This window comes from Lontra canadensis, unplaced genomic scaffold (genome assembly GCF_010015895.1).
Source record: "Lontra canadensis isolate GAN:19392208 unplaced genomic scaffold, GSC_riverotter_1.0 scaffold87, whole genome shotgun sequence".
Taxonomy (NCBI): Eukaryota; Metazoa; Chordata; class Mammalia; order Carnivora; family Mustelidae; genus Lontra; species Lontra canadensis.
In genome coordinates this window covers 6339731-6474383 of record NW_022631081.1, presented here as the reverse complement: position 1 = coordinate 6474383, position 134653 = coordinate 6339731, and the positions used below count along the sequence as shown (strand labels likewise).

At 43.2% G+C, this 134653-nt stretch overlaps 1 pseudogene; it reads left to right on the top strand.

Annotated features, from left to right (window-relative positions):
* The first annotated feature begins 56756 nt into the window (after positions 1-56756).
* On the top strand, positions 56757-127164 carry LOC116882701 (annotated as a pseudogene).
* The last annotated feature ends 7489 nt before the right edge of the window (positions 127165-134653 follow it).

Genomic DNA, 134653 nt, shown 5'->3' with positions numbered 1-134653 from the left:
TTTTTTTTTTTTTTTTTTTTTTTTTTTTTTTTTTTTTTTGCTGTGCAGAAGCTTTTGATCTTGATGAAGTCCCAAAAATTCATTTTTACTTTTGTTTCCTTTGCCTTTGGAGACATATCTTGAAAGAAGTTGCTGTGGCCGATGTCGAAGAAGTTACTGCCTATGTTCTCCTCTAGGATTCCAATGGATTCCTGCCTCATGCTGAGGTTTTTTATCCATTTTGAGTTTATCTTTGTGTACGATGTAAGAGAATGGTTGAGTTTCATTCTTCTACACATAGCTGTCCAATTTTCCCAGCACATTTACTGAAGAGACTGTCTTTTGTCCACTGGATATTTTTTCCTGCTTTGTCAAAGATTATATGACCATAGAGTTGAGAGTCCATATCTGGGCTCTCTCCTTTGTTTCACTGGTCTATGTGTCTGTTTTTTATGCCAATACCATGCTGTACTGGTGATCACAGCTTTGTAGTATGGTGAAAAATAGGGGACCTAATTTACTGGGTCACTTCAATTTAGCTAGATGAGTACCAAATCATTATGAATAGCAGTGATTTACACCTGAATTAAAAAAAATTGCTGGACTTGTATAAGTAGAAAAGCAACCACTTTCTGTAAGGTAGAAGGTGCAGAGAAGTGAATCTGAGGGTATGTATCCCAAGATAAACAGCAGGGGGAGGGAGCCAAAGTATGCTGGCTACCAGAAAATGATATAGCCTGGCAGCAAAAGTTGGATCTATACAAATTTCTTGCTGTGAGATATGTCCCAGCCATAAAGGTGTGCAGATCGTGAAGTGGGGCTGAATCCTAGGTGCAACAGTGTGGTCTCAGGATCCAAGGGTCACAGAAATAACAGTGGTGCCTGAGCCAGCTGAGTTCCAAAGCATTGGAGTGTGGAAACCTGTTAGGGTCAGTGGAACAAGGAGGGGACTCTCAGCTCAGTTAAACAGAAATCATGAACCTAGGCATGATCAGACAACCGCTCTCCATGTGACGATCTGCAAAGGGCAGAGACACGATGCCCCTCTGCAATCCTGGGAAGATCAGTGTGGCAAGCGTCACAGGAATCTACAGCTTGACACACATAAAAATGAAGACCAGTTATCCCTGAGATTTTACTGAAGAGAAGAAACCACAATCTTTCAGCTACAGGGCCAGATGTCAAGGAGATGGTCATTTTTATTTTCACCTTCTGAGGAGGCATGTAAAGTCTTGAGGGCACAAAAGCCACATAGGTCAAGCAGAAGCAGCCCACACTGACCTGCATACCCTGGTACAGGGTGCTGCAAATCTGCCCAGCAAAAGACACTTGGGAATCAGGTCAGAAGTCCCCTCCCTCAGAAGACAAGCTGGAAGAAGAGGTAAACACCAAGTTTACAGGGCACAAAGGACTGAAAAACCCTAGCACAAAAATAAAATATTATATAAAATCCAAAGTTTTTTTCTTATGATCCGTTAATATTTCAGTTTAAAATTTTCTTTTATTTTTTTTCTTTTATTCCTTTTTAACTAGTCTCTTATTTTATCTAGTCTTTGTTTTCTTAAATCGTTTTCAACTTTATTTTTTATATTTATATTTTATGGACATATTCTTCATTTTTGGGTTCCCTTCAGAGTTCTCAATTTTATTTTTGCATATATAAAGTTTGCTGTCTTCAAAATTTGGGGATTTATTGTCTTCTAATAAACAGAGCAGATTACACCCACAACCAGGTGGATCACGTGTATTGTCCATCTGGGACATTATATTTTCTCCCCGTCCTTTTTTTTTTTTTTTTCTGATCTCTTTGGATATGTGTAATGTGATTTCATTTAGGTTGTGGTTGTTATTTTTAATTTTCTTCTCTTTCTCGTGTATTATATTCTGGGCAAAGTGACAAGAAGGGGAATTCACAATAAAATAAATAACAGGAGGTAATACTCTCTGCCACAGATCTAATCAATATGGATAAAAAATGTCAGAGCTGGAATTCAGGAGGACAATTATGAAATTATGGGCTTGGCTTGAAAAAACCATAAAAGACATTAGAAAATCTCTTGGCACAGAAATAAAATCTAATCAGATTTCACTAAAAAATGCTGTAATTGAGATGCAGTTGACATTGGATGCTCTAAAAAGCTAGGGTACATGATGCAGTAGAGAATGTCAGTTACATAGAAGGCAAGTTGATAGAAAGAAAGGAATATGAGGAAAAGAGAGAAAACTAATGGACCATGAGTGGAGGCTTCAAGATATCAGGGTTGACATAAAATTAATTTATACTGGAATTATTGGATTCCCTGAGAAATAAAAAAGAGATAGAGAGAGGGACAAAAAGTATATTTGAGTAAATCATGTCTGAGAACTTCCCTAATCTGGGGAAGGAAACAGGCATTTAATTCCAGGAGGTAGAGAAGACACATCTCTAAGTCAATAAAAATATATCAACACCCCAACATATAATGGTGAAGCTTGTAAATTTCAGCAATGAAGAGAAAATCCCAAGAGCAGCTCAAGGAAGAGTTTCTTAACCTACAAGAGTAGAAATATTAGGCCTGCAGAAGACCTATGCACAGAGACCTGGCAGTCCAGAAAGGACAAGCATGATATACTCAAGGTGCTATATGAGAGATCATAAAGCCAATAATACTTTTCTAGCAAGGTTGACATTCAGAATAGAAGGACAAATAAAGAACTTCCAGGATAAACAGAAACTGAAGGAATATGTGATCACTAAAACAAACTTGCATGAAATAGTAAAGAGGATCCTGTAAATGAATAGATTGTCCAAAAGTAAATAGACCAGGAAAAATCAGAGACAGTTTACAGAAACAGGGATAATGCAGATAATACAATGGCACTAAATTAATATATTTTAATAGTCACTCTGAATGTAAATCGGACAAATGTCCTAGATAAAAGACACTGGGTATCAGATTAAACATAAAAGGAAAAGCCCAAGGGTGCCTGGGTGGCTCAGTCGGTTAAGCATTTGCCTTCAGCTCAGTTCATGTTCTCAGGGTCCAGGGATCGAGCCCCACATCAGTCTCTCTGCTCAGTGGGGAGCCTGCTTCTCCCTCTCCCCCTGCTGCTCTGCTTGCTTGTGCTTACGCTCTCTCTGTCAAATAAATAAATAAAATCTTTTTAAAAAGTAAAACCCATCCATATGCTCTCTACAAGATGCTCCTTCCCTCCCTCCTTTTTTTTTTTTTCTTTTCATGGTTTCTTTTTGTCTTTTGGACTCTTTATTTTTTTTAACATATAATATACTATTTCTTTGGGGATACAGGTCTGTGATTCATCAGTCTTACACATTTCACAGTGCTCACCATACCATATACCCTCCCCAATGCCCAGGACCCAGCCTCCATCTCCTCCCCACTCCCCTCCACTCCAGCAGGCCTCAGTATGTTTCCTGAGATTAACAGTCTCTTATGGTTTGTCTCCCTCTCTGGATTCATCTTGCTACATTTTTCCCTCCCTTCCCCTATGATCTTCTGTCTTGTTTCTCAAATTCCTCTATCAGTGAGATCATATGATTATTGCCTTTCTCTAGTTGACTTATTTTGCTTAGCATAATAGCCTCTAGTTCCAGCCACATTGTTGCAAATGGCAAGATTTCTTTCTTTCTTTCTTTCTTTCTTTCTTTCTTTCTTTCTTTCTTTCTTTTATGGCTGTATAATATCCCATTGTATATATACACCACATCTTTATCCATTCATCTACTGATGGACATTTGGGCCCCTTCCATACTTTGGCTATTGTGAATATTGCTGCTATAAATATTGAGGTGCATTTGCTCCTTCTGATCACTACATTTGTATCTTTAGAGTAAATATCCAGTAGTGAAATTTTTAGATCATAGAGTAGCTCCATTTTCAACTTTTTGAGGAACCTCTGTATTGTTTTCCAGAGTAACTGCACCAGCTTGCATTTCCACCAACAGTGTAGGAGGGTTCCTCTTTCTCCACATCCTTGCCAACATCTGTCATTCCTAACTTTTTAATTTTAGCCATTCTGGTTGAGGTGTTTTCTCAGTGTGTTTTTGATTTGTATTTCCCTCATGCTGAGTGATGTGGAGCACTTTTTCATGTATCTGTTGCCCATTTGGATGTCTTCTTTGCAGAAATATCTGTTCATGTCTTCTGCCCATTTCTTGGTTGGATTATTTGTACTTTGGGTATTAAGTTTGATAAGTTTTTTATGGATGTTGGATACTAGTCCTTTATCTGATATGTCATTTGCAAATATCTTCTCCCATTCTGTATGTTGTCTTTTGATTTTCTTGGCTCTTTCCCTTGCTGTGCAAACCTTTTTTTTTTTTATCTTCTTTTAACAGATTTATTTATTTATTTATCTGACAGAGAGAGATCACAAGTAAGCAGAGAGTCAGGCAGAGAGAGAGGGAAGCAGGTTCCCAGCTGAGCAGAGATCCCAATGTGGGACTCGATCTCAGGACCCCAAGATTAGGACCCGAGCTGAAGGCAGAGGCACAGGCCATTGAGCCGCCCAGGTGCCCCCACAATGTTTTTATCTTGATGAGATCCCAATGGCTCATTTTGTCCTTGATTCTCTTGCCTTTGGTAATGTTTCTAGGAAGAATTTGTTTTGACTGAGGTCAAAGAGGTTGCTGCCTGTGTTCTACTCAAGGATTTTGATGGATCCCTGTCTCACATTGAGGTCTCTCATCCATTTTGAGGTTGTTTTTGTATGTGGTGTAAGAAAATGGTCCAGTTTCATTCTTCTGCATGTGGCTGTCTAGTTTTCCCAACACCATTTATTGAAGAGACTGTCTTTTTTCCATTGGGCATTCTTTCCTGCTTTATTGAAAATGAGTTGACTGTAGAGCTGAGGGTCCATTTGTGAGTTCTCTCTTCTGTTTTATTGCTCTATGGGCCTGTTTTTCTGCCAGTACCATAGTGTCTTGATGATTACAGCTTTTAATAGAGGTTGAAGTCTCTAATTGTGATGTCATCAACTTTTTTTTTTCAAAATTCCTCTGGCTATTTGGGGTCTTTTGTGGTTCATACAAATTTTAGGATTATTTGTTCCATTTCTTTGAAAAAAAGGGTGATGGTATTTTGATAAGGATTGCATTGAATGCTCTAGGTAGCATAGATATTTTCGCAATGTTTGGTCTTCCAATCCATGAACATGGAGTGTTTTTCCACTTCTTTGTGTCTTCCTCAATTTCTTTCATGAGTATTCTATAGTTTTCGGAGTACATATTCTTTGCCACTTTGGGTAGATTTATTTCTAGGTATCTTACAGTTTTGGGTGCAATTGTAAATGTGACCAATTCATTAATTCCTCTTTCATCTGTCTTCTTGTTGGTGCATAGAAATTCCACTTATTTGTGTGTATTAATTTAATATCTTGACAGTTTACTGAATTCATGTATAAGTTCTAGGTATTTTGGGGTGGAGTCTTTTGGAAGAACTAACACCATCTCCAGATAGAAAATTAGGGTGTGAAAAACGTCTTAATGTTATTGGACATAAAAATAAAGGTGGGGTGGCAGTCCTTATATAAAACACATTAGATTTTAAACCAAAGTCTGTGGGGTGCCTGGGTGGCCCAAATGATTAAGTGTCTGCCTACAGCTCAAGTCATGATCTCAAGGTCATGGGATTGAGCCCCATGTCAGACTCCCTGCTCAATAAGGTGCCTACTTCTCCCTCTCTCTCTGCCTCTCCCTCTGTTTGTGCTCTCTCTGCATCTGTCTCTCTCTCCCTCTATCTCTCAAATGCATAAATAAAATCTTAAAAAAATAAACAAACCAAAGTCTGTAATAAGAGATGAAGAAATACACTATATCATAATTAAAGGGTCTATACATCAAGATGATAAAACAATTGTAAGTATTTATGTCCTAACATGAAATAAGCCAATTATATAAGTCAATTAAAACCAAAATTATAGAAATGCATTGACAATAATACAATAATAGGCAACTTTAACATCCCTTCCCTACAATGGACATATCGTCTAAGCAGTAGATCAATAAGGAAATGAGGGACTGGACCACACTGGACCAAATGGACTTCACAAATGTATTCAGAATATTTCATCCTAAAGCAAAAAATACACTTTCTTCTCATATGTGCATGGAACATTCTCCAAAATAGATCACATCCTGGGTCACACATCAGGTCTCAAATAATATAAGCCTTTCTCAAGAAACAAGTCTCAAATACAGAAGCTAAACTTACACCGAAAGGAGCTAGAGAAAGAACAACAAATAAATCCTAAATCCAGCAGAAGAAAAGAAATAATTAAGGTTAGAGCAGAAGAATATTAGAACAGATCAATGAAACTAGAAGTCCATTCTTTGAAAGAATTAATAAGATGAATAAACCCCTAACCAGAGTTACGAAAGAGAATAAAAAAAAACCCCAAAAATAAAATCAATAATGAAGAGGAGAGATGACAACCAACATGAAATAATTGTGTGAACATATTATGAGCAAATAATTGTATGACCATATTATGAGCAACTATATGTCAAAAATTAGGCAGAGGAACTAATACCTATACTTCTGAAGATTTAAAAAAAAATAGAAACAGAACAAAAACTTCCAAAATCATTTAGAGGCCAACACTACCTAGATCCTAAAACCAGACAAAGACACTAATAAAGAAGAGAATTATAGACTAATATCCCTAATGTACACTGATACCAAAATTCTCACCAAGATGCTAGTCAATAGGATCCAACAGTACATTAAAAGAATTATTCACCATGACCAAATGGAATTTATTCCAGGGCTATGCGGGTTGTTAAATATCTGTAAATCAATCTATGTAACACATCACATTAATAAAAGAAAGGGGAAGAACCATATCATCTTCACAATTGATGCAGAAAAACATTTGACAAAATACAGCATCCTTCCTTGACTAAAACTCTTTGAAGTGTAGGGGTAGAGAGAAGAATAACTCAATATCACAAAAAGCCATCTATAAAAATCCCACAGAGAATATCACTCTCATTGGGGGAGAAACTTGGAGCTTATCTTCAAGGTAAGACACAAGTGGGAATGTCCACTATCACAAATATTATTCAAAATAGTACTAGAAGTCCTAGCCTCACCAATCAGAGAACAAAAAGAACTAAATGACATTTATGCTGGCAAAGAAGTAGTCAAAATCTCACTCCTCACTTAAGACATGATATTTAATGTGGAAAACCCAAAAGACTCCACCCAATAAATGATAGAGCTCATACAGCAATTCAGCAATATTGTAGTATATAAAGTCAATGCACAAAAATCAGTTGCATTTCTATAGACAAATAATGAAACATAATAAAGAGAAATTAAGGAGTTGATCCCATTTACAATTATACCCCAAACCATATGATATCTATGAATAAAACTAACAAAAGAGGCAAAGGATCTGTATCAGAAAACTATTGGATACTCATGAGAGAAATTGAGGAAGACACCTAGAAATGGAAAAACATTCAATACTCATGTATTAGAAGAATAAAAATTGTTAAAATGCCCATGCTACCCAGAGCCATCTACACATTCAGTGCAATCCTTTCTTAAATACCATCCACATTTTCACAGAGCTGAAGGAAATAATCCTAAAATGTGTATGGAACCAGAAAAGACCCCAGATTGCCAGAGGAATGTTAAAAATGAAAACCAAAACATTTGGCATCACAATATGAAGCTTATATCTCTATTGCAGAACTATAATCATCATGACAGTTTGATAATGGCACAAAAACAAACACATAATCAGTGGAACTGAACAGAAACCCTAGAAATGGATCCTCAGCTCTATGGTCAACTAATCTTTGGCAAGGCAGGAAATAATACCCAATGCAAAAAAGACAGTCTCTTCATTAAATGCTGCTGGGAATATTGGAGAGTTATGTTCAGAAGAATGAAACTGGACCATTATCTTACACCATACACACACATAAATTCAAAATGGATGAAAGACCAAACAGATAGGAGTCCATCAAAATCCTAAAGGAGAACATAGGCAGCAACCCCTTCCATCTCAGCCACAGAAGTTTTTGCTAGAAACTTATCAAAATGCAAGGGAAACAAAAAAGAACTATTGGGACTTCATAAAGATAAAAAGCTTCTGGATGACAACAGAAACAGTCAACAAAACTTAAAGCTGTGGAACTGAAGAAAATATTTGCAAATGACACACACATAAAGGGCTTGTATCCAAGATCTATAAAGAATTTATCAAACCCAACACCCAAAAACAAATAATCCAGTCAAGAAATGGGTAGGAGACCTGAGCAGACATTTATCTGAAGAAGACTTACCATTGGCCAATAGACACCAGAAAAAATGCTCCACATCACTTGACATTAGGGGAATACAAATCAAGACCCCAAAGAGATACCAGCACACATCAGTCAGAATGGCTAAAATTAACAAGGCAGGGAGCAATAAATGTTGGTAATGTGTATTTGAAAATTATGATAAATTTAAATCCTTATAGAAAGAAATAGAACAGCCTTACATACACTTGATACATAAAATACAGAAAAATACAATTGCATAATATTCTGATATATTGAAACATATGTTCTAAATAAAATGTCAATAGTGAGATTCTACTATCAGATTAATATATACATACACAGTGGTCATAGTGTGTTATTGCAGATATAGAGAGTATATATTGAGAAATGATCTAAGATATATTAATAAATTTAAAAAATGTAAATACCATGAACTCACTAGACCTTGAACGTTCCTTTGACTATGTTGAAATCAAAGCCCTAATAAAAACCACATAAAATATACATAACAAATAGCATGGAGGACAAGGGGAGTTAGAGAGGAGAAGGGAGTTGAGGGAAATTGGAAGGGGAGGTGAACCATGAGAGACTATGGATTCTGAAAAACAATTTGAGGGGTTTGAAGGGGCTGGGGGTGGGAGGTTGGGGGAACCAGGTGGTGGGTATTAGAGAGGGCACGGATTGCATGGAGCACTGGGTATGGTGCAAAAACAATGAATACTGTTATGCTGAAAATAAATTTAAAAATTTTTTTAAAAACCACATAAAAGAAAAACAGACAGAGACACTCACACTGTGATAACACACACTCTTCCACACAGATAGAAATCATTCCTACAACCAGGCACTTAGCTAATGTGGTGACTGAAGGGAGCACATTTCTACAAGTTCAGGAATGGGAAATGTGACCAAAATGTTATTATTCAACATCTTGGAAGTGAACAAGAAACATTACTGGTTAGATCTCAATAGTGATGGGAATAGACACGGAGTTATTTCAAAAGGCTACAATATGATTCAGCCATAGATACCACAAGGCTGGTGCAATAGTGACAGAAAAATTTATCCCAGTGAGCAAAAAGAACAGGCATTTCTATTGAAGACTATTAAAAGGACTATATATGTATGAAAACTTATAGATAAGTAATTGATGAAGAATGGAGATCCTGGATTCCTCAGTTGATGAGTGATATTACACTGGACCTGCTACACCCAGTCCATTAACTTTAGTACAAGGAGACTCTGTGCTCCCAATCTGTTGGGGGAGATGAACTTTCTGTGTCCTGTGAGATCCTTTGTCTAGGAAGGGGCTACAGTGAGTGTCTTTGAGGACAGTGGGAAGGAGAACCCCTCACTCCTAGGTGGTCCCAATGCCTGGAACTTGGACCCATGTTTTCAAAAGCAGGATTAGCAGAAGCAGAAGACATAGCCTGGCCTGAGTGGGTGCATGAGCCTGCCCCTACAAGAAGATGAGAAAGGTGTTCTGGATTCCATTTTCATGGGCCCTGGACTTTGATTAACCCTGACATGCTGTCACAAGGGGGAGGGGACAGTGAAGAATGGCATCTTTAGAACTCAGCCCTGTGATGATCCGCAAGCCACAGTTGCTATTCATGGAGTCAGACAAAGGACCAGCGCTCCCAGAAGGTCTAACCATCAGATGAGGATTTGGTCCCCCATTCATGGGAGCTGTTGGTACCAGGACACATTTTGGACACTCCCAATGTGTCCTGATTCAGATATAGCTGGAGGTTGTGACCCTGTTTCTACCCTGAGCTGTCATGGACTGTCTCCTCTGGAGACCCTGCACCTGCAACCCAGGAATTTGTGCTCAGTTTGAGGAAATCACAGAATATCTTGTTCCCAAGGACAGGGATCAAGGGAAATTTTAAGAGACTGTGGAAAGACTTTGTGGACAAATTCCTTAAGATGGGTCTGATACCCAAATTTATATCAAAATAGCAGCAGCCCATTTAGCCAACAAGTTGGAGCTGCATAGGGAGTCCCATTGCTGTGGGGGCAGCAGGTTTTTGTCTCACTTCCCTACATGCCTGGAACACTGTGTGAACTCTGAGATTAGGATCATAGCACTGGCAGTAATAATCAACTTTAAGCCTAGAGCCCAGTGATGATCAGAGAGCCTGAGTCACCAGCGTTGGAACTGGAAAACTGGTCAGGGACACCTGAGGGTCAGTTGCTACCAGAAGGTATGAGGGTTTAAGAGCCTTTCCTGGGAGCTGTTGTTACGATTCTGCAACAAAACTATGGATGTATGTGCTTGCACTGCAGGAGATGGTGACATTCTGACCCAGGTCCCCAGAAACTGAGGGTAGCTGAGTCAGCACAGCCCAGGACGCTGGAAGTGGGAGAAACACAGAGATGGTATTGCTCACTTCTAGAGACAAGAGGAAGAAGTAGGGCTCCCATATCCTCCCAGGGCCCTTTCCCTTGTTCCCTTATCCTGTAACCTGTGCAGTAAACAATGAGGGTAAGGAGGAGAGGGGACAAGACCATGGTGGAGGCCTTCACTGATCCTGCCTTCTGAGACCTCACAGTGGAGCCGAACCTCCCTTAATCCCTTACTTCCCCTCTTAAGCATCTGAGAGAGGGAGGGCCCAAATACGCAAAGGAGACCCCAGCTTTCTGACCCCTCACTGACTTTCTGTTATGTTACTCTGTCTGACAATATCAGAGGTGAGGGCAGGGAGAAGCTGTGGGGGGACTGGGGGTGGTCACAGCTGTGAGCACTGAGCAGAGGACACAGGTTGTGCCAGTTGGCAGATCCCTGCTCTGATTAACCCTTGACCCTCAGAATCAGATGACTGGGTCCCCCTGGGATCCAGGCCCACACCCAGCATTATGTGACATGGTGATGCAATGGGCCCATTAGAAAGAAAGAACTGCCTCCTCACTGTCCACTGTCACCTTCCTTAGTGCCAGGCCATGTGCCTCCTGATAGGGCCTCCCATCACCTCAGGAGATATTTTTTTCTCTACTCTCTCTCTCCATATAGTGAGCATGTACATGGCTCACTTAGTTGTTCTAGGGTGAGGTGGTGACTCTTGTAGAACCACATAGATGAGGAACAGGTCCAAAGCAGTGAAGGGTCCACACTGACACAGGGCCAGTTCTGTGCAGGGGGCTGATTTCTTTTCCTCTTGCCTGATTCCTCTCTGATTTCCGAATTCTCCTTTCCCAGAAGTTCCCTCAGCATTGAGGAGACAGGGACATAAGGAAAATTATTTTGTATTCTGAAATCTGCAGGTGATCCTACATCCATAGATTCTTTCAATCCTCCCCATAGGTAGGGATTAATTAATTGTGAAGGAGGAGCAAAAATCAACATATTTTGTGTAACAATACTGAAAGGTAGGATAAACACATCAGTTTTTTAAAAAATGTATTAATCTTACTTTCATATTAAAGGGACTGACTTGGCAAGTCAGAAGCAGAAAGGCAGAGCCTGGGGTTGACAACAGGAAGGAGAATATGAGGGGTTGAAAGCAGCTCTATTTTCTGGTCATTCTCCTCCCTAGAGATGGAAACTGGAGAAAGGAAACTAGAGCAAGATCATTTTCAATGTTCTCTGAAACCCTGTGTGGATAATCAATTCAGACCTCAAGATTCAGAAACAGAGGGGCGCCTGGGTGGCTCAGTGGGTTAAAGCCTCTGCCTTCAGCTCAGGTCATGATCCCAGGGTTCTAGGATTGAGCCCCGCATTGGGCTCTCTGCTCAGCGGGGAACATGCTTCTCTTCCTCTCTGCCTGCCTCTCTGCCTACTTGTGATCTCTCTCTCTCTCTCTCTCTCTCTCTCTCTCTCTCTGTCAAATAAATAAATAAAATCTTAAAAAAATTCAGAAACAGAACACGAAGGCCTGAGGCACAGGGGATCAGAGAGGGGAAGAGGATGGTGAGTGTGGGGGTGTTGTCTGTAAGATCTGGTCCAAATTAATGAGTAGCTCTTTCAGAGAGAGCAGACTATGTCTGTGACGAGGATTATTGCCAATATATCAACTGTGGATATATCACTAGTGACACAAGGTCACATTTTATGGAATAAGGTGGTGAAACTGATTGTGGATAATGTTCACTGGGCAGCATGTATTCATTCTCCAGACATTGTGGGGATTTAGATTTTGATTCTTTTGCCTGATCCATCAGTATGATCGTTGGATGCCCAATTTTCTCTTATTTTACATTCAAAATAAGTGTTTTTTTTTTTTCCCTTATTTAAGGACAGATCTTTCGGCAGATGAGTGCCCCCCTGCATGTTACTCCAGATAAGTTTCTCACTGGAAAAAAAAAAAGTTCACAGCTATTATCTGTGTGGATAGGGATTATGTCTCACTTCCTTGTTATCTGAGACACTATGAGTAATGGTAGGTGCTCCCAGTGCCATGAGCTGTAGCACAGTAATCATCAGCCTCATCCTCAGGCTGCAGCCCAAAGATGAGCAGAAGCCCTGCATTGGCTGAGGCATCTTTGGATTCAGAGAAGTGACCAGGGACCCTGGAGCCTTGGTACTTATATGAGTCTGTTTAGAAGTAAGGGAGATAACGTGGAGGGCTCCCTATCTTCTGCTAGAACCAGTTAAAAGCATAGTTGCCAACACTGAAACTATTCCTCAGGGTTCAAGTGAGTCTGGCTGATGATCCCAGGGATGCAACTGAGTCAGCACATCCTGGGAGAGGAAAACTCCAAACACAGGCACTCATGGATTATGTAGAAGAGAGACCAAGATAAATTTCCTCATGCTTTTAGGATAGTGTGGCTGATAAAGGTTAGAGGATTGTCCTCCTCCCCAAGTCCTGTTTATACCTGTGCAGTGAGAGGTGATAATGAGATCAGGAATTCAGGCCATGGTGACCCAGGATCATAGGGTATTACAAGTAGAATCATGTGTGACTTATGATCAAAAATGAAAAGGACACTGTGTGCCTGATTGGCTCAGTCCATATAGCATGAGATATTTGATCACAGGGTCATGACCTCAAGTCCCATACTGGGCATAAAGTTTGCCTAAAAAAAAAAACTAAATGAAATTTTAAAAAAAAGAAAGAAAAAGGTGTTGTGCAAATAAGTGGATGTGACTATCAAGTTGCTTTTTCCATTCCCTTTCCCTTCCGGCTGAGGAGCAGAAGTACTTAGCACACTGGAGAAGTGCCTAGTAGTTAGGAGGACTAACAGGAGGGTGATGGGGATGGATGAGGTTCAGGGCTGGTGCTTATCCCCAGATGAGTTATAAATCATTGGCATTCATTTTGGAATAACTAGTAAATTATTGGTTTGATAAATCTTGCCGGATACCTTTCCTGGTTTTTTTTCTTTTTCTTTTTTTTTTATAATTTTATTTTTTATAAACATATATATATATATTTTTCCCCCAGGGGTACAGGTCTGTGAATCTCCACGTTTACAAGCTTCACAGCACTCACCATAGCACATACCTTACCCAATGTCCATAACACCCCCCCTCCCAACCCCCCTCTGCCCAGCAACCCTCAGTTTGTTTTGTGAGATTAAGAGTCACTTATGGCTTGTCTCCCTCCCAATCCCAACCTGTTTCATTTACTCTTCTCCTACCACATTAACCCCCCATGTTGCATCTCCTCTCCCTCATATCAGGGAGATCATATGATAGTTGTCTTTCTCTGATTGACTTATTTCGCTAAGCATGATACCCTCTAGTTCCATCCACATTGTCGCAAATGGCAAGATTTCATTTCTTTTGATGGCTGCATAGTATTCCATTGTATATATATACCACATCTTCTTTATCCATTCGTCTGTTGATGGACATCTAGGTTCTTTCCATAGTTTGGCTATTGTAGACATTGCTGCTATAAACATTCGGGTGCACGTGCCCCTTCGGATCACTACGTTTGTATCTTTAGGGTAAATACCCAGCAGTGCAATTGCTGGGTCATAGGGTAGTTCTATTTTCAACATTTTGAGGAACCTCCATGCTGTTTTCCAGAGTGGTTGCACCAGCTTGCATTCCCACCAACAGTGTAGGAGGGTTCCCCTTTCTCCGCATCCTCGCCAGCATCTGTCATTTCCTGACTTGTTAATTTTAGCCATTCTGACTGGTGTGAGGTGGTATCTCATTGTGGTTTTGATTTGTATTTCCCTGATGCTGAGTGATATGGAGCACTTTTTCATGTGTCTGTTGGCCATCTGGATGTCTTCTTTGCAGAAATGTCTGTTCATGTCTTCTGCCCGTTTCTTGATTGGATTATTTGTTCTTTGGGTGTTGAGTTTGCTAAGTTCTTTATAGATTTTGGACTCTAGCCCTTTATCTGATATGTCGTTTGCAAATATCTTCTCCCATTCTGTCAGTTGTCTTTTGGTTTTGTGAACTGTTTCCTTTGCTGTGCAAAAGCTTTTGATCTTGATAAAATCCCAATAGTTCATTTTTGCCCTTGCTTCCCTTGCCTTTGGCGATGTTCCTAGGAAAATGTTGCTGCGGCTGAGGTCAAAGAGGTTGCTGCCTGTGTTCTCCTCAAGGATGTTGATGGATTCCTTTCTCACATTGAGGTCCTTCATCCATTTTGAGTCTATTTTCGTGTGTGGTGTAAGGAAATGATCCAATTTCATTTTTCTGCATGTGGCTGTCCAATTTTCCCAACACCATTTATTGAAGAGGCTGTCTTTTTTCCATTGGACATTCTTTCCTGCTTTGTCGAAGATCAGTTGACCATAGAGTTGAGGGTCTATTTCTGGGCTCTCTATTCTGTTCCATTGATCTATGTGTCTGTTTTTGTGCCAGTACCATGCTGTCTTGATGGTGACAGCTTTGTACTAGAGCTTGAAGTCCGGAATTGTGATGCCACCAACTTTGGCTTTCTTTTTCAATATTCCTTTGGCTATTCGAGGTCTTTTCTGGTTCCATATAAATTTTAGGATTATTTGTTCCATTTCTTTGAAAAAAATGGGTGGTACTTTGATAGGAATTGCATTAAATGTGTAGGTTGCTTTAGGTAGCATAGACATTTTCACAATATTTATTCTTCCAATCCAGGAGCATGGAACATTTTTCCATTTCTTTGTGTCTTCCTCAATTTCTTTCATAAGTACTTTATAGTTTTCTGTGTATAGATTCTTAGTCTCTTTGGTTAGGTTTATTCCTAGGTATCTTATAGTTTTGGGTGCAATTGTAAATGGGATGGACTCCTTAATTTCTCTTTCTTCTGTCTTGTTGTTGGTGTAGAGAAATGCGACTGATTTCTGTGCATTGATTTTATATCCTGACACATTACTGAATTCCTGTACAAGTTCTAGCAGTTTTGGAGTGGAGTCTTTTGGGTTTTCCACATATAGTATCATATCATCTGCGAAGAGTGATAGTTTGACTTCTTCTTTGCCGATTTGGATGCCTTTAATTTCTTTTTGTTGTCTGATTGCTGAGGCTAGGACTTCTAGTACTATGTTGAATAGCAGTGGTGATAACGGACATCGCTGCCGTGTTCCTGACCTTAGCGGAAAAGATTTCAGTTTTTCTCCATTGAGAATGATATTTGCGATGGGTTTTTCATAGATGGCTTTGATAATATTGAGGTATGTGCCCTCTATCCCTACACTTTGAAGAGTTTTGATCAGGAAGGGATGTTGTACTTTGTCAAATGCTTTTTCAGCATCTATGGAGAGTATCATATGGTTCCTGTTTTTTCTTTTATTAATGTGTTGTATCACATTGATTGATTTGCGGATGTTGAACCAACCTTGCAGCCCTGGAATAAATCCCACTTGGTCGTGGTGAATAATCCTTTTAATGTACTGTTGAATCCTATTGGCTAGTATTTTGGTGAGAATTTTCGCATCTGTGTTCATCAAGGATATTGGTCTGTAGTTCTCTTTTTTGATGGGATCCTTGTCTGGTTTGGGGATCAAGGTGATGCTGGCCTCATAAAATGAGTTTGGAAGTTTTCCTTCCATTTCTATTTTTTGGAACAGTCTCAGGAGAATAGGAATTAGTTCTTCTTTAAATGTTTGGTAGAATTCCCCCGGGAAGCCATCTGGCCCTGGGCTTTTGTTTGTTTGGAGATTTTTGATGACTGTTTCAATCTCCTTACTGGTTATGGGTCTGTTCAGGCTTTCTATTTCTTCCTGGTTCAGTTGTGGTAGTTTATATGTCTCTAGGAATGCATCCATTTCTTCCAGATTGTCAAATTTGTTGGCATAGAGTTGCTCATAATATGTTCTTATAATTGTCTGTATTTCTTTGGTGTTAGTTGTGATCTCTCCTCTTTCATTCATGATTTTATTGATTTGGGTCCTTTCTCTTTTCTTTTTGATAAGTCTGGCCAGGGGTTTATCAATCTTATTAATTCTTTCAAAGAACCAGCTCCTAGTTTCGTTGATTTGTTCTATTGTTTTTTTTGGTTTCTATTTCATTGATTTATGCTCCGATCTTTATGATTTCTCTTCTCCTGCTGGGTTTAGGGTTTCTTTCTTGTTCTTTCTCCAGCTCCTTTAGGTGTAGGGTTAGGTTGTGTACCTGAGACCTTTCTTGTTTCTTGAGAAAGGCTTGTACCGCTATATATTTTCCTCTCAGGACTGCCTTTGTTGTGTCCCACAGATTTTGAACTGTTGTATTTTCATTATCATTGGTTTCCATGAATTTTTTCAATTCTTCTTTAATTTCCTGGTTGACCCATTCATTCTTTAGAAGGATGCTGTTTAGTCGCCATATATTTGGGTTCTTTCCAAATTTCCTCTTGCGATTGAGTTCTAGCTTCAGAGCATTGTGGTCTGAAAATATGCAGGGAATGATCCCAATTTTTTGATAACAGTTAAGACCTGATTTAGAACCAAGGATGTGATCTATTCTGGAGAATGTTCCATGTGCACTAGAGAAGAATGTGTATTCTGTTGCTTTGGGATGAAATGTTCTGAATATATCTGTGATGTCCATCTGGTCCAGTGTGTCATTTAAGGCCTTTATTTCCTTGTTGATCTTTTGCTTGGATGATCTGTCCATTTCAGTGAGGGGAGTGTTAAAGTCCCCTACTATTATTGTATGATTGTCGATGTGTTTCTTTGATTTTGTTATTAATTGGTTTATAGAGTTGGCTGCTCCCACGTTAGGGGCATAGATATTTAAAATTGTTAGATCTTCTTGTTGGACAGATCCTTTGAGTATGATATAGTGTCCATCTTCATCTCTTATTATATTCTTTGGTTTAAAATCTAAGTGATCTGATATAAGGATTGCCACTCCTGCTTTCTTCTGATGTCCATTAGCATGGTAAATTCTTTTCCACCCCCTCACTTTAAATCTGAAGGTGTCTTCGGGTTTCAAATGAGTTTCTTGTAGGCAACATATAGATGGGTTTTGTTTTTTTATCCATTCTGATACCCTGTGTCTTTTGATTGGGGCATTTAGCCCATTAACATTCAGGGTAACTATTGAGAGATATGAATTTAGTGCCATTGTATTGCCTGTAAGGTGACTGTTATTGTATATTGTTTCTGTTCCTTTCTGATCTACTACTTTTAGGCTCTCTCTTTGCTTAGAGGACCCCTTTCAATATTTCCTGTAGAGCTGGCTTGGTGTTTGCAAATTCTTTCAGTTTTTGTTTGTCCTGGAAGCTTTTAATCTCTCCTTCTATTTTCAATGATAGCCTAGCTGGATATAGTATTCTCGGCTGCATGTTTTTCTCGTTTAGTACTCTGAATATATCATGCCAGCTTTTTCTGGCCTGCCAGGTCTCTGTGGATAAGTCTGCTGCCAATCTAATATTTTTACCATTGTATGTTACAGACTTCTTCTCCCGGGCTGCTTTCAGGATTTTCTCTTTATCACTAAGACTTGTAAATTTGACTATTAGGTGACGGGGTGTGGACCTATTCTTATTGATTTTGAGGGTGGTTCTCTGAACCTCCTGGATTTTGATGCTTGTTCCCTTTGCCATATTGGGGAAATTCTCTCCAATAATTCTCTCCAATATACCTTCTGCTCCCCTCTCTCTTTCTTCTTCTTCTGGAATCCCAATGATTCTAATGTTGTTTCGTCTTATGGTGTCACTTATCTCTCGAATTCTGCCCTCGTGGTCTAGTAGTTGTTTGTCCCTCTTTTGTTCAGCTTCCTTATTCTCTGTCATTTGGTCTTCTATATCGCTAATTCTTTCTTCTGCCTCATTTATCCTAGCAGTGAGAGCAGTGATTGCACCTCATTAATAGCTTTTTTATTTCAACTTGATTAGATTTTAGTTCTTTTATTTCTCCAGAAAGGGCTTTTATATCTCCCAAGAGGGTTTCTCTAATATCTTCCATGCCTTTTTCGAGCCCGGCTAGAACCTTGAGAATAGTCATTCTGAACTCTAAATCTGACATATTACCAATGTCTGTATTGATTAGGTCCTTAGCCTTTGGTACTGCCTCTTGTTCTTTTTTTTGTGGTGAATTTTTCCGCCTTGTCATTTTGTCCAGATAAGAGTATATGAAGGAGTAAGTAAAATACTAAAAGGGTGGCAACAACCGCAGGAAAATATGCTTTAACCAAATCAGAAGAGATCCCAAATCGTGAGGGGGGGGGAGGGGATAAAAAGAGGTTCAGAAAGAAAAAAAAGAAAAAAGAAAAAAGAAACAAATAAAAAAAGAAAACCAATAATGAAAAAAATATAAAAAGGAAAATATATATATATATTAGATAAACTAGTTAAAAAACGTTAAAAAAGAAAAGGGTAAAAGTTTAAAAAAATTAGCAGAAGAAGAGAAAAAAATTGAAAAAGAAAAAAAAATTAAATTAACTGCATGGCTAAAGAATCATGGGGAGAAAGCCATGAGTTCCGTGTTTTGCTTTCTCCTCCTCTGGAATTCCGCTGCTCTCCTTGGTATTGAAACTGCACTCCTCGTAAGTGAACTTGGTCCTGGCTGGGTTTCTTGTTGATCTTCTGGGGGAGGGGCCTGTTGTAGTGATTCTCAAGTGTCTTTGCCCCAGGCGGAGTTGCACCGCCCTTACCAGGGGCCGGGCTGAGTAATCCGCTCGGGTTCGCTTTCGGGAGCTTTTGTTCCCTGAGCACTTTCCGTAGAGTCTGGAGGACGGGAATGAAGATGGCGGCCTCCCAGTCCCTGGCCCGGAGGAGCCGAGAGCCCGGGGCCCCACTCCTCAGTGCGCCCTCAGATAACAGCGCCCAATTACTCCCGTCACCCTGGCCTCCAGCCGCGCTCCGAGCTCACCGAGCCTGCGACCGGTTCAAGGTAAGCCCGAGCTGAGAGTCACTCCTTGGCTCCGTCTCTGTAGCCGGCTTCCCTGTTCTAATACCTGCAAGCTCTGCGACACTCAGACACCCCGATCCTTCTGTGACCCTGCGGGACCTGAGGCCACGCTGACCCCAGTGGGCTTCACCCTGGTTTAGCCTCTGGAGTGATGTCCCTCAGCGGAACAGACTTTTAAAAGTCCCGATTTTGTGCTCCGTGGCTCCGCCGCTTGCCGGGAGCCGGCCCCTCCCTCCGCGGTCTATCTTCCCGTCGCTTTGGATTCACTTCTCCGCCAGTCCTACCTTTCAGAAAGTGGTTGATTTTCTGTTTCTAGAATTGCTGTTCTTCTCTTCGATCTCCCGTTGGATTTGTAGGTGTTTGCAATCTTTAGATAAGCTATCTAGCTGATCTCCCGCTACCTGAAGTAGTCTCAGCTGCTACTTCTCCGCCATCTTGACTCCTCCCCCTTTCCTGTTTTTTTGAATGTGTTTGAGAACTGCAGTTTATATCACAGAAAAATACTTATACCAAATAATTTTCTAATGCACTGGATACTTTAGAGACCAACTGTCCCTCATATCTATCAAATTTTGAAGTGAGAGACAGTATTGATACTCATGAGAAAAATGAATTGGAAAGCTGAAAACATGAACCATATCATTCCATAAGTCACTATAAAGTAATGGCATAAATGATAAAAGTCTATACCAAATGACAAATGAAATGATGGCAGATAAAGGGCTCATGCACATACTGCAGATTTCATCAAGACCACATTTAGAAGTCATAGTTAGCAGCTAGAGCCCTGAGGGTGGCCACCTGGACACATTATCCCTGGCTTTCCCCAGACACCAGTGTCCCATTCACTTTCCCACAGGGGAGATCTGGATGGAAACCTGCAGCCAGAGAAGAATGGCTGGATTGATGTTTGGAAATGAAAGAAGAACCCAGGATCCCGGGAGCCCTCACACACATGAAGGTGGTAGATCAGCGCCCCCTGTGGGTCCTGAGTGGTCCTGCATGAGTCAAGGAGGAGCGTCCTCTGGGCGGGTCTTCTATCTGAGAAGACATGCTGATGCAGTCTGATTATGAGCTCTAGAGATCACTGTCTCTTGTGGTGTGTCTGGTGACTTCACTATTCTTTCCACAGAGTATCAGGGAAGCAGCATTTGGAGAGAAGGAGCTCTGTCTTGTTTGGGACTTCTGACATATGGCTCAATTCTGGTCCCCCATATTCCATGTTCCTGATCACTAGAGACTGCATACAACTGGTCTCAGTCACAGTCCTCCCTAGTGGGCAAAGTAATTTTTTCTAAGATAATATGAATCTAGTGGCTCACGTGATGAGTCATATATGCTACTATCATCTACATTCATGAAAGAGATTTTCTCCTAATTTTCATAACCTATACTCTTCCTGTTAGTTTTTACTCTCTCTCTGCTGATTTTCTGCAGTGAGAATATGAGTTTAGGATACATGTTCTCTCTTTTAATATATATTTAAACCATTTTTAATTTTTTCTATTTATTTAAAGATCTTATTTATTTACTTGAGAGAGAGAATGAGAGAGAGATCGAGCATGAGGAAGGAGGGTCCAAGGGAGAAGCAGACTCCCCGCTGGGGAAGAAACCGATGCAACACTCCAGGATCATGACCTGGGTGGAAGATAGCCGCTTAACCAGCTGAGTTACACAGGCACCCCTTAAATCGTATTTTAAACAGAGATTTAGACCCTGTGGATGGCAGAACCAGCTCCATCTGTCTCAAAACCATGGAACGAGGGTCAGAAGGAGACACAAAGAATAGGATAACAGTCACCTGTGCCCAGATCATAGGAGCAGAAGGCAGAGACAGTGCCCTTCCTCACTCCCCCACCCTTTCACTTTCCCCTAAAGGAAACTCTCTATTTAATCAGTGAGGAAGTGAAGAGAATAATCCAGGTTATGGTGGAGAAGGCCTTAAATTCTACTTGTCAAGGCTTGATTGTTGGCATGGAGACCTCCCCTCCCCTGCTGAATCCTGTCATTTTTGCAGGGACCATTGCCCCTCGAGTTCAGGAGGTCAATTTATTTTTATTGTAGAATCATCTTATTCATCTATTTTTCCATGAAAATCAGGTCAGGGCAGATTACTCCATGAAACAGTGGAGAATGTAATATGAGCCATGTGTGTTTCAGAGCTAACAGCTGTTGCGTTTCCTGGGAGCCCTGCTTCAGGAAAGTCACACACATTGAGGACACTGCTTGTCCAAGTGTTTAGGGGACAGTGATATATTTTCCTGTTCTGCATGACCAAATCCCTGAGCTCTCAGAAGCAGCCCACCAGTGCCCCCTTGCTGGCCTCAAACACCAAGCCCACCACCCCCAGCCCATGTCACACTCCCTAGCCCTCCTGGAGGGGCTTTTTGACCTTTCAGGTGGACCTTTTTGATGTCAATACCCAGGAGAGTAGAAGGAGCAGGTCAGTTCTCTTGGGTTCAGCTATTCATTTTTTCCAGGTCATCAACACCCTCAAGTAGAGAGCTAATTGAAATATTTATGTTAAGCAATATTTTATAATTATCTGATTATCTGACTTTGCTTCTTCCTTGCCCCTGCTTTCATTACTGGGACCTAATTTACTTGATTTAAGCTCAAGGCTTGAAGTTTTCCAGAGAAATTCATTCGTGCTATCCTGGCAATAATTCTATCTGTGTTACCCTTATAGATTGACTTACTTGGTTATTGTTCTTGTTGTCAGGGTTTCCTCTTAGCTTCTCCAGCCCCCACAGTACCTGTCTTGTCTTCATGTTTGTCTTTGCCAAAAGAATGTTGTGTCGGGGACAACATGTCTTTTGTCCTTGATAACTTCTGTGGATACTCATTTCCCCTTTAATAATTGTTTTATTCTTATGAGAATTATTTTCTATTAACTCTGTGATATATTTAAGATTTTGTAAATCTAATTTTTGTAAATTATCTCAGTACAAGAATTGGTATTTAGTAACATTTGTCTAAGTGTTCCATAAAATTAATATGATGTCATCCACTGAAAACCCAGTCTTCTGTTCCACTGCCACTTCCTTCCTGAATGGATAACCGTTAATACTTTAAAGGATGCGTTGAAGTATCTCTCTCTCTCTCTCTCTATCTCTCACTAAATATATATATATATATATATATATATATATATATATATACACATACACACTACATTATGAGGTCTTGTCTTCGCGTTTCATTAGACCATGACCATCACCAGGATATCCTCATAATTGGTGATCTTTGTTCAAAAGTACATGGAGGTTTCTATGATTTGGATTCATAGTTCATTTATTCCACAGGATGATTTACTATACTTTGACCACTTTTCCAATGATAAACATTCATGTCAGTTTCAGTTATTTGTCATCATCAGCTACTCTGACAGGACATATTTATATATTCATTCTTAAGTGTCTTAGTTCTGTAATTTTCTTTAACAATTGCTTTGTAAAATATAATGACTCAAACCATGTATTTATTTAATTTTTTTATTTTATTTTATTTTTTTCATTTTCAGCATAACAGTATTCATTGTTTTTGCACCACACCCAGTGCTCCATGTAATCCGTGCCCTCTCTAATACCCACCACCTGGTTCCCCCAACCTCCCACCCCCCGCCCCTTCAAAACCCTCAGATTTTCAGAGTCCATAGTCTCTCATGGTTCACCTCCCCTTCCAATTTCCCCCAACTCCCTTATCCTCTCTAACTCCCCTTGTACTCCATGCTATTTGTTATGCTCCACAAATAAGTGAACCATATGATAATTGATTCTCTATGCTTGACTTATTTCACTCAGCATAATCTCTTCCAGTCCCATCCATGTTGCTACAAAAGTTGGGTATTCATCCTTTCTGATGGAGGCATAATACTCCATAGTGTATATGGACCACAGCTTCCTTATCCATTCATCCGTTGAAGGGCATCTTGGTTCTTTCGACAGTTTGGTGACCATGACCATTGCTGCTATAAACATTGGGGTACAGATGGCCCTTCTTTTCACTACATCTGTATATTTGGGGTAAATACCCAGGAGTGCAATTGCAGGGTCATAGGGAAGCTCTATTTTCAATTTCTTGAGGAATCTCCACACTGTTCTCCAAAGTGGCTGCACCAACTTACATTCCCACCAACAGTGGAAGAGGGTTCCCCTTTCTCCACATCCCCTCCAACACATGTTGTTTCCTGTCTTGCTAATTTTGGCCATTCTAACTGGTGTAAGGTGGTATCTCCATGTGGTTTTAATTTGAATCTCCCTGATGGCTAGTGACGATGAACATTTTTTCATGTGTCTGATAGCCATTTGTATGTCTTCATTGAAGAAGTGTCTGTTCATATCTTATGGCCATTTTTTTATATGATTATGTGTTTTGTGTGTGTTGAGTTTGAAGAGTTCTTTATAGATCCTGGATATCAACCTTTTGTCTGTACTGTCATTTGCAAATATCTTCTCCCATTCCGTGGGTTGCCTCTTTGTTTTCTTGACTGTTTCCTTTTCTGTGCAGAAGCTTTTGATTTTGATGATGTCCCAAAAGTTTATTTTCGCTTTTGTTTCCTTTTGATTAAAAAGCTTTGAAAATTAAGTTCCAAAAATTGATTCACCAATTTGTCATTTCACCATCAATGTATATGACTGTTGTGAGATTTCCTATTAGCCCATACAAGATAGCAGGTAATACATCAGTCTGAAACAATATTTGCCAATTTTATAAATGAGAAATAATTTCATTTTCAATCTGTATTTCTTCACTTATGGACACTTCCATATTTACGTACATTGACATTAGATGTATTGCTGTCCTAGTGCTACCGTAACAAAACACACAAACTAGGTATCTTAACAGTAGAAATGTATGGCATTCCTCCTCTAGAGGCTAAAACTTCAAAATCCAAAAGATAGGGACTGGTCCCCTCTGAAACTAGTAAGGGAGTCCTTCCTTGTCCCTTCCTTCATGCTTTCAGAGGTTTGAGGACAATGTGTAGACTTCCCTGGCTTGCAGCTCAAACTTCAGTCATTGATCCTTCTTCCCATGGAGACTTCTCATCTCTATATGGATGAAAAGTTATAAGGACACCAGTCACATTGGATTATAAGGCCAGCAACTTAACTAATTACATCTACAGCAATCCTATTTTCAAATAAAGCCATATTATTGAGTCCTGTGTTTTAGAACTTCGACATACCTTCCTTGGGTTGACATTTTTCATGTAGACCTTTAGAGAATAATCAATACCAAAAAATTATATTTGTTCATTTGTCTTACAAAGTATGCGATATACTTGCTTTGCATTGAAATGGAAACTAATTTTAAAAAAAACTTTATAAACCACAAAATGATGGTTTCCTTCATTTGTTCTGAGCTTCCAAAGAATATTGGAGATTTTTTTCCTGAGGAAATGTATTTGACTTAAATTCTTAGCTCTGATTTCGCACATAGTGTTGTTTCTCTAATACAAAATAACTGAATTATGCTTTTGTGTACCAGGTCCTGCCATGACATTCATATTTTTTCTCCACTTTAAGACTCAAACATGAATGTTAATAAGTTCAGACCTATCCCATCCTCATCTCTAAATGGATCGTTAATATTTAGTTTATCCTGAGAAGTCAGGTGTCTGGTGATGGGATGCCAATATCACATGATCACACTTTACCCACACTTGGTGAAAAATGTTTTATCTTCTTTCCTCATGTAGGTCTGTTACTGCATGAGGCACCACTCTGAGAGTAGCCACCCGTGGTGTTCAGCCTCATTCTCAGGCTAAAGCACATTGATGGTCAGGGGAGCTTTGCTCCCAAAGAGGGAGCCTGAAAACTTGGTGGGGGTCCAGGAGTATTTATTGCTTATATCATAAATCAATGTCCTGGGGACTTGAACAGGCCTCTGCTGGCAGTATGGATAGTGAACATTTGTAACTGCTCCAGCGCTGGAGCAACAGGTGAGAGTCAATCTTCTCCTGGGGAACACAGTCAGTGAGGTCCCCTAAGTCACCACAGCCTGAGAACTTGTCCCTAATATAATGTAAGGAATGGAGAGTAAAGTCAGAGGGATCCCTCCAAATGTTGCCCTCTGAAATCTCCATGAAACTGAGCAATGGGTGAAGAGGGGAGGTGGAAGAGAGGAGTCCAGGTCATGCTATGGATTTTCTACAGATACACTGACCTTACAGCTGTCGCTCTGGGATGTGCCCTTAATCTCCTCCTGAGCTTTTGGGGAAAAGGGTGCATTTGGCAGTGCATTATGGAAATATGAGGCCATAATTCCCTTTGATTCTAGGTCCTCAGCCCAGCTAATAGCTTCACCCCCACAAGAGGAAGTCTGGGTGGTCAAGAGCTCTGAGTTTGTCCGCTGGGAGGAAGCAGCTGCTGTCACCTCTCACTCAAGCAGCTAGCAGATGCACAGGGACCAGTCAGGTGGAACCATTTCAGTTGGTTTCAGGCCTTGCCAGCACTAAGCAGGTGCATAGCGCCCCTTGGTGACAACATCCAGAGACAATTGATGGTGTTGGGAATTACACAGAAAGAGTGTAGCTCATTTGTGCTTTCAATAAACAAAGAAATAATAAATAAGTGTTACCTACTTTCAATATTGTTGAGAGAATTTTCTATATTAATTTCATCTATTATTTTTTTTAATATTTCTTTTCAGCGTAACAGAATTCATTGTTTTAGCACCACACCCAGTGCTCCTGAATACCCACCACCTGGCTCTCCCAACCCCCCCCCCCCCACCCTTTCAAAATCTTCAGGTTGTTTTTCAGAGTCCATAGTCTCTCATGGTTAACCTCCCCTTCCAATTTCCCTCAACTCCCTTCTCCTCTCCATCTCCCAATGTCCTCCATGTTATTTGTGATTCTCCACAAATAAGTGAAACCATATGATAATTGACTTTCTCTGCTTGACTTATTTCACTCAGCATAATTTCTTCCAGTCCCATCCATGTTGCTACAAAAGTTGGGTATTCATCCTTTCTAATGGAGGCATAATACTCCATAGTATATATGGACCACAGCTTCCTTATCCATTCGTCCGTTGAAGGGCATCTTGGTTCTTTCGACAGTTTGGCGACCATGGCCATTGCTGCTATAAACATTGGGGTACAGATGGCCCTTCTTTTCACTACATCTGTATCTTTGTGGTAAATACCCAGTAGTGCAATTGCAGGGTCATAGGGAAGCTCTATTTTTAATTTCTTTCTTTCTTTTTTTTTTTTTTTGCTAATTCTAATTGTAATTTCTATCTGATTATATTTTTTTTAATTTTTCATTTCTTTTCAGTGTAACAGTATTCATTGTTTTTGCATCACACCCAGTGCTCCATGCAATCCGTGCCCTCTCCAATACCCACCACCTGGATCCCTCAACCTCCCACCCCCCACCCCTTCAAAACCCTCAGATTGTTTTTCAGAGTCAATAGTCTCTCATGGTTCACCTCCCCTTCCAATTTTCCTCAACTCCCTTCTCCTTTCCATCTCCCCTTGTCCTCCATGCTCGTTGTTATGCTTCACAAATAAGTGAACCATATGATAATTGATTCTCTATGCTTGACTTATTTCACTCAGCATAATCTCTTCCAGTCCCGTCCATGTTGCTACAAAAGTTGGGTATTCATCCTTTCTGATGGAGGCATAATACTCCATAGTGTATATGGACCACATCTTCCTTATCCATTCGTCCGTTGAAGGGCATCTTGGTTCTTTCCACAGTTTGGCGACCGTGGCCATTACTGCTATAAACATTGGGGTACAGATGGCCCTTCTTTTCACTACATCTGTATATTTGGGGTAAATACCCAGGAGTGCAATTGCAGGGTCATAGGGAAGCTCTATTTTCAATTTCTTGAGGAATCTCCACACTGTTCTCCAAAGTGGCTGCACCAACTTGCATTCCAACAGTAGCGGAAGAGGGTTCCCCATTCCCCACATCCTCTCCAACACACGTTGCTTCACGTCTTGCTAATTTTGGCCATTCTAACTGGTGTAAGGTGGTATCTCAATGTGGTTTTAATTTGAATCTCCCTGATGGCTAGTGACAATGAACATTTTTTCATGTGTCTGATAGCCCTTTGTATGTCTTCACTGGAGAAGTGTCTGTTCATATCTTATGCCCATTTTTTATATGATTATGTGTTTTGTGTGTGTTGAGTTTGAGGAGTTCTTTATAGGTCCTGGATATCATCCTATTGTCTGCACTGTCCTTTGCAAATATCTTCTCCCATTCCGTGGGTTGCCTCTTTGTTTTGTTGACTGTTTCCTTTTCTGTGCAGAAGCTTTTGATTTTGATGAAGTCCCAAAAGTTCATTTTTGCTTTTGTTTCCTTTGCCTTTGGAGATATATCTTGAAAGAAGTTGCTGTGGCTGATATCGAAGAGATTACTGCCTATGTTCTCCTCCAGGATTCTGATGGATTCCTGTCTCACGTTGAGGTCTTTTATCCATTTTGAGTTTATCTTTGTGTACGGTGTAAGAGAAAGGTCGAGTTTCATTCTTCTACATATAGCTGCCCAGTTTTCCCAGCACCATTTACTGAAGAGACTGTCTTTTTTCCACTGTATATTTTTTCCTGTTTTGTCAAAGATTAACTGACCATAGAATTTAGGGTCCATATCTGGGCTCCCAACTCTGTTCCACTGGTCTCTGTGTCTGTTTTTATGCCAGTACCATGCTGTCTTGGTGATCACAGTTTTGTAGTAAAGCTTGAAATCAAGTAATGTGCTGCTTCCAGTTTTATTTTTGTTTTTCAACATTTCCTTAATAAATCGGGGTCTCTTCTGATTCCATACAAATTTTAGGATTATTTGCTCCTGCTCTTTGAAAAATACCAGTGGAATTTTGATCGGAATGGCATTAAAAGTATAGATTGCTCTAGGCAGTATAGGCATTTTAACAATATTTATTCTTCAGATCCAAGAGTATGGAATGGTCTTCCATCTTTTTTTTTAAGATTTTATTTATTTATTTGACAGACAGAGATCACAAGTAGTCAGAGAGGCAGGCAGGGAGAGAAAGGAGGAAGCAGGCTCCTTGCGGAGCAGAGAGCCCAATGTGGGCTCGATCCCAGGACCCCGGGATCATGGCCGGAGCCGAAGGCAGAGGCTTTAACCCACTGAGCCACCCAGGCGCCCCAGTCTTCCATCTTTTTGTGTCTTCAATTTCTTTCATGAGTGTTCTGTAGTTCCTCGAGTACAGATCCTTTACCTCTTTGGTTAAGTTTATTCCCAGGTATCTAATGGTTCTTGGTGCTATAGTAAATGGGACTGATTCTCTAATTTCCCTTTCTGTATTTTCATTGTTAGTGTATAAGAAAGCCACTGATTTCTGTACATTGACTTTGTATCCTGCCACGTTGCTGAATTGTTGTATGGGTTCTAGTAGTTTGGGGGTGGAGTCTTATGGTTTTCCATATAAAGAATCATGTCATCTGCGAAGAGAGAGAATTTGACTTCTTCCTTGCCAATTTGGATACCTTTTATTTCTCTTTGTTGTCTGATTGCTGTTGCTAGGACTTCTAATACTATGTTGAACAAGAGTGGTGAGAGTGGGCATCCTTGTCGTGTTCCTGATCTCAACGGGAAGGCTGCAAGCTTTTTCCCATTGAGGATGATATTTGCTGTGGGTCTTTCATAGATAGATTTTATCAAGTTCAGGAATGTTCCCTCTATCCCTATACTTTGAAGCATTTTAGTCAGGAACGGATGCTGGATTTTGTCAAATGCTTTTTCTGCATCAATTGAGAGGACCATGTGGTTCTTCTCTCTTCTCTTATTGATTTGTTCTGTCACATTGATTGATTTGCGAATGTTGAACCATCCTTGTAACCCAGGGATGAATCCCACCTGGTCATGGTCGATAATATTTTTAATGTGCTGTTGGATCCTATTTGCTAGGATCTTGTTGAGAATCTTAGCATCAATATTAATCAGGATATTGGTCTGAAACACTCCTTTTTGCTGTGGTCTTTGCCTGGTTTGGGGATCAGCGTAATGCTGGCTTCATAGAAAGAGTCTGGAAGTTTTCCTTCTGCTTCAATTTTTTGAAACAGCTTCAGGAGAATAGGTGTTATTTCTTCTTTGAAAGTTTGGTAGAATTCCCCAGGGAATCCATCAGGTCCTGGGCTCTTGTTTTTTGGGAGGTTTTTGATCACTGCTTCAATCTCGTTACTAGATATCGGTCTATTCAGGTTGTCCATTTCTTCCTGGTTCAATTTTGGGAGTTTATAGTTTTCCAGGAATGCATCCATTTCATCTAGGTTGCTTAGCTTATTGGCATATAACTTTGATAATAACTTCTGATGATTCTTTCTACTTCCTTGGTTTTAGTTATGATCTCTCCCTTTTCATTCATAATTTTATGAATTTGGGCTTTCTCTCTTTTCTTTTGGTTTAGTGTGGCCAATGGTTTATCAATCTTATTGATTCTTTCAAAAAACCAACTTCGAGTTTCATTGATACGTTCTACTGTATCTCTGGTTTCTACCTCATTGATCTCTGCTCTAAACTTGATTATTAACCTTCTTCTGTGTGGAGTTGGTTTGATTTGTTGTTGATTCTCCAGGTCTTTAAGGTGTAGAGAGGGCTGGTGTGTTCTGGATTTTTCCATTTTTTGGAGGGAGGCTTGGATGGCTATGTATTTCCCCCTTAGGACCGCCTTTGCTGTATCCCATAGGTTTTGGACTGAAGTGTCTTCATTCTCCTTGGTTTCCATGAATTGTTTCAGCTCTTCTTGGATCTCCTGATTGGTCCAAGCATTCTTAAGCAAGGTGGTCTTTAGCTTCCAGGTGTTTGAGTTCCTTCGGAACTTTTCCTTGTGATTGAGCTCCAGTTTCAAACCATTGTGATCTGAGAATGTGCAGGGAATAATCTCAGTCTTTTGGTATCGGTTGAGTCCTGATTTGTGACCCAGTATGTGGTCTATTCTTGAGAAGGTTCCATGTGCACTTGAGAAGAATGAGTTTTCTGTTGTTTTAGGGTGGAATGATCTGTATATATCTATGAGGTTCATCTGGTCCAATGTGTCATTCAATGCTCTTGTTTCTTTATTGAATTTCTGCATTGATGATCTATTTCTGAAAGAGGCGTGTTAAGATCTCCTACTATTAATGTATTCATATCAATATGACTCTTTATCTTGATTAACAGTTTTCTTATGAAATTGGCTGCTCCCATATTGGGGGCGTAGGTATTTACAATTATTAGATAATCTTGATGGATAGTCCCTTTAAGAATGATGTAGTGTCCTTCTGTATCTCTGACTACAGTCTTTAGTTTAAAATCTAATTTGTCTGATATGAGAATCGCTACCCCGGCCTTCTTTTGAGGCCCATTGGCATGAAAGATGCTTCTCCATCCCTTTACTTTCAGTCTAGGTGTATCTTTAGATTCAAAATGGGTCTCTTGTAGACAACATATGGATAGGTCCTGTCGTTTTATCCAATCTGGCAACCCTGTGTCATTTTATGGGCATATTTAGGCCATTCACATTGAGAGTGATTATTGATAGATACGTTTTTATTGACATCGTGTTATCTTTGAAGTCTTACTCTCTGTAGATTGTCTCTATATTTCTGTTCAATGCTATTCTTAGGATTTTTCCTCTTTTATAGAACCCCCCTTAATATTTCCTGCAGTGTCAGCTTGGTGGTTGCATAGTCTTTTAAGCCTTGCCGGTCTTGGAAACTCTTTATCTCTCCATCCATTTTGAATGTCAGTCTTGCTGGATAAAGTATTATTGGCTGCATGTTCTTCTCATTTAATGCCCTGAATATATCTTGCCAGCCCTTTCTGGCTTGCCAGGTCTCTGTGGACAGGTCTGATGTTATTCTAATGGAATTTCCTCTGTAAGTAAGGAGCCTCTTTGTCCTAGAGCCTTTCAAGAGATTATATCTACAATTATGATTCCTCAATTTGACTATCAGGTGCCTTGATGTTTTTCTGGAATCTATAATCTTGGGTGGAGACCGTTTGGCCTCTAGTACATGAACGCTGGTTCCATTCACAAAATTGGAAAATTTTCATGAAGAACTTGTTCCACTATATCTTCTAGACTTCTTTCTTTCTCCTCCCCTTCAGGGATTCCAATAATTCTGACGTTGGAATGTTTCATGGCATCATGTATTTCCCTGATTCTGTTTTCATGGTTTCTAAGCTGTTTGTTCCAGGCTTCCTCTTGATCCTTTCTCTCTATCTGTTTGTCCTCCAGATCACTAATTCTATCTTCTGTCTCAGTTACCCTAGCTTTGAGAGAATTTAGATTAGATTGGAACTCATTGAGAGCATTGTGAACCTCATCCCTGGTAACTTTCAGCTCTGCCCTAACATTGTGAACATCATCACTAGTCACTCTCAGTTCGGCACTAATCAATTCTGTTTGGTCATCCATGGCTTTCTCCAACCTAGCTATTTCCTGAATAATTGTTAGCCTGAATTCTCCTTCTGACATATTGTCTATGTTGATAGCCATTAGCTCTGTTGCAGAAGGCCCATCCTCTGTATTTTTCTTCTGTTGGGCATTCCTCCTCCTAGTCATTTGGTGAGAGATGACTGAACAGATGTAGCTTGATGTATTGACAGTGGTGCAGTCAAGGTGCACCCTGGAGTGCTTCTGAGCAATCAGGGTTCCCCACCCAAATGAGAGAAAAAAATAAAAGGAAAGAAAAAAAGAAAGAGAGAGAGAGAGGGGGGAAAAAAAAGGAAAGATAAAAGAGAAGGTTCAGCACAAATGAGCCTCAAGTTAAGATTGATGAAGTATACAAAAACAGACAAACAAAAAGACTGATAAAAGTATATGACAGAGGAAATTATATATATATATATATATTATATATATATATGCAAATAAAGGAAGAGCCTCGTCAAAAAGAACCCCAAGTATAAAATTTATATACTATCAGGACAAACACAAAAATACAGGAACACTGGTGGAAGAAAAAGATGGGAGAGTGGTTATAAATTCTCAGTGTGGGCAAGGAAGGTTGTTTTGATTCTCCATGGATGTATCTTGATATCTTTGTTAAAGGACTCAACTTTCCTAAGATAAAGGGGGATTAAAAATTGGTTTACCTATAGGGGTAGCATTGATTGGGGAAAGGGGCTTACCTTGAAGTTTAACTCTATATGAATATTAGAAAATAAAAATAAAAAACGAATAAACTAGACTAAACTAAAATTTAGAAAAAAAATTAAAAAAATAGAAATGCAAAAGAAAAACACATGTGTATGTATCAAAAAGTTCAGGTTAGAAGGTTATTATGGAATTTGATGTACTGGACATCTCACTGTGAGGGTAAATAGGTTAAAAAATTATCTATATAAAAAAAATGAACCAGAATAGTGGGAACGAGTTAAAAATAAAAGTTGTCCTATGAAGTAGTGGTAGTTGTTCTCTTGTAATCTTTTTTTTTTCTTTTTCTTTTTCTTTCCTGGTTGGTTTTCTGGGGAAGGGGCCTGCCATGTGGGTTTTCAGTCAATGATGTTCCCTGAGTTAAGTCCTCCCGCCACCCTCAAGGAAGTGGTCTCTGAGGAAACCGGTTTTTTCAGGCTTTTGTTCTCTGGAGGTTTTTATGTTTGTTCACTTTTTTTTTCTCTTGCCTTGACCACTTTTGATGGTTTTTGTAGGTTTAGAGAACCGCATACTGCACCCTGACCTCCCTCTCAGAGAGAAGCCGCAGTTTGGTCCCCTGTGGGTGTTGCAGACTCCATATAAATTCCCCCTTGGCCACTGGCAGAGCAGGTTCTGAGTTGCAGTCACTGGGGGCACAGGATCTTCTGCTTGTACCCAAAACCACAGCCGTGGCAGCTGTCTGGGCAGCTCCAGACTGCCAGAGAGGTTCCAAGCAGTGATCGCACACTGAGATTTTCCCAATGGCCCGGGCTGGAAGTGCCTGGTCTTTCTGGGTCTAAGAGCACCCAACTTGCGCGTACCTCTCTCAGGGGAGGCTGTGGGTCAGACGTGTGTCTCAGGCTCTGAGAGCAGGGCACAGGTCTGAGAGCACCAGGCTGGGCCTTCGCGCACCTCTCTCAGGGGAGAGTGAGGGGCGCACAGGTCTCACGCTCTGTAGCACAGCTCAACGTTTTGCCATCTGGCGAGGCTCCCAGCCCTTCACAGGAGCTGGACCCCACGTGTTCTTGGGCACCCTGGTGGCTCAGGGACCAAGACCTGATTTCTCCGCCGCACTCTCTCTGGCTCAGCGCCAGGGGAGGCTGTCCTGGGTCTGGGGACTTAAGCTCCTGGCCTAGCTGTCCCGATTCCTACAATTTCCCCCCCACCCCCACCCTGCGATCCTTTGCTCTTTCTGAGTGCTTTCAACCAGGCTCCAAGTTAATGCTGGTCCCCAGATGCAGGGCACTCTCATATTAGGGTTATTACTTTCCAATCAGTCACCTCTGGTGGCTCCCTCCCCCTTTTGTTTATCTTCCAATATCAGTCCTATGTCCCCACTCTGCTTTACCTGCCCACTGGTGTCTTCTGCCCCTGTAGTGATCCAGACGTGTAAAATTCTGATCTCAGGCTGATTTCATGGGTGATCAGATTTCTTTGGTAGGTATACAGCTCACTTTAGGGTACAGGTTGAAAAGGCACCTCCTCCTACTTCCCCGCCATCTTGTCTCTGACTAAAATTTATTTTAAATTATTTCAACATCTAAAAATTTTTAAACATAAATTTTATTTTTTTAATTTAAACATAAATTAATTTTAATGTTTTAATATTATTTAACATTTTGTCAATTTTAACAAATTCATAACAGAACTTGTTTTACTAGAAAATAAGATGTTTTACTAATATTAGGGTTATTTTTTTTTTTAATTTGACAGACAGAGATCACAGGTAGGCAGAGAGGCAGCCAGAGAGAGAGAGAGGAAGGGAAGCAGGATCCCTGCTGAGCAGAGAGCCTGATGCGGGGCTCGATCCCTGGACCCTGGGATCATGACCTGAGCCAAAGGCAGAGGCTTTAACCCACTGAGCCACCCAGGCGCCCCTAGGGTTTTTTTTTTTTTTAATTAAGAAAAAAGACAGAGTATATTTAGGGAAAAGGCCAATTGTATTAAAATTGTGAACAAAAATACACATGTGCCTGAATATAGAACTTACAGTGTAAATTGTATACATAAGCCTTGAGAGTGTTGCCCAAGGTCACAAAGCTCAGCCAGACTCTACAAGATTCTGGACATATTGGGGAAATTACTTTCTCTGGATACCTACAAGCTGAGTGCTGGCTCAATTTCAGCCTCTACACCCCTTCCAGGGCTGAAATCTTTATACATGACAAACATTGCTCAGTTTTAGTTGGCTGTCGTAGGCTTTTGAGACCACTGCTAGGCTTAACCTTTGCCAAAGAGAAGGTGAAATCTATTTATAACTAATTATCTTGGGCATATGCATAGAAGCCAAATTACATTTGTGCTTTGATCTCTGAACAGTAGTCAATGTTTCTTAAATAATAACTTTACAGAGTCAAAACTAATTCTGTAGTGAGCAGTCAGTACCTCAAAAAAATCTTTCATAGTAAACACTACAGTGTGTGATTTGGAGAATTACATCATGTCTTAGAGGAATTTTCTGAAATAGCTTCTGGGCAAATGTGGTTTGCCTAGCAATCATAGTCTTGCGTTCCTATAGTAGTTAAGTTATGTAAGTAAGAACTAATACTCTGGGTCATCATGGTCTGAACTACCATAAAAATGGAAAGATTGAATTATTTTGGAAGATTGTAATTTTTTGGTATAAATTCACAAAAATTTATATTCATGAATATGAAGTTTGTGTAAGCATTTTCCTTCAATAATACAATCTGAATTGAAATACAGTATTTAATATAGACTTTATAGCTGAAAATTTCCATTTAAAACTAAAAATGTTTCTTGAATGTTATTTTAGCCAATGTTCTAAGAATATTCAAGTAAATTGACATAATGAAAAGGTTATAGGTTTTGACATTAGAAAGACATTGATTGGTTTTGGGGGGGATTGTTTTGCTTGCCTTGAACTTTTTTTTCTCTGAACTATTCTATTTTGTTCTATATGAAATGGTTTCCTAGGTCACATAGGCTTTTAGTTATTATGTCTGCTTCCATGTAATAAAAATTCTAATATCACTAAACAATATGTGTTTGATCAGTACCACAAATTTTCCAAGAGTTAAATTGCCAGGGAATGAATATTTAGGCTGTTGGATCAAGGGAAACCCCAAAAGGCACGTCTTTTTCAATAAAGGGTGAGAAGGCCGTATAGGGAGGAGGAAAAAACAAAAAACTAAATTTTTTTTTTAAAAAGGAGGAAATGCCAGCTTTAGCTTCAGGGAAGGATTGAGAAGAGTAGGAGGGAAAAGCCATGCAACAGTGGTGTGACTCTCCTGGACTTGGAGGCTGGAAGACCTATAACCTTTGCATCACTAATTTGGGGTAGGTGGATGGATGGATATGTGTATATCCTCTCCCTCTCCCTCTACATATAATTTATAACTTATAATTATATAAATGAACTAATAGTTAATAGGATTACTGCACAGAAAACCCAAGATTATATATATACAAAATTTGCCACTCAAATAGAGGATATTATCAACTATTACTATTATCAACTAATATCATTTTAGCAAACATGTTATAGTTTAGTGGTAATAACATTACACTTGAAGCCAGGATTTTGGTTCTGCTCTCCATTGGTCATGTAAACCTGAATAAGTCTCTTCACTCCAGTTGGCACATTCATTCATATCAAACCCTGGATTCCGCTTTCTGTATGCTGCTGTCAGAACCATCTTTCCAAAATGCAAAATATCACACTACCAGTAAAGTTACCTAGAACCCATGTATGCAAAGTTTAAGTTCAAGTTCCATAAGAGGACACAAGGCCTATCCAATGAGGATCATGCTTTTAATTCTTCTAGATCACTATCAGTAACTTTTTATCAGCCTCAGTTACTACAATGAATTCCTTGATACTCACCCTGTATCCACTTCTTCCCTTTTCAGGCTAGTTTCTACATTAAATCAAAGTATTCTTTTTTGAAAATACAAGTTATTTCCTTATTTAAATCTATTCACAATGTTTTTCATTACTTGTTAAGATAAAGAAAGTATTTTCTATGACATAAGACCTCCTAAAAGATTTGCCCCAGCTTTTTTTCTGTTATTTTATTTCTACCTCCTTTATCTTTTACTTGACACATACTTACTATGTGCTAGTCCTTCATATTGTGGGGAACAAAACCTATAATAGCCCTTTCTCATAGGACTTAAATCCCAGATAAGAGGGAGAGACAGACGTGTAGGGTATATCCACAATGAGAATGCAATAGAGGAAAATAAAACTCTAAAGGGAAATAGAAAATGCTGAGTGTTCAATTTAATTTTTTAACTATTTTTAATTCTGTTGTAAATAATGTAATGTTAGTTTTAGATAGACAATTGTTTAATGATTCAACAATTCTTATTTCTCAGTGTTTATCAAGATTAAAGTTACTCTTAAACGGGATGCCTGGGTGGCTTAGTTGGTTAAGCGGCTGCCTTCAGCTTGGGTCATGATCCCAGAGTCCTGGAATCGAGTCCCACGTCAGGGAGCCTGCTTCTCCCTCTGCCTCTGCCTGCCTCTCTGTCTGCCTGTGCTCACTCTCTCTGACAAATAGATAAATAAAATCTTTAAAAAAAAAAGTTACTCTTAATCCCCTTTATTTCATCCAGCCCACCACCCACTCCCCTTAGGTAACCGACTATTCTCTAAATTTGTCTGTTTTTCAGCTCTGTTTTGTTTCTTAAGTTCCACATATGAATGAGATCATATGGTATTTGTCCTTCTCTGACATCTCATTCAGTATTATAACCTCCAGGTCCATCCATGTAGTCACAAAAGGGCAAGATTTCACTTTTTTATTGCTGAGTAATATTCCATGTGTGTGTTTGTGTATGTGTGCACACGGGTGCATGTGTCTGCACACTGCATCTTCTTTATCCATTTCTTTATGGATGGATATTTGTGTTGCTTCCATATCTTGACTGTTGGAAATAATGGTGCAGTAAACATAGGGGTGCATATGCCCTTCTTAGCTAGTGTTTTCATTTTCTTTGGTTAAATACCCAATAGTGGAGTTACTGAATCCTGTGATATTTATATTTTTAAATTTGGAGGGAATCTCCACAGTGTTTTCCACAGTGGCCTCACTCATGTGCATTGCTGAAAACAGTGCATGTGTGTGTGTTTCCTCCATGTCCTTGACAACACTTCTTGTTTCTTGCATTTTTTAATTTTAGCCATTGTGACTCGTGTAAGGTGATATCTCATTATGCTTTTAGTTTGCATTTCTCTGATGATGAATAATGTTGAGCATCTTTTCATGTGTCTGTTGGCCATTTGTATGTCTTCTTTGGAAAAATGTGTATTCCTGTCCTCTCCCCTTTTTTTAAATGGGATTTTTGTGTGTTCAGTTTTTTAAAAAAATATGTTTTGAATATTAACCTCTTATCAAATCTATCATTTGCATATATCTTCTTCCACAGGGCAGGTTGCCTTTTTATTTTGTTGATTGTTTCCTTTGCTGTGCAGAAGACATATTAGTCTAGTCTCAATAGTTTAATTTTGCTTTTGTTTCACGTGCCAGAGGAGACCTCTCTAGAAAAATGCTTCTATTGCTGATAGCAAAGAATTTAACGCCTGTTTTCTTCTAGGAATTTTATGGTTTCAGGTCTCATTTGTAGGTTTTTAATCCGTTTTGACTTTATTTTTGTGTATGGTGAGAGAAAAAATGGTCCAGTTTCTCTCTTTGCATATAGTTGTCCAGTTTTCTGGGCACAAATTGTTGATGAGACCATCTTTTCCCTATTACTTATTTGTGCTTTATTTACTGTGGGTTAGTTGACCATAAATGTGTGGGTTTATTTCTGGATTCTCTATTCTGTTCCATTAATAGGTCTGATTGTGTGCTGCTACTATAGTGTTTTGATATATCTTGAAATCTGGGATTGTGGTACCTCAAGGTTTGTTCTCCTTTTTTAAGATTGCTTCATCTGTTCTGAGTCTTTTGTGGATCCATATAAAATTTAAATTATTTGTTTTAGTTCTGTGAGAAATGTTAGTATTTTTGTAGGCACTGCATTAGATCTTTAGATTGCTTTGGATAGTATGGACATTGTAACAATATTGGTTCTTCTGATCCATGTACATGGAATCTCTTTCCACTTACATCGTTTTCAATTATTTTCATCAGTATTTTATAGTTTTTGAAGTATAAATCTTTTACCTTCTTGGTTAAATGTAGTCCTAGGTATATTATTTTAGGTGTATTTTTATTTTTTTCCTTTTTATTTCTTTTTAATTTCTTTTTCAGTGTAACAGAATTCATTGTTTATGCACCACACCCAGTGCTCCATGCAATATGTGCCCTCCATAATACCCAACAACAGGCTCCCCCAACCCCCCATCCCCTACCACTTCAAAACCCTCAGATTGTTTTTCAAAGTCCATTGGCTCTCATGGTTCATCTCCGCCTCCAATTTCCCTCAATTCCCTTCTCCTATCCATCTCCACATGTCCTCCGTGTTATTTCTTAAGCTCCACAAATAAGTGAAACCGTATAATTGACTCTCTCTGCTTGACTTATTTCACTCAGCATAATCTCTTCCAGTCCCATCCATGTTGACACAAAAGTTGGGGATTCATCCTTTCTGATGGAGGCATAATACTCCATAGTGTATATGGACCACATCTTCCTTATCCATTCGTCCATTGAAGGGCATCTTGGTTCTTTCCGCAGTTTGGCGACCGTGCATTGATGCTATGAACATTGGGGTGCAGATCGCCCTTCTTTTTACTATATCTGTATCTTTGGGGTAAATACCCAGTAGTGCAATTGCAGGGTCATAGGGAAGATCTATTTTTAATTTCTTAAGGAATCTCCACACTGTCCTCCAAACTGGCTGTACCAACTTGCATGCCCACCAACAGTGGAAGAGGGTTCCCCTTTCTCCACATCCTCTCCAGCACACATTGTTTACTATCTTGTTAATTGTGTCCATTCTAACTCGTGTAAGGTGGTATTTCTTTCTTTTTTTTTTTTGACTTTTTAAATTTTTATTTTATTTTTTATAAACATATATATTTTTATCCCCAGGGGTACAGGTCTGTGAATCGACAGGTTTACACACTTCACAGCACTCACCATAGCACATACCTTACCCAATGTCCATAATCCCACACCCCTCTCCCAACCCTCCTCCCCCCAGCAACCCCCAGTTTGTTTTGTGAGATTACGAGTCACTTATGTTTTGTCTCCCTCCCAATCCCATCTTGTTTCATTGATTCTTTCATTTATTCTTCTTCTACCCCCTTAACCCCCATGTTGCATCTAGTTGTCTTTCTCCAATTGACTTATTTCGCTAAGCATGATACCCCCTAGTTCCATCCACGTCATCACAAATGGCAAGATTTCATTTCTTTTGATGGCTGCATAGTATTCCATTGTGTATATATACCACTTCTTCTTTATCCATTCATCTGTTGATGGGCATCTAGGTTCTTTCCATAGTTTGGCTATTGTAGACATTGCTACTATAAACATTCTGGTGCACGTGCACCTTCAGATCACTACATTTGTATCTTTAGGGTAAATACCCTGTAGTGCAATTGCTGGGTCATAGGGTAGTTCTATTTTCAACATTTTGAGGAACCTCCATGCTGTTTACCAGAGTGCTTGCACCAGCGTGCATTCCCACCAAGAGTGTAGGAGGGTTTCCCCTTTCTCTGCATGCTCGCCAGCATCTGTCATTTCCTGACTTGTTAATTTTAGCCATTCTGACTGGTGTGAGGTGATATCTCATTGGGGTTTTGATTTGTTTTTCCCTGATGACGAATGATATGGAGCACTTTTTCATGTGTCTGTTGGCCATCTGGATGTCTTCTTTGCAGAAATGTCTGTTCATGTCTTCTGCCCGTTTCTTGATTGGATTATATGTTCTTTGGGTGTTGAGTTTGTTAAGTTCTTTATAGATTTTGGACACTAGCCCTTTATCTGATATGTCGTTTGCAAATATCTTCTCCCATTCTGTCAGTTGTCTTTTGGTTTTGTTAACTGTTTCCTTTGCTGTGCAAAAGCTTTTAATCTTGATGAAATCCCAATAGTTCATCTTTGCCCTTGCTTCCCCGTTAGCTCTGTTGCAGAAGGTCCATCCTCTGTATTTTTCTTCTGGTGGGCATTCCTCCTCCTAGTCATTTTGGTGAGAGATGGCTGAACGGATGTAGCTGGATGTTCGACCATGGTGCAGTCAATGTGCACTCTGGAACGCTTCTGAGCAATCAGGATTCCCCACCCAAATGAGAGAAAAAAGAAAAGAAAAAGCAAAAAAGAGAGAGACAGGGAAGAAAGGTAAGATAAAAGAGATGGTTCAGTCCAAATGGGTCCCAAGGTAAGATTTATGAAGTATACAAAGAAAAAGACTGATAAAAGTATATGACAAGAGGAAAAAATTATATATATATATGCAAATAAAGGAAGAACCTCATCAAAAAGAACCCCAAGTGTAAGATATATATACTATCAGGACAAACACGAAAATACAGAAACACTGGTGGAAGAAAAAGATGGGAGAGTGTTTATAAATTCTCAGTGTGGGCAAGGAAGGTTGTTTTGATTCTTCCTGGGTGTATCTTGATATCTTTGTTAAAGGACTCAACTTTCCTAAGATAAAGGGGGATTAAAAATTGGTTTACCTATAGGGGTAGCATTGATTGGGGAAAGGGGCTTACCTTGAAGTTTAACTCTATATGAATATTAGAAAATAAAAATAAAAAACGAATAAACTAGACTAAACTAAACTAAAATTTTTAAAAAAATTTAAAAAATAGAAATGCAAAAGAAAAACACAGATGTGTGTATCAAAAAGTTCAGGTTAGAAGGTTATTATGGAATTTGATGTATTGGACATCTCACTGTGATCGTAAATACGTTAAAAAAAAATCTATATAAAAAAATGAGCCAGAATAGTGGGAACGAATTAAAAATAAAAGTTGTCTTATGAAGTAGTGGTGGTTGCTCTCTTGTCGTCTTTTATTTTTTTTTTTTCTTTATGATTGGTTTTCTGGGGGACGGGCCTGCCAAGTGGGTTTTCAGTCAATGATGTACTCTGAGTTAAGTCCTCCCACCCCCCTCAAGGGGGTGGGCTCTGAGGAAACTGGTTTTTTCAGGCTTTTGTTCTCTGGAGGTTTTTATGTTTGTTTGCTTTTTTTTTTTTTTTCTCTCGCCTTGACTGCTTTTGATGATTTTTGTAGGTTTAGAGGAAAGCAAACTGCACCCTGACCTCCCTCTCAGAGAGAAGTCTCAGTCTAGCTGCAGAGCCCAAATAAATTCCCCCTTGGCCACTGGCAGAGCAGGTTCCAAGTCACAGTCCCTGGGGATGCAGGATTTTTTACTTGTACCCAAAACCATGGAAGCGGTGGCTGTCTGGGCAGCTCCAGACTGCCAGAGAGGTTCCAAGCAGTGATCTCACACTGAGATTTTCCCGCTGGCCCGGGCTGGGAGTGCCTGGTCTTTCTGGGTCCGAGAGCACCAGCCTGGCGCCTGTGCGCACCTCTCTCAGGGGAGGGTGCGGAACATGACTCGGACTCTGATATAACGGCAGGGCACTCATGTGGGGACTGCAGAAAGGCTGTGCTTCTGCTGGCTGGCAAGGCTCCCAGCCCCTCAAAGGAACCGGACCACACAGCTCTCAGGCACGCTGGTGGCTCAGGAACCAAGACCTGGTTTCTCTGCCGCACTCTCTCTGGCTCTGCAGCAGGGGTGGCTGACCTGCATCTGGGGACTTAAGCCCCTGTCCTTAACCACCCCGATTCCCACAACTCCCCCACCCCCGGGATCCTTTGCTCTTTTTGAGTGCTTTCTACCAGACAAGCTAATGCTGGTCCCCAGACGCAGGGCACTCTCATATTGGGATATTACTTTCCAATGGGTCGCCTCTGGTGGCTCCCTCCCCCTTTTGTTTATCTTCCGATATCAATCCTATGTTCCCACTCCGCTTTACCTGCCCACTGGCGTCTTCTGCTCCTGTAGAGATCCAGACGTGTATAATTCTGATCTCAGGCTGATTTCGTGGGTGATTGGAGTTCTTTGGAAGGTAATCAGCTCACTGGTTGAAAGGGCTCCTCCTCCTACTTCCCCGCCATTTTCTGTTTTAGGTTTTGTTTGTTTGTTTGTTTGTTTTTTAGTTTCTATTTTGTTGATTTCTGCTCTGATCTTTATGATTTCTCTTCTCCTGCTGGGTTTAGGTTTTCTTTGTTGTTATTTCTCCAGCTCCTTTAGGTGGAGGGTTAGGTTGTGTATTTGAGACCATTATTGTTTCTCGAGAAAGGCTTGGAATGCTATATATTTTCCTCTCAGGACTGCCTTTACTGTGTCCCACAGATTTAGAACCGTTGTGCTTTCATTATCATTTGTTTCCATGATTTTTTTTCAATTCTTCTTTAATTTCCTGGTTTACCCATTCATTCTTTAGAAGGATGCTCTTTAGTCTCCATGTATTTGGGTTCTTTCCAAATTTCCTCTTGTGATTGAGTTCTAGCTTCAGAGCATTGTGGTCTGAAAATATGCGGGGAATGATCCCAATCTTTTGATACCAGTTGAGACCTAATTTATGACCCAGGATGTGATCTATTCTGGAAAATGTTCCATGTGCACTAGAGAAGAATGTGTATTCTGTTGCTTTGGGATGGAATGTTCTGAATATATCTGTGATGTCCATCTGGTCCAGTGTGTCCTTTAAGGCCTTTATTTCCTTTTGATCTTTTGATTGGACGATCTGTCCATTTCAATGAGGGGAGTGTTTAAGTCCCCTACTATTATTGTATTATTGTCTATGTGTTTCTTTGATTTTGTTATTAATTGGTTTGTATAGCTGGCTGTTCCCATGTTAGGGTCATAGATATTTAAAATTGTTAGATATTCTTGTTGGACAGACCCTTTGAGTATGATATAGTGTCCCTCCTCATCTCTTATTATAGTCTTTGGCTTAAAATCTAATTGATCTGATATAAGGATTGCCATCCCTGCTTTCTTCTGATGTCCATTAGCATGGTAAATTGTTTTCCACCCCCTCATTTTAAATCTGGAGGTGTCTTTGGGTCTAAAATGAGTTTCTTGTAGGCAACATATAGATGGGTTTTGTTTTTTTTATCCATTCTGATACCCTGTGTCTTTTGATTGGGGCATTTAGCCCATTAACATTCAGGGTAACTATTGAGAGATATCAATTTAGTGCCATTGTATTGCCTGTAAGGTGACTGTTACTGTATATTGTCTCGGTTTCTTTCTGATCTACTACTTTTAGACTCTCTCTTTGCTTAGAGGACCCCTTTCAATATTTCCTGTAGAGCTGTTTTTGTGTTTGCAAGTTCTTTCAGTTTTTGTTTGTCCTGGAAGTTTTTTATCTCCTTCTATTTTCAATGATAGCCTAGTTGGATATATTATTCTTGGCTGCACGTTTTTCTCATTTAGTGCTCTGAATGTATCATGACAGTTCTTTCTGGCCTGCCAGGTCTCTGTAGATAAGTCCACTGTCAATCTAATGTTTTTACCATTGTATGTTACAGACTTCTTTTCCCAGGCTGCTTTTAGTATTTTCTCTTTGTTGCTAAGGCTTGTAAATTTTACTATTAGGTGACGGGTGTGTACCTATTTTTATTGATTTTGAGGCGGGTTCTCTGCATCTCCTAGATTTTGAAGCTTGTTTCCTTTGCCATATTAGGGAAATTCTCTACAATAATTCTCTCCAACATACATTCTGCTCCCCTCTCTCTTTCTTCTTCTTCTGGAATCCCAATTATTCTAATGTCGTTTCATCTTATGGTGTCACTTATCTCGTGAATTCTCCCCTCGTGGTCCAGTAGCTGTTTGTCCCTCTTTTGCTCTTTGTCCCTCTTTATTCTCTGTCATTCAGTCTTCCATATCACTAATTCTTTCTTCTGCCTCATTTATCCTAGCAGTAAGAGACTCCATTTTTTATTGCACCTCATTAATAGCTTTTTTCATTTCAACTTGGTTAGATTTTAGTTCTTTTATTTCTCCAGAAAGGGCTTTTATCTCTCCAGAGAGGGTTTCTCTAATATCTTCCATGCCTTTTTCGAGCGCGGCTAGAACCTTGAGAATCATCATTCTGAACTCTAGATCTGACATATTACCAATGTCTGTCTTAAGTCCCTAGCCTTCGGTACTGCCTCTTGTTATTTATTTTTTTTTTTTTGTGGTGAGCTTTTTCACTTTGTCATTTTGTCCAGATAAGAATATATGAAGGAGCAATTAAAATACTAAAAGTGTGGCAAAGACCCAAGGAAAATGTGCTTTAACCAAATCAGAAGAGACCCCAAATTGTGGGAGGGAGAAAGGGCATAAAAAGAAGTTCAGAAAAAAAAAATGTTAAAAAAAGAAAACAAATAAAGAAAAATATTAAAAAAGAAAAAAATTATATATACATATGTACATATATATACATATATGTGTGTATATATATATATATATATATATATATATATATATATATTAGGCTGATGACTAGAACAGGGTCACACACTTAATTTTAGGAGTATTTTGGTCTCTTAGAAGAAACTACCTCCCGAAATTTTGAAGAGTGAAAAACATATATAAGGGTAGACACAATGAAGGAATGGAATATGCCTATAAATATGAGAATTTTTTTTTTAATTTCTAAAAAAGGAGTTGATAAAGTAAGTTGGTTTGGAGAATAAAGAAAAAGAAAGTGGAGAGAATTTGCTTGGGCTGGAGACTAGAACAAGCCCAGAGCTAGATTTAGTGTATATTTTGATCTATTAGGAGAAGTTGTACCCCAAATTTTTAGGAAGAAAAAACCCTATGTGTATACAAAAAATATAGTTAAATACAATGAAAGATAAAATATGACTATAATAATGAAGGTTCAAAAAAGATCATTATTATTATTTTGAAAGGTATTGTTAAGATAAACTAGTTAAAAAAACGTTAAAAGAGGAAAGGTTAAAAGTTAAAAAAATAATTTGCAGAAGAAAAAAAAATAATTAACTGCAAGACTAAAGGATCATGGGGAGAAAGCCATGAATTCCTTGCTTTGCTTTCTCCTCCTCTGGAATTCCACTGTTCTCCTTGGTAAGTAAACTTGATCTTGGCTGGATTTCTTGTTGATCTTCTGGGGGAGAGGCCTGTTATAGTGATTCTCAAGTGTCTTTGCCTGAGGCAGAATTGCCCCGCCCTTACCAAGGGCCAGGCTAAGTAATCCGCTCAGGTTCGCTTTAGGGAGCTTTTGTAACCTGAAGGCTTTCCGTAGAGTTCTGGAGGATGGGAATGATAATGGTGGCCTCCCAATCTCCGGCCTGGAGGAGCCAAGAGCTTAGGGCCCTGCTCCTCAGTGCACCCTCAGAGAAAAGCACTCAATCACTCCCGTCTCCCTGGCCTCCGGCTGCACTCGGAGCTCATCCAGCCTGTGACCGCTTCAAGGTAACCCTGAACTGAGTGCTCGCTCCTTGGCCTTGTCTCTGTAGCCAGCTTCCCCGCTCTAATACCTGCGAGCTCTGTGACACTCAGACACCGCCGATTCTTCTGTGACCCCTTGGGACCTGGGGCCATGCTGACGCCACGTGGGCTTCACCCTGGTTTAGCCTCTGGAGCGATGTCCCTCAATGGAGCAGACTTTTTAAAATCCTGATTTTGTGCTCTCTTGCTCCGCCCCTTGCGTGGAGCCAGCATCTCCCCCATGGTCTATCTTCCCATCGCTTTGGATTCACTTCTCTGCCAATCCTACCTTTCAGAAAGTGGTCGATTTTCTGTTTCTAGAATTGTTGCTCTTCTTCTCTTTGATCTCCTGTTGGATTTGTAGGTGTTCGCAATGGTTTGATAAGCTATCTAGCTGATCTCCTGCTACCTGATGTCGTCTCAGCCTGCTAGTTCTCCGCCATCTTGATTCCTTCCTGGAGGTTTTTATGTTTCTTTGTTCATTTGTTTTCACTCCCCGTGGTGGCTTTTGGTGATTCTTTGGAAGTTTAGAGGAAAGCAAACTGCACCTCCCTCTCAGAGAGAAGCCTCGGTTTCTTCCCCTCTGGGTACTCCAGAGAACATAAATTCCTCCTCTGCTGCTGGCAGAGCACTTTCCCAGTCATGGTCTCTGGGGTCACAGGAACTCCCGCTTGTACCCAAAACCATGAGAAATACTAGTTGTAGCTCTCTGGGCAGCTCTAGCCTGCCAGAGAGGTCCCAAGCAGCGATAGAACACTGAGATTTTCAAGCTGGCCCGGGCTGGGAGTGCTCAGATTCTCTGGGTCCAAGAGAAAGCCAGCTCACACCTGCACACACCTCTCTCAGGGGAGGGTGTAGGGCATGACTCAGACTCTGGTCCCACAGCCATGCACATGTGGAGAGTGCAAAAGGCTTTGGTTCTGCCAGCTGGTGAGACTCCCTCACGGTGACCTCATGTGCCCTGCCAGCAGCTCAGGGACCAAGACCTGGCTACTTCACTGCACTCTCTGGCTCAGCACCAGTGGTGGCTGTCCTGGGTTGGCAGGCTTAAGCCCCTGTCCCTAAGTAGCTGATTCCCCCAGTTTCCCCATATGATCCTTTGCTCTTTTTGAGTGCTTTCAACCAGACTCCAAGTTAATGCTGGTCCCCAATCACAGGGCACTCTCGTATTGGGATATTACTTTCCAATGGGTTGCTTCTGGTGGCTCCCTACCCCTTTTGTTTATCTTCTGATATCAGTCTGATGTTCCCACTCCACTTTACCTGCCCACTGGTGTCTTCTGCCCCTGTAGAGATCCAGACGTGTATAATTCTAATCCCAGGCTAATTTCATGGGTGATCAGAGTTCTTTGGTAGGTAATCAGCTCACTTTAGGGGACAGATTGAAACGGCACCTCCTACTACTCCGCCATCTTGTCTCCTAGATAGTATTCTTACAATCATTATTTTCTAGGACTATCTGGTATATTTAAGATATTTATGTTACTTTTGTAATTATTCTCAGTAGAAAGACTGATATTCAGAAAATATTACCACAAATGGTCTGGAGAATTAACAGGTTGCAACCCTTGACAACCTACTCCTTACTTCTCGAAGCACCTCTAGAGGATCTGGCATCAGTGTGCTCACTAAATGATACTGACCTGCCGGGATCCAGGAGTCATCACCACCCATTCCACCTCTACCCCTGAGTGGGTTACTCTCCTCCTCCGCTATCTCCTTCTACTTGTGGGTGCCCCAGGCAGGGATGCTGTGTAGACAGACAGCAAGGGTTTACTTGAGTGCAGCAACTCTGCTGCCATGGAAGTTTCTGGAGATATAATGTTACCTCAGAGAGCTCATTGTCCATAACAGAAATTCAGGGCCAGAATCAGAGTGTCCACCCTGACCTAGTCTCCACTCCTACCCACACAGATGAGTGCCAACCTTACAGTGGGTGGGTGGGAGACTCTTGATTCTGCTCCATGCCCCAACTCTCATGCACAGTGTGTTGTCATCCTGTCCACACTCCTCTCTGTCCCATTACAGTGTCTGTGACCTAATAATCTGTAACTTAGTCACACTTAGTGTCCAAGGCTCTAAACAGATGATTGCACTCACCTGCATTAGAAACAGTAACATTGTTGGCAGTGAAGGAACAGCTTAGCTACAGAAACACCTGGGCAACATCTATAAAGTCCCTATCAACAGGAAGAACACTGGCCCTCTGGGGTCCCTGACAGAATCTCTGGCTCCTGGTCAGTCAGCCTGGCCTCTCTGATCATCCATGGGCTCTAGGCCAAGACAAGTATGAAGAATTTTGCTCAGGGTGAGACATCAGCTCAGAGGTTACAACAGTGCTTCAGGCCAGTAAGAAGGGACACAAAAACTTGAGGATCCCCCATTCTCATCCAGCAATCTGGGGACCTCAGAGATCATCATATCATGGGATCCCTTGAGAGAAAAAGGCTGAGCTCTACCTATCATGTGGACTATCCAGGATGATTAGAAATAATAATGTGAGGAGAATCAATGGACCTGCAGAATAAACAAGTACATGTAAATAGTACACATGGGCAGTATCTCCATCTGTGTCCCATTGGCACCCTTTACTGCCCTTCCATGTACCATGTGCAATGTCTGGCAAAGAAGATATGGTTGGGGATCTACAGATAGAGTTGGCATAGTTTATATTTTGAAATACATCACAGTTTTCCCAAGAGAGAAAATTCCAAATGTGGGAATGTCATCATTCCAATAATAGATCTAGAAAGACCCTTACTCTTTGGGGTTATAACATGGGTATGAGTATGGAGTTACAACATGAGTATGACTAAAACGATAATTGTTTTTGGTGTGCATAGGGATATCACAGTGACTGGAAGATGTGGCATTGTGTCCTGCAGGGGAGCAAGTTAAGCAGGGACCTGGAAGGTGCTGTTCAGACAGCTGGTTAACCACTGCACTGGATGGAGGGGTTTTAGGCCAACCATGTCCTCACTGAAGTAGGACCTGACTCCACATGTGAGCTCCAACTCCCTGTGAGCTCTAGGGTCAGGCTCACGCACCACATTGCTTCAAAGATGGGCTTCCTCCTCTTTTATCTCTGAGGGGTCTGGTAATTTGGGGGCTGATGGGCAAGATGCAGGAAGAATGCATTTCAAGGAGAAAGTGGTCTCCCAGGAAAGTTTCCCCAGAGAATAAGGGCTGTGGGTAGAATCCCCACAATGGAATATCAGGAGACAGAGCTCTGTGACATCTCTACTATGTTCTGGAGTCTCTCCTTCACTTGATTATGTAGGGAGGCTTTGCCAGATGTTAGGGAAAGGAATCCTTGAGGTCACACAAGATCTTCCCTCTCCAGGGTTCATCAAGAAACAGGGGCAGTGGCACCTCACAGACTCACATCTCATTGCTCAGTGTGATGACTTAATAAGGATAACTCACTCAAAAGGGCCAGGCATGAAGACTGGGCCATGTGTTCCATGATGGGGACTCAGCAGCTGTGTCCTCTCTGGTGTGGCAGAGTCCCCTGAGAAGGGACCTGTGTGTGGTCTCATCATGTGATTCCTTCCAAGGGTTAAGCCAACCTCCATTCTCCTCAGTATGAGGTATGAACTCAGCTCCATCACCAGGGCTCAGGGAGGGGCTGGGCAGTCATTGGATGGAGCCCATTTGCATGTACAACCCCTCCTGTGGCAGAGGATGGAGGAGAAAAGGTTTCTGGGGCAGCCCAGCCCACTGTGGGGATCAGGGGCTGTGCCACCATGGACTGGACTACTCTTCCTGCTCCTCTCTTATTGCACAGTTTGGGAACAGTCTTAGGGGACACAGGGAAGACTCTCAATCCAAATTATCCCCTCTGGATCAGAGCTAGGGAGTCCCTGATCCACCACCCAGGAGTGTCTGTGTTTGCAGGTTCCTTTTTCCCAGGCTGTGCTGACCCAGCCATCCTCCCTCTCTTCATTTCCAGGATCGGCAGCTAGACTCACCTGCACCCTGAGCAGTGGCTTCAGTGTTGACAGCTACCACATACATTGGTACCAGCAGAAGTCAGAGAGCCCTCCACAGTTTCTCCTGAACTACTACTCAGACTCAAATAAACACCAGGTTCCAGGGTTCCTAGATGCTTCCCAGGATCCAAAGATGCCTTGGCCAAAGCAGTGCCTCTTCTCATCTCTGGGCTGCAGCTTGAGAATGAGGCTGACTCTTACTGTCTGATTGGACACAGTCATGATTCTCACATTGACCCAGGCATATGGGGACATGGTATAGAAACTTCCACTGCATCAGAGTCTTGTTCCATGACAATTTAAAACTTAAAATATAAGTTGTATATGTGGAAACTGCACTTGTAAGTATCTTTTGTCTAATAATATATTTGCCCTCAACTACTCGATGTTTCTGTGACTTTTAGGAAAATAAAACCAAAGCTAAATTCAGTGTCATGATATGCTAATATTCCTCAGTGGTTCACCAGGGACATAGCCAGAGTCTGTGCAGTTGCTCTTTTTCTCCTGAAATAAGGAAGATGAACCCTCTTTGATTTCCTTCTCCTCAGAGGTCATGAACCATCCCAGCAGGTGAACAGTCCTCCACAGCATGACCTCAGCCATTCCAGGAATCAGAGCAGAGACCTTCCCTATCCTTGCAAACTCTAGTGCTCAGGGATGACTGAGGCTCACTCTGTCCAGGGAAGGAGCACTAGGATGTGATATTCTATCTGAGAATACAGGCCCCATAAGGAAACCAGCCACAGAGTTGGCCTGGAACTCAATCTGTCACCTGAGCCCTCAGTAGTGAAGTCAGGGAGAGAGTGGTTATTTAAAGGGGAGACTTGAAGCTTAAGGACAGAAACCCCTTTATAGTCCTTGAGAGAGTAGGGAGTGTCCAACAACTGCTGGTGAAATTCTGAGCCTGCTCCAGGGAATTTGGGTTAAATAGGCCCATGAATGAGCCTCTACTACAGTTGACACCAGGACCTATGGGGAGTCCCATGAGTGGTTTTCTGAGCCCACAGGTACAGACTCTGTCCTCCTGTCACCTCAGAACCTATTGGATCTTTTTCATAATCCGGGGAGTGGGGGCTGTGAAAGATCCAGAGCAGGAACTCCCCCTATATGTCTATGTGTCACCCCCCTAGTGGGGAGCTCTTGATGACCTCAGATCCCAGGTCACCTCCTCCTGCAAAGGAGAAGCAGAAACACAGGGGTCACCATGTAATGATACCAAAGGCACCAGGCAGAGCCACTAAGATATGAGCCCAGACAGCACAGAGGGAACAAGTGTTTAAGCCTGATTCTCCAGATTCAGGTGTGTTGATAGAACCTCTAATGAAAGGTGTTTCATCATTGCTTTAGAGATATATATAACAAAATGAAACAGAGCTCTTCTTCCACAGAGACATGTGATAACTTGTACCCTCCTCCTTTGCCAGGATCTTATTCACCTCCACCCCATCCCTGCCTGAGACCAGCACCAGTTCAGAATGTGGCTTCTAATATTCCATATCCACTAAAACTAGAGGACTTCAATCTCTCTACCTGTTTAAGTTTAGAAGGTCAATGGAAATATCTCATTTTGGAAGTATTGGCCTCCTGATGCAAAAATAGTTTCTTTGTTTCTAGAAACAAAATTACCCTCACATTTACTGGATGGGAATGACAAGGAGAGCAGTAGTGCAGGAGGTATGACGGGAGAACCAGGTGGCCCTCTGCCCATCCCTGTACATGTCCCCAGGTGCCCTGCTGGGTTTTATTGAGAATCTCCTGACCTCTAAAATCTTAGTAATACATATTTTCTTTCTTTCTCCTGAGATTTGAACTTTGCACAGCTCCTGAATATCCAGTGGGTGGGTGGTGTCTCTCTTGTGAGTATATGTGACTAATCCCTTACCAAGAAAGGTACATAAATGACCCATAAATGTATGCAAAAAATGGTCCATGTAATATGTCATTCAGATGCAAATTGAAACAATGAGGTAACACCAGATTCCTATTAATGTGGGTAATGTTCAATACAGTGACAGCATCAGATGCTTCCCAGAATGTGAGGCAGCAGGAACTCTCATTCATTGCTGGTGGGAATGCAAAATGCGCCAGGTGCTGTGGAAGATGCCTTGGCAGGTTTTTTTTTTAAATATTGTATGTATGTATGTATGTATTTTTTTCAGCATAACAGTATTCCTTGTTTTTGCACCACACCCAATGCTCCATGCAGTCCGTGCCCTCTCTAATACCCACCACCTGGTTCCCCCAACCTCCCACCCCCTGCCCCTTCAAAACCTCAGATTGTTTTTCAGAGTCCATAGTCTCTCATGGTTCACCTCCCCTTCCAATTTCCCTCAACTCCCTTCTCTCTAACTCCCCTTGTCCTCCATGCTATTTGTTATGCTCCACAAATAAGTGAAACCATATGATAATTGACTCTCTCTGCTTGACTTATTTCACTCAGCATAATCTCTTCCAGTCCCATCCATGTTGCTACAAAAGTTGGGTATTCATCCTTTCTGATGGAGGCATAATACTCCATAGTGTATATGGACCACATCTTCCTTATCCATTCGTCCATTGAAGGGCATCTTGGTTCTTTCCACAGTTTGGTGACCATGGCCATTGCTGCTATAAACATTGGGGTACATATGGCCCTTCTTTTCACTACATCTGTATCTTTGGGGTAAATACCCGGTAGTGCAATTGCAGGGTAATAGGGAAGCTCTATTTTCAATTTCTTAAGGAATCTTCACACTGTTCTCCAAAGTGGCTGCACCAACTTGCATTCCCAGCAACAGTGGAAGAGGGGTCCCCTTTCTCCACATCCCCTCCAACACATGTTGTTTCCTGTCTTGCTAATTTTGGTCATTCTAACTGGTGTAAGGTGATATCTCAATGTCGTTTTAATTTGAATCTCCCTGATGGCTAGTGATGATGAACATTTTTTCATGTTTCTGATAGCCATTTGTATGTCTTCACTGGAGAAGTGTCTGTTCATATCTTCTGCCCATTTTTTGATATGATTATGTGTTTTGTGTGTGTTGAGTTTGAGGAGTTCTTTATAGATCCTGGATATCAACCTTTGTCTGTACTGTCATTTGCAAATATCTTCTCCCATTCTGTGGGTTGCCTCTTTGTTTTGTTGACTGTTTCCTTTGCTGTGCAGAAGCTTTTGATTTTGATGAAGTCCCAAAAGTTTATTTTCGCTTTTGTTTCCTTTGCCTTTGGAGACATATCTTGAAAGAAGTTGCTGTGGCTGATATCGAAGAGGTTACTGCCTATATGCTCCTCTAGGATTCTGATGGATACCTGTGTCACATTGAGGTCTTTTATCCATTTTGAGTTTATCTTGTTTACGGTGTAAGAGAATGGTCGAGTTTTATTCTTCTACATATAGCTGTCCAGTTTTCCCAGCACCATTTATTGAAGAGACTGTCTTTTTTCCACTGTATATTTTTTCCTGTTTTGTCGAAGATTATTTGACCGTAGAGTTGAGGGTCCATATCTGGGCTCTCTACTCTGGTCCACTGGTCTATGCGTCTGTTTTTAAACACATTCATATTTTGAGACACTACAGAAATCACGCTCCTAGGTGTTTCCCAAAATGAGTTGCTTGTGTTCACACAAGAATATGCACTTGAGTGTTTATGGCTGTTTTATTTATGATTGTCAAGACTTGAAAGCAACAAACACATCCTTCCATGGATGAATGGGTAAATAAACTCTAGTGTATCCGTACATGGAATATGATTAAATGATATAAAGACATGAGTTATCAGGACATGAAAACACATGGAAGAACGTTCCATGCATATTTCTAAGTGAAGGAAGCCAGTTTGAAGAGTTAGAACTTGTGAACTGTGCGGGATGAGGTAGGAGTGAGCCCCAGCCACCAGCACCAGCCCAGTCTCTCTGTCTCCATCATCCACCAGAGAGCACCTGTGCTCGCCTGTTCCTCTGCTGGAAGTGCCTCTCTCCCTGCCTCTTGCAGATGCTCCCTAGTCATCCCTGGGTGAAGCCCTTCACCCAACTCCTAAACTCTTTTCCATAGCTGGAGCCAAGGCATAGGTCAAATTAGCCACTTACCTGTACTTGGGAAAGGAAAAGATTTGCATAAACACTCCCTACCCTAAAGATCAGGGCAATACATAAGAAGGGTTAAGGACCTCAGGCCTGGTTCTGGGGCTCAAGAGCAGAGTTTGGGGCATCCTTACCAGAGTCTGGGCTCCCCTTTACTTCACCCTGTTTCCTCACTGCACAAATAATTTCCAAATACTTGGAGAGATAAAATAGTACCATTTTGTGATTTACAACATCAAATAAGATATATATAAGATATATATATCTATTTTATATATATATAATATATAACATAATATATATATGTTATTTTATATAGTTATATCTATATATTTATAAAATATTTTATATATATAATATATATAATGTATATTAATATATTAATATTATATATTATATTTAATTATTTTTAATTTAATTAATATATTTAATTAATATTTAATTAATATGTTATATTAATATATTATATATTAATATATATTTATATATAATATATAATATTTTATATAGATATAGATATAACTATATAAAATAACATATTTTCCACTATTAGGCAGACTTTAAGTTATGTTTATGTTATTCATTGGATGGGAGGGGTTTTTTTAAGATTTTATTTTATTATTTTATTATTATTTTATTTATTTATTTGAGAGAGAGCATGAGAGGGGAGAAGTCAGAGGGAGAAGCACTCCCCACGGAGCAGGGAGCCAGATGGAAGAGAGTTTAGATGAGAAAAAATAGACAGAGTTATGTCACTCAACTAGACCTAGACTTCAGATTCAGTAAATTTCTAAGAGGTCTGCTCTCATATTAAACCCCCCACCATGTAAAATGAATCTCCCTTCAGGGAAAAGATCTTTGGGATAACTGTCCTTTAAATCCAGAATCAACTTCATGGAAAACTATTCCTCAGGAGAAGTCATAAGCAAGGCAGAGGGATACTTCATCTCATTTTTGTTGACACACTCACACACACACACAACTCCCCTCTTTCTGAGTGTACAGTGTCCTGACTTCTGCAGTTTCCAGGCTTCTCTGTCCAGAAGTCAAGGTCAACCTGTGCTCACCCAGCTGTCCTCAAGTCACCATCTCTATTAGAACAGATTTCCCAACAGCAGGAAACACAAGCAAAATTGGGTGTGACTGGGGTCCTGTCAGCGGGTCAGCAAGGATGTCACCTGAACTCTTGGTCTCCTGGGACTAGTCTGATCCTCAGGAAACCCAGGAGGAGTCTCTGTTCCCATGGGCAGCAGAGCCCCCAGCCATTTCTGGGCTCTGGTCAGGGATGAGGCTAATCAGTACATTGATTCTGGGACAGAAGCTTCAGTGCTGCTCCCACAGAGCTCAAGGCCCATGAAAATGAGACACACCCTCCCTGTGCTGGGCTGTTACTCCCTCATTCACCAGTCTGACTCCCTCTGCTAGGCTAGACCTCTGCTGAAAAGTCTGTCCTATCTGAGGGCCACAGGGTGTGCGAACTCAGGGACACAGTCCCCCTTATCTCCACCTCTCCATCAGTCAGATGTGGGGCATTTGACAGAGGTGGTCTTGGGTAGTAGAAATTCTTTCCTCTCATCATAGGTGGTTGAACGAGCATTTGCTCTATGCTAAACATGATGGACACAAGGCACAGAGACTATAGTTCTGCCCATCCCAGATAAATATCTGACTTCAAATTGCTCCATCCTAGAATTTCTGTCTGTATGTGGTAATTCTATCACTGAGATGGCTCTGAACATTATAGGAACAGGACATTCATGGGTTTTCACTGGGAAACAAGTGATGCTTTCCTACCTGTAAGATCAGACCCATTAAAGAAAGTTCATGAATAAAATAATAATAACAATTAAAAACAAATCAAATGATTTTAGAAGTTTGTAGGCAACTACTCAACTGAGAATGGGAGGCATTCTTTTCCACATTTTTTCCATCCATCTATTTTAAAACAACTTATATTTATATTCACTCTACAATAAGCACAGATCTGGAAAAGTATATGGATGATTGTACCTGCATCTTCAACTTTGCATTGCCATTACTTTAATTACATCTTACTGAGCTGAATTGTGTTTAATAACATACCTCCATTTTAAGTATACTGTAGGTTAAGGTGTGACTGACACATATACTCTGTCACTGGATTCCTGCCAGAGCATCTGCAGCTGTCACTCCTTCCCTCCTAGAACTTTAGCATTTGTCCCTTGTGCTCTGAGGTCAATGCCACACATAGTCTCACGTGGCTGGGTTCCTGCAGTCTTGTGCCTGTGCTGGGAGGACAGATCCTGAGAGGGAATCACCACCCACAGTGTGTGCAGAACTTGTTTAAGCAGGTGGCAAGAGTGACAGATGATAAAGATTTTCAGTGTGTGACCTCTTTAGCCCTCAGTGTCATCTGGAAAGAATCATTTCCTGTCTCCTCAGTGCAATAGTCACCTCAATGGAAGGAGAGCTCTGGAAATCAGGGAAGAGCCACATTAAAGGAAAGACCCAGCATCCTGCACAAAAGGGACCATGTGTCCCTGAGGTCCTGGCACTGCTCTGGACTTGATCCCAATCTAGAGGAATTTGTTTAGAGATCCTACCTCAGTCTTGATCTATGAACAGCCAAAGAGGCCATGGACAGACTTAAACTGAGGAGTCTCAAGAGAGCATAAATTCTGTCCTCAGGTAGATGGGAGGTCATATGGGGGGACACCTGCCATGGACCTAATGAAAAGACAGTGATCAGAGCAGTGGGGAGGCAGGAGTCATGCCTGATGGGGATAGTTACCATTTCACACAAAGGTATGTCTGGATCTGACACCAGGGAGTGATGAGGGCCAGTTTCTGAGAGATCAGGGGTGATCAGAACTGAAACCTCCCACCTGACCTTGCTGTGCCCTCTGCTCAGGACTCAGAGCTATGATCTTTCTACCCCCTGGCCCCACACAGCCCCTCCATTGCCCATTCCACTGACATCCTTAGACAGAGGGATCTGACCCAAGGCCAGTGAGGGATCAGAGAGCTGAGTTCTCATTTGCATGGAAAGGCCCTCCCTCTCTCAGAGGATGAAAAGGGGAAGGGATAGATTAGGGAGGCTCTGTTCAGCTGTGAGGCCACAGAAGGAAGGATCAGTGATGACCTCCACCATGGTCTGGTCCCCTCTCCTCCTCAGCTTCCTCATTCATTGCACAGATGACTGGGTTTGGGGAAAGGGGAGAGAGGCCCTGGGAGGACACATGGGGTTCTGCTTCCTCCTCTTGATCCCCGACCCCAGCATCATGCTTTCTGTGTCTCTCTTCCTTCCAGGGTCCTAGGCCCAGTCTGTGCTGACTCAGCTGCCCTAAGTGTTTGGGGCCCTTGGGCAGAATGTCATAATTTCCTGCACTGGAATCCCCACCAACATAGACTTTGATGGAATGGAATACCAACCTTATGTGCACTGGTACCTGCAGCTCCCGGGAAAGGCATCCAGACTCCTCATCTATGAGGATGATAGTAGAGACTCGGGAGTTCCTGATTGATTCTCTGGTTCCACGTCAGGCAGCTCAGACTCCCTGACCATCACTGGGCTCCAGGCTTAGGATGAGGCTTATTTTTACTGCCTGTCCTATGATAGCAGTCTCAATGCTCACACAGTGTTACAGGCCTGTGGGGATGTGAGATACAAACCTGTTCTTCCCACAGCAATGGGGTTTTCTATCCAGCCACTACTCCTTGGCTGTCAGCTGGTTCCTTTGTTTTCTTGGTGGAAGTTGGAGTCTGGGATACACTCTAGAGTATTTTGTATACAAAATATGCCCCCATTCTCTTAATTTCAGCTCCCAAGGCCTGTCATTGGCATGAACACTTTATATGATATTCTTACATTGAGCAGACATTCCTGGGTCCAGTGTCAGGCTGCCCCAGGTTATGAGCTCATGACAGGTCAAGACTGAGAGAGGCATGGAGAATTCAAGATTGTTTGAGACATGACACATCAGGGGTGTACAGTAGGTGTCCTGGTACCAACAGTTCCCATGAATGGGCCTCCAAAACTTTAACAATTATAGAACCTTTGGGGTCCCTGATAAATTCTCTGGCTCCATGTCTGGCAACCCCCGGCTTCCTGATCATCCCTGGGCTATGATCTAAGGTTGAGGCTACTCCTTATTGTTCCTATTGTTACAACATTCTCAGGACTCACGCAGAGCCCCACCCCTGTGAAAATTAGGACCAGACCTCTTTCTCATCTGCTGCAAGTAAGGGGTTACCAAACTAACAGGGGATTCCATTTCTGTGCCCTTTGAGAACTTTGTGTAGAAAAGGGATCCTGTCAGTGACTTGAGGACAGAAGGGAAGGAGGAGCCCTCATTCCTTGGTGGTGCCCCTGGATGGACTTGGACTTGGGTCCATGGTGTTAGCAGCAGGAACAGCAGAATCCGCAAGCTGAGCCTGAGCAACCGATGGCTGAGGACATTTCCTGGAAGATGAGAACTGGGTTCTGGTCTCAGTTCTGACAAGCCAGGGTCTCTGTGTGAACCCTGATATACTGAGTCTGGGACATAGAGTCTCTTTCTCTAAAGTTCATGGACTGGGACTGGCTGGTCCAGAGTGCTTATCTTGGACCTTTGTGCCTCTCTTTGCTGCCTCGACAAACAGGGATGTTAATGCTGCTGCTCTCGATTCACCCACAATTTATGGTGACAGGAAAGCATTTTCCAACTAAAATATTCTCCTAATGTAAAAGCCAGTCATAATCTTTCAAGCCGTTTGTTCCTCAAACTGAATTTTACTGAGTACCTAGGATGTCCCCGAGCCACAGCTATCCAGCAGTGTGTTCTCCCCTCTTGAGGTCCATAGGCTGGCGGGGAGGATGAAATAGATATAAATCTGATGGGGGTTACTAAAGTAGCCACTGTGCGGGCCTTGAAAGCCGGGGAATTTATTCTCCTCAGCAGGCACTATTTCAGCAGGGACCAGAGTAACTGTAAGAGTCCTGATGAGGGTTCAGGCAGGAGTGATGCATGTGCAGCTCTAACATTTACCACAGGCCCCTCTGTGCTGGGCTCAGTGCTCAGCATAGAGTGTGCATGACCTTGTTCTGTCATCCCACAGCCCCTGGACACAGGTGCTATTCCTCTACGCCCTTATCTGATGAGAATACTAAGGTGCAGAGAGCTGATGTGATTGGCCTGAAGAAGCACAGCTAGAAGCTAGAGGGGCCAGGCTATGGATGCTGGTGCTAAGATCAAAGAAACCAGTACAAGTCAAAAGTCCAGTTGTTGCATCTAGCATGTATCTTTGAGTCAGCCTGTTTGCCTCCCTGAGCCTCAGTTTCCACACCTGTGAGTAGGACCAGTTCCACGGATTTGACTGGACAGTTTTCAGACTTAGGAATGCAGCTGGCAAAACCCAGTTTGGGGGTGGGGGCCCTGAGCTCCAAGGTCAGCAGCTGTTCACAGGCAGGGTGCTGACTTGGACATGTGGGACAGGGACTATCATGTGTTTCACACAGAGTAGGACCCGGGATGCTCTGTGTTCTGCCTTCCCCTCCAGGAGGCAAGCAGATGGAAGGGAGAGAGGGGTGTGGAGAGCCTGAGACTGCTCTCTGATGGGGGCATGACTGAACAGGCCCAGCCACAGCTGAGGCTGAGTGGGCCAGAGGGAAGCCAGGAAGCCCACAAAAGGGGTCAGATTTAGACCTGTTCCCGTCACCTCCTCGTCACAGCGCTGGTGATGTGGAGCTGGGACCGGCATTGGAGCTCATCTCTCCTGACCCCATCAGCCTCAGCATGGGGAAACTGAGGCCCTAGAAAGGAGAAATATTTTGCTAAAGCCCCATAGTGACTCTGGGCAGAGTGGGGCCCAGGATCCAGCAAAGCAGATGGATGTTCAGGCCACCAGATGGTCCCCTCTGTGAGCAGAAGCAGGGCTTCCCCTTCAGCACTGGGTTCCCCATACCTGGCCTATCAGTGGTGCTCAGAAAATATCTGTTGAGTGTGTGAGGGTGGTAGGAAGAGCACACATCTTGGGATTCAGACTCAGCCTGGAATTCTGTCTCCACTCTGGGCCAGCTCTACTTCTTTAGGCAAATCACTTCCCCTCAATGAGCCTCAGTTTCCCAAAACAAGATCACAAACATAGCTGGTAGGTGCCTGAACAGCGATTTAAAACCAGGTCTGCCAGATTCCAGGGCTGATTTGTCAATCTACCTTTCTGATTCTTTTACATACTTTGTTTTCTTCCTTCCTTCCTTCCAAATATATTATTGAGCACCTGCTATGCACCAGGTACTATTCTAGTCTCCATGGATATAACAGCAAGCCAGGCAGACAAGGCTCTGCCCCCAGGGAATTCATGTCCTAGAGCAGGGAGATGGTAAGTAAGTACAGGGGACAGGAATAGGATAAGTATCCGGAAGGAACCATAACAAGGTGTGGATGGAGTCTTGGAGGGGGAGGAGGGTGGTCTCAAATAATGGGGCCCAGGAAGGAGCTGATATTTCCCGTGACAGCTGAAAAGAAACACCCCATGCAGAGCACCCGAAGAAAATAATTCCATAAAACGTGAAGTGTGACACTTTGACAGGCTGCAGGCTTACAGAAGACTCGGTGAGAAGGGCGTGGAAGGAAAGCATTCAGCCAACCACCCCAGCCAGCCTGAGAAGGCCCAGAGAGGTGACACAGCCCTCTGGGGTGACCACAACCTGGGGCGCATTTGGGTCTTCCCTTTCAGCTGCCTCTGCCTTCCAGGTGAAGCAGATCATGGAGGAGGCCATCACATGGAAGTTTGTCCACGAGGACAACAGCCAAGTCATCTGTGGTGAGTCTGCAGCCCATGTCCTTGAAAGTGGTTTCTTTCTCCATGGGCTGCCTTGGTGGGTATGGCATTTTGGTGAGCAAGCCTTCTCACACTTCTTCTTTTGCTTTGTGACTCAAAAAGTTATCTGTGGATTCCCAAGGGGCTCCATTAGGGGATTTGGAAACATGGAAAAGTCTAGAAAAGAAATGAAGCATGGCCTCTGCACTCCACAAGGAGTTAATCACTGCTGACCCTGGAGGGACTGACTTCCTGGGGGCTCAGATCATGGTGACTCACACCATGGGGACTCACAATCCTAGTGACGCTGGTCTGCATTTGACGAATGGGCTCCACACCCTTTCCTTGTCCTGCCTCTCGCTATTGCCAAATAAAAGAAGAGGATGGATGGGTTTTAAAAATATAGGGAATTAGGAGCCATCGACCCCTCCTGAGGGATCACGTCCAGCTGGCTCAGAAAGGCGGCAGGCCCAGGGCTCGGAGCCTGACTCAGATTTCTTTCATCGAACCAGCTGGGCTCACAAAGTTTCCAGAAATAATCATGCTGCCAGGTTCTTACTGTATTTCTCCCGTGGCTGTAGACGCAGGTTTTGCATGTCCTCCAAGTCAGGATTCAGCTTCTAATGCATGTGTATGTGTAAGTGGGGGTGTTTCTTTCTCCCTGAAAAACGTTTTTATTTCATGACTGTAGTGTCTTGGGAGAAAGGACATGTGGTAATTCCCTTCTCGAGGTCTTGGCCTCCTGGAGAGGCCCCAGCGAGGAGACCCAGCCGGCCCTTCGGCTATATCCCCACGGGCTGGGCACACCACCCATGGGAGCACACACCAAGATCTGGGAACACGCTGATGTCCATTCAGCTCCCTGGCAGCCAGGCAGAGCTGGGTTAAAATCCCTTCTCTGCCACTTGTTTTTTGGGTGACCTTGGCAAATTTTATTTTTTAATGAGATACATTTGTTTAAATTACAGAGATAGGTATATTGATGTACTTGTATGTGTATGTATATATGTAGGGGTGTATATATGTATGCATTTATATGTTTGTGTATACATGTGTATATACATATACACACACATAAATGTGAATATGGGAATATGCTTACCTATTTTCTTTTTCTTTTGGACATTTTGCAAAGAAAATAACAGGCATGCTCATTTCAGAATGTGTGGCCATATCTACCTGTTAAAGACTTAGAGGAATAGAAAGTGCTGAAAATCATGATAATCATCTAACTTCAACCATTTTGGGTTGAGAGAAGAAATGCAATGCACTGAATAAGGCCTGTAGGGTCTCTCCGAGATGTCTTTGATCCATTGTTCCTTATGAGCCATTGTCAGAAAGAACCAAACAATTATCCAATGCCTAGATGATTAAGTTGTTGCAGTAGAGACAAATGAAAAGTGTTATGCATGTAAGCAAAAGTGAAGCTGTGTAGAAGATGCTTACCCAGAATATTTTAAGCCCATAGGCAAATTAGACAATAAAGTGGACATTCATTCAAAGTCAAATAATTGCTGGGGCACCTGACTGTCTCAGTCAGTAGGCACACATCTCTTGATCGTGGGAATGTGAGTTAAAGCCCTATGTTGAGCATGGAGTCTAAAAAATGTAATAGAAATTAAAAAATCAAGTAATTGCTAACAACAACAACAATAACAATAACAAAAATATCCCAAGACAAGTAGTTGAACCAAAACTGCTCAGTATTTCTCCTTGTGCACAACCTGACCTTGGCCAGGCTCTTTGCCCTCAGACTGCTGGTGTTGTCCTTGTGTGGAGTGACAGCAACTAGAACACTCATGTCACAGGGTTTTTCCACCAGGATTAGGGAAGGTAAACTTCAACACTGGTCAATACATGGCCGATACCGACTAAGAAGTAGCTCTTATAATAGACTCCCTTTTCCCATCAACACTGATTATGTTCCTATTACATTGCAGAGTGAGCTCCCAGTCTGCTGTGTAAGACAGAAAGCAGGAAAATACTTAATAGAGGCCTGCTGAAAGTAACAAAAAGAAGACTGGGGCCACCGGAATGGCCTACACAAGGACTATTTTCCAGGAGGGAACACTAAGGCTCAGAGAGGGAAAGTGATTTGCCTGAGGTCACACAGCAAGTTAGTGGTAGAGCACAGGGAATCACGGAGGAAACAGACACCGGAAGATGATGACTGAATCCTCTCTTCAAATTTTTCATGGAAGCACAAGTGTGGTGAGCACACCTTGGGTTCAGGCCTGAATTTGAATCCCAGCTCCATCACTCATGTGCTGGGTTTGGGCAATTCAGCTCACTGCTTGGAGCCTCAGTTTTCACATCTGAAAAAAAAATTTTTTTTTTCCTCCTTGGCTGTGGCAGAGTTAGAATGAGATGCATAATGTTAGCTCTTATTGGAATCACAGTAATGACACTGGTGTGATTCTTTAACCCAGATAAAGCTTGACAGTCCTGTGGTCCGATCCCTCCTCCCTCACTGGCAGGAGTAATAGCTCATGTTTCTAAAGCACTCACTATATGCCAGACTTTACATGAAGTGCTTTCCATACATTTTTTTCCCACCTCATTTTTTTAAAGATTTTACATATTTATTTTAGAGAGGGAGAGAGTGAGAACAGAGGGAGGGGAAGAAGCAGACTCCCCCTGAGCAGAGAGCCCTATGTGTGGCTCAATCCCAGGACCCTGAGATCACCTCCTGAGTTAAAGGCATATGCTTAACTGACTGAGCCACCCAGGCGTCCTTTTCCACCTCATTCTAACAGTCACCTTTTAAGACACATCTTCCTACTATCCCCATTTTACAGATGAAGAAACTGAGACACAGGGAGGGGAACTGGTTAGTATCTGGGAGAGGACATCAACACAGACAGTCTGACCTTGGGCAGTGAGCATAGGTTAACTTCTTTTTTTTTTTAATTTTTTATTTCTTTTCCTCATAACAGTATTCATTGTTTTTGCACCACATCCAGTGCTCCATGCAATCCCTGCCCTCTCTAATACCCACCACCTGGTTCCCCCAACCTCCCACCCCCTGCCCCTTCAAAACCCTCAGATTGTTTTTCAGAATCCATAGTCTCTCATGGTTCGCAAAGGTTAACTTCTAAGCTCTCTTGCTCCCTTTTGAGGGAGTGGAAGGTAGGGAGGCATATGTGCCTTTCCTTAAGAGCCTTTCATAAATTTTGTGATTCTGGAGCCTGCAGCTCTCCAAAGCATCTCTGTGTGACTGGAGATCTGAGCTCGGTGGAGGGGAGCATGGGCAGAGCAGGGACTGCTGACTGACTGCTGTGTCCCTGCAGTGGCTGTGGAGGCCTGCATCATGCATGGGCTGCAGCGGCGGGCGGCTGGCTTCTGGTGCTGAAACAAGATTGCAACTCTCTTCATGAATGTGGGCAAGAACTTCCCACCAGCCAAGGAGCTGAGTTGCAAGGTGCAGGACCTGGAGCAGCTGATCGAGAGCATGTGAGTGTGGAGCATGGAGTGTGGGCAAGGCGGGCCCACGGAGGACAGTCCATGCTCCTCCTGCAAGAACCCGTACCTTCTGACACTCTCCATTCTCCTTTCTGCTTCCCAAACCTGCCAGAATCTTTCATACCTCAGGGCCTTTGCACATGCTGTATGCACCACCCAGTTCACACACCCCATCTTCCATGGCTAGTTCCTTGTCATCATTCAGGCCTTCCCCCAGTTAAGGGTAAATTCCAACCCTCACCCCATTTCTCTTTTAGATCATCCCTCTGTTTGTTTACTTCTCTGTGGTTATCACTACCTCTAAGTAGTCATTTATTTGTTTACTTGATACTTGTCTATCCACCCCCACATTGGACTCTGAACTCCATGCGAATAGGCAACTAAAATCTGTATTCCCTGTTATGTTCCCAGTGCCTGGACAGTGCCCAGCACCCCCAAATGTTCTAGAAATGACTGTTGAATGAATAAGTGCCTCTTGGGAGCCAGACCCCATTCTGAATGCCGGAAGACCAAAATTTAATGAAACCAATATGGTCACTGTCTGCATGGCCTGGGTGTGACATTGAGGCAACCATTGAAGGGGAGCAGTGACTTTACTCACACATCTTAAGGGCTGATTGTGTTTATTGGGGGGAGGCTCATCGCCTGAGTGTGTGTACATGAGTGCCTTCCATCAGAGTCACCCCCAAAGTCCCAACAATGCAACCAAAGCCTCCATCTGGGGCTTGGTCAGGGATTCTCAGTTCATGCTAGAGGCTGCCCAAAGGACCTTGTTGTGAAAGATTCTGGAGCTGCTCTTGGGTTTTGTGGGTAAGAATGCATGGATTGATTAGCCATGTCTATCCTCAGCAAGAGGAGGGAGAGAAAGGGGCACACTTGCCATGTTTGCCTTCTCTGCTGTGGGTGATCACTCCACATCACTGGATGGGAAATGGCCCTTGATTTGCCTTCCAGGCTGTGCCAGTCCAGTGTTTCTCATCAGATCTGCATGATGGGCCAGCATGTGGCTTTGGTGTTGCCAACTCCTGTTTGGAATCTGACTCCTTGGCCACATGGTCTTCAGATGCCTTCCAATCCATCTGCTAAATTCCCAGGTGTTTGCTGATAACTTTTAAAGGGATGGATTTCCATGGGCCTTCCATAATATCAGGAGTGACTTTCTGGTGGAAGAATTAGAGATACCTATGCCAGGTGGTAAGGGAGAGCCATTCATTTATTCAGGCAGTCACTTATCCATAGCAGATAGAGTGGGTAGAGAAGGAGAGAGGAAGAGGAAGAGAAGAGAAGTAGCACTGTGAGAATCTGGCTTGCCCATCAACAGTTTATGAAAGCATCTGTTTCACTGCACGTTCACATCCCTGGGTATCATAATTTTTTCAACTCTTTACCCACTTGCCAAGAGCAAAAAGGGCTCTTGTTGGTTTAGTTGCCATTCCTTCATTTCCTAGAGAGGTAGAACATTTCGCCAGTTGCATATTGGTCCTGTGGGACTTCCTCTTTTGTGAATATTCATCCTCCTTCTTTACTGGCCTTGAAGGAGAACCCAGATCCAAGGCCTCCAGAAGAATGTGTTGAAGCTGCCAAAGCTGCCGAACCTGTCCCCACTCGCCTTCAAACACTTGTGGATCTGCACTGCCTTGTTTGAGAAGGTGCTGGACATAATTGTGCATTACCTGGTGGAAAACAGCAGGTGAGCCTGAAAGACTAGCCTCTTGGGTATGTTCTGCCACCACCTGCAGGGAACTGCAACCTATTACACAAAGCTTTATTTTCTCCCCCTTGGTATGTACTTGATTTGAAAGAGATTAAATAAAGGATTTCTGGATGTTTGCCTCCAAATTAGCCAGTTTAGGATCTTGGGACAATTCAAGTGCTTACTGTCAATGCTGGATATTAAGATTTGCAGTGGGATGTAGGATCTTGCTATCTTAGGCATCTCTCTTCTCCTGTGAATTAAGCCTACTGTCTTCTTGCTAACTATGGCTCTAGAGGAGTGATTTAGCTTCTCTGTCTCTGCTTTCATTTGGTAAATGGGACAGGGATTGCTGTCATTCTGAAGGAGAGCCGGAGTTAGTGGTACACAGCATTTTAGAAATAATGATACCTTTTTACATTTTATTTTCTAGCTCAGATCTACCTGGTGTAAACGTTTTATAGTATGAGCCCTCTTCTCTTGGCAAGCATTTATCCATCCATCCATCCATCCATCCATTCATCCATCCAGTAAATATTTATTGAGTGCCTACCATGTGGCAGGCACTAACCTAGATATTAGGGATAAACTGGATTCAACTGTCATGTTCAAAACTTGGATGTTATGCTAAGAGCATGGGTCAGCCAGTGAAAAATGAAGAGACTCTTCATGGCCAGTACTCCCTTCCCAGCCAGGGGTGGGGGAGAAGGTGGGAGGGAGGGAGAATATGAGGGGAATATCTGAGAATCTCCTCATCTCTTGGTGTATGAAAGTGCCTGTCTAACTGCATCTTCACATGCAATGGGTATTATGATCATCTTTTATTCTTAGCCTATTTTCTAGGAAAATGTGTATGAAAGTGTATAACAAAGTGCTTCTTCTCATGAACGTCATATTGTTGCAGGGAAGACAACTTACTGCTGATTGGGATAAGATATGATGAGTATTCCAAGTCAGGTGGGTGGTGTTTAATCTCCACTGGGTGGCCTGGGAAAGTGTCCTGGAAGACATGGCAGTTGAGCTTCCATTTGAAGGCCATGTAGGCATTAGCCAGGTAAAGGGGGTGTGGGGGAAAGAGTGATCCCAGCAGAGGGAACAAGAAGTGCAAAGCCTGGGAGGCAGGAGAGGAACTGGAAAAAATCCAGGCATCGGAGTCCAATTAATCTCTTCATCTTCTTGTGACACATCTCTGCCCTGTGCCCTTGCATGGGCTCAGGGCCTCTGTAGTTATTGCCTTTGGCATATAACCTTGTGTTTTCTCAGTAAGTCAGTCAAAAGGAATTTGTATCTCAGCAATAATGCCAACCTCTTTCTTCATTAAACTTATTTTTTTTTTAGTTTCACAGAAAGTCTTTTCTATCCTAGGTGATAACATCCTCCATAACCGTAGCACAAGGACCAAAATAAGAGATTGCCATTGGTAAAATACTGTTAGCTGAACAACAAACTTTATTTGGATTTTGTTAGCTTTTACATACACTCATTTTATCTCTGTATTGTTCTGTGGAATTTTAACACATGTTTAGTTTTGTATAACCAACAGCACAGTCAGGACACAGAACTGTTCCAGTGAAACCTATCACCCCAAAGGCGTTTCCTTGGGCCACCGTTGGTGGTCACATCTTGCTCCGAATCCTAAGTGCTGTTTTTCAGGGCAGTATTTCCAAGGTTCATGATCAGGTAACTGTGCTGATTTTTGGAATGGAAATGGAGTGGCAGAGCAGAAAGAGTCTTAAAGCATCATCTTCAGCCAAAACGTACAAACTTGCTGCTGAGCATGTAAAGGGCAGGTCAGTTCTGCTTCAGCCAATATTCTGGTGAATGGAAGATTCCTCTGGGGGGAAATTACCATGATGTTGCCACCATTTCCTGAGAAATTCCTGGAGGTAGGATCTGTTCTGCTGCTGTACAAGCAGGTCTACGTTTAATCCTCCCAACAAACTGGGTGGGTGAGTTTCTTCGTTCTTCCCATTTTACAGCTGAAGACACTGAGGCTCAGAGAAGGTAGTCACCTGCCCACGGACACACAGTAAGGCAGGAATGGCTGAGCCTGGCACCCACTCAGTCTATTTCCCTCCAGATTCTGTGGTCTTTGCCCCCTGCTGTAGGATGGGAAGATCCAGGATGACTGAGTGTAACCTATATCCACCTACTGTGTGGACTCCAACAAGTGACTTGCCTTCCCTGAGCCTGAGACCCCTCAGGAGGGTAGAACAAGGTCTTTTCCAACTCTAGAATTCTGTTTCTAGATGGTATGAGTTAATAAATAATTAGAAGCCACTCCACAACTCAAACAAAGAAATAAAAAGCAAAACAGCAGGAACATTGTATTGCCCACATCACAAGTTATTTGGAAGAGCCAGGAGCCAGGGGGCGCTCTTGAACACATCAGCAGGGCATCGAGCACATTGGTTGTCCGGGCAGGAAGTCCTGTTAATACAGCTTTTCAGTGCACACTACAGCTAAAAAGCATCTTGCTGCTTCAATAACATTAGAAGGGCAGACAACATCCGAGCCCCTAAGCAATTTTCCCTCTAAAATGGAAGATGCGGTAGATGTCCATAGAACCAGCCAGGAGCTACTTTGTTTTGTTGTTGTTGTCATTGTTGTTTTTGTTTGTTTGTTTATTAAAGATTTTATTTATTTATTTGACAGAGAGAGAGACAGAGACAGAGGGAACAATAGCAGGGGAAGTGGAGAAGGAGAAGCAGACCTCCTTCTGCACAGGGACCCCAGTGTGCGGTTCAGTCCCAGTACCCTGGGATCCTGACCGGCGTCAAAGGAAGATGCTTAATGACTGAGCCACCCAAGCAACTCCAGGAGCCACTTTCTAATCGTTATTCCTGTTACTCTCATTCCAGCTGTATCATATAGCCATGTATTGAGCAGTTCCATGGAAAACATGGTGCTCAGTGCCTCACATTTGTTGTCTCTCTCAAAAGGTTTTCCAACAGCCCTAGGACATCTATTTTTATTACACCCATTTTACAGATGGGGCATCTGAGGCTCACAGAGGTGACAAGAGGGAGACTGAACACAGTCCTCTGTTAACCAGCAGGTCAGAGTCGATTGTGCGCTCTCTGCCAGTCGCCATCCAAACCTGCCTGTCCTTTTCTCTTGCTAGTAAGTACTATGAGAAGGAGGCCCTCATAATGGACCCCATGGAAGGCCCCATCCTTTTGTCTTTGTTGGGTAAGTGGTCCAGTACTCTGAACATCATCTGGATCTCTGGGCTCTGCCCACTGGTGCATACAAAGGGCCTCTCTCAACTCCCCCCAGCCATCTCCATCAAAAGTGTACCTGTTTCCTGGCTCTGGCTCCCAGGGTCTGGTGCTGGCCTCTCCTTAGGAGGACCCTGGGGCGGGGTAATCACTGGCTGGAGTGGAGAAAATGTGAGATCCATGGCCCATGGAGGGGGTAGATGAACTGTCTGGGCCCTGGAGTCCTAGCCCCTGTATGCCCCACAGAGGGGCCTTGTGCCTGAAATACACCAAGATAAAGACTGCAGATCAATTCTGGACTGACACTTCTGTCACTGTCACTTCAGGCAGATGAGTTTGTGCAGAGGCGCTGCATCCACAGGTCATACCTGCAGTAGGACTCATACACCAAGCATCTGGCCCTCTTTGTGATTAGGGGTGGACTGTGGGGCCACAGGAGGGAGTTGGGCTGAGTTCCAGACTTCGGTGAGGAGGTGGGGAATGGAGTGGGACCCTGAGGGTCACTCCAGGCTTCACCGTCCTCCCCTTGTCACACTGCCAGGTCCATAATAGACATTCAAATGGCAGCATGAGTGACTGATAATCCCTTTCTGCCTATAACTACATAGAATCCCTGCATCAGAGCTCCCAGGTCACACAGTTCTACAGCAAGAACAACATTCTCGTTCAGCCGGTGAGAGAGATCTTGGACCCGATCTTCCATGGCTGGTGTGTGTGGGGGTTCTATCTTCAGGCTATAGAGAAGAAGTTCCCTCTGGCTCCATGTTGCTCAGCCATTCAGTCTATCCACCTACTCACATACTTGTCTCTTCTTTCATTTGTCAGTAGTCCATCTCTCCATCCATTCATCTCTACAACATTTCCTTCTACCCATCCATCCAACTATTCATCCATCCACCCATCTTTACATCTATCCATTCAGTCATTCATCCATGCATTCATCCTTCCAGCTACCCACATATCTATCTCTTCATTCGTCAGTATTCCATCTCTTCATCCATTCACCCATAGGGCAACATTTACTTCTATCTACCCATCTATCAATCCATCCATATATGTAACTATCCACCATCTTTATATCCACTCATCAACCCATCTTTATATCGATCTGTTCATCCATCTATCTTTATATCCATCCATTTAGGCAGCCATCCATCAATCTACCCATCTTTACTTCTTCCCACCCACCTACCTATACAGTCATCACTCTGTCTGTCTACCCCTCTTTACATGTCTACCCATCCATCCACCTACCCATCTTTACATGCTTCTACCCATTCATTCATCCATCCATCTATCCAACTATTGTCCATTTATCTTCCAGTCCCTCTCTCCACTCACCTGTCCACCCAGCTGTCTTTCCATCCAGTCTCTCTTGTTACCACTCATTCAGCAGATATTTATATTGAAACTTCTATGAACTAGATGCTTAGGATATCAAGTTAAACATCTTAATGGTTAATATTTATGGAGCACTTCCTCTGTGTCAGACATCATGCTAAGTTCTTTTAACTTCATTAACTCATTGAAAGCTCACAACAACTATTTGAGGCAAGGAGTTTTATCAAATGTGATAACACTGAAGTGTGAACAGTGGGGAGGAAGGGACAAAGTTATGCTTTGAGTTCAGGCTGTCTGCTGTGAGGGTCTGTGTCATTTATCATTCACCATCTATGCCCAGGACTGGCCCAGGCTCCAGAGATGAGTGGTGAGCAAGACACAGGAAGCCCCTGCCCTCAAGCAATAGATATCCCCTTTGCTGTTCCCTTCCTGAGAACACATGAATCAGTGTGGTATTTGGGCTCAGTTTGGAGGAAGCAGAGGGAGAGCTGTTGGCCTTTCCAGCTCTGCAGTCACAGCTGCGACCTCAAGTTGACCCTAAGCAAGTCACTTCTCTCTCGTATCTATATCTCAGTGGGTACAAGATCCTATCTGCTCAGATCTAAGAAACTTTGAATTTAAGACATCCCACTTTTAAACATAACCATCAGGAAATTTAAAAAATGCTATGAAGTCATACAAAATGTTTTCTCACAACTTGGACATTTTATTTTACACTTTTTGAAGGAACTCTTTGAGACTTATTTGGGTATACTTTTTTTAATCATGCATTATACTTATAACGATACACAAGGGAACATAAAATTAAAAAAAAGATTTGTTTATTTGACACACAGAGAGAGAGAGAAATAGTGACAGAGAGAGAGAGAGAGAGAGAGCACAATCAGGTGGAGTGTCAGGCAGAGGGAGAGGGAAAAGCAGGCTTCACACTGAGCAAGGAACCCAGTGTGGGGTTCAATTCCAGGACCCTGGGATCATGACCTAAGCTGAAAGTAAATGCTTAACTTACTGAGCCACCGAGGCACCCCAAGGGAACATAAAATTGACATGCATTTGTGAAGATAGTCCTAAAACTTCTTCACATTTTAGGGCTTACTCTTCATGTCACTTTTTGACTGAGAGACATCACTGTCTATATTTTTCCACCAAGTATTGTCTTCTGTTCCATCAAAAGAAGGGGTCAACAAACTATTTGGCCATGGGCCGAATGCAGTGCTCCACCTGTTTTTGCAAATAAAGCTTTGCTGTAACACAACCATGCCCATGACATTCCATGCATGGCTGCTTTCAGGCTGTGATGGAGAGTTGACTAGCTCCATGGAGCCTGTATGGCTCCGAGAGCCCAAATTTTTCCCTATCTGACCCTTTGTAGAAAGTCTGCTGACCTCTGATCAAGAGTGTCAGAGGTGTAGTAATTTTTCCAAACGTGTGCACTTGGTTATTGCTTTGTGAGACAATCTGGCACTGTGGGCATATGTACAGTGGTGAATAGTGTGTCTGCTTTGCCAATATCACATCAGTGACCTTTTGCTCTGTTGCCAGGTTTTCTGCACAATCACTTTTTGATACAAAGATGAATCCGTCTAATCTTTATAAAGACATTTAAAATAGCACCTGTACTCCACATATGAAGTAACAACCATACTCAAAATTTAATGGAAGGACACCTGGATGGGTCCACTGTGACTTGGCTGCCTTCAGCTCAGGTCATGATCCTGAGATGGTGGTGAGCAAGACACATGAAGCCCCTGCCCTTAAGCAATAGATATCCCCTTTGCTCTTTCCTTCCTGAGACCAACCAAATCAGTGTGGTATTTGGGATCAGTTAGGAGGTTAGGTTCTGGGATCAAGCCCTGAGTCAGGCTCCCTGCTCAGTGGATAGCCTGTTTCTCCCTCTCCCCGTGCACCTGCCCCTGCTTGTTCTCTTTCTCTCTCTCTGTCTCTTTCTCAAAGAAATAAATAAAATCTTTAAAAAAAACTGAATTGAAGTAACACTGTCTGAACTGCTGGGCCTGAGTTCACATGAGATCAGGCAGTGACCAGTACATCACGATTGTAAGATGCCACTCTATCAGATGCATCCCCATTTCACGTGTATTAAAATGTGAAAACCATTCATAAAATAGTGCTTCATCATAGGCATGTGTGGTTAAATGGGGACTGTGTACATGATGCCAAGCCATGCTTGGTGTACACAATAGGAGCTCAGTAAATGTCAGCTCTCCATCCGCATGTATTTTTCAGGTGAATTTGGTGGAGAAATCACCTCCTCTTTGTGTGAGGCTTGGAGATAGCCCCTTCCCTCACACCCCACTTGGGATAAAGCAGAGCAAGCAGGTGAGAAGCTCTGCAGGCAAACTGGGAAGACAGAGGGTCAGGCTGTTGGGCAGGTATGAGTACAGTGTGGGTATTTGGGTATTCTGGAAAATGTCTATAGATGGTACATAGAGCTCAGCTTCCCTCTTTTCTCCCCTTAAAACTGGCCAATATGATGCTGATAAAAGTCTTCTGTTAAGAAGAGGTTGGTGTTGAAGAGGGTAGAGACCCTTCCTGATTCTAAAGAGCCACCAGCCCTACCCTTGCAGCAAGGTTCCTGGAACTTGGTTGAGGGGAGGAAGTATGAATTTGAAAGTGGGGGGGGGCAGATAGCTTTCATAGCTGGATCTACAAAACCCATTCTGGGGGAGGGGGAGGTGGTTGGTTACAAAGTGCTTTGCTTGCCGTGGCCACATGGAAGGAGGTTCGGGATCTTCCAAATGTCTTGGAGGCATGACCCAACTTCTTTGTTCTTGTTATGCATCCTAAAGCAAATGGGCCAGGACCCATGATCACTGTGATGCTCTGACCTAGCCTGCACTCTCTCTCTGCAGAGGAATGATATGGGGATTGTGCCAGGGTACCTGTCCCTGTATCAGACAGCTGATGTCATGACTTTGAAATGGACACTGAACCAACTGATGAATAGGTCGATGGGGGGCCTGTGCTATGAGAAGAGTTAAGAAGCCTTGTCCCTCTCCTACCCTTGACATGGGGAAGTTTGTTCTGTCCTTCATGCTCTGCCCTGGCCCTGTACTTGGTCTGATTCTTGCAGCCACTTGGCCCAGCCTTTCTACAGCTGTGGCCTTATGAGTAGCTCAATGGGAGGATCTAAAAACCAGAGAAGATTCTTAGGGTATGGGAGTTAGCCAAATCCTGGTCAAAACACCACCCAGTGGGAGAAATCTTAACAAAGATCTGGGAAGCCTGCCTATGGCAAATATTCCCCCATCTGCTGCCCCCCCTTCCCATGACTCGGTCAAGAAGGAAAGTGGGAGATTGTGGTTGATGGGTATCTGGTCTGGAGCTGTATCTCCCTGTGATACCCTGTGATCTATAAGGCTCAGCAAAGGCTTTGGGGTCATGCTCCAAAGAAACTCGGAAAGCAGGGATTTCCTGTTGCAACCCTCTGTTCCAGCAAAATTAGGGAAGGGACCTAGAAGGAATGCAGACAGAGGGAAGGTACTATGCAGAGTGTGTCTGGCCTGATTATTTCAGCTCGAGGAATCCTGGCAGCCATATATAGATATAGATATAGATATAGATATAGATATAGATATATAATAAGGGCTCTTTTAACAGAACATAAGCCATTACTGTGTTCTGTTTCATGTTAGGCTTCACTGTGAAGAACCCCAGGGCTTGGTGTGATTAATGCTGTTCTCTAAGCTGACCACTTCCTGTGCAGAGGTGGCCATCTATCTTCAGAGATGGTCAATGGAAGGCACAATCCATTTTGGGCTGGGCCACATAACTCAGCTCCAGCCAGATTCCAGAGTTTGTTTTTTTTTTTTTTTAAGATTTTAGTTATTTATTTGAGAGATAGAGAGAGAATGAGAGAGAGAGAGAGATCATGAGAGGAGAGAAGTCAGCAGGAGAAGCAGACTCCTTGTTGAGCAGGGACCCTGATATGGGACTCAATCCTGGGACTCCAGGATCACAACCTGAGCTGAAGGCAGTCGCTTAACCAACTGAGCCACCCAGGTGTCCCAGACTCCAGAGTTTCTGATCATAAAACCCTCCCCAAGGAATGGTGTGGGCCTAGGAGATGCCCTTGGCCTGGGACCTTGTTTCAGTTTATTCATCTTAAACCCATGGCCTTCCCTGATATCCCAGCTGAATTTGGATCACATGGAGCCCTGAATCTCCTTCACAGAATTTATAAAATGGTGCCCAATTGATAAATCTGTGCCCACCTGTATACCAGCTCTTGTTTTCTAGGCCTCATTTCTGTGAAGGCAAGAAATCTTTCATACTCATGTCATTTCTCCAGCACCTGCCACCCATCCTAGCACAAAGTCAGTGCTCAGATAATCTCTGTGAAATGAAGCAGGGAAGTCAGGGTACCTGGATTTGTTCATCAACTATTAATGGAGAACCTGTGATATACTAGTCTCTGTGCTAAGTATGAGAAAGAGAGAGAGAGCAGATGCAGAAAAGGAAAGGAAAACCTTTATCTATTCAGAGCTTACCTTGTATTTATTTACATTATACTGGAGGAGAAAACGAATATGCAGGTAAATGCATAAATGTATGTTCTGGGGCCAAGTTCTTGCTTGGTCCTCATTTTGTTGGGTGACTGGGGGTATATCTCTTCCTATCTCTGGGCCTCAGATTCCCCCTTCCTATTGAATGAGTGAGCTGGATAAGTGATCTCTCCAGAATTCAAAGCATTCCCCAAGGGTTTACAGGGCTCCCCACACACTGAAGTCTCTTCTGTCAAACATCACACCCCGAGGGCCAGTTTATTGGTTGGATTTAAGCCCAGGGTTGTGTGGTCAGAAAACTTCCAATGCTAATGTTTTGGAGAAACATTAAAACAAATGATTGCCAAGCACTCCCCCCACCCTACCTTACATCACTGAGGCCTTCATCTTTCTGCCTCACCTTTTCTTCTGTGAACAGACACATTGTAGACAGATTGATATGTGGTTCCAGCTGAGTCTGCACTTTCAAGGTCATTACTGATGGAGCTTGAGACTTCCCCAGCTCTGGGCTCTGAATCCCCATCTATCTTTTTTACTCCTGCCTGGAACTCAGAGCTCAGTGAGAGAGAAAAAGCCAGGTGTCAGAAACATGGTGGTTAGTGTGTAGGAAAAGGGAGTTCCCAGGGGCCCAGGTGTCTCTTTGGGGATGAAAAGACAATGAAAAGAAGGGGCATGGTCCTTGTCTGAAGAGCTTCAGGACTCCTCTTGTCTGATTCAGCACTCTCTCCTATATAACGAGGGTCAGAACTCCCCAGCTGGTTTTCCTAGTGTATGTGAGGAAATATCACCAATGAGTGGCTATTTGGCCTCTGGAGTCAGGTTGCACTTGGCTCAGATCTCAGCCCTGCCATGTGGAGCAGCAGCTGGAACACCCCCAAATCACTGATAATACAATCACTCCACAAACCAGTCTGGAAGTTTCTTATGACCTACTCTTACCACATGACCCAGCAGTTCTACTCTAGGAAACTGTTAAAACATGTAAAATGAAAACAGAATGTCAGCTCTTATTCCTTCCCAGTTGAGTGATCTTGGACAGTCAGCTTCACCTTCCTGAGCCTCAGTTTGTTCATCTGATGTAAAATGGGGATGTGATAATGGAAGCTTGGAATAGTCATACAGGAAAGAGTCAATGAGAAAGTGCTGCTAAAGCCCTTAGCTGGGAGGCTGGAACCCAGAGGTTGGTGTCAAGTTACACAGCTCCAAAGGAACTGTGGCCATAGCTCCTCCTTGCTGGTATATGGTGATAGGTGGAGAGTTGCTCTGTTTACTGGGTGCCCTAGGGCATTCACCATTAGCTCTGAATATTCTCTGAGCATCTTGTAGAAGTGAGCAAAATCCAGTCACTGTCCAGATCAGCACCTCCAGGGGAGACAGCAGAAAACTGACCACTGTAACCCTGGCTGATGGGCACTGTGGGAGTCTGGGGAAGGAACTCCTGGCCAAGATTCACATTCACGGGTGTCCGTAGAGGCTGCTACTCTGAAAATCCTCTTGTGCTTGGCTGCCTTCAAAGGACGTTCCCTCCATGGGCCCTGGCGCAGCTGACTCTGGTACAGACCAGTGCAGGAAGATCCCTTAGAGATCTTCTCTTTTAACTTCCACGTGTTGCAGCTAGGGAAACTGAGGCACAGAGAGGAGAAGGGTCTGATTCAGTCTAATTGGTGGAAGTGGGATTTAAAGTCTGACCAATAGTTGTTGGGGACAGATGGGTCCTAGTGAGAAGGATGCAGGAGCCCATGGGTGTGGTCTTCTGGCTCCCTGGGCCCTTTTCCACAATGAAGTGAGCAGGCGTCCTGTGGACCTAACCATCCCTCCACTTCCAGCGTCTACTGGGGCTATGCCATGGTCACCTGCCTAGAGGAGATTGTGTATGTGCACTGCCACCAGCAAGGTAGGGACCATGGGGGGAGCGCTGGGCTGAAGTGTTCCTCCTAGCTCCCCTGCCTGGCCCCACCTCCTTATTACCTGTGCAGCCTCAAACAAGTGGCTTCTCCTCACTGAGCTTCAGTTTCCCCATCTATGAAATGCAAACACAGCAGCACCTTCTCTTGGCCTTGTTGTGAACATCCTATGATGAATGATAAGGGCTCAGCATCCAACCCATGGTGTTAGCAACTAACATTTACTGAGCTGGAGATGTGCCAAGCAGGGCTCTAAACAGCTTGGCACAAAGTCACACAGCCTAGAAGCACCATAGTTCGGACTCAAAATCAGGTCTTTTTCATTCCAAAGCCTGTGCTCTGAAGATCTGGGAATAAAGACTAGAGTTCTCCTTTAACGTTCAGAGAAAGTGCATTCAGAACAAGAAGGCCATCCTGCTGTAGAAAGGGATCCATGCCCCACCCAGAGAGAAAATATTAAGCTTATTTAGACAGACCTGGGTTCAAATCCAGGCCTTACTGTGCAGCTGTGAGCAAATTACATTACCTCTCTGAGCCTTGGTTCCATCATTTGTAAAATAGACAGTAATAGATATATCTCATAGATCTATTTTGAGTATTCCAATAAGACACTGCCTTTAAGGTGTTGTGCTCATATACAGTAAGTGCTCAATATGTGCTAGTAGTCAAATACTGCTCTGAGATGGGATAGGTCTGAAAGATTCCATATAAAAATAGGTGAAGTTGATTCGTAGAGGGTGCTTAAAGGACATAGGATGTTTGGGGACACCATTTCCCTTTGGTGGGTGACTTCCCGGTGTCCAACCATACTCTTCTGGACCACGTCCTATACTACCCAGTCAGTGACCCTAGCAAGTGGGATTTAAGAGGTTGAGGAGAGGTTAAAACTGCCCCCAATCTTCTGCCCAGGCATTTCCTAGAGGCTTGCAGCAGGCCCGTGGGTCTGTTTTGGCATGCCTGGGGAGATGTATGTGCTGGGAAGGCCCCATCTCTGTACCTCATGCTGACTTCCCTCTGGGTCTCCTCTCACTGTGTCATGGTGGTAGTGGACAGTGGTGGGACAGTGGGGCTGGTCAGCAGGACACTCTGCTGCTTCCCCAAGTGCTTCCTCATGCCTGGAAAATGGGCTGTTCCCTCATGGGCAGCTGGGCCCTCAACTTTGGTCTCAGTGGGGAAAGATGAGTAATCACAGGGGACCCAGGGAGGCTGGACTGGGGATCAGCCATGAGGAGTGGTCTTTTTTTTTTTTTTTTTTTTTTGAGAGAGAGAGAGAGAGGAGCATGTGCATGCATACAAGTGGAGTGGGGAGGGGGAGGGAGGGGGAGGGAGGGGGAGAATCCAAAACAGGCTTCATGCACCATGGACCTGAAACTCGGGGCTCAATCTCACAACCCTGAGATCATGACCTGAGCCATAATCAGGAGTCTGATGCTTAACTGACTGAGCCACCCAGGCTCCCAGGGAAGTGGTCATTCTTGCCTGTGGATCCTTGCATGCCTTTTGGGTACATATCCCACTGGAACCCTCAGGGTGTGCAGATTGTGGGGACAGGTGTATCCCAAGGACGGTGCAATGGGACATGTTCTTTCAGGGCAAAGTAGTTCCCAAACTGTACAAGCGAAGATCTCAGAGTTCTGCCCAATCCACGTCTTCAGACAAGGAAAACAACAAGACCAGACATTACAGGCTCAGGATCATCTACCCTGGTATGCAGACTGAATTTGGTAAGCTGCCCCATCACTGGGCCCCCTTGATCCACCAGTTAGCTTACCATGAAAATGATTCCAGGTGTTTGGGATTAGAAAACAAGTGATCTGGATGCTGTGGCCAGCAGGGGTTGGTGGGGACCTGAAACCAGGAAGTTAGTATCTTGCTTTCTTACCAAATGAGAACCACATGCTACTTAGCTTAATAAATATGCACCTGACCAGGAGGTGGCCTGAGGTAGTGGCTGTGGATCTGGAATCCTGGTTGAACTGTGGCAAGTCACTTCACCCCCCGTGTCTTGGTTTCACTATCTACAAAATGGGGATGTTCACAGCACCTGCGACATAGGCCCCTTGTGGGGATTACATGAGGTAAGGCTCTTGGCACAGAACATGGACATTATAGCCACTGTTGCACTGTTGTACTTTTACTTCACTATATTGTCAGGTTTCAATGAGATAAAGAGATGATCAACATGAATTCTGTGGAATAAAGTCCCTCACACAGTAGGCTCTCAAAAAATGGCATGAAAACAGTAAAGGGGAAGCAAAGCATGGGGAGCTGACACACGGGACAATAATGTATGTCCAGCGCATTGTACAGTGGCTCCCTGGTGTAGATGTTTGGTTAATGTAGACTGTTACTGTCAAGGTCATCATTACCATGGGGTGATCATGAGGATCACGCTACCTAGTATTTGAAAAGTTCTTGAAAGAGGCCTGGCATTTATTAAGTACCATATGGATGTCTGTTTAACAACTGAATATTAAATTGTAGGTTCCTTCTGTCCACTCCATTTTATTTAACCTTTGGTGGCCCTGTTGTTCCATCTGATATAGAATGGCTCTGAGTCTCCCCTTGCTTTACTGACTGCAGCTGGCCATGAGATGTGCTCTTGAAAGTACATGTCCTCCTGGCAGGGGTGGGCTAACAGTGACAGACCACTTGATGCTCAGCTTCTCATCCACTACTGAATTGGATTGGGGTATGGGGCAGGCTTAGCAGTAAGGGCTTATGTTGCTTGGGTTATCCTCTTATCTTACTCATGTATTCATTCCTTCACGGCCAGTGAGGATCAAAGCCTCATGTTTCTGTGTCACCAAGAGCCCTACAGTACCCTGACGTGTTCATCACTACATCTGTTCCTACTCAGGGGCAGGGTCTGGAACCCTCCCAGACTGTTGGCAGTACCATGACTCTCACTGCCCCATCAGACAGCTGATTGATCAGAGGGGTCTGAGGCCCCAGATCTGCATTCCCAGGGAACTCTCTGCACAGGAGCTCATCCAACAGAAACTTGTAGGCACCTGCTGGGAGCCAGGCTGGGTGCTGGATATTACTTGGTGGCAGTCCACGTTAGAGTATTGTGGTTCTGCACATGTCAGCAGGAGAGACACCAGCTGTGCCCACCCACACCCCTCTGTGCCTGTCAATCTGTGACCAGCTCCCATCCTAAGACTCTCTCTGCATGAGGGTCCCTTCTGCCCATGGGGGATCAAGGTAGAGATGTCAGGGAGTCAGAGCCTCGCTGGAGCAGCTCTCAGCCAAGGATGGGTGGCAGTTGGTATCCCAATGCCCCAGCTCCCTTGGCCCCCACCCTGATGAGAAAGCTCTGGCCTGTGTGTTCTACATGTCTCCCAGAGCCCCTCCCCCTCCAGGAGATAAAGTACCAGTTGCCTATGGTGGTGACCTGGGTGGTAACCCTTTGCAGTACCTTCTCATGTGGCTTCCCCTCTCTCCTACCCATGCTTCTTGGAAACATCTCCCAAATATGCTCCTGGGACTTGAATTCTTGTCTGACCCTGGGGAAACCCCAGTCAACTCAGTTTAGCTAGAAGAAACCTTCTCGATGGTAGAACTACTGACATTTTAGATGTAATATTTCTTGGTGGTTGTTGGGAGGGGATACCACATGCCTTGTAGGACATGGAGTAGCATTCCTGCCCCCCCACTAACCACCAAGTAACAACTCTGCCCCCAACTCTGCCACCAATTGGGGACAACCAGAAATGTCTCCAGGCACTGCCAGGTGCCTTCTGAGAACAAAATTACTCTCTGTTGAGAAAAGCACACATCCCTGCAATCACCTCTGCCCCTGTGGTGTGGCCAAGTGACTTGCCCTCTCCAGGCCTCATTTCCTTGACTGTAGAATGGGAACAAAAGCACCCCCACCATCTTTTCTGAGGAGTCAGTGTGATGATGTATCAGACACCTAATGAGAAATACCTGACAGATGCTCAGTGAGTAATACTAGGTACCATGTGTGGACCACTGCTGTGTGCGAAGCCTGCCTTTGTCCCTCCAGTGTTGTAACTAATTTAATCCTCTCCATGGCCCTCCTAGGCAGGTGTCAGTGTCCTCACCAAACCCTGTTTTCCAGAAGAAGAAACTGAGGCACAGAAAGGTTAAGAAAATGGTCCAGAGAGGCACATTCCTCAGTATGGTAGGAATTTAAACCCAGGTACCCTGACACCTGGGTGGCAGATCCTGCCAGCTGGTCCATGCTGTTGAGTGCCAACCAGATGAGATGCCACTTTCCCAGGCTGGGCCTGAGGCAGCAGCCCCCCAGTAACTTCTGGGGTTCTCCCACCCCTGGGGCTCAGTGATGGCCACCTCTGCCATGTTGTCATTTGAGTCTAGTACCTAAGGTGAAAGAAAAGGATGCCCTTACGCTTTCCAGGCTCCACGTGGCCAGATGAAGCTTGGAGTGTTGTGATATCCATAGCAAAGGGGTCCACCAGTGATGCCAGTGGAGTTGTGGGCTGGGGCTGAGGTATACTGGCCACACCTTGCTGAAACTTATCAATCCTTCCCTGAGATTGGTGGAGACCTGGGGATGCTTTTCTAGAACATTTTACAGAGGCCCCCTGTCTTTCTTGGCCAGCTCATCAGTGAGTCTGCTTAGAGAGAAGGTTTCAGCACTATCCTGGGTAGGGGTGGGCCCTGTCTGTTACTGAGCTCAGAGGATAAGTGATACTAGTCTACAACTTCCCTGGCCTCACAGCCTAGGGAAGAGGCTAGGTTTACCAGTCATCCTTGAGGGGGCATAACCTGTGGGGGTAGGTCTGCACCCTTCTCTGTCTCCTAGGGCAGGGCTTGGCAAACTAGGGCCCATGGGCCACAGCCAACCTCATTCAGTACAAACCATGAGCTAAGAATCATTTTTACAGTTTTTTTCTTAATGATAGAAAAAAAAAAGTTAAAAGAAGTGTAATATTTGTGACCTGTGAAAAATGATAAAAAAACTCAGAACTCAGGGTGAGGAGACAAGATGGCAGAGACATAGGAGTCACTATTTCAAGCCGGTCCCATAAAGTGAGCTGATTATCAGCAAAGAACTCTGATCACCCATGAAATCAGCTTGAAATTAGAATTATAGACTTCTGGATCTCTACAGGAGCAGAAGACTCCAGTGTACAGGTAAAGTGGAGTGGGAACATTGGACTGATATCGGAAGATAAACAAAAGGGGGAGGAAGCCACCAGAGGCAACCCATTGGAAAGTAATACCCCAATATGAGAGTTCCCTGTGATTGGGGACCAGCATTAACTTGGAGTCTGGTTGGAAGCACTCAAAAAGATCTTAAGAGGAAATTGGTGGAATTGGGTGGTTAGGGACAGAGACTTAAGCCCATGGACCTAGGATGGCCACCACTGGTGGGGAACCAGAGAGTGTAGTGAAGAAGGCAGGTCTTGGTCCCTGAGCTTCTGGCATGCCTGAGCATCTGGGTGGCAGTGCCCATGAGGGAGTCTGGTGTGGATGCCAGCTGGCACTCTCTAGAAACACAGCCTTTTGTGCTCTGCACGTGCACTGCATTACCAGGGTCTGAGTTGTGCCCCACACCCAACCCTGATAGAGGTCCATGTAGGCACTAGCTGGTGCTCTCTAGGACTGGGATATTCTGAACACTCTCAGCCCAGGCCAGCATGAAAATCTTAGTGTGCTATCTCTGGTTGGGACCTCTCTGGCGGTCTGGACCTGCCCAGACAGGTTTGCAGATTGGATAAAACGACAGGACCATATGTTGCCTACAGGAGACCATCCATATGTTGCCTACAGGAGACCTATTTTGAACCTAAGAATACATCCAGACTAAAAGTGAAGGTATAAAGAAGCATCTTTCATGTGAAGGGTCTCAAAAGAAGGCTTCGGTAGTGATTCTCATACCAGATAAATTAGATTTTAAACTAAAGACTGTAGTCAGAGATACAGAAGGACACTACATCATTCTTAAAGGGTCTATCCACCAAGAAGATCTAACAATTGTAAATATTTATGCCCCCAATATGGGAGCAGCCAATTACATAAGAAAACTGTTAATCAAGATAACAAGTCATATTGATATGAATACATTAATAGTTGGAGATCTTAACACGCCACTCTCAGTAATAAACAGATCATCCAAGCAGAAAATCAATAAACCAACAAGAGCATTGAATGACACATTGGACCAGATGGACTTCATAGAAATATACAGAACATTCCACCCCAAAACAACAGAATACTCATTCTTCTCGAGTACACATGGAACCTTCTCCATAATAGACCACATACTGGGTCACATATCAGGGCTCAACTGACACAAAAGATTGAGATTATTCCCTGCATATTCTCAGATCACAATGTTTTGAAACTAGAGCTCAACAACAAGGAAAAGTTTGGGAGGAATTCAAACACCTGAAAGATAAGACCATCTTGCTTAAGAATGTTTGGATCAACCAGGAAATCAAGGAAGAACTTAAACAATTCATGGAAAACAGTGAGAATGAATTTACTTTGGTCCAAGACCTATGGGATACAGCAAAGGCAGTCCTAAGGGGGAAACACATAGCCATCCAAGCCTCCCTCAAAAAAAAAAAATCTGAAAAATCCAGAATACACTGGCTGTCTTTACACCTTAAAGAATGGAGAATCAACAGCAAATTAAGCCAACTCCACACACAAGAAGGGAAATAATCAAGATTAGAGCAGAGATCAATGAGATAGAGACTAGAGATACAGTAGAACACATCAAGGAAACTAGAAGCTGGTTTTTTGAAAGAATCAATAAGATTGATAAACTGTTGGCTAAACTAATGCCAAAGAAAAGAGAGAAGGCCCAAATTAATAAAATTATGAATGAAAAGGGAGCGATCACAACTAACACCAAGGAAATAGAAACAATCATCAGAAATTATTATCAACAATTATATGCCAATAAGTTATGCAACCTAGATGAAATGGATGCTTTCCTAGAAAACTATAAACTTCTGAAATTCAACCAAGAAGAAATTGACAACCTGAATAGACCAATATCTAGTCACAAGATTGAAGCAGTGATCAAAAACCTCCCAAAAAACAAGAGCCCAGGACCTGATGGATTCCATGGGGAATTCTACCAAACTTTCAAAAAAGAAATAATACCTATTCTTCAGAAGCTGTTTCAAAAAATTGAAGCAGAAGACAAACTTCCAGACTCTTCTTATGAAGCCAGCAGTATCATGATCCCCAAACCAGGCAAAGACCCCACCAAAAAGGAGAATTTCAGACCAATATCCCTGATCAATATGGATGCTATGATTTTCATCAAGATCCTAGCTAATAGGATCCAACAGCACATTAAGAAGATTATCCACCATGACCGGGTGGGATTCTTCCCTGGGTTGCAAGAATGGTTCAACATTCACAAATCAGTCAATGTGATAGAACAAATCAATAAGAGAAGAGGAAGAACCACACTGTCCTCTCAATTGATGCAGAAAAAGCATTGGACAGAATCCAGCATCCATTCCTGATTAAAACCCTATAAACTATAGGGATACAGGGAATATCCTGAACTTCATAAAATCTATCTATGAAAAACCCACAGCAAATATCATCTTCAATGGGAAAAAGCTGACAGCATTCCCGTTGAGATCAGGAACACGACAAGGATGCCCACTCTCACCACTCTTGTTCAACATAGTATTAGAAGTCCTAGCAACAGCAATCAGACAACAAAGAGAAATAAAAGGTATCCAAATTGGCAATGAAGAAGTCAAACTCTCTCTCTTCACAGATGACATGACAATTTATATGGAAAACACAAAAGACTGCACCCCCAAACTTCTAGAACTCATACATATTTCAGTAATGTGGCAGGATACAAAGTCAATGTACATAAATCAGTAGATGTTAGTTGGAATGCAAATTGGTACAGCCACTTTGGAGAACAGTGTGGAGATTCCTCAAGAAATTAAAAATAGAGCTTCCCTATGACTCCACAATTGAACTACTGGCTATTTACCCCAAAGATAGAGATGTAATGAAAAGAAGGGCCATCTGTACCCCAATGTTCATAGCAGCAATGGCCACAGTCGCCAAACTGTGGAAAGAACCAAAATGCCCTTCAATGGATGAATGGATAAGGAAGATGTGGTCCATATATGCTATGGAGTATTATGCCTCCATCAGAAAGGATGAATACCCAACTTTTGTAGCAACATGGACGGGACTGGAAGAGATTATGCTGAGTGAAATAAGTCAAGCAGAGAGAGTCAATTTTCATATGGTTTCACTTATTTGTGGAGCATAAGAAATAACACGGAGGACATGAGGAGATGGAGAGGAGAAGGGAGCTGGCAGAATTTGGAGAGGGAGACAAACCATGAGAGACAATAGACTCTGAAAAACAATATGAGGGTCTTGGAGTGGTGGGAGGTGAGAGGTTGGGGGAGCCTGGTGGTGGGTATTATGGAGGGCACATATTTCATGGAGCACTGGGTGTGGTACATAAACAATGAATTCTTGTACACTGAAAAGAAATTAAAAAAAAATTTTAAAAACCCTCAGATTTCAGTGTCCATAAATAATGTTTTATTTATTATTTATTATTTATTTATTTATCATAAATAATGATTTATTGGAACGTAGCCATGCTCATGTGTTTGCATCTTGTGGACGGCTGTTTTTGCATGATGATGGCAAAGTTGAGTGGTTATGATTGTGGCCAAATGGTCCACAAACCCGAAAATATTTACTATCTGGCCCTTGACAGAAAAATTGCCTACCAAGCCCTGTTCTAGGGGAGATAAAATATTTGCACCTGTCTAGAACTGCCAAGGGGCCAGGAAGTTAACTATAGAAATAATAATGTGTGAGTCACCATTGTGTTTGTCATGCAGCTGTGGAGGCATGGTGATTTCCATGGAGCTGGAAGAGAAGGCAGTGAGGGAAACTCTGAGTGCTGTATCCTGGGAGCCCGTGATCAGTAATCACCGGTTTCCATGTTAGGAGATCAGTCATCCCTTCTTGGTTCTCAAATGTGGTTGTTGTTACCAAAATTGTCTTTTGATATACAGACTTATAGACTATATCTCCAGGAGGTTTAGATTCAGAAGGACAGGGGTGGGATACAGGCATATGGCTTTTTAACAAGCCCCCACCCACTTGATTATGGGTGGGGGTCACTCACCTTTTTGAGACCCATTGATGGAACAGCTGTATGGCTCAGGATGATGGACAGGGCAGGTGGGCTCATCAGCAGGAACTCCCTTGTGTCCCATGCCCATGAGAGCCCTGCCTCATCTGTTGAGTTAGGCTCCCTTCTGTCTCTCTACTAGAGACTCTCTCTCTCAGAAAGTCTATCTCTGGGGACTCAGGACCATCAGCCTTCCCCAGAAACCCCCAACAGGCTCCTCTTCCTTCTTGTCAGTCTCCCGTGAGAACACTTGAATGACAACATGGTGAAGCTTGGTCTCCTGCTCTGGGACTGGGTCTGTTTTCTTAGCTCTTGGCTCTCTCTCTCTCCTCCCACTCCCCACTTCTTCCTCTCTCTTCAGCTCTCATCAGCTCTGTCTGCCGAGGGGCCCAAATTGTAGTGATGGCTTTCACTGGATCAGGTGGGCTCAAAGGTCTGGGTCAGGTAATGATTGAGGTTGTTGTCTGTGCCACATTCAGGGTCTTTCCTTAGCCCTGTGCTGTCCTAGGGGTGATCTGCTTGCTTTGGGATGAGGTTTCTGTGACCCACATAGGCTTAACTGGCTCTTGTTTCATTCCTCCTGTCCACCAGAGTCCCCCGGGATGTCTCCATGAGCAACCAACTGCCACTATAAGCATCCCAGGCCCCAGAAATCCCCCTGCTCATCCTGTTCACAGTGTGGCTTGGCCAATGGTGGCTCATCCAATAGCTTCAACCATTAGAGGTATGAGGGGCTTAATCTGTGGTTGGAGGATATGGAAGGATTTCCCAAAGATTTGTAGATGCCCATTTCTTGTTCAGGACTGAAATCAGAGGAGGAACACAAGTTATGGAGTCATCGAGGTCTGGGTTAAACCCTAACATCAGGAAGTCCTAGCTATCTTTCTTTCATTTCATTTCATTTCATTTCATTTCATTTCATATTTCATTTCATTTCATTTCATTTCATTTCATTTCATTTCATGTTGGTCAGGTTAACCAAAGTTATGGTGTGGTAACAAACAGTCCTGAAATCTTAGTCACTCAGTAGGACAAAGGTTGATTTATCATGCATACATCATGTCTATTGTGGGTCAGCTGGGGGCTCTGCTTGCTCCACATTAAAGGGCCTATCTGATGGGGCCACACCATCTCGAATATTCCAGTCATAGTGACAGAGGGAAGGGTGTCTCTTGGATGCCTGGACACCAATGAAATGCTCAACCCTAAATAAGGTGCATACTCTCTGTGCTCATGTCTCATTGACCCCATACACGACAGGCCAGGATTCACAGTCGTATCATGCTCCTAGAAGGCAAAAATTAGAAATACTACTTGCTGCCAACCCCATGTGTCTCAGTTTGCTCCTCTGCCAAATGGGGATACAAATTCTTGCTTTGCATAGCTATTATAAGGACAATTCAGATACTGGTCTAACATGGATAGCGTATGGTACCCAGCATTTGGCAATGTTCAGTAAGTGATGCTTCTTTTATTGGATAAATTTTGATCCCCAGATCATCTCTTTCATGGCCCATATCTCATGTGTCTTCAGGTCTGCTCAGTGCAATAATGAGACTGGCCTGTCTGGGGAAAATGGAACCCTTTTTTCCATGTTGGGCCTCTGGTCCAGTGGGCGGTCCAGTCTTCAGCCATTGGAGCTTAAGGGGTGGGAGCATTTTGTAGTCATCTAAGTCCTGGCTTTCAGTATGTGGTCCAGAAGCAGAATCTGCACTTCATGGGACCCTAAGCTTATGTGTGCACTTTTCAGTTTGAGAAGCACTCCTGAAGTCAGAGAGTTTCTCCTGTTTATGTGTATCAGAATCACTAGGGAGAGGTGACACTGCTTCCAAGACAACTTCCATAGGGCTCCTGATACAGTAGATCTGTGCAGGGCCCAGGAATCTGCATGTTGGAGAAAGTCCAAGGGATTCTTGTGCTATAGTCAACAGACCATTGAAAAAGCTGTTTCCACTCTCATAGCATCTGCTTACACACCTGTAGGGATGAGGAGCTCACCCTCTTTCAAATGGCCAAGTCTACTGCCTGCCTGCCTGATGCTGTTCTTAGGTAAACTGAGCAAGCCTGTGTCACATCAACCTGAGGGCACAATGAGGGGGATTTTCATGATTAATGGCTCCATGTGTGTAACTGGAGCACATTAGCTATGCCTCCTTCTTGTCTTTTTGAGTTTTCCTGAGTGTCCCCAGGGTGTCCTGAGGGGGAAAAATGCAGATACTCCTCCACTCTGTTCTCTGTGAAGATCTACAATACTCCCATCAGCAGTCCTTGATTTCCCCAACAATGAAAAGGTCTTACTCCCCTCTCTTCTTTCAGCCAAAACAGCCCTGCTTCCACCAAATTCCCATGCAAAGGGAAGGTCTGAGGCATCCGCTACTTTCCAATCAGCCAGACTCCGAGTCCTGGTCTGGCTCAGGTTTAGCTGAGTCACTTCAAAAGTCAAAACTCTTTGTGCAAGTGACATAACCCCACTTGGACTGTGTCAAATACAAAAGAAATTCTTGACGTAACTGAGGAGTCTAGAGGTGTGGTGACTTCAGGCATTATTGGTTCCAGATGTTCATGTGATGCTTTCATTCTCAGGCAGGCCCTTCCTATGCAGTGGCAGAAATGGATCCCAGCAGCCACTGGCCTTCATTCCTCTAGCCTAGGAAATCAAACAGTGAAAAGAGTATTTCCCTGTAGTTCCAACAAAATAAGTCTGGCCTCATTGTCCTTGGCTCAGGTTGGATCACATGACCACCTCTTACCCAGTGCCTGTGACTCTAGCCTGAGTCTCATACTAGGTCAAATCAGCCCCATCCAATTTCAGAAACAGCTGGAGAGATTGTGACCCCAAAGCTAATAGGAGAAGTGGCGGTATGGGTAGAAACCACAGTCCACCCAGGATCCCCTTGCCTGGCTGGTTTTAATCTGCCCCATACATGTAATGAGCTGTGCTCCTTCAGGGAACATTGGTTTGGTGTGGTCTTTTCTGTGTGCCCTCTTTTGCTCCACCTACAGGGCTCTGCTTAGGCTCATGTGACAACATGAAGTACCAGATCCTTTCCAGAGACTTCTATGGAGGTGCATATTGGCCTCATTTGCCACTGTGGTCTATGGGCATATTTCTTTTTTTTTTTTTTTAACAGCATGACATAGTCTTTATTGTTCTGCCTAGATGGATATTTAAATTTAAATGCACATTCTTTGGCTCAAACCAGGTATAGTGTCCTCCATAAAGTTTTCTAGCTAATGTTCCTTGAATATTCATATTGGCAATCTATTTCCTTTTTAAGTATTTAAAATTATTTAATGATAGTTTATTTGAATTTTTTATTTCTTTTCAGCATAACAGTATTCATTGTTTTTTTTATGATTGATTGATTGATTGATTTTCAGCATAACAGTATTCATTGTTTTTGTACCACACCCAGTGCTCCATGCAATCTGTGCCCTCTCTAATACCCACCACCTGGTTCCCCCAACCTCCCACCCTCCCCATCCCTTCAAACCCCTCAGATTGTTTTTCAGAGTCCATAGTCTCTCATGGTTCACCTCCCCTTCCAATTTTCCCCAACTCCCTTCTCCTCTCTAACTCCCCTAGTCCTCCATGTTATTTGTTATGCTCCACAAATAAGTGAAACCATACGATAATTGACTCTCTCTGCTTGACTTATTTCACTCAGCATAATCTCTTCCAGTCCCATCCATGTTGCTACAAAAGTTGGGTATTATCCTTTCTGATGGAGGCAAAATACTCCATAGTGTATATGGACCACAGCTTCCTTATCCATTCATCTGTTGAAGGACATTTTGGTTCTTTCCACAGTTTGGTGACCATGGCCATTGCTGCTATAAACATTGGGGTACAGATGGCCCTTCTTTTCACTCCATCTGTATCTTTGGGGTAAATACCCAGTAGTGCAATGGCAGGGTCATAGAGAAGCTCTATTTTTAATTTGTTGAGGTATCTCCACACTGTTTTCCAAAGTGGCTGCACCAACTTGCATTCCCACCAACAGTGGAAGAGGGTTCCCCTTTCTCCACATCCCCTCCAACACATGTTGTTTCCTGTCTTGCTAATTTTGGCCATTCTAACTGGTGTAAGGTGGTATCTCAATGTGGTTTTCATTTGAATCTCCCTGATGGCTAGTGATGATGAACATTTTTTCATGTTTCTGATAGCCATTTGTATGTCTTCATTGGAGAAGTGTCTGTTCCTATCTTCTGCCCATTTTTTGATGATTGTCTGTTTTGTGTGTGTTGAGTTTGACGAGTTCTTTATAGATCCTGGATATCAACCTTTTGTCTGTACTGTCATTTGCAAATATCTTCTCCCATTCCGTGGGTTGCCTCTTTGTTTTCTTGACTGTTTCCTTTGCTGTGCAGAAGCTTCTGATTTTGATGAAGTCCCAAAAGTTCATTTTCGCTTTTGTTTCCTTTGCCTTTGGAGACTATCTTGAAAGAAGTTGCTGTGGCTGATATCAAAGAGGTTACTGCCTATATGCTCCTCTAGGATTCTGATGGATTCCTGTTTCACATTGAGGTCTTTTATTCATTTTGAGTTTATTTTTGTGTACGGTGTAAGAGAATGGTCGAGTTTCATTCTTCTACATATAGCTGTCCAGTTTTCACAGCACCATTTATTGAAGAGACAGTCTTTTTTCCACGGTATATTTTTTCCTGTTTTGTCGAAGATTATTTGACCATAGAGTTGAGGGTCCATATCTGGGCTCTCTACTCTGTTCCACGGGTCTATGTGTCTGTTTTTATGCCAGTACCATGCTGTCTTGGTGTTCACAGCTTTGAAGTAAAGCTTGAAGTCAGGTAATGTGATGCCCCCAGTTTTATTTTTGTTTTTCAATATTTCCTTAGTGATTCGGGGTCTCTTATGACTCCATACAAATTTTAGGATTATTTGCTTCAGGTCTTTGAAAAATACCGGTGGAATTTTGATCGGAATGGTGTTAAAAGTATAGATTGCTCTAGGCAGTATAGGCATCTTAACAATATTTATTTTTCTGATCCAAGAGCATGGAATGATCTTCCATCTTTTTGTGTCTTCTTCAATTTCCTTCATGAGTGTTCTGTAGTTCCTTGAGTACAGATCCTTTACCACTTTGGTTAGGTTTATTCCCAGGTATCTTATGGTTTTTGGTGCTATAGTAAATGGAATCGATTCTCTAATTTCCCTTTCATTGTTAGTGTATAAGAAAGCCACTGATTTCTGGACATTGACTTTATATCCTGCCACATTACTGAATTGCTCTATGAGTTCTAGTAGTTTGGGGGTGGAGTCTTTTGGGTTTTCCATATAAAGAATCATGTCATCTGTGAAGAGAGAGAGTTTGACTTCTTCATTTCCAATTTGGATACCTTTTATTTCTCTTTGTTGTCTGATTGCTGTTGCTAGGACTTCTAATACTATGTTGAACAAGAGTGGTGAGAGTGGGCATCCTTGTTGTGTTCCTGATCTCAACAGGAAGGCTGCGAGCTTTTTCCCATTGAGGATGATATTTGCTGTGGGTCTTTCATAGATAGATTTGATGAAGTTCAGGAATGTTCCCTCCATCCCTATATTTTGAAGGGTTTTAATCAGGAATGGATGCTGGATATTGTCAAATGCTTTTTCTGCATCAATTGAGAGGGCCATGTGGTTCTTTTCTCTTCTCTTATTGATTTGTTCTATCACATTGATTGATTTGGGAATGTTGAACCATCCTTGTAACACAGGAATGAATCCCACCTGGTCATGGTGGATAATCTTTTTAATGTGCTGTTGGATCCTGTTTGCTAGGATCTTGTTGAGAATCTTAGCATCCATATTCATCAGTGATATTGGTCTGAATACCACATACTGGGTCACAAATCAGGACTCAACTGATACCAAAAGACTGAGATTATTCCCTCCATATTCTCAGATCACAATGCTTTGAAACTGGAACTCAATCACAAGGAAAAGTTCCGAAGGAACTCAAACATCTGGAAGCTAAAGACCACCTTGCTTAAGAATGCTTGGATCAACCACGAGAACAAAGAAGAACTGAAACTATTCATGGAAACCAATGAGAATGGAGACACTTCGGTCCAAAACCTATAGGATACAGCAAAAGCGGTCCTAAGGGGGAAAGACATAGCCATCCAAGCCTCCCTCAAAAAAATGGAGAAATCCAGAACACACCAGCTGTCTCTACACCTTAAAGAACTGTAGAATCAACAACAAATCAAACCAACTCCACACATAAGAAGGGAAATCATCAAGATTAGAGCTGAGATCAATGAGGCAGAAACCAGAAATACAGTAGAACGTATCAATGAAATAGAAGCTGGTTTTTTGAAAGAATCAATAAGATCGATAAACCACTGGCCACACTAATCCAAAAGAAAAGAGAGAAAGCCCAAATTCATAAAATTATGAATGAAAAGGGAGACATCGCAACAAACAACAAGTAAGTAGAAATAATCATCAGAAGTTATTATCAAAGTTATATGCCAATAAGCTAAGCAACCTAGACGAAATGGATGCATTCCTGGAAAACTATAAACTCCCAAAATTGAACCAGGAAGAAATGGACAACCTGAATAGACCGATATCTAGTAACGAGAATGAAGCAGTGATCGGGGCGCCTGGGTGACTCAGTGGGTTAAGCTGCTGCCTTCGGCTCAGGTCATGGTCTCAGGGTCCTGGGATCAAGCCCCGCATCGGGCTCTCTGCTCAGCAGGGAGCCTGCTTCCTCCTCTCTCTCTGCCTGCCTCTCTGCCTGCTTGTGATCTCTCTCTGTCAAATAAATAAATAAAAATCTAAAAAAAATAATTAAAAAAAAAAGAATGAAGCAGTGATCAAAAACCTCCCAAAAAACAAGAGCCCAGGACCTGATGGATTCCCTGGGGAATTCTACCAAACTTTCAAAGAAGAAATAACACCTATTCTCCTGAAGCTGTCTCAAAAAACTGAAGCAGAAGGAAAACTTCCAGACTCTTTCAATGAAGCCAGCATTTCCCTGATCCCCAAACCAGGCAAAGACCCTACCAAAAAGGAGAATTTCAGACCAATATCACTGATGAATATGGATGCTAAGATTCTCAACAAGATCCTAGCAAACAGGATCCAACAGCACATTAAAAAGATTATCCACCATGACCAGGTGGGATTCATCCCTGGGTTACAAGGATGGTTCAACATTCACAAATCAATCAATGTGATAGAACAAATCAATAAGAGAAGAGAGAAGAACCACATGGTCCTCTCAATTGATGCAGAAAAAGCATTTGACAAAATCCAGCATCCGTTCCTGACTAAAATGCTTCAAAGTATAGGGATAGAGGGAACATTCCTGAACTTGATAAAATCTATCTATGAAAGACCCACAGCAAATATCATCCTCAATGGGAAAAAGCTTGTAGCCTTCCAGTTGAGATCAGGAACACGACAAGGATGCCCACTCTCACCACTCTTGTTCAACATAGAATTAGAAGTCCTAGCAACAGCAATCAGACAACAAAGAGAAATAAAAGGTATCCAAATTGGCAATGAAGAAGTCAAACTCTCTCTCTTCGCAGGTGACATGATTCTTCATGTGGAAAACACAAAAGACTCCACCCCCAAACTACTATAACTCATACAATAATTCAGTAACATGGCAGGATACAAAGTCAATGTACAGAAATCAGTGGCTTTCTTATACACTAACAATGAAAATACAGAAAGGGAAATTAGAGAATCAATTCCATTTACTATAGCACCAAAAACCATAAGATACCTGGGAATAAACCTAACCAAAGAGGTAAAGGATCTGTACTCGAGGAACTACAGAACACTCATGAAAGAAATTGAAGAAGACACAAAAGGATGGAAGACCATTCCATGCTCTTGGATCGGAAGAATAAACATTGTTAAAATGTCTATACTGCCTAGAGCAATCTATAATTTTAATGCCATTCCGATCAAAATTCCACCAGTATTTTTCAAAGAGCTGGAGCAAATAATCCAAAAATTTGTATGGAATCAGAAGAGACCTCGAATCGCTAAGGAAATGTTGAAAAACAAAAATATAACTGGGGGCATCACATTACCGGATTTCAAGCTTTACTACAAAGCTGTGATCACCAAGACAGCATGGTACTGTCATAAAAACAGACACATAGACCAATGGAATAGAGTAGAATAGAGAGCCCAGATATGGACCCTCAACTCTATGGTCAAATAATCTTCGACAAAACAGGAAAAAATATAGAGTGGAAAAAAGTCTCTTCAATAAATGGTGCTGATTTGAGATGTATATACTAAACTTATAAGAAATATAAAGCATATAAAATAAAATAAATATACTTTAAATATATAAATATAAAATAAATATAATATAAATATATAAATTAAATATAAATAAATATATTTTAAAAATATAGTGAATATACTAAAATCCATTGAATTGTAAACTTTAACTGGTGAATTGTATGGCATATGAATTCTCTCTCTCCATCTTCCTATGTATATACTTAAAGAGTCAGCACACAATTCTGTGTCTTAGGACCTCTTTACCACTGACATCAGAGTTTGTGAGCATTAAGCTATCCCAATATTCAGGACTAAGGACTTATTGGTTGGCTCCTCTTTTGGTAGGGGTAATGTCAGTGGACTTTGGGCCCTACCCATCATGATGGACTCTCCATTAATTTGGGGGAGAACCAGCAGGTCGATGATGCGTGTTGTCAGGCCCCAAGCAACCCCAAACCCCACCTCTCCAAAAGACCATGGGATCAGCCAGGTGTGAGGCAGAGGTCACATGTTAGGGCTGTTCTGGTGCTGATCTCCATAGGCACTGTTGACATTGTCATCTATGTAGAGGCGACCTCTCGTGAGAACAGTTGCACTTGGATTATGGCATGGCATAGAAACTGAGTTCTTACATCCATTCCATGAATTTTCAGAGCCAACAATTGTCCTGGGGGCATGTTTATTTCTTCTTTGATATTCCCGTGGCCTTTTGACAGCAAAACCAAGAATACTGGGTAACATATTGAATCTTGGTGACCTTCCCCAACTTTATGAGTCCCACAGCCTCAGGTTGCTGCCAACCTGCAGGGTTTGTAACCCCTCCAGGGAAAAAGAACAGAGAGCAGGGGATGTACTGAATACAGTTTTCACTTCGGGAGGTCTGGTCCCTGTGAGGTGTCTTCTGCTAAGGCCTTTGGGGATTGACAGATGATGGCCACGTTGGACAGAAGACAAGGCAGTTGAGGCTCATCTCCAGTCTCTGATGACCGTCAGGTAGCCAGTTTGCAATAGGTCACATGTCACATGCTCTGGAGGGAAGATTTTTTTTATCAAACATCTCTTCATAGTTTTACTTGACACACCCCCCTTCCTTACGGTGAGCCTTAGCGAATGACCCCATTTGAGAAGGAGCCCCAGGAACCCCTGACCACCTTGAGACTGGGTGATGGCCTCTGAGCATCTGCAGCTCACCTGAGAGCCAGAGACAGCAATCACATCTGGCCCACAGTAGGCTGTCACATCCCAACAGACACCCACTCTGCCACTGGTGCCCTGGGCCCTGGGTGAAGGCTGCCAACAGGCAGTTCAGGTGCCATGGACTCTAGCTGGCCAGCCCTGTGCTCCCCTCAACCCAACCACCATGTTGACCAATGCGGGCCCAGGTACCAAATAGGACTGGAACCCCTGCCTTCCTCCTCAATCTCAGGGGGCTCCTCTGAAGAAAGGCACATCTGCCCCACCTCACCAGGTTGAATAACCCCTGGCAACAGATGTATAGATATGCCAACACAACCTACACTCTAGGCATAGCAATTCACTCACCTCACATGATGCAAAGGTTGTTTGATGGTTCCAGAAAAAGTCTGCTAAGTTAGTCCCCAGGTACTATTGTTATGTTTAGAACAGTAACCTCACCAGATTTTGAAAGGTCACCTGACCCATTTCTGAGGGCTGGCCCAGCAACCACACTGACTTCTCCTGCCAGTCTCAGACTCTGTCCTCAGAGGGAATTCCCATTGCTGATGGCCAGAGGTGTGGCCCTCTAACTGCCCCAGCTGACCTGAGCAGGAGCCCTGGCAGAGAAGGGGGAGAAGGGACAGGGCCCTCTGTCAGACAGAACCCCAATCTGTTCTCAATGTGACATCCCATCTCTGGGAGTGTCCGCAGAAGGGACAACCCTTGAAACTCAGGACTGCGTCCTACCTAAAAGGGTTTTGTAAAACAATGATCCACGTGGCTTTCTGAGACCTGAGAAGGGGCGGTGACCAGGAAGTCAGGATGACGTGGGTGCCAGGCCACTGTTGGGGCCCATGAGGGACAGTGAGCGACTGAGCACAATTTTCTTGGCAGAGGCCAAGGTCATCCCCACATGCCTGGAATCCTGAGGATCCAGCAGCTTCTTTCCAGGAGCAGGCCCTGGGATGCAGGAGGATGCCTCTGGGTGTGAAATAATCCCTCAGGTCTGGGTGCAAGACTAGATTGGTCTCTTCATCTGCTCATTCAGTCCAGTACATTGGCAGATCTTGTCTTTCCCAGCAGTGACCTGGAACCCTCCAGTGGTGCACCAGAACTGGGCTCCTCAATGCGTCATGCTGCTGGGCCTGAGAGCCCCAGGTCAGGCCTCCTAGAGAGCCGGGGCACCTGGAGTTCTCTAGTCCCACATGAACACCTCCATGCACACCCTGGCCAAGCATTAGTTGATGATGTTGTAAGCCATCAAGATGACCACAGAGCACCAGTATTTCTTCCAACCTACAGGTCAGGTGGCCTGGGACTACTTCCTTGCCATGGGGGAAGTCCCAGGGCATCCCAGAGATTCTCTGCAGTAGCTGCTTCCTCCTTCCCTGGCCCCAGACTAACAGCTACTGAGCATGACAGCAGACCCATCCCCTCTGTGCTCAGGGCCAAGGTGGCGGCAGGCTCTCTTCCAGAGGGAAGAGCAGAGGCACCAGAACAGAACATCCTGGGGGCTTGCCTTTGCTCCAGAATCTCTTTGTAAGAATAAATGGGGAAAGACCCCAGCACTTCAGGAGGAAATGGACTGTTTTTACACTTGAATATTTTAATTTTATAATTTTCCAATTGCTTATACTTTGGATTTCTCCTTGGAGTACTACTGAAAATGCCAAAATAATTGTTGTTCAAAGAATACTAGTCAGCCATCAGATCTACCCAGAAATGAGACCCTAAGTAACATCTAGACATGATGTCCTCAAATCTTCTTACGGAGATGCTGTCCTAAGACTTGCCTAGCATGGATTATTCAAATACTAGGAAATTGCCACCTTCTAGGTGTATGAGGGACCTGAAGCAGGTTGCCAACCACCCAGACAATGAAATGGGATGATAGGAAAATCCAATTGGATCATTAATGTTTTCCTGTTAGAAATATGTCAGAAAAGAGATGGACTAGAATTGTGAAAAAAGATACATAAAAAGTAAGCCCTAAAAAAAAAAGAGTATTTATTTATTTGACAGAGAGAGAGATCACAAGTAGGCAGAGAGGCAAGCAGAGAGAGAGGGGGAAGCAGCCAATCAGAGAGTCTGACGCTGGGCTTGATCCCAGGACCCTGAGATCACAACCTGAGCTGAAGGCAGAGGCTTAACTCACTGAGCACACAGGGTCCCTTTTAAAAAAACTTAAGGGGTTCCTGGGTGGTTCAGTGGGTAAAGCCTCTGCCTTCAGCTTAGGTCATGATCTCAGGGTCCTGGGATTGAGCCCCTAATCGGGCTCTCTGCCCAGTGGGGAGCCTGCTTCCCCCTCTCTCTCTGCCTGCCTCTCTGCCTACTTGTGATCTCTCTCATTCTCTGTCAAATAAATAAATAAACAAATAAATCTTATTAAAAAAAAAGAACATAAGCTTTGCTAAAAAAGTAAACTTTGTGAAGAGAGCCACTCTAAAACTAGAGAGTGAAGGACCAAAAGGAAGGAAACCATAGGCACATCTCCTGTTTCAATTTTCAGAGCACCATGAACTTTTGATACATGGTACATGGAACTGCTCAGTGCCAAATCCACCACCACCTGGAACACACCTTCTACTCTTGACTGAAAAAGGCACAATGCAACACCCGTTAGCTGCCATCATCCTTCATCATCATCCTTTCAAAGATGTGCCTGTGTTTTTCCCTCATAAACCTGCACTGCTGCTCAAAATCAGGGCCACACCTGATTTCTCTCCACTCTGTCTCCCAGACGACTGTCCCTAATTCCCCAAATAAAAGTGTCAGTTGTTTTCCAGCACCTACTTCTTGACTGACACCATGGTGTACAAATGCAAAGGCCATTTTAGGCTATTTATACATCATCAGGTTATGGTAAACATTACAGGAAATGTTAAAATGCCAAAGTGCACTTCACATTAAACTCAGATTTCTGAAATTGATTTGTTTTCAGTTAAACCTTTTCGGAAATTTTGTTGCAAAAGAACCAACTCTGGGTGTCATAAGTAAAATTTTATATTTTGACAAACAGCAGAAATCCATGAAGTCATCTGTAATAACCTATAAGGAACTCTAAATAAGTATACTTGTATTCACACCACCACCTACAAAAAACAAAAACAGTAAGAAAAACAAAACAAAACAAAAACCCTCGCAAAGTCATAAACTCAAATTAGTTGTTATGACATTGGCCCAACTGAAAGATTACTTGATATTATATAAAAATATAGTTCTTAAAAATATATATTTTCATAGCACAACTAATAAAGTTTTCTAAAACTGTGCCAGAAAACCATCAGATAAAAATGCAGTGATGCATTACCTAAAAAAGCAAAAAAAAAAAAATTGATTTGTAATGTTTAACTTTATGCTGTTCCTCACGTTTTCTTCCCAATCCTACTATGTTTTATAAGTCATAAAATATTTTTATTTATTTTTCTTAGTAGGTAGAGCAGTAGGCAGAGGGAGAGGAGAAGCACGCTCTCCACTGAGCAGGGAAACCGATGCAGAGCTCAATCAATCCCAGGAGCTGAGCCGCAGGCAGCTGCTTGACCAACAGAGCCAACCAGGTGCCCCAGGAGAGACTTTTTGAAACACTGCATTAGTAATAAAAGTTTCATATAATAGATATGTAAAATGTAAATTTAAGTCTCCTATGTACCTCCCTCCAGGAGTATCCTTAATTTTTTTTAATTTTAGTTATTTAACTTACAGTGCCATATTAATTTCTGGAATAGAATTCAGTGATTCCTCACTTACATACAACACTCAGTGCTGATCACAAGTGCCCTCTTCAATGCCCATCATCCATCTACCCATCCCTGACCTGCTTCCTTCCATCAAACCACGTTTTGCAGAGCTGCCTTAACTCTGCAAGTTCTAGCATGACCCGTCGCCATGGTGCCATGATACACACCCTTCTTTGGGTATCACTCTGTCAGGGAAGCCTTTGCAGTTTGATGAACAGGTGTGAAGATCCCCAACATGGGAAATATGAACTGTTGTTCTACCAGTGTGTTCTCATTGATATTCTGAATTCTCTTCTCACAAGTTAGCTGCCTTACTCTTAGGGAAATTTGATTCTGGGTTTTTTTGTTTGTTTTTCCTGTTCATGTCTACCTTCCAATTTGTTGACACTAGTTAATTTTTCAATGAAGCTGGGTTCCTTAAATATTTTCTAAATTAAGAAAACTATTATTTCCAAGTGCCAATTTTGTACATAGTCCTTCAGTCAACAGACACGATAAGATAACACACTTCCCTCATTGGATCAGGAGAATCTTGGTGCGACACCAGGAACACATTCAAGTGAAAGGAATTGCAATCAACTCTTCTCAACGGAGATGACAAAATCAAAAAGGGACTATGAGCAGTCGAAATGCAACTGTGTTTAGGAGACACGCTGGAAGATATTGGGGAGTTCTCATGGGTTGATGTGGAGGGTTTCACTGGCCATCTGCATGATGCCTGAGAGTGGATGGGAACAGATTGTGCCACTGGGTGGGTGGAATGAACACTTGGCAGCTGTGCAGTGGACTGTCTGTTGGTCTCAAAGATACTGCTGGGGTGGGTTCTCAAGGCTGGGCCTATGAGGGAGACAAGACACTGTCCCCTAACCCTACAGTCTCCAGAGGGGATCAGGAGACCTGAGAGTAGAGAGGGGATGTTGGGGAGTTATGAAAGAGTAGGGAGGAACTCACTCCAGCCAGGGTAGCCTCACTTCTGTCCAGGCTCCTCAGAACAGTCCTCAGATCAAGAGTAGGGCATTCAGCAGCACACATTGATTTCCTTCCTTAAACCAACCATCCCCAGCCCAGATGTCCACTTCCATGTTAATTCTTACCATGACCTGCTCCTCAAGATTGGCCAGCTAAAGGCAAGCTAGTTCTTGGAGGGGTCATAGTGTGACAGTTGGGATTGGAATGGCCTGGAGATTGAATCAGCTTGGAAGCCAAGCAGAACACCCTTAGCAGTGGGGTTCAACTGGCCTTCAGGAAGGCCCTGGGTGACTGTGTTGACCTTGCAAAGAGGTGGGGGAACGTGGCCAATGCTACACTTTCCTGGTTTTACACTAGGGCTCCATTTTGAAGAAACTGCCTCATATTTTATGTCAGGATCCCAAACACAGAGGTGAGTGAGGACTGAGTCTGCTCTTGCAGCACAGATGCCTCCAGCAGGGCACCCACTCTCCCCTACAGAAACACTGGCAGCTCTTGATTCAGGGGTTCAGGACATTTTCTGAGGGGCCCTGGGCTGGTGTCAGGGGCTCAGGGATCTCCATCCACAGGGAAACAATGACATTCCTGTCCCAGATCAATCACTCAACAGCATGCAACCCTGGACAGTCCCTATAGCTCCCTACATTTCAGTGTCCTCCACTACCAAATGTGGCTTCCAGCCCGTTTCCACTCCCATCAGTGCTGCTGTGGGGATGACAGGGTAAAGGGACATGGATTCTCTGTTGGCTGTAAAGCATCATTCTCATGTGAAGGATAAATAGGGAGCCTCCATAATCCCGTGCAGTGGAGCCATCCAAGTCCCACGTCTGGATTCACCCACAGCCAGCCATCTAGCTTATTCCATAGGCATTCAGTACCTCAACACCTACAGAGCAATTGGGAAGCATCAGTCCTTTCCTATGTCTAAGGTGCTCTTTGTAGTCAATCACTTGGAACACTGTAAGGGCACACTAACATCTAGGCCATAGGGCAGGGAAATGGGACAAAGAGGGGTCTCAAAAACACTCTCAGGTAGGTGTGGCTGCTAAATGGGATGTGAATCCAGGCCATCAGGTGTGCTCACTGTGGTTTGCTGTGTTTCTGTAATGTCTCTGCTAAATACAAGCAGTTGCCCACAAAACCTGTTTGTGAGGGGGGCAGAATTCAGAGCACAGCACATGGTGACATCTTCTTAAGTCCGACCTGGAGGGAGGAATGCCTGCTGGGCAGCTGGTGAGTAGCAGGAGGAGATGGTATGACTAGAAGCAAAGAATGTCTAATCCCCTATGGTCTTCTCACAACAAGATGCAGACACTGCTCTCTAGTTCTATGCATTTCCCAGGACTTTTTTTCTTTTTAAGATTTTTTTTATTTGACAAAGAGAGAAACAGCAAGAGAGGGAACACAAACAGCAGGAGTGGGAGTGGGAGAGACAGGCTTCCCACCGAGCAGGGAGCCCAATGCGGGGCTGGATCCCAAGACCTTGGGATCATGACCAGAACCATAGGCAAATGCTTAACAACTGAGATACCCAGGCACCCCTTCCAGGACTTTCTGAAGAGGAGCAGACAGAAGTTATGGAGCTTCCCAAAACCACATCTGCCTCTTCTGCAATGAGAAAGAAGAGAGTCCATTTCTGTCTCTAGACCTGGGTGTACCCAATCAGAGACACAGAATCAGGTACCGTGGAAATTTACTCATTATGTTGACTTAAGAGTAATTCTTTCATTCAGTAACGTTGACAGAACAACAACAACAACAAACACTGAGACAGAAACTTCCATTATTTCACATGTATAAATTTAAATTTATTGAGTCCATCACCATTAAGTACAGAAGGCCAGATGAATTTCTCACTGAAACTGGATGCATGTGACATAGGAAAAAAACATCTATGGGCTGAATATATGGTTCTTAGCTATTTTTGGAACATTGGTCAATATAGATCTCCCCATGAAAATGGTTCTAGATTTTTAGTAAGTAGGAGACACAGTTTTAAGCCAGTTTCAATTAAAATAATATTGGAACAAATAATTAGAGGAAGATTCCATAACCCACCCCTCCACCTTCGTGCATTAACCACAACTTGCAAGTGTGTACTACACACCTAACAATTCACAAAACAATCTCAAAAATTTATGAGAAGTCCACACTTTACATTAAAACACATTCTTTGTCTTTACCATTCTACAAGTTACACAAGTGCATGATGTCAAGTATTCACATTCTGGTAATGGACAGAAATCTGTGCAACAATGTCATGACGGCAGTATTCTCAATAGCCATAGAGAGACATAATCCAAAAATCCATGATGTGAGGAAAGAACACATTAAATGTGTTACATACACATAATGGAATGCTATTCAGCCATAAGAAGAAATGGAAATTGTCAATATTCTATAAAATGGGTGGACCTTGAAAAATTAATACTCTTTTCGAAAGAAGGCACACACAGAAAGATGTACATTACATGATCCCACTCTTTGAAGAAACTTGAGCAGATAAATTCACATAACCAGGATGTAGAAAGTACAATGGAGGGAGGAAGAGGGGAAGGGAGGTTATGTCTTCATGGGTACAGAGGTTACATGAGATGGGATGCAAATGTTTTTGATGTAGAGGTAGTGTTGTCTACAAAGCATTAGGAATGTATATAGTGTCACTGAGAATATATTAACTAAGTAATAAAAGCATAAATACTACATAGATCCTATCACATAAAAAACTAATACTCTAAGGCAATAGAGAACAGATAGAGTTGCAGTGGAGATGCAGGGATGAAAGCTGAACAGGTCCAGTGACTAGGTGAACTGGGAAGGTGACTTGGCTTCACAGTGGGCAGGAGGGCACAGGGGACTGTGTCATGAAACACAGTGTGCCTTGAGTGTTTCATAGATTGACACTGATGAGCTCCCACTTATTACATCCCCTCAACTTCAAAGCCAAGGCCCCATTTCCCTTTTCCACCCTGCTTCCCTCCTCTGTGCTTCTAGGTACACCATGAACGTTGGCCCAACAGCAGGTCAGGCTTTGCTTGGTCACCTTTCATATCCATTCACACTGGCCCCACATCCACATCAAGCAGAACTCTCTGAGTCATTCCTGAGCAGTGCAGCCAATGTCCTGAGAACACCTCTGTGTTCTTCTAGACCCTGTGAAGGGCCAGTCCAATGACCTTTCCAGGGAAAGGACAGAGGAAGGTGCCCCATCTCTCCCTGAGGTAAGCTCACCTCTCTTTCTCTGAGATACAAATGTCCTTTCCTCTATTTCTTCCATCAATAGAGGATGAAAATCTGGCACTTTAGCTCCCAGGGGAGGGGGTAAGCATTCTCTGTCTTGGAGGAATGTTAGGTCAAACATGTTACTGACAATAGACCCAAAAAGGATGATGACACAGGACAGCCACAATTACAAACTCTATGGGATCAAACACCTTCTTCAACAGAAAATGTTTTTCCTTCAAAAATGATTTTCTATCTGTTTATGAGACTGGACTTCAGAGATCTTCCATGAAAAGCTAGAGCATCATTCAAAGTGTCCTCTTTAACTCGGGTGGGGGGACATAGACTCAACCATGGTACCTCGTCCAATTACCTGAAGTCCTCCCCAAACAAAAGAGCTGACCCAACAGTGTACTAGAATGTCATGATCCAGGGTACCTGGGTGGCTGAGTGGGTTAAGCCTCTGCCTTTGGCTCAGGTCATGATCTCAGTGTCTTGGGATTGAGCCCCACATTGGGCTCTCTCCTCAGCAGCGACCCTGCTTTCCGCCCCCCTTCTCTGCCTGCCTCTCTGCCTACTTGTGATTTCTCTCTGTCAAATTAAAAAAAAAAAAAACTTGTCATGATCCTAACCATGTTTCCTTTTCTCCAATCACAGGTAGACACTGGAAGGAACAACACCTCTAAGTATTGAAGAGTGTCTTGCTTTCAAAGGAAATCTAGGGTACAAAGAAGTCTGCCCATGGTTCCGAGTTCCAACAGGGAATGAGGGTTGGGGGATACTCATGGAGGCTGTCCAGTAAGGCACTATGACCACGTTGTACAAGGCCTGGCGGAACTAGGACATACAGAAGGTGTGATTTGTGTGCATGTGGGATGAAGACCCTGTGTGTGTATGTGTGTGTGTGTTATTATTGTGAACATGAATATGTGCCTTTCTCAGGATATCTTTCTCACACTTCCATCACAAAGTGTCACCCTTCCAAAAACACTCTCATCAGCCTGGCACACATTACATTCTTGTTCCCCCCCTCACCACAGCTGTACCTGGAGGATGTTTCCATTTGCTTTTCTGAGATGGGGATGGTGCAGAGATGAATGATCCAAACCCTTGACCTCCTACATGGAGAACAAAGTTTTAAACCTGGGTTTCAATCTGAAAGTTGCTCTGGCTTACACACCTGCATTAGTCCCTCAGCCAGGGGGTCATGAAGTACCAACGGAGCTAGCTAGCAAAGGGGCATCAGCATCTGTGTACACAGCAAAAAACCTAGGTTCTACAAAGGTCCTCTACATTACCCAACACAACACAGTGGCCTCCATGGTCACAGAAGCCAGGGCAAGGATAGAAGCCCATGTTAAGGATTACAGCCTGGTCCCTGGAGTCAAGTGCACAGAGAAAAGTCACATCTTCATGCTAAAGCCCATAATGCTGGAAAGGGTGTGGGCCCATGGAGGACAGAACAGGGCAACATCTGTCATAACTGAGCTCAATGTGTAAACACGACCAATGGCAGAAAAGCACCATGGAGGGAATTTATTGTACTTAATAAGATTTCCATAAGCCTTAGGAAGGTTCAAATTCTCTAAGCACACACTCAGACACAATTGGCAAATAGGAAACCAAGGTCAAGCTTGGTTGGAAGATCTGGACCCTACACCACTGGGGCAAATCCCCTGCAAAGCCAGCTTAGAGAGTGTCACACACACTCCAAGACTCCTCTGTGTAAGGAAATTCCCACTGGTCAGAAGACCTGGGCCGGTTTGGACAGCCACCCTCTTCATGGGAAACACACACACACACACAGCCCAAGAAAACTGGAAGGAATACATCAAACTCACTGATGGTGGTGGCTATTTACACAAGCTACAATGTCAGTGTTTTCAACTGTTGTAGATAGAATTTTCTGAAGTCAAATAATGAGTGAAAAAAACTACTAGGGTCCTTTTCTGAGGACTGAATTCAGCCCTGCAAGAAAGGCTGCTTTCCATCCAGTGCAACATCTTACAAATGCATGATGTATATACAGTCACAGCCTATGGGGATCCTGGGCCCAGAACTGATTTCCAAAGAACAAGAGTATGTGACAGCTTAGTGGAACTTCACTCAGGGGAGGTTATGGGACTCGGTCCACACACAGAAACTATGTGAGGGGTTACATGTAATTTGGCTTTGATTGGGCATGCCTTAACTAGAAAGACAAAAACCCTCTTCTCATTTCCTTCCTGTTCCTCTACCATTCCTTCCTCTGTCCACAAAGGAGAAGCACAGAAGCAGTCCATACATACTACCACCCAATTTCACACACTCACCAACTGCCCTCATCCACCCAAATTCCCCCCCTACTTACTGAGCTCCCAGACCAGTCTCCTCACAGTGGCTGTGTATCCTCCTATGTCCCCTAAGAACCTGAGAGAAGAGCTACCCATTTTGAGAGCAGAGGAAGAAACTCCAACTCTCCCTCAGGTAAACTCATTTTTAAAAAAGATTTCATATATCTGAAAGAGAGAGTGAGACAGAGAGAGAGACATTGCAAGAAGGGGGAACAGCAATGGGAAAAGAAGCAGGCTTCCAGTTTCAGCAGGGAACCAAAATTATGGCTCCAACCCAGGAATTAGGATCATGTCCAGAGCTAAAGGCAGAAGCTTGAATGTCTGAGCTGCTCCGTCACCTCGGTTAAGTCATTTTGTGCATCTGAGACATAACCAGTGTTTGATTTCTATTTCCCTGAACATCTGAGCATGTACATGCCAGAGGGTAGAGAAAATAACCTTGGTGTGGAGAGTCTGCAGTGAGTTTATACCATTAATGGACGCCACATTTAGAGGGGCACTGAGAAAACATCAACACCCACTAGTTAGGCAATGCATGGTCATGAGCCTTTTCCAGGAGGTAATTCTGTCTATAGAAAATTGTTTTGTAGCTGCTGAGGAAAATAGATTGGGAGACCCCAATCTGGAATCCAAGCTGGAGCCTTCTCTGGAGGCGATTTTCTCCTTCTTTGGATCATAAACTCAATGACTACACCCCATCTAGCTTGCTTACATCACCAAGGAAACGGAGATGTGTGCGTCCATGGTGTGCACAGGGGGTGTGATGCTCGCAGGGTTTCCCTTTCTCCAACTGCCTGAGGTGGCAACTGGAAGTGCCCCTAGTATGCGCTCTCAGATCAGTCACTTCCTGGGGACAAATCTAGCTGAAGAATATGGTCGGGCTTTCTCTCCTCCTTTGGTCTGGAGAGCTTCCCCGATTCGGAGTTCCTGCTGGGAATGGAGGCTGGGGTGGACTGAAGAAACGGAGTGTCCTGTAGCAAACTAGGACCCTGTGCTACAGTCCCTGCAAATAAGGAGGTCATTTAGGTGGTGTGCTTGGTGTATCGAAAGTTGGGGCTTGTTTCTGTGTGGGTCAATGCAATGGGACAGAGCATGTGGGTGTGCTGAGTATGTGCATTTCATCAGAAGACATTTCCCCCTTCATGCAGTTCAGTGCAAAGGTCAAAGTTCCAAAGTTCCAACCTCCTTCATCCCCGCTGTGCACACCACCAAGGACACCACATTCCTCGCTGACCACAGCTACACCTGGAGGGTTCCTTAGGATTCCCTTTCCTCAGACAGGGATGGGGAGAAAGGAAGGGACGCATATCTGTCCTAGGTGCAGACATTTCTCAGACATGGTCAAAGCACAGTAGAATCAGGAAGCAAGTTTAGTCTTTCAAAAAACCATCATCTGCCTTAAAAAAATGCTCACATCTTGAATGCACAGACTGAAGCCTCACTGGCACGTGGCAACTCCGAGAAAGCTTCTCATTACCTTGGTGCCTGACCAGACTTCCTGACAATCGGCTACATGGCCACTTTAGAGTGTGCCCTACTCTTGCCTGGCCTCCAATCTCTAATGAACTTGCCACTTGCTGCAGGGGCTCCTGAGATAATGGGTCCCCCTGACTCCAAGGACGCACCCACATGGCACAAGAAAGGAAGACTAGGAAGAATAAGCACTTTGTGGATGGGAACTCTTTTGAATGGAGAGATGTCAGTATATTGAAATCCTGTGTCTTTGGTTTTCCTTATCATGAACAAATAAACAATTTTGGCTAGTTGAGCTAGGATTGAATGCAACACAGTGTTCTTCTGATGAAATACAATCTTCTAGAAGACGTGAGAGATAGGCAGGAGCAGCATAGGTTTCTCCTGGCAAAGAAACGGTCTTGAAAACGTGCATGACACAGTCGCCGTTTGGAGGAACATGTCTGTCGGTACAATGGAGCGTGGGTATTAGTGTTTACCCTTTTTCAGCTTGAAGAGGCCCCCTGATTCAATTCCCTGTAGCTAAAGTTCACAGGCAGTGTTTCTCCTTCCTTTCCTGCTCCTTCCCCTGACCTTTCTTGATACAGCTGCAGCTCGCTCAGTCCATACCCATTTATTTAACCACACATCTCCCTAACATGTGCGCATGCCCACACCAAGCAAAACTCCGAGCTATTCCTGCCGAGCCCCACCAGTGTCCTCAATATTTTTGTGTATATCTACCTAGCTTCCCTGGATGGCCTGATGGGTGAACATTCCACAGAAAGTGCAGAGGAGGATGGCCCATTTTTCACCAGGGTGATACACTGGCCTTTCTTTGTGGGATACAACATTCTATTGACTCTTTTAATCCAAGTCACGTACACAAATCTCCACACATACAATTTACATGGAGGGGAGAAGGTTTAGTGAGAATCGGTTGCCAGATGCTACCTAATTCCAAAGACACTGGAGAAAAAAAAAGCAAACAAATAAAAGCAACACAGCAGGATCTGCTACAATCTGTATGGCAGTGAGCTTTGGTACTGGTAGCATCTATTCCTCCTCGCCGCCTATTTTGTCCAGTGGGACCCAGGACATAGAACCTGTAGGAAGATTGCGCACCTTTTTGCATGATATATTTAATTCTCTTCATACTTTGGGGTTCAATGTCCTCTTATCACAATTCTCCATCTAGTTTTCTTCCACCCCCAGTAACAAAAGATCCATGCAAACAGGACAATGCATGATGTGATGTTCATAATGCTTTCTTTTCTGAAATCTCAGGTGGCCCTTCCGGAAAGGGACAGTCATAAGTATTCTGTACTCTAGAGTCAAGGGTCAATCATTGGTTTGGAACAACCAGCACATTGGAAAGATGGGGCTTTATTATAGGTTCAATCTTGAGAGCCACCCTGAGTACAAGTTCTGCTGCAATGAGAATAAGGGTCATGTTCCAGATAAAGTCCTGGGGCCTCATGACTTTATCTCTAGAAGCTACTGTGCTGTCCTTTGGTGCTGTAGAATTGGGTCTTGGGCAAGAGGTGTGTTTACATGGGAATCCATATGCTGTGATTCTCAGGGTTGGTGTTGTCTCAGTTGGGTGAATGATACGTTCCCATACGTTTGTTGCCTTCAACATGGCGATTAATGGTGTCCACTTTCTCAGTGAAGTTTCCCATCACCATCACATCATGTAAGTCTATGCATGTGAAAACTCTTCAACACCTAAAATTTTTTTAAATAAATTTTATTTTTTATAAAGATATATATATAAATATATATTATTTTCCCCCTCCCAGGGGTACAGGTCTGTGAATCGCCAGGTTTACACACTTCACCGCACTCATCATAGCACATACCCTCCCCAATGTCCATAATAACCCCACCCCCCCAACCCCCTCCCCCCAGCAACCCTCAGTTTGTTTTGTGAGATTAAGAGTCACTTATGGTTTATCTCCCTCCCAATCCCATCTTGCTTCATTTACTCTTCTCCTACCCCCTTAACCCCCCATGTTGCATCTCTTCTCCCTCATATCAGGGAGATCATATGATAGTTGTCTTTCTCCGATTGACTTATTTCGCTAAGCATGATACCCTCTAGTTCCATCCACGTCATCGCAAATGGCAAGATTTCATTTCTTTTGATGGCTGCATAGTATTCCATTGTGTATATATACCACTTCTTCTTTATCCATTCGTCTGTTGATGGACATCTAGGTTCTTTCCATAGTTTAGCTATTGTAGACATTGCTGCTATAAACACTCGGGTGCAGGTGCCCCTTCGGATCACTACGTTTGTATCTTTAGGGTAAATACCCAGCAGTGCAATTGCTGGGTCATAGGGTAGTTCTATTTTCAACATTTTGAGGAACCTCCATGCTGTTTTCCAGAGTGGTTGCCCCAGCTTGCATTCCCACCAACAGTGTAGAAAGGTTCCCCTTTCTCTGCATCCTCGCCAGCATCTGTCATTTCCGGACTTGTTAATTTTAGCCATTCTGACTGGTGTGAGGTGGTATCTCATTGTGGTTTTGATTTGTATTTCCCTGATGCCGAGTGATATGGAGCACTTTTTCATGTGTCTGTTGGCCATCAGGATGTCTTCTTTGCAGAAATGTCTGTTCATGTCTTCTGCCCATTTCTTGATTGGATTATTTGTTCTTTGGGTGTTGAGTTTGATAAGTTCTTTATAGATTCTGGACACTAGCCCTTTATCTGATATGTCGTTTGCAAATATCTTCTCCCATTCTGTCAGTTGTCTTTTGGTTTTGTTAACTGTTTCCTTTGCTGTGCAAAAGCTTTTGATCTTGAGAAAATCCCAATAGTTCATTTTTGCCCTTACTTCCCTTGCCTTTGGTGATGTTCCTAGGAAAATGTTGCTGCGGCTGAGGTCGAAGAGGTTGCTGCCTGTGTTCTCCTCAAGGATGTTGATGGATTCCTTTCTCACATTGAGGTCCTTCATCCATTTTGAGTCTATTTTCATGTGTGGTGTAAGGAAATGATCCAATTTCATTTTTCTGCATGTGGCTGTCCAATTTTCCCAATACCATTTATTGAAAAGGCTGTCTTTTTTCCATTGGACATTCTTTCCTGCTTTGTCTAAGATTAGTTGACCATAGAGTTGAGGGTCTATTTCTGGGCTCTATATTCTGTTCCATTGATCTATGTGTCTGTTTTTGTGCCAGTACCATGCTGTCTTGATGATGACAGCTTTGTAATAGAGCTTGAAGTCTGGAATTATGATGCCACCAACTATGGCTTTCTTTTTCAATATTCCTTTGGCTATTCGCGGTCTTTTCTGATTCCATATAAATTTTAGGATTATTTGTTCCATTTCTTTGAAAAAAATGGATGGTACTTTGATAGGAATTGCATTAAATGTGTAGATTGCTTTAGGTAGCATAGACATTTTCACAATATTTATTCTTCCAATCCAGGAGCATGGAACATTTTTCCATTTCTTTGTGTCTTCTTCAATTTCTTTCATGAGTACTTTATAGTTTTCTGTGTATAGATTCTTAGTCTCTTTGGTTAGGTTTATTCCTAGGTATCTTATAGTTTTGGGTGCAATTGTAAATGGGATTGACTCCTTAATTTCTCTTTCTTCTGTCTTGTTGTTGGTGTAGAGAAATGCAACTGATTTCTGTGCATTGATTTTATATCCTGACACTTTACTGAATTCCTGTAGGAGTTCTAGCAGTTTTGGAGTGGAGTCTTTTGGGTTTTCCACATATAGTATCATATCATCTGTGAAGAGTGATAGTTTGACTTCTTTGCCGATTTGGATGCCTTTAATTTCTTTTTGTTGTCTGATTGCTGAGGCTAGGACTTCTAGTACTACATTGAATAGCAGTGGTGATAACGGACATCCCTGCCATGTTCCTGACCTTAGCGGAAATGCTTTCAGTTTTTCTCCATTGAGAATGATATTTGCGATGGGTTTTTCATAGATGGCTTTGATAATATTGAGGTATGTGCCCTCTATCCCTACACTTTGAAGAGTTTTGATCAGGAAGGGATGCAGTACTTTGTCAAATGCTTTTTCAGCATCTATGGAGAGTATCATATGGTTCTTGTTCTTTCTTTTATTAATGTGTTGTATCACATTGATTGATTTGCGGATGTTGAACCAACCTTGCAGCCCTGGAATAAATCCCACTTGGTCGTGGTGAATAATCCTTTTAATGTACTGTTGAATCCTATTGGCTAGTATTTTGGTGAGAATTTTCGCATCTGTGTTCATCAAGGATATTGGTCTGTAGTTCTCTTTTTTGACGGGATCCTTGTCTGGTTTGGGGATCAAGGTGATGCTGGCCTCATAAAATGAGTTTGGAAGTTTTCCTTCCATTTCTATTTTTTGGAACAGTTTCAGGAGAATAGGAATTAGTTCTTCCTTAAATGTTTGGTAGAATTCCCCCGGGAAGCCGTCTGGCCCTGGCCTTTTGTTTATTTGGAGATTTTTGATGACTGTTTCAATCTCCTTACTGGTTATGGGTCTGTTCAGGCTTTCTATTTCTTCCTGGTTCAGTTGTGGTAGTTTATATGTCTCTAGGAATGGATCCATTTCTTCCAGATTGTCAAATTTGTTGGCATAGAGTTGCTCATAATATGTTCTTATGATCGTCTGTATTTCTTTGGTGTTAGTTGTGATCTCTCCTCTTTCATTCATGATTTTATTGATTTGGGTCCTTTCTCTTTTCTTTTTGATAAGTCTGGCCAGGGGTTTATCAATCTTATTAATTCTTTCAAAGAACCAGCTCCTAGTTTCATTGATTTGTTCTATTGGTTTTTTTTTTTTTTTGTTTCTATTTCATTGATTTCTGCTCTGATCTTTATGATTTCTCTTCTCCTGCTGGGTTTAGGGTTTCTTTCTTGTTCTTTCTCCAGCTCCTTTAGGTGTAGGGTTAGGTTGTGTACCTGAGACCTTTCTTGTTTCTTGAGAAAGGCTTGTACCGCTATATATTTTCCTCTCAGGTCTGCCTTTGTTGTGTCCCACAGATTTTGAACCGTTGTGTTTTCATTATCATTTGTTTCCATGAATTTTTTCAATTCTTCTTTAATTTCCTGGTTGACCCATTCATTCTTTAGAAGGATGCTGTTTAGTCTCCATGTATTTGGGTTCTTTCCAAATTTCCTCTTGTGATTGAGTTCTAGCTTCAGAGCATTGTGGTCTGAAAATATGCAGGGAATGATCCCAAACTTTTGATACCAGTTGAGACCTGATTTAGGACCGAGGATGTGATCTATTCTGGAGAATGTTCCATGGGCACTAGAGAAGAATGTGTATTCTGTTGCTTTGGGATGAAATGTTCTGAATATATCTGTGATGTCCATCTGGTCCAGTGTGTCATTTAAGGCCTTTATCTCCTTGTTGATCTTTTGCTTAGATGATCTGTCCATTTCAGTGAGGGGAGTGTTAAAGTCTCCTACTATTATTGTATTATTGTCGATGTGTTTCTTTGATTTTGTTATTAATTGGTTTATGTAGTTGGCTGCTCCCACGTTAGGGGTATAGATATTTAAAATTGTTAGATCTTCTTGTTGGACAGATCCTTTGAGTATGATATAGTGTCCTTCCTCATCTCTTATTATAGTCTTTGGCTTAAAATCTAATTGATCTGATATAAGGATTGCCACTCCTGCTTTCTTCTGATGTCCATTAGCATGGTAAATTCTTTTCCACCCCCTCACTTTAAATCTGAAGGTGTCTTCGGGTTTCAAATGAGTTTCTTGTAGGCAACATATAGATGGGTTTTGTTTTTTTATCCATTCTGATACCCTGTGTCTTTTGATTGGGGCATTTAGCCCATTAACATTCAGGGTAACTATTGAGAGATATGAATTTAGTGCCATTGTATTGCCTGTAAGGTGACTGCTATTGTATATTGTTTCTGTTCCTTTCTGATCTACTACTTTTAGGCTCTCTCTTTGCTTAGAGGACCCCTTTCAATATTTCCTGTAGAGCTGGCTTGGTGTTTGCAAATTCTTTCAGTTTTTGTTTGTCCTGGAAGCTTTTAATCTCTCCTTCTATTTTCAATGATAGCCTAGCTGGATATAGTATTCTTGGCTGCATGTTTTTCTCGTTTAGTACTCTGAATATATCATGCCAGCTCTTTCTGGCCTGCCAGGTCTCTGTGGATAAGTCTGCTGCCAATCTAATATTTTTACCATTGTATGTTACAGACTTCTTCTCCCGGGCTGCTTTCAGGATTTTCTCTTTGTCACTAAGACTTGTAAATTTGACTATTAGGTGACGGGGTGTGGACCTATTCTTATTGATTTTGAGTGGGGTTCTCTGAACCTCCTGGATTTTGATGCTTGTTCCCTTTGCCATATTGGGGAAATTCTCTCCAATAATTCTCTCCAATATACCTTCTGCTCCCCTCCCTCTTTCTTCTTCTTCTGGAATCCCAATTATTCTAATGTTGTTTCGTCTTATGGTGTCACTTATCTCTCGAATTCTGCCCTCGTGGTCCAGTAGCTGTTTGTCCCTCTTTTGCTCAGCTTCTTTATCCTCTGTCATTTGGTCTTCTATATCGCTAATTCTTTCTTCTGCCTCATTTATCCTAGCAGTGAGAGCCTCCATTTTTGATTGTACCTCATTAGTAGCTTTTTTTATTTCAACTTGATTAGATTTTAGTTCTTTTATTTCTCCAGAAAGGGCTTTTATATCTCCTGAGAGGGTTTCTCTAATATCTTCCATGCCTTTTTCGAGCCCGGCTAGAACCTTGAGAATCATCATTCTGAACTCTAGATCTGACATATTACCAATGTCTGTATTGATTAGGTCCCTAGCCTTTGGTACTGCCTCTTGTTCTTTTTTTTGTGGTGAATTTTTCCGCCTTGTCATTTTGTCCAGATAAGAGTATATGAAGGAACAAGTAAAATACTAAAAGTGTGGCAACAACCCCAGGAAAATATGCTTTAGCCAAATCAGAAGAGATCCCAAATCATGGGGGGGGGGGGGGGGAGGGGGATAAAAAGAGGTTAAGAAAGAAAAAAAAAGAAAAGAAAAAGAAAAAGAAGAAAAAAGAAACAAAAAAAAAAAAAAAAATAAAAAAAAAAAAAAAAAAAATATATATATATATATATATATATATATATATATATATATTAGATAAACTAGTTAAACAACGTTAGGAAAGGGTAAAAGTTAAAAAAAAATTTAGCAGAAGAAGAGAAAAAAATTGAAAAAGAAAAAAAAATTAAATTAACTGCAAGGCTAAAGAATCATGGGGAGAAAGCCATGAGTTCCGTGTTTTGCTTTCTCCTCCTCTGGAATTCCGCTGCTCTCCTTGGTATTGAAACTGCACTCCTTGGTAGGTGAACTTGGTCCTGGCTGGGTTTCTTGTTGATCTTCTGGGGGAGGGGCCTGTTATAGTGATTCTCAAGTGTCTTTGCCCCAGGCGGAGTTGCACCGCCCTTACCAGGGGCCGGGCTGAGTAATCCGCTCGGGTTTGCTTTCGGGAGCTTTTGTTCCCTGAGCGCTTTCCGTAGAGTTCCGGAGGACGGGAATGAAGATGGCGGCCTCCCAGTCCCCGGCCCGGAGGAGCCGAGAGTCCGGGGCCCCACTCCTCAGTGCGCCCTCAGAGAACAGCGCCCAATTGCTCCCGTCACCCTGGCCTCCGTCCATGCTCCGAGCTGACCGAGCCTGAGACCGGTTCAAGGTAAACCCGAGCTTAGAGCTCACTCCTTGGCTCTGTCTCTGTAGCCGGCTTCCCGGTTCTAATACCTGTAAGCTCTGCGACACTCAGACACCCCCGATCCTTCTGTGACCCTGCGGGACCTGAGGCCATGCTGACTCCGCGTGCACTTCACCCCAGTTAAGCCTCTGGAGCGATGTCCCTCAGCGGAACAGACTTTTAAAAGTCCTGATTTTGTGCTCCGTTGCTCCGCCGCTTGCTGGGAGCCGGCCCCTCCCCCCACGGTCTATCTTTCTGTCGCTTTGGATTCACTTCTCTGCCAGTCCTACCTTTCAGAAAGTGGTTAATTTTCTGTTTCTAGAATTGCTGTTCTTCTTCTCTTTGATCTCCCGTTGTATTTGTAGGTGTTTGCAATCTTTAGATAAGCTATCTAGCTGATCTCCCGCTACCTGAAGTAGTCTCAGCCTGCTACTTCTCCGCCATCTTGACTCCTCCCCCAACACCTAAAATTTAAATAGGTGTTCATTCCTTGCAAATATACATCAATTACCCTGTAAAACAAACCCTGTTGCTAATTAGGAAGGGGATAACTGTTCCCCAAAGACACAAGTTTGTCTTTTCCACTCCCTGTTACTGAGTCAGTGTCCGTGGGACTCTCACCTCATGATAGGTCTCGGGCATGAATGGTCACAGTACCTCACTCTTGCCACTTCACTCACACATACATCCCTGTATCAGAGGCCCCACGATGAGTCTTCCCAACCTCATCAGAAGCACCGAGTGCTGGGACAGACTCCTTCCTTCTGCAGGCAGCTTCTGGAGCAGCCTTGTGCAACACCCTGTTTTGGGAGGACCCTGACAAAGGAGTAGTGGCCAAAGACAGCTGTGGCCAATTCACTGTGTGTTTCTCCATGGAGATCTACCATTTCCCTTCAGATATTGTGTCTAAGAATTAAACCGGCCCTCCACCATGGAGAATCACACACCCCCCACTGATCCTAGCTGTGGTTCTCTGAGGTGGGTCCAAAAGGTGTCCTATCAAAGGAGAAATAAGGTCTTCTTCAGGGACTGAGCATCGCTGTGGGGACCTGGGCCTCTTCCATGCAGGAATGAAGGGTGCTTCGCACATTACTTTCACTTGTGCATTCATTCACTTCTGTGCAAAACATAACCTCAGGCCTCAAGAGTATGACAGAAGCATCACCAATCACTTCCCTGTCTGTCAGTGTAAGAGGGGACTGTTTTGTTCTGAAGACATAGGGAAAAAACAAGTCAAGATAGTTATTTTTAGTCAATGTGAATGGAAACAGAGCCAAATTAGCATTTTTCTTTTCTTTTGGAGCATAAATCTCATGAGAAACATGTATTTCAATAGAATCTGATTTTCATACACCTCTCTTCCTCAAAGACACAATTACAAACAGACCCCTTGATTGTTAAATGTCATTATTTTGCTCCAGAAACTGTTCTGCTAAAAGAAGGATGTCCTAGAAATCCTTAATCTGTGCATCCCAGTTTCCATTTCTGGAGGCTGACTGCACAGTTTCAACATCTGGGGCACCAGTACTATCTGAGCCCACATTGCCACCCCCCCTTAGCCTAATGTTGAACTCCCTTATGAAAGAGGATGAGAAAGGACATGGACAACTTTCTGGGGTCACACCATGCAGATCTCTTCCTCAGCATCTAGACAGAGTGGCTTTCTGTCATCCTTTCCTCAATCCACCTCTGTGACCCTTCCCCTCTCTCCTACCCACCAGACCCCATTTGTCCTTTTCAGCTTCATACCTTAGATTACTTAGATTTCTATTGTGGTATAAATGCAAGTAACATCGCATCTACCCTCTTGACAAATTCCCAAGTATAAAGCACACTGTCAACTCGATGTGCTGGATGACACCAGTCTCTAGATTCTTCCATCTGGCACGACTGAATCTCCACAAGCATGGAACAGCAACACCACATTTCCTCCTCCTTAAACCCTTGCCAGCCACCCAGCTGCTCCCTGCTTCCAGGACTCTATTTTAGATCCCTCATGTAAATGCAGTCAGACAGGAGTGATTTTTTGGTAATTGGCTTCTTCCACACACATTTGTGTCCTTGATGACATTCATGTGTCAGCAGTAACATGTATGGATCCTCCTCTAAAAGCTAAGGAACATTACATTGCATGGGTATACCAACTTTTTCCTTGAAATTCATCTGTCACTGAACACTGCGTTATTTATAATAATCTGGGGATTCTGGATAAAGCTGCAAGGAAGATGGGACTGCAGGTGTATTTTCAACATAATGATTTAAATTCCTTTAACTGTATACCCAGCCATATGAGTGCTGGATCTATGGGAGTTCCTTACACAACTGTTTGAGGACACTCAACAGGCTTTTCTGGGGTAGTTGCACCATTCTTCATTCCACTAATTGGATACAAAGTCTCAAATTTTCTGCATCCTTCCAACATGGGTTTTGGGTCTGAATTCCTGGTTTGGGTCCTCGCTACCCTAACAGACAATGTCACAGCTCATCATCTTTGGATTTACATTGCCCTCGATGCCTTATATTGAGCAAATTTTCATATGTCCTTTCAGCCAGTGATTTGTTTCCTTTGCAACATAGTCTACTCAAGTCTTTTCTATATTCTCTAATTTGTTGAAATGCCGTTCTTTTTTTTTTTTTCATTTTGTAAGTGAACACATTTTCTGAAATAAGGATTGCAAACAGTGTCTCCGATATGTGGACTGCTTTTTCATTCTGTTAGTTGTTTTAGAAGAGGATGATTTTTCTAGTCTGTCATCTTGTCAAGTATCATGATGCCATCATGAGTGCATTTATTCAGGGGTCTCTATTTTGCTCCCACGTGTCCCTGCCTATTATTATACTAGCACCATCCTATTTTCTCAGGGAAGTGACCTAAGGTATTTGAAAGTCAGCATCTGTGGAGCCACCACCTATTTCTTCATACTCCGAATTGTCTTGGTTCTTTGTGTTCCTTCATGGTTCCATATCTATTCTAGCAATTTCTGTTTTGAGAACATCACATTGTGATTTTGGTCAGCGTTGCATTGAATCTTTTCCCCATTTATTCTAAGAACTGGGGGCTCATCTTAATCTCTTAGGGTCCAAAGACCTCCAACAGTGCCTGGCAGCAGTGCATGAGCCCAGGAACTTCTTACATACAAACGGTCCTATCAGGCCAGCAATTAATGCCAGAAAAATAGATAGTGGGGCTTCTGTCTAGCTCATTGTTGTCTTCCAGTGCTGTGCTATCCATGAAGGATTCTGTCTACAATCCATTTTACACAGTTATTCATTAACTCAATTAACTATACTAAAACCATAAATGAAAAAGAAAACATCCAATTGCTCACTCTCACTAGCCATATGTGAAGTATCCCAAAATGGCTGAAATTTCAGATTTTGATATTTGGAGGGGAAAGTGGTCATGGGCATGTAGAACTGATACCGAGGCAACTGCTGCACCATCTTTGTCTCATTAGAAGGGTCGAAACGCTGTCTCCTTGAAGGGCTCTGACTCCACCAGCCCCATGAACATCTAACAACATACCAGAAAGGTTATTTTTACCAAGGCTTGGATAAGACTGTCCTATTGGAGAGAGATATGCAGAGACTCAGATGGGACCAAACGGCTTTAAGGAACTAAGGCTGGCTTTCAGAAAGCCTGCAGCCATCAAGCCCCTTGGGAATGCTGACCTGATCCCTTACTTCCAGAGTTCCCCACAGCCTCATCAGGTACATAATGAATGTCACTTCCTGGCACGTGTAGGAACCTCAGGATATATTGGGGACCTAAGGAAGAAGACCCTGCCCAACTCTGCAGGTATCATAGGCATGCCTGATGGCAATGAGGCATCCTCATTGGCTTCTGGCCTAGAGAGACAATGATTAGCTCCACCTAGAGATTCCTTAGAAAAGTTCCCTTGATGCAGATTCTAAGTGATCAACATGGTCAATCACTAGGCTTACTGAGCTTAAGTCAATAATTGGGCCAAGTGTGCTAAAGCTGTACTTGTTTTTTCAAAGAAATCAGCCCTGATTTGGCTATCTCTGTAAATGAACATTCTTTTGAAGAGGAAAAGTAGATTTCAAGAAACCACCTTTGTGGATGTTCAAGTCTAATGCTGGTAGTCTTTCCATATGTGTTTCTTACCTAAGCTAAGCAACTTGAGGTCATCTTCAGAAACATTTCCACATTAGCTCATGGATGGGCAATCCCCTTGTTTATTATTCTGTGAGGATAATACCAGGACCCCATGGGCACAGGGTTAATTCAACAACTGGAATATGCAATTGATTCCCCCACAACTGTAGAAGTCAACTAGCACCTTGACCAATCGGATGTGGCTGGGGTGAGGAGCTCATTCCCTCAAACCCAGAGAACATACACCACTCCACAGGGTTCACTATGGACTTATGGAGATAATGAAGGACCCCACTCTCTCTATGACTGGAGTGGTGGATGTACTTAGGGATGTCTTATCTCTTTGACAAGTTTTCTCCCACTTGCAAGTGACTCCTTGTAATGAGAGTATTCAGGTGAGACCTCAATTAAAAAGGGATTCTTTGAATGGTTTCTTCCCTCACAGTCATATTGATCCAAGAATCCACCCCTGTTGAAATACAATGGCAAATAAAGGCTTTAGCTAAGCATCCAACTGCCCTCCTGGTAAAAGGAACCTCCAAGTCCATACAAGGATGGTCCCTGACTCTAAGGACTTTGCATCAGGTCCAGAGTGTCGCAGAGAACAAAGGCCACTAACCAATGATAGGAGGCTGATTTATCAAGTACCAGCTTATGCTTTGAGATATGCCTGAACTAACACCTGAAACCAGCCCAACTTTAAACCCAGCGACCCTTAGACCTGGACCTGACCACTCTACATCCATGGCTCAAAACTCCTCAAAAAGTTCTTAAGTCAACGAGACTTACAATGTCCCTATGAAAAGGCAGAGGACAGTTGGTTTATCAATGGCAACAATTTCATGGAAAGGGGGTAAGAAAAACCAGGTATGCTGTCATAGTCGAACTCAGACTGCTGAGGCCAAAGCCTGTCAGCCAACATGTCTGCCCCCAAAGCAGTTACAACCTGCTAGTTGTAACTGGCCAAAACCATACAAGAATGTATCTTGACTCCAAACAGGACTTCCCCATTCTCTATGCCCATGAAGCAATTTACAGAAAAGGGGCTTATTCTCAAGCCATAATGTCCCCCCAATCCAATATGTGTCGGAAATGACTGCACATTCAAAGAATGCCACTCCAAACCCAAGTAGCCCTTGAAATCCTGACTGGAGTTCAAGGAGACCTAGTATTAAGTGGTGACCTCTGGCTAGGACCCATTGGCTATGCAGCTCTAACCTGGCTCATGGCCTCCCCCAGGCTCAAAGGCCACTGTCTCTTGGGTTAGGCCTATATGCATGGGCACATTATTAAAACCATCACCAACCCAGCCAACCTTCCACATTTCAAGCAATGGTGTACATGTTCTGTGTTTCACTTTTATGGCCACCTAGCATCCAACTATTTTCCGTCTTTGGGACTGGAGGATGTCATGTGGCATGGGAAGGTATTTACTGAGTACACAGGAAAGCCCTAAATGTGACCCCAAACAGGATTTCTCTATTAAATACGGGAATGACTCCAATGCATAAAGCAGTTCTATAAAACACAAAGGCTTTAGATTTTATAACTGCTTCACAAGGTGGAGCTTCTGCTAATCTAATGACAGAATGCTCTGTGTACATTCCCCATTATCACAAGAGAGGTCCCATTCCTAACAGATGCCACTGCTCAAATCCGCACTTTCAAGGATCTCTCTCTTTAAATATTAACTCAACTCTTGGCCTGAGGGAAGGTTCTCACCCACTCTCAAAGGACTCTTCATGGGGCTTCTCCTTCTTTTTCTTCTTCTAACCCTGTTTTGTTGTTTTCTCCCCTGTTTTTCCAGGTGGTGCCAGGAACCCTTCACTGCAATAACTTCCAGAAGACAGATGGTTCTTTGAACATGGGAAGATCCTAAAAGAAGTTCTCCCCTGCACTCAGTGGCCTCTTCATTTCACAACTCTTACACAGAGAGACCCCCAGGTAATCAGTACTGACCCACAGGTAGGGAAGGCTCTATGCCCCTATTCAGCAGGAAGAAGTTACAAAAGATGAGACCTTCCTCCTTCAACAATCTTAATGACTGAAGTGTCTAAACTGTTCAGGGGGGCATGAGGAGGGAGGAGAAGGCTAGCTGAGCACAAAGCAGAAGCTTGCATGCCATGCCACCCCCCAACAAATGACATGGGTGACATTCCTCAGGCACTCCTGGCTTCCCTAAAGCAAAAAGAATGGGGAAAAAAACAACAGATTCTTCACAATAGAGATCAAAACCCTGAAGACCAGTCTCCCTCAGTTTACAAATGTCCTAGTGATTGCCAAGGAAGAGGCTTGCTTATCAATAGGCTAGCTAACTTCCAGAGACCCATCTTTCCATTTTCTGAAGCCCTAACATCTCCCTCTCCTCCATAACACTGAGGGAGGCTGAGGCAGAATGAAATGTCAATACAATGGAACTTCTTTTCAAACCTGCAGTCCTTTGAGAAGGACCTGTGAGAGGAGGAAGGTAGCAATCCTCCAGGAAGCTCCCAACTATTTTCCCAGTAATGCTTTCCTAGAAGGAAAAACCACCTCTAGTTGACAAGAGCAAAGCCTCCAGTATCCTGTGTGTCTTCTCTTATACTGAAATGTTCTTGGAAAACCTCCCTTTTTCTTGACCTCTCCAACACTCAAGGGCCTCTTCATTTCACAACTCTTACACAGAGAGGCCCCCAGATGACCTGTACTGACCAACAGGTAGGGACAGCTCTACACCCCTATTCAGCTGAATGAAGTTAAAGAAGATGGGACCTTCTTCAACAATCTTAACAACTTAAGGGTCTAAGCTGATCAGAGGGACGTGAAGAGGGGAAGAAGGAAAGGAAAAAGAAAAGAGTCAGCCACCCATCACGACCCCAGTGTAGCAACCCTTTCTACCCACAGGTCATGTCCCATGCTTTAATAAAATCATCTTTTGGCAACAAAGACACCTCAAGACTTCTTTCCTGACCATCGTCCTTAACCTCTAATGTTTTCCCACATCAGCCCTGTCTCTTGTGAGACCACTGTGGAAACACCTCTGCAACACTGTCCCATTTCTGTCAACTCATCCGTCTCCATCCACCTAACCTACTGCACATTCCATGTCCTCTGAGGACAGGACACTTCTGTGATTCTTCAATTGAAACTGTGGCATGGCACCTCTTTCACTCCTCATCTTTGTTGAGTTTCCCACTCTTAATCTCCCCAGCATCCCATCCTCACTTTCTTCCTCTCACATGTTTATCTGGTCAATAGGTTCTAATTACCAATACCCTATAACATGTTTCTGCTCCTTAGTAGATGACTCCATTTCTTTGCTTTGTCATCAAGCTCAAATCTTAACTCTCAGATGCTTGTCTCACAACTTTCAAAATTTTTCTTGCCCCTAATGCCCACCACATTCTCTTTTCCCTTTTTCTCAAACCCTCACTCCTTCCCTTCCTTCCTTTCCTTCCTTGTTTTTGTTCTTTGTATTCCTTCCTCCCTCCCCCTCTTTCTTTCTTTTGTTCTGTTATGTTAGTCACCACACAGTACTTCAGTAGTTTTTCATATAGTGTTCCATGACTCATTCTTTGTGTTTAAGATCCAAGTGCTCACAACAATATGTTCCTTATTAAAAAAGATGAAATGATACCCACATGGATGCATCTCAAAGGATCTGCTTCTCCTCAACCCAACGTTAGCATCACGGTAATGAACACTGGCCTTCCACACTACAGCTGGACATAGGGTATGCAAAGTATTCACCACAAGCTCCTGTCTTCCAAGACACTGAGTACACGGGTTGTCCCACCAGAAATCTGAATAGTTCCATTCCTTGACTGAAATGGGCCTCAAATCAAGCCATCACCTGAGTGTCTGTAAAAGTCACTGGCTTCAACACAGCTCACCTATATAGTCTTTCAAACATAAACATCCAAAATTTAATCAGAATTTGACATGGGTGTGAGACTACCATGTAGAAAGACCTATCTGAATTCAGGAAAGTAATACTGCACCCAACTAGAAGTGGAATGCAGAGTTTTGCACAGAGACTATACCTGAAGGAGGAGGCTGGAATTCCTGTCGAGTCAGGAAGGAACACGAGTGAGCAATCCTTCCACCACCTCTCCTGTCCTGGCCATTGGCAGAGGGTTCACATGCACAGGAACCCAGCCAATGCTGGGGTACAGGAGGAAGATTTCTCACGTCCCTCACCTCACTGCATGTGTGTTAACTCACAGGGAAGAGGAACCTTGCATTTACAGCCAATGTGGAAGAGCCTTCTGCCATGTGTCCCAATTCAAGTGACATCAGAGCTTGTTTATACTGGATCGCACCACATACATCTCCCCAGTATGGGAGAGCCTTTAGTTGGGGCTCTAACCTCAGGAGACATGAGAGAACTCACCCTTCCAAGGAAACTAGTCATGATACACACAGGGACAAAATTCAAGGGCAGCACTCACCTTTGTACACACCAAATGCACCGGAGAGACACTTTAGCAACAGAACAAAGGTGGAAGATCCTTCATCCAGAGAGCTCCTCTCCTATTCTCGCCAATGACCTCACACGGGGTAGAAGCCATGTGGTGGGATTGCTGAACAAGAGCTCTCAGCAACATGCATCCATTCGAGGCCATGGGCACATTCACATGGAAAGAAACTGACTGAATGCCATCTATAAGGGAAAGCATTTAGTCCAGCCATACCCTTAGCCAGCATCTGAGGATCCACACTGGTGGGAACCCTGACAATTTTGATCAATGTGGAAGAGACTTTAGATACAGCTCTCACATTTAGAGACACCAGACAACTCAGAGCACAGAACACAGAAACCTGTCTTTGTCATCCCTGGCATACTGCCTTTACCCAGAGTACCCACTTTTCTCACCACTACAGAAATCACACAGTAGAAACCCTGTGTCTCCAATCAATGAGGCAAAGCCTTCTTCCAGAAGTGGCCCCTTTCCATCTACCAGAGAACTCACGTGAAGAGAAACGCTAGTGCTGCATCCATATGGGAGAAGCTTCAACTGGGGCTCTGGCCTGAGCTCCTGCTAAAATCTCAGAGTGTGTATCATCCCTCACACAAGAATGAAGTTTCAAGGACCTCCTGGGACACCCTGAATCATTGCTGCTGCTGAATGCTGATGAAATCCATGTGGGAATCCCATTCCTCATGGAGCCACACATGAAGGACCAAGGAGGATTCACACAGAAGAAAATCCTATTGGTGTGATGAGGAAAGGAATGTCCTCAGGTATCCCTTATTCCTTATCAAGCAGGACATCCTCACATTGAGGAAACACTGATCCGAATGGAAGGGGGGAAATTCTTCCCTGACGCTCACATCAGAAAATCACTGGGCAAATACCTCCCAAGGAACTTCTTAGTGTGAAACTGAGATACAAACTCAGACATTGAATTTTTCACTGCCAACACATACAATTGGGTAACGTTCACAGTGCACACAGCACTAGCCATGTTCCCCACTCCTTAGCCATGCCAATCCTGTGAACATTCCTCAGGCCTGCCCAGGGCCCTACACACACCCCATGCCCCGTCCATTCACTGCAAGACTCAGCAGGAACACTGGAAGGTACCCTGTGTTTCAGTGACCACACCACGAGAAATTTTCCAGGGCTGCAGTGAACAGTTGAGGGAAATTGGGATAATTTACTGTGCTTTCATCTCTATTCAACTTCTGTAACACTTCTGGAAACACAGGACATTGTGTCTGACTGAAACATGTCCCTAGGAAAGTCATCTCAGTCACTGGGCAGACATGGGATACATGGAGGTGATTGGCCATCTCTCCCTGCAGTTCCCCAGCAATCCCAGACCCATGACAGCTGCTCCCAACACAGAGGGATCAGGGGGTTGATTCCGTGGGTGCCAGGATTCTCCTCTCTTTCCTCGGTTGTCCCATACTTGACAATATGATTGTTGGAGCTTGGCAGGGGAAGGACATGGAGCATCATTAGGCAAGGAGAAGATTGTGAGAGGGAGGGTGATGAGGATATTCAGAGGATGGCAAAGTACTGCATAGACACTCATGGGGCACTGATGACTACAGGAGAGGCAGGATGACACTATCTCATTCCTGGTCAAGGTGAGAACCTGAGGTTGGAAAAGTAGGTGGGAGACAACAGAAGCACTTCAACCCTGTCAAGCTAAATTGACCAAGGACAGGGAGGACTCAGAGCTGAGGACCCATCAAATTGTAGTGAGAGCCCATCATCTCTAGAGCAGCAGGCCTTAGGTTCTCAATTCCATTAACTTCCCTATGTCCTCTTTAATGTCCACCCTGGCATCGCTGCTCTCTGCACTTGAGGATGGATCCATGGATGAAGAGGATTCAGATGGAAGGAGCAACACTGTGCTTGTAATTCATTTCCCCTTCTATCCCCCGTTCTTCCTCTCTCTGCTGTCCACAAGGCCCACTTCCTAGCTCTCCCCATTTCCTGCTATTATGAGGCCAACCCTGGAGGCCCTGGTCTCCTATGGGCAATGAAGCTTTGATTCTGAGCTGTTGCATGAAACCCCTGTGCAGCCCTCTTCACCCCTTTCCTAGCATCACCCTGTCCCCTCACCACTGAGTCTGGGAAGCAGCCCTGGGCAGCAGAGCAGGGAGCAGGGCTGGGAGTCAGCAGGGCACAGCTCCCCATTCTGGAGGAGCCTCAGGAAGGGAGGCTGGGCCTGGATCCACCCTGGATGTCTCCTGCCTGGGAGTCTGTGCTCATGCCCGATTCTGTTCTTCCCTTTAGCTCTCAAGAAGCTTCCCTTCAATTGACTTGAGAGAAACCACAGGAGAAACAGTATGTCCATCAGAAGAGAAGGACTTGGGAATGGGGTGAGTGGGCAGGAAAAGGGGCAAGCAAACATGCAAATGTGTCCTCCCTCGTTTCCCTGACCTAGTTGTGGGCAGTTCAGGAAACCACACAAAACCCGGGATGCTGCCCTATAAGCTGACCACAAAGAGGAGATGAGAGGAAGGTCACAGTCCCTGCAGGCACTAGGATGCCCTGAGAACATCCCATGGGGAATCTCAACCTGATCTGTGTAACTCCCTATGGTGGTTGGGCTATGTCTTCCAGTAGCTTCTGAACTTGGAGGGAGGGCAGTGGCTGCCTGGAGGGACTGGACCCCAGACAGCCTACACACTGTGCTCTTCTAGAAAAGGGCACTGTTAGCTTGGATCCCCTCACTCTGCAGCACTCAGCCCTGGATTCCCAACCGATAAAATTCAGCAGAGAGCTTCCTCCAGAACATCACTAGTCAGGATGAGACAGTGGTGGGGTGGCCTAATCTCCCACTTCAGGCATCTGAGAAATGAGCGAACAAGACAGGTCCCCGGGCTCATGTGAGCAGGACAGCTCACCAGACTCAGTGCTGCATCCCTGAGGGCACAGAGTAGGCCCTGGTATCAACTGAGATCTGCAGCATTGCCCATCACTCAGAAGCTTCCCCATTCCTTGGGTCCCCTGAGTTTCCACAAAGCCTTGTGGGATGTAGTGGATCCCCTCATGGCACCATTTTGCCATGTGCGTTTAATATTCAATTGATTCTCTTTGATATGTAGGCAAAACAATCAGGAGAAGGCCACCCTGCCTGCTCCAAACTCGCCCACGGCCTTCCCACAGTGTCTAGACTGTGCAAATCACTTTCCATGGGAGTCAGGAGCACGTCATCTTTGCCACGCCATCTGCAACACTCACGTGTGCAAAGCTCCCCCCCCCCCACTGAGATGGGCATGTTGATGGCTCTCAGAGAGGCTGGGGAAGGGACAGTCCAGCAGGAAGAGGACCCAGAAATCACGGAGGAGTACAGTCAGGGAAGGGGCCTGAGTGACTGGTAGTGTAGCCTTCATTCAGTCCCAGGGGGCCGATAGGAAACTTTCCTTTCTTCATGCCACAGATGGGTCCTGCAGGCCACCTCAAGACCTCAGAAGACACCTCCAAGAATATCCCACACACCTCTGGTAGGAGCTTCCCCAGACCACACGCCCCAGGCAATCTCATACAACTCCACCTGCTCCCACAGCTGCACCACAGAACATTCTGCCCATGATCCTGATGTTCTAGATTCTTCAGAGGTCCTCACAGAATGTGAGCCAGAAGGGCCCTGGGGCTCCAACTCCAGCTTCAATATTGGCACAGTGGAAGAGTTCACGTGAAAACAAAGTAGAGGAAACACACCTGGAGAAACTGCTCTCCTGTACCTCACCTTTGCAGGTCTTGACAACAAAAGGTTTTTGTGCATCCAGCTGTAAGATGGCACAGGAGCCCTGGGGACAAGAAAAGGACATCCTCTAAGTGGGCCACCTCATACAGAGCTGAGATTCCAGTCACTACTGAAGACTGACACTTTGAGTAGGTGGCAAAACCCTGGACCTTCAACAGTCCATTGTCCTGTAAGACAGGGCCCACCTGAGACTGTGGGGCCCAGCAGCCTTCCAGTCTTTTCCCTTGTCTGCTGCATGGGCTACTCCTCCTCCTGCTGTCACTCCAGTCCCCATCAAGAATGTAGAGCATGACAGATGCAGGACAAGCGGGACTGCCAGGGCCCTGTGACCACCCTGGAATCTACTCGAGGGGCAGCAGCCACCCCAGCTGTATTCCCCTGTGGCCTAGGCCCTGAACTGCCCCTGTCACTTCTATGCACAGGACTGTGACCAATGCTGGGCCAAATACTGGCAGTGGCCACCAAATTGAGCCCGCCTCAGCCTGTGTGTTTTGCAGCAGCAATAGGTGTAGGGAGGAAAGGCTGTCTCTAATCTGAGCTTGACCTCTCAAGCACCCAGACACCACAGCAGAGGAAGTGGGGCCCCAAGCACCACACTGCACCTTGGGAAAAACTTGGGCCTGAAGGACTAGAAGGCTAGAGACCTAGGACTTACAGAAATGGGATCCAATATTCTTCTGTAAGCAAGCACGTTTTGCTCTATCTGAACCCTCAGATTCAAAAGGTCTTATGAAGTATTTGTTCTTCCATGTCAATCCTCATCATTTGCCTATATTCAATAAGAATCTCTCTTGTAACAGGGCATCACTGGAAATATGGGTGATTTGACCAAGGCTTGGACTGGACTGTCCTATTGGAGAGAGATATGCAGAGACTGAGATGGGACCAAAGGGCTTTAAGGAACTAAGGCTGACTTTCGGAAAACCTGCAGCCATCAAGTCCCTTGGGAATGTTGGCCTGACCCCTTGCTTCCAGAGTTCCCCACAGCCTTACCAGGTGAATAAAGAATGTCACTTCCTGGCAGGTGCCGAACCTCAGGATATATTGGGGACCTTAGGAAGAAGAATCTGCCCAAATCTACAGGTATCACAGGCATGTCTGATGGCAAGCACTTCCCCTGGCCTCTGGCCTAGAGAGACAATGAAAAGTTCCACCAAGAGATTCCTTAGAAAAATTCCAGCAGAACAGATTATAAAAATTCAACATGATCCATCACTATTCTTGCTGAGCTTAAGTCAATAATTAGGCCAAATATGTTAAAACTGGACTTGTTTTTCAAATAAATTAGTCCAGAATTGGCTATCTCTGGAAATGAGCATTCTTTTATTTTTTTAAAGAATTTACTTATTTATTTGACAGAGAGATAGCACAAGTAGGCAAGGCAGCAGGCAGAGGGAGCCAGAAAGCAGGCTTTCTGCTGAGCAGGGAGCTAGATGTGGGGCTTGATCCCAGGACCCTGGGATCAAGACCTGAGTCAAAGAGAGCTGCTTAACCAACTGAGCCACCCATGCACCACTGAGTGTTCTTTTAAAGAGAAAAAGTAGGTTTCAAGAATTCACGTTTGTGGATGATATATTCTAATTTTAGTTGTCTTTCAGTATTTGTTGCTTACCTAATCTAGACAACTTGAGGTGAAACTTCAGAAAAATTACAGTGTAAGCTCATGTATATGCAACCCCCTTGCTTCTTATTCTTTGGGGATAATAACAGAATGCCATGGGTACAGTAGTTGGACAAGTGGGAAATGGGACAGATTCCCCCACAACTGTAGAACTCAACCAACGCCTTGCCCAATTCTATGTGCCTGGGATGATGAAATCAGTCCCTCAAAGCCAGAGCATATGCCACTCCCCAGGGATCACTATGGACTTATGGAGATAATGGATGAGCCCACTCTCTTTGTGACTGGATTGGAGGAGGCAGATGGGATGCCTTTATCTACTGACAAGTTTTCTCCCACTTGCCAGTGACTGCTTGTAATTAGGATATTGGGTTGGATCCTCTAACAAAAATGGCTTCTTAATGGTTTCATCCCTCATAGTCATATTGATCCTAGAAGCCACACCTACTGAGGTAGAGTGCCAAATGAAGGCTTTATCTAATCATACAGCTGCCCTCCTGGCTAAAGGAACCTCAGTGTTCACTTTGGGACACTCCCTGACTGTACAGACTTCACATCAGGTACAGACTGTCTTACAGACCAAAGGCCACCAATAAATGATAGGAGGCCAACTTATTAAGCACCAGGTTCTGCTTACAGATATGCCTGAAATAATACCTAAAACTTGTCCAACATTAAACCCAGCTAACCTTAGGCCTGCACCTGACCACTATACATCTATGGAGCATAACTCTTCAGAAGATATTGAGTAGACCAGATTTCAAAGAATGACCCTCCAAACACGAGTAGCCCTTGAAATTCTGGCTGCAGTTCAAGGAGGCCCAGGATTACATGGCAGGCTCCTGACCCAATAGCTATGTATCTCTCACCTGTGGCCATGGCTTCCCCCAGGCTCCAGAGGCCATGCAACTCTTGGGTTGGGCCTAGATGCATGGGCGCATTATTAAAGCCATCACCAACCCAGCCAACCTTCCACATTTCAAGCAATGGTGCATGTGTGCTCTGTTTCATTGATGGCCACCTAGCATCCATTTTGTTCCCTCTTTGGGACTGGAGAATGTTGTGTGGCATGGGGAAGTCCTTACTGAGTACACACTCAAGGCCCTGAACATGACCCCAAACAGGATTTCTCTATTAAGTACAGGAATGACTCCAATGCATAAAGCAGTTCTACAAAACACAAAGGCTTTAGATTTTGTAACTGATGCACAAGGTTAAGCTTCTGCTAATCTAATGACAGAATGCTGTGTGTACATCCCCCATTAACACAAAGATATTTCTGAGTTCCTAACAAATGCCACTGCTCAAATCCGTCTTACAAGGTTTCTTCTCTGTAAGGACTGGCTCAACTACTGGCTTGGAAGAGGATTCTCACCCACTATCAAAGGACTCTTCATGGGGCTTCTCCTTTTTCTTCTTCTAACCCTGTTTTGTTGTTTTCTCCTCTGTCTCTCCAGTTGGTGCCGGGAATCCTTTGCTGCACTAACTTCCAGAGGACAGATGGTCCTTTCCTCTCAGGTAGATCCAAACAGAAGTTCTCCCCTGCACTCAGTGGCCTCTTCATTTCACAACTTTTACACAGAGAGACCCCCAGGTGACCAGGACTGACCCACAGATAGGGACAGCTCTATGCCCCTATTCAGCAGGAAGAAGTTACGGAAGATGTGACCTTCCTCCTTCAACAATCTTAATGACTGAAGTGTCTAAACTGTTCAGGGGGACATGAGGAGAGAGGAGAAGGCTAGCTGAGAATAAAGCAGGAGCTGGCACACCACACCGTCCCCCAACGAGATATGGGTGACATTCCTCAGGCACTCCTGGCTTCCCTAAAGCTAAGGAAAGAAAAAAAAAAAAAAAACAGAGATCAAACCCTGCAAGATCTGAGTCTCCCTCAGTTTACAAATGTCCTATTGATCGCCAAGGAAGAGGCTTGCATATCAATAGGCTAATTTCCAGAGACCTGTAACTCCATTTCCTGAAGCCCTAACATCTCCCTCTCCTCCATAACCCGGAGGGAAGCTGAGGCAGAAGGAAATGTCAATAAAACAGAATTTCTTTTCAAACCTGCAGCCCATTCAGAAGGAACTGTGAGATGAGGAAGGTAACATTCCTCCAGGAAGCTCCCAACTATCTTCCTAGTAATGTCTTCCTAGAAGGGAAAACCACCTTCGCTTGACAAGAACAAAGCGCCCAGTATCCTGTGTGTTTTCTTTCATACAGGAACAATGTTGCAAAATCTCCATTTTCCTTCCCTCCTCCAACTCCAGAAGAGAATCCACCACCCCTCAGGACCCTAGTGTCTTTCTACCCACAGGACCTGTCCCTGTGCTGTAATAAAATCCCATTTTTGCAACAAAGATTTCTTAAGAATTCTTGGCCATCATCCTTGAACCCTAATGTCTTTTCTACATCAGTCTTCTCTCCTGTAAGTCCCTTGTGGAAACACCCCTACAACACCGTCCCATTTCTTTCAAATCATCTGTCTCTATCCACCTAACCTGCTGCACATTCTGTGGTCTCTGAGGACAGGACACTTTTGTGATTCTTGGCTGAAACTGTGACATGGCACCTCTTTCAGTCCCTTGCTTTTGTTGAGTTTCCCCATCTTAATCTCCCCCAGCATCCCATCCTCACTTTCTTTTTCTCACATTTTGCCTTGTCAATAGGTTCTAATCACCAATGTCCTATCACATGTTTTTGCTCCTTGGTAGATGACTCCATTTCTTTTCTTTGTGATCAAGGTCAAATTTGAACTCTCAAATATTTGCCTCACAGCTTTTACAACATTTTCCTTCCCCTAATGCCTCTCTACCTGTTTCTCTTCTCCCGTTTTTTTTTTCCAGACTCACTCCCCACGCTTCCTCATTGCCTCTTCCTTCCTTGCCTGCTTCTTTATTTCTGCCTTCCTTCCTTTCTTCTTCTTTCTTTCTTTCTTTCTTATTTTATGTTATGTGAGCCACTGTACAGTACTTCATTACTTATTCCATGACTTATTGTTTGCGTGTAACACCCAAGTGCTCATTGCAATATGTTCCCTATTAAAAAGGATGAAATAGGGGTGCCTGGGTGGCTTAGTGGGTTAAAGCCTCTGCTTTCAGCTCAGGTCATGATCTCAGGGTCCTGGGATTGAGCCCCACATCGGGTTTTCCGCTCAGCAGGGAGACTGCTTCCCCCTCTCTCTGTCTGCCACTCTGTCTACTTGTGATCTCTGTCAAATAAATAAATAAAATCTTTAAAAAAAAAAAGGATGAAATACCATCCACAATGGTGCATCATGAAAGATCCACTTCTCATCAGGTCAACAGTAAGCTTCACAGCAATGAACAGTGTTCTTCCACACTACAGTTGGACATGGGATAGGCTATGAATTCATCACCATTTCCTGTCTTCAAAGAGAGTGAGCATAAGGGTTGGGCAACCAAAAAAATTGAATAGTTTCAAAATTGGACTGATATTCACCTCTAGTCAAACCATCACCTGAGTTTCTAGAAAAGCGACTGGCGTCAGCACAGCTCACCTATATAGTCTTTCAAACATAAACATCCAAAATTTAATCAGAATTTGACATGGGTGTGAGACTACCATGTAGAAAGACCTATCTGAATTCAGGAAAGTAATACTGCACCCAACTAGAAGTGGAATGCAGAGTTTTGCACAGAGACTATACCTGAAGGAGGAGGCTGGAATTCCTGTCGAGTCAGGAAGGAAGGAACACGAGTGAGCAATCCTTCCACCACCTCTCCTGTCCTGACCATTGGCAGAGGGTTCACATGCACAGGAACCCAGCCAATGCTGGGGCACAGGAGGAAGATTTCTCACGTCCCTCACCTCACTGCATGTGTGTTAACTCACAGGGAAGAGGAACCTTCCATTTACAGCCAATGTGGAAGAGCCTTCTGCCATGTGTCCCAATTCAAGTGACATCAGAGCTTGTTTATACTGGATCGCACCACATACATCTCCCCAGTATGGGAGAGCCTTTAGTTGGGGCTCTAACCTCAGGAGACATGAGAGAACTCACCCTTCCAAGGAAACTAGTCATGATACACACAGGGACAAAATTCAAGGGCAGCACTCACCTTTGTACACACCAAATGCACCGGAGAGACACTTTAGCAACAGAACAAAGGTGGAAGATCCTTCATCCAGAGAGCTCCTCTCCTATTCTCGCCAATGACCTCACACGGGGTAGAAGCCATGTGGTGGGATTGCTGAACAAGAGCTCTCAGCAACATGCATCCATTCGAGGCCATGGGCACATTCACATGGAAAGAAACTGACTGAATGCCATCTATAAGGGAAAGCATTTAGTCCAGCCATACCCTTAGCCAGCATATGAGAATCCACACTGGTGAAAACCCTGAAAAATGTGGTCAATGTGGAAGGGCCTTTAGATACAGCTCTCACATTTGGAGACACCAGACAACTCTGAGCAGAGAAACCTGCATCTGTCATCACTGGGGTACCGCCTTTACCCAGAGCACCCATCTTTCTCACCACCATAGAAATCACACAGTAGAAACCCTGTGTCTCCAATCAATGAGGCAGAGCCTTCAGCCAGAATTGATCCCTCTTCAACCACCTGGATAGAAGCTTCAGGTGGGTCTCTGGCCTGAGCTCCCACTACAGTCTCAAAGTGCACGTCATCCCTCACGCAGGAGCGAAGGTGCAGGGACCTCCTGGGACATCCTGCATCATTGCTGCTGCTGAATGCCAATGAAATCCATATAGGAATCCCATTCCTCATGGAGCCAACACATGAAGGACCTGGGAGGATTCCCACTGAAGAATATATCCTCTTGGTGTGATGAGGCAAGGAATGTCCTTAGGTATCTGTTATTCCTTAGTGAATAAGAAAATATTAACACTGAGGAAACACCGATCCCAAAGCAAGGTGGAAAACACTTACCCTGACATTCCCATCAGAAAATAACTCGGTAAATACCTCAAAAGGATTTTTTCGTTTTATTTTGCAACTGAGACAGGAGTTCGGACATTGGCCATTGTTCACAACAAATATATACCACGGTGAAGGGTTCTGAGAAATGCTGAACACTACATTTAGTAACAAAGCAATGATGCAAACTCACTTCAATCAATTAGTACTATCAAACATGTCAGCCCTACTAAGTGGATTTGTGTCTGTCAAAACCATGAACACTGTGCTGAGTAACAATTCCCGACTCCTGTCTTAAGGAAAGCCCAAATGAAGAAGAAGAGAGGATGAATGAATACCAGGTGATTACGTATATTTGAAGAGAAACAAAATTAAAAATCCCTACAACCAAGAGAGAAAGGACCTCACAAGGTATTGTTGTTAATCACTTCCTGTGCCACCGAATTAGAGGGAATAAACCAATGGATCCATGTTTCTCATGTTAAAAAAGGTACCTTCACCTAATGGACTTCCAACTCCTACCACTGACACCCAGCTCCTCTGAGGATGACATTCACCTTCAACCCAGGATGAGAAGTAAATGACAACTGAGCAGACAGCTATGTCCATGATTCAGGACCAGGCCTGTTCTATTTCTCATTACTCTTTTTAACTCTGGTAATGTAGATGATTGCAAGTCTGCTGGTTCATCTCCAACCCTCTCCTACTACAGCCTCAGAACATTTCATGGTTACCCACTCATCATACTGATCTTACACCCAACCCAGCAGCACCATATTTACCAATTCTAAAGATAATTTTAACCAAAAGCTTAGGGCATCGTGGAATGACTCAAATGTGCCTTTACCGCCTGGCTGGTGCCTAATTTGGGGTTACATTTATTATAGGGGAGCTACGTTAGTA